The sequence below is a fragment of the Pungitius pungitius genome, chromosome 7, assembly GCF_949316345.1.
Source record: "Pungitius pungitius chromosome 7, fPunPun2.1, whole genome shotgun sequence".
Lineage (NCBI taxonomy): Eukaryota > Metazoa > Chordata > Actinopteri > Perciformes > Gasterosteidae > Pungitius > Pungitius pungitius.
The window spans coordinates 12350593-12480164 of NC_084906.1; the positions used below are offsets into that span (position 1 = coordinate 12350593).

General features: G+C 47.3%; 2 long non-coding RNA genes and 48 other non-coding genes across 51 annotated transcripts; all 50 read left to right on the forward strand.

The window, feature by feature from the left end:
- Positions 1-20389: 20389 nt before the first annotated feature.
- On the forward strand, positions 20390-20508 carry LOC119217282 (5S ribosomal RNA). Its single transcript, XR_005120222.1, has one exon. It is a non-coding gene; the product is annotated as a 5S ribosomal RNA (ribosomal RNA).
- A 522-nt stretch (positions 20509-21030) lies between these two features.
- LOC119217293 (5S ribosomal RNA) lies at positions 21031-21149 on the forward strand. The gene has a single exon (XR_005120233.1). It is a non-coding gene; the product is annotated as a 5S ribosomal RNA (ribosomal RNA).
- Positions 21150-21672: 523 nt separating this feature from the next.
- LOC119217305 (5S ribosomal RNA) lies at positions 21673-21791 on the forward strand. Its single transcript, XR_005120244.1, has one exon. It is a non-coding gene; the product is annotated as a 5S ribosomal RNA (ribosomal RNA).
- A 523-nt stretch (positions 21792-22314) lies between these two features.
- On the forward strand, positions 22315-22433 carry LOC119217313 (5S ribosomal RNA). Its single transcript, XR_005120251.1, has one exon. It is a non-coding gene; the product is annotated as a 5S ribosomal RNA (ribosomal RNA).
- A 3070-nt stretch (positions 22434-25503) lies between these two features.
- Positions 25504-25622, forward strand: LOC134132252 (5S ribosomal RNA). The gene has a single exon (XR_009956789.1). It is a non-coding gene; the product is annotated as a 5S ribosomal RNA (ribosomal RNA).
- Positions 25623-26145: 523 nt separating this feature from the next.
- LOC134132214 (5S ribosomal RNA) lies at positions 26146-26264 on the forward strand. The gene has a single exon (XR_009956751.1). It is a non-coding gene; the product is annotated as a 5S ribosomal RNA (ribosomal RNA).
- Positions 26265-29344: 3080 nt separating this feature from the next.
- On the forward strand, positions 29345-29463 carry LOC134132215 (5S ribosomal RNA). Its single transcript, XR_009956752.1, has one exon. It is a non-coding gene; the product is annotated as a 5S ribosomal RNA (ribosomal RNA).
- A 523-nt stretch (positions 29464-29986) lies between these two features.
- LOC134132216 (5S ribosomal RNA) lies at positions 29987-30105 on the forward strand. The gene has a single exon (XR_009956753.1). It is a non-coding gene; the product is annotated as a 5S ribosomal RNA (ribosomal RNA).
- Positions 30106-33186: 3081 nt separating this feature from the next.
- LOC134132217 (5S ribosomal RNA) lies at positions 33187-33305 on the forward strand. The gene has a single exon (XR_009956754.1). It is a non-coding gene; the product is annotated as a 5S ribosomal RNA (ribosomal RNA).
- Positions 33306-33828: 523 nt separating this feature from the next.
- Positions 33829-33947, forward strand: LOC134132218 (5S ribosomal RNA). Its single transcript, XR_009956755.1, has one exon. It is a non-coding gene; the product is annotated as a 5S ribosomal RNA (ribosomal RNA).
- A 523-nt stretch (positions 33948-34470) lies between these two features.
- On the forward strand, positions 34471-34589 carry LOC134132219 (5S ribosomal RNA). Its single transcript, XR_009956756.1, has one exon. It is a non-coding gene; the product is annotated as a 5S ribosomal RNA (ribosomal RNA).
- A 523-nt stretch (positions 34590-35112) lies between these two features.
- On the forward strand, positions 35113-35231 carry LOC134132220 (5S ribosomal RNA). The gene has a single exon (XR_009956757.1). It is a non-coding gene; the product is annotated as a 5S ribosomal RNA (ribosomal RNA).
- Positions 35232-38304: 3073 nt separating this feature from the next.
- On the forward strand, positions 38305-38423 carry LOC134132255 (5S ribosomal RNA). The gene has a single exon (XR_009956792.1). It is a non-coding gene; the product is annotated as a 5S ribosomal RNA (ribosomal RNA).
- Positions 38424-38946: 523 nt separating this feature from the next.
- Positions 38947-39065, forward strand: LOC134132221 (5S ribosomal RNA). Its single transcript, XR_009956758.1, has one exon. It is a non-coding gene; the product is annotated as a 5S ribosomal RNA (ribosomal RNA).
- Positions 39066-39588: 523 nt separating this feature from the next.
- LOC134132222 (5S ribosomal RNA) lies at positions 39589-39707 on the forward strand. The gene has a single exon (XR_009956759.1). It is a non-coding gene; the product is annotated as a 5S ribosomal RNA (ribosomal RNA).
- Positions 39708-40230: 523 nt separating this feature from the next.
- LOC134132223 (5S ribosomal RNA) lies at positions 40231-40349 on the forward strand. Its single transcript, XR_009956760.1, has one exon. It is a non-coding gene; the product is annotated as a 5S ribosomal RNA (ribosomal RNA).
- A 523-nt stretch (positions 40350-40872) lies between these two features.
- Positions 40873-40991, forward strand: LOC134132224 (5S ribosomal RNA). Its single transcript, XR_009956761.1, has one exon. It is a non-coding gene; the product is annotated as a 5S ribosomal RNA (ribosomal RNA).
- Positions 40992-41514: 523 nt separating this feature from the next.
- LOC134132225 (5S ribosomal RNA) lies at positions 41515-41633 on the forward strand. The gene has a single exon (XR_009956762.1). It is a non-coding gene; the product is annotated as a 5S ribosomal RNA (ribosomal RNA).
- A 3063-nt stretch (positions 41634-44696) lies between these two features.
- Positions 44697-44815, forward strand: LOC134132226 (5S ribosomal RNA). The gene has a single exon (XR_009956763.1). It is a non-coding gene; the product is annotated as a 5S ribosomal RNA (ribosomal RNA).
- A 3073-nt stretch (positions 44816-47888) lies between these two features.
- LOC134132227 (5S ribosomal RNA) lies at positions 47889-48007 on the forward strand. The gene has a single exon (XR_009956764.1). It is a non-coding gene; the product is annotated as a 5S ribosomal RNA (ribosomal RNA).
- A 523-nt stretch (positions 48008-48530) lies between these two features.
- LOC134132228 (5S ribosomal RNA) lies at positions 48531-48649 on the forward strand. Its single transcript, XR_009956765.1, has one exon. It is a non-coding gene; the product is annotated as a 5S ribosomal RNA (ribosomal RNA).
- Positions 48650-49172: 523 nt separating this feature from the next.
- Positions 49173-49291, forward strand: LOC134132229 (5S ribosomal RNA). The gene has a single exon (XR_009956766.1). It is a non-coding gene; the product is annotated as a 5S ribosomal RNA (ribosomal RNA).
- Positions 49292-49814: 523 nt separating this feature from the next.
- LOC134132230 (5S ribosomal RNA) lies at positions 49815-49933 on the forward strand. The gene has a single exon (XR_009956767.1). It is a non-coding gene; the product is annotated as a 5S ribosomal RNA (ribosomal RNA).
- Positions 49934-53008: 3075 nt separating this feature from the next.
- On the forward strand, positions 53009-53127 carry LOC134132231 (5S ribosomal RNA). Its single transcript, XR_009956768.1, has one exon. It is a non-coding gene; the product is annotated as a 5S ribosomal RNA (ribosomal RNA).
- A 523-nt stretch (positions 53128-53650) lies between these two features.
- Positions 53651-53769, forward strand: LOC134132232 (5S ribosomal RNA). The gene has a single exon (XR_009956769.1). It is a non-coding gene; the product is annotated as a 5S ribosomal RNA (ribosomal RNA).
- Positions 53770-54292: 523 nt separating this feature from the next.
- Positions 54293-54411, forward strand: LOC134132233 (5S ribosomal RNA). The gene has a single exon (XR_009956770.1). It is a non-coding gene; the product is annotated as a 5S ribosomal RNA (ribosomal RNA).
- Positions 54412-57486: 3075 nt separating this feature from the next.
- On the forward strand, positions 57487-57605 carry LOC134132234 (5S ribosomal RNA). Its single transcript, XR_009956771.1, has one exon. It is a non-coding gene; the product is annotated as a 5S ribosomal RNA (ribosomal RNA).
- A 523-nt stretch (positions 57606-58128) lies between these two features.
- Positions 58129-58247, forward strand: LOC134132235 (5S ribosomal RNA). The gene has a single exon (XR_009956772.1). It is a non-coding gene; the product is annotated as a 5S ribosomal RNA (ribosomal RNA).
- Positions 58248-58770: 523 nt separating this feature from the next.
- LOC134132236 (5S ribosomal RNA) lies at positions 58771-58889 on the forward strand. Its single transcript, XR_009956773.1, has one exon. It is a non-coding gene; the product is annotated as a 5S ribosomal RNA (ribosomal RNA).
- A 523-nt stretch (positions 58890-59412) lies between these two features.
- LOC134132237 (5S ribosomal RNA) lies at positions 59413-59531 on the forward strand. The gene has a single exon (XR_009956774.1). It is a non-coding gene; the product is annotated as a 5S ribosomal RNA (ribosomal RNA).
- Positions 59532-62606: 3075 nt separating this feature from the next.
- On the forward strand, positions 62607-62725 carry LOC119217308 (5S ribosomal RNA). The gene has a single exon (XR_005120247.1). It is a non-coding gene; the product is annotated as a 5S ribosomal RNA (ribosomal RNA).
- Positions 62726-63248: 523 nt separating this feature from the next.
- LOC119217309 (5S ribosomal RNA) lies at positions 63249-63367 on the forward strand. Its single transcript, XR_005120248.2, has one exon. It is a non-coding gene; the product is annotated as a 5S ribosomal RNA (ribosomal RNA).
- A 9141-nt stretch (positions 63368-72508) lies between these two features.
- Positions 72509-72627, forward strand: LOC134132238 (5S ribosomal RNA). The gene has a single exon (XR_009956775.1). It is a non-coding gene; the product is annotated as a 5S ribosomal RNA (ribosomal RNA).
- A 3075-nt stretch (positions 72628-75702) lies between these two features.
- On the forward strand, positions 75703-75821 carry LOC134132239 (5S ribosomal RNA). Its single transcript, XR_009956776.1, has one exon. It is a non-coding gene; the product is annotated as a 5S ribosomal RNA (ribosomal RNA).
- Positions 75822-76344: 523 nt separating this feature from the next.
- On the forward strand, positions 76345-76463 carry LOC134132240 (5S ribosomal RNA). Its single transcript, XR_009956777.1, has one exon. It is a non-coding gene; the product is annotated as a 5S ribosomal RNA (ribosomal RNA).
- Positions 76464-79537: 3074 nt separating this feature from the next.
- On the forward strand, positions 79538-79656 carry LOC134132241 (5S ribosomal RNA). Its single transcript, XR_009956778.1, has one exon. It is a non-coding gene; the product is annotated as a 5S ribosomal RNA (ribosomal RNA).
- Positions 79657-80180: 524 nt separating this feature from the next.
- LOC134132242 (5S ribosomal RNA) lies at positions 80181-80299 on the forward strand. The gene has a single exon (XR_009956779.1). It is a non-coding gene; the product is annotated as a 5S ribosomal RNA (ribosomal RNA).
- A 3071-nt stretch (positions 80300-83370) lies between these two features.
- LOC134132243 (5S ribosomal RNA) lies at positions 83371-83489 on the forward strand. Its single transcript, XR_009956780.1, has one exon. It is a non-coding gene; the product is annotated as a 5S ribosomal RNA (ribosomal RNA).
- Positions 83490-84012: 523 nt separating this feature from the next.
- LOC134132244 (5S ribosomal RNA) lies at positions 84013-84131 on the forward strand. The gene has a single exon (XR_009956781.1). It is a non-coding gene; the product is annotated as a 5S ribosomal RNA (ribosomal RNA).
- Positions 84132-84654: 523 nt separating this feature from the next.
- On the forward strand, positions 84655-84773 carry LOC134132245 (5S ribosomal RNA). Its single transcript, XR_009956782.1, has one exon. It is a non-coding gene; the product is annotated as a 5S ribosomal RNA (ribosomal RNA).
- Positions 84774-85296: 523 nt separating this feature from the next.
- Positions 85297-85415, forward strand: LOC134132246 (5S ribosomal RNA). The gene has a single exon (XR_009956783.1). It is a non-coding gene; the product is annotated as a 5S ribosomal RNA (ribosomal RNA).
- Positions 85416-85938: 523 nt separating this feature from the next.
- On the forward strand, positions 85939-86057 carry LOC134132247 (5S ribosomal RNA). Its single transcript, XR_009956784.1, has one exon. It is a non-coding gene; the product is annotated as a 5S ribosomal RNA (ribosomal RNA).
- Positions 86058-86580: 523 nt separating this feature from the next.
- LOC134132248 (5S ribosomal RNA) lies at positions 86581-86699 on the forward strand. Its single transcript, XR_009956785.1, has one exon. It is a non-coding gene; the product is annotated as a 5S ribosomal RNA (ribosomal RNA).
- Positions 86700-87222: 523 nt separating this feature from the next.
- LOC134132249 (5S ribosomal RNA) lies at positions 87223-87341 on the forward strand. The gene has a single exon (XR_009956786.1). It is a non-coding gene; the product is annotated as a 5S ribosomal RNA (ribosomal RNA).
- A 523-nt stretch (positions 87342-87864) lies between these two features.
- On the forward strand, positions 87865-87983 carry LOC134132250 (5S ribosomal RNA). The gene has a single exon (XR_009956787.1). It is a non-coding gene; the product is annotated as a 5S ribosomal RNA (ribosomal RNA).
- A 523-nt stretch (positions 87984-88506) lies between these two features.
- LOC134132251 (5S ribosomal RNA) lies at positions 88507-88625 on the forward strand. The gene has a single exon (XR_009956788.1). It is a non-coding gene; the product is annotated as a 5S ribosomal RNA (ribosomal RNA).
- A 523-nt stretch (positions 88626-89148) lies between these two features.
- Positions 89149-89267, forward strand: LOC134132253 (5S ribosomal RNA). Its single transcript, XR_009956790.1, has one exon. It is a non-coding gene; the product is annotated as a 5S ribosomal RNA (ribosomal RNA).
- Positions 89268-89790: 523 nt separating this feature from the next.
- Positions 89791-89909, forward strand: LOC134132254 (5S ribosomal RNA). The gene has a single exon (XR_009956791.1). It is a non-coding gene; the product is annotated as a 5S ribosomal RNA (ribosomal RNA).
- Positions 89910-101871: 11962 nt separating this feature from the next.
- Positions 101872-102676, forward strand: LOC134132211 (uncharacterized). Of its 2 annotated transcripts, XR_009956735.1 has the most exons (4): positions 101872-102162; positions 102238-102321; positions 102406-102567; positions 102639-102676. It is a non-coding gene; the product is annotated as an uncharacterized LOC134132211 (long non-coding RNA). The 2 variants fall into 2 exon arrangements; XR_009956734.1 differs by having other exon boundaries at positions 102406-102659.
- A 13974-nt stretch (positions 102677-116650) lies between these two features.
- LOC134132196 (uncharacterized) lies at positions 116651-119081 on the forward strand. The gene is made up of 4 exons (XR_009956721.1): positions 116651-116764; positions 117731-117963; positions 118193-118285; positions 118527-119081. It is a non-coding gene; the product is annotated as an uncharacterized LOC134132196 (long non-coding RNA).
- The last annotated feature ends 10491 nt before the right edge of the window (positions 119082-129572 follow it).

Consider the following 129572-nt stretch of genomic DNA (forward strand, 5'->3'; position numbering starts at 1 on the left):
TTGAGGGTAGACTTCAATTCGTCCACCGTGGCTGGAAGAGTTTCGATCTGGACCCTCCGGATGTCATCAACCGCAAGAATGACGTGAAGCAACATGCTGGCTAAACAGAAGAGAAATATTATTAAAACAAATAAATTGGTTTCCATTTTGAATTAACTCACCCGATTCAAGGGATTTCATCTAAGGACTGTTATGGTTTAGAACCTTTTTATTTAGTTTCTGCAAACAGAACTGCTGAGATGTGGGAACATGATCACTGTTATTTGACATAAGCCAGAAAAGGGGCCAAACTAAAATAAAGCAGACAAGAAGCTTGGACGTTAGTAATTTGACACAAACATTTTCAAAACATTTTTTTTTTTACCTCAGTGAAGTAAAAACGCCTTAGGTGAGACCATCAGTCTTCCTTGCACCATGTAAGAGGCCAGTGGGCTGAAGTGGTTCAGTTCGTCTGGATCTGCAACCTCAACGTCTGTGGAAAGTTTCTTTGTAAGTTCGTAGCATCTGAAGTGGTCCAAGTACCAGGCTGAAAAGGGCTCGATGATGAATGTCGCCTTGTTGTCCACAATCAGTTTTACCAAAATCAGGCAGTCCACTTGTGCTCCCAAAAGATACAATCATCCCTTCAGAGTATTTAGTACCATGTAGAGTGACACTAGATGCAAGAGACACGGTCTTAACATCCCTGTATTTAAGTCTGACAGCCGTTTTGACACGGTTATCCAGAATGTCCAGAGATACCAGAGATGCACTGCCAACCTCCAATGGTGGCTTAAAAAGGCTGGGCATGTCAAGGAAATAAGCCAACATATGCTGGTGTCTTGTGGCTAATGTAAGCAGAATGTTTTTAAAATTGTTCACATCACGCACAACTTTCTTGAAAAAGCTGTGTTTTGCTTCAAAGCGAATTGTCCAACAGTCCAGCAAAGGTCCAAAGCAACTGATGAGGAAAGGATAGTGTTCCAAGAAATGGTGTTTTGGCCTTAGTGTATAGTCAGGGAAGGCCTCAAGGAGCAATTGCCGATGAACAGAGATTTTTTCTTCCAAATAGCAGAGAGATTCATTTGTGAAAGAGGATGATGCCAAGAGTTCTAATAAGTCCTTCAACTCCAGAAGCACAACCCATGCTTTGTCATTCTCTGGTATTCGTTCACCTATGATCAACGGCAGTAATCTTAACAAAGTCCAGTTCTCATGTCCGTTTCCACCAATTGATCCAGTGTTTTTAAAACTTGGTGGGATTCTGTTAGGGCGGTTGGTCTTATCAGAGAATACATATGGGAAATTCTGAATAGCAGAATTTAATTCCTCAAATGTGAAGTACTTATTTGAAATCAACCTTGTAAGGCACAAGCTTAGTTCAACCGGCACTATTCCCTCTAAGAGGTCATGCAAAAAGTCAGGCGGGAACCCTGTAATTGTGTGAAAGTATGTCAACCTGTTCAAAACAGAAACCCTTTTAACACCATTTACATTCTGTAAAGTTGGATTTTGTTCAACCTCCGAAGCGTTTGCCTCATAAGTAACTTTTGTCCTAAGGGGAAACAACCCACTCCTTACTTCAGTTGTTTGAATGTCTTTACGACTGGCTGAACAAAATCTGCAAAATTTATCAACATTGAAAGATTCCTGAAAGCCTGCAAGAGAATGAGCTGCTAAATTATCAGCAGACACAGACAGCACTGTTCCTTTGACGCTTGCTCCTAACCTCTGGATGAATAGACCTTGATTCTCAAGTATTTGTAGGTCTTTTAAGAGTGGCTCAAGAATTTTCCCATAGCCAAATGTTTTAACATCATTACTGTTACACAGCACTGCAAGATATATACACTCACCGGCCACTTTATTAGGTACCCCATGCTAGTAACGGGTTGGACCCCCTTTTGCCTTCAGAACTGCCTCAATTCTTCGTGGCATAGATTCAACAAGGTGCTGGAAGCATTCCTCAGGGAGTTTGGTCCATATTGACATGATGGCATCACACAGTTGCCGCAGATTTGTCGGCTGCACATCCATGATGCGAATCTCCCGTTCCACCACATCCCAAAGATGCTCTATTGGATTGAGATCTGGTGATTGTGGAGGCCATTTGAGTACAGCGAACTCATTGTCATGTTCAAGAAACCAGTCTGAGATGATTCCAGCTTTATGACATGGCGCATTATCCTGCTGAAAGTAGCCATCAGAAGTTGGGTACATTGTGGTCATAAAGGGATGGACATGGTCAGCAACAATACTCAGGTAGGCTGTGGCGTTGCAACGATGCTCAATTGGTACCAAGGGGCCCAAAGAGTGCCAAGAAAATATTCCCCACGCCATGACACCACCACCACCAGCCTGAACCGTTGATACAAGGCAGGATGGATCCATGCTTTCATGTTGTAGACGCCAAATTCTGACCCTACCATCCGAATGTCGCAGCAGAAATCGAGACTCATCAGACCAGGCAACGTTTTTCCAATCTTCTATTGTCCAATTTCGATGAGCTTGTGCAAATTGTAGCCTCAGTTTCCTGTTCTTAGCTGAAAGGAGTGGCACCCGGTGTGGTCTTCTGCTGCTGTAGCCCATCTGCCTCAAAGTTGGACGTACTGTGCGTTCAGAGATGCTCTTATGCCCACCTTGGTTGTAACGGGTGGTTATTTGAGTCACTGTTGCCCTTCTATCAGCTCGAACCAGTCTGGCCATTCTCCTCTGACCTCTGGCATCAACAAGGCATTTCCGCCCACAGAACTGCCGCTCACTGGATGTTTTTTCTTTTTCGGACCATTCTCTGTAAACCCTAGAGATGGTTGTGCATGAAAATCCCAGTAGATTAGCAGTTTCTGAAATACTCAGACCAGCCCTTCTGGCACCAACAATCATGCCACGTTCAAAGTCACTCAAATCACCTTTCTTCCCCATACTGATGCTCGGTTTGAACTGCAGGAGATTGTCTTGACAATGTCTACATGCCTAAATGCACTGAGTTGCCGCCATGTGATTGGCTGCTTAGAAATTAAGTGTTAACGAGCAGTTGGACAGGTGTACCTAATAAAGTGGCCGGTGAGTGTAGATTGTAGAGATGACCGGTATTTGATAGGCAAATTGGCTATAACCCAATACACAGCACACACCTTGTGTTTTTTTCTAGATGTGCCTAAAGGATTGCATATTTCAAAGTCATCTGAGTACAGTCCCACAGCAATTGAAAGCTCTTTTCTGGATAGCAAAGTATTGTCTTTAAAGAATAAGCCGTCACGAAAGGTTTTATAAACACCCGACTGTGCTGTAATTGATTCTTCAATTAATACTTTTTCTAAAACATCATTTCTATTGAGCAACTCTGTTAAAACACTTAAAATGGGGACATATACAATTGTCTTCTTCCTTATAGTATGGTCTAAAATATATTCCACTGGCTCAACAAGAGAAAAATTGTTTTTGAAAAACAAAGATCGCTTGTAATTAGTGCCAAAAGTTCCTGTCTTTGATAGTAAATTAAGAGGACTGTTTTCTTCAAGTGTTTCCCTTACCACAGTTAAAACAGTGTTGTCAATGTTGCAATTATGTTCCCGAAGCACTTTTTCAATCAAACTATTGGTAAACTCTCCTGCTAAAACACCTATGTCATACAGTTCATTAACTATTTCTTGTGTAGCTATATTCGATACATGAAGAATTGTTTGCATGCGTAGGAATAAAGATCCAAGTCGATGCCTAATTGATTCTCCACTATCTTCCTTGTCATCATATGGAGAGTTATAAAAACCTACTGAGCCCACATCTCTTGTTTGGGCAGAACAGGGTTCTGCTGGACTGTGCTCACAAATTAGTTCAGGTCTTATTTCTGAAATACAAGACTTATAGTGATATCTACTTTTGTGCGCAGTAAAGGTTGAATACACACAAGACTTAAATTGACAGTGCTCAAAAGGACAACTGACAGTTTCCTTACTTTTCAAATGACTTCCCAAATGAAGAAAATATTGCTTAAGAGTACATGGCTCCGAAAACTGGCATAAATCACACTGTAGCCGATGAGTTAAGACATTGGACTGAGATTCTTGGGCAACACATGGCTGAGACGGAGTACCCACTGATTCATGTTTTAACAAATGATTTCTAAGAGCAACTTGTGTCCTAAAAGAGCACACACAGTCATTATAGATGCAAGGCAAGGGGCAAGACCTATTATAGTGTCCGTGTTTCACCTTGTAATGCCTTATTATGCTGCGTTGGTTAGTTGAAAAAAATGTGCAGAACTTGCAGAACCAACTCATGTGACTCACAGGACAAGTTGTTCCAAAAAACTCCGTGCAACCTCCAGCTCTGAAGAAAAAGAAAGTCAAGTTAGAATGAGATCTCCATAGTTAGAGCTACATGACTACAAACATTCTTTCTGTGTATCAGTTATTCATGGACCAAAACTGAACAGCCAAAGCAATGTACCTTTAAAACTGTGTTTCAATTTATCTATGAACTAAGTTTTTAGAAACTTATTTCACAGTTAATATTTAATTGCAGGAAATAATTTCAATAAACAAAGCATCACCGAACAAGGATTTTATCTAATGGAAAAGTATCTTAGGTTTAGCAGAAATACGCTCACTAGTTATCTAAAGTACAAATACATTTAGCTAAAAAACACCTCCAAGTACATTCTGTATAACTCCTACTATAACAGATACATTTAAAAAAAAAAACTAAATAACAGATTGTCAGGGATGCTCCCTCTACAGTTTATAAGTGTTCATAATTAATTAACTGTAGCTTTAATAGTTCGATTTTACAGAACAGGCACAAGTGTGTAAAAAGGCTAACGGGGCTTAAGGGTTTTTCAGTATGTTCATGACGGAGAACGGATGCGCATCTGCAGCGAGAAACACCATCATTGTGGAATCAGAGGCTCGAGACCGGACTGTATTTGGTTTTGATCTGCTCTCTAACTGACACGTTCGGGTGAAAACAGAGCGTTTACTAAACTAACCGTTAGCCGACTAAGACAACATTTTGTGTGCTGACAAAACCTTCCGTGTAAAACGGGCATTTATGATTTTCTGTTCCGCGTAACACGTTACCTAACAGCTTATTACACAAATGCACGTTACGTTACCTTAATTAACACATGCGTTGGATGATGGTTAATAATAACAGTAGTGTAAACGCTAATAGTGTCAGAAAAGGACGCGCTCAAGCACAAGATTACAGGCGCGCGCGAGTTAAAAAAAAGCTTTTCCCGCGATTGACTCTCCCCTCCCCCTATTAACGCTCCTAAAAGATGACAAGTCTAACGCCATTGTTTCCTAGTTCGTGAAGTATGTGGCTAACGTTTCAATAAGATATTGCTAAAAAATTTAATAAATTGTTTTCAGGTGAATTATTGGCTAAAATGGACGTCTTACTGTTTTAAAATTGATTCTTAAAGTTATCATTGCCCTTTAAAAGAGTCTGGTAAAGGGCACTAACATCAGTGAATTAAGTCAATAGCCATGCACTATTGGCAAATGGGTTGTCATGATTTCCTCAGTTATACTTAAGAAATTATTTATGAGCTGAAAATTACACACTCAGTAATAGAGAAACTATAAAACAAGTTTATAGTTAATGTTAACTTTTTTAATTTTAAGCTAACTAACCTTAGCTTACTACTAATTGCCAAACTTGGCCATAAACAATAGATTTTAAAATCATTTAAAACTACTGCAGCAAGGTATACCATGTGTAGGATTTATCAAGTTTCCTATTCAAGATTAAATTTAACAAACGATGAATACAAGCAGGATAAAACGTTCTTACCTTGGCAGCTCCTGATCCAAAATGGAGTGTTCTTGTGTCACTGTAGGGTCAGCCGTTGGTGGCTGCGTGGGGTTTCCTACGCGCTTTTGCAGGGGTCACACGTCTATACAGTTGAGTCAACTGGGAAATCTGTGTTGCTCACACTATTACAATTGAATTCATAAGTTGATCACCACTGAACTTGGTATTTCAAGTACACCCAACTTTTTAGTTGAACTGACTCAGGAAAATTAGTTGACTGAACAAAAACCTCACTTTTTTTTTTACAGTGTAGTTGGTACAACAAAAATATTGACTGTGGTCAATGACCTCACCAAAACACCCAGTTTTAATAAAGAAATAACAAATTAATTACCAAATATACTTATTTACATACTCATGCACACAAAAACATATTCTTTAATGAAGATATTTTATAGACCAGTTTTAGAGTTACTTTTGTCTCACAGATTTGGGGCATTGTGTCCCATGCAGCTTGGCAGCCATAAAAGAATGCTTCACCCAAAGAGTGATATATGTGATATACATTATATATGTGGTGGGGTTGAACGCAGCCTAGTCCACAGTATTTACGTGCCTTAGGTATTCTCTATAATTCTTGGGGTGCAAGTCCCCAGGTGGCGTTGTTGGTCTCTCTCGCCGCATATACATTGTTTTTAATTAAAGGGTAGGTCAGTGTAAGGTCCAAAAAAGTATTGTGTTGCCTGAAGACAAAACCCCTGGAAAGCAGCCGGTCCGGACTCAGTCTCGCCCCACACCCTGAAGCATTGTGCTGACCAGCTGTCTCCTGTTTTCACCGCCATCTTCAACACCTCCTTGGTGTCATGCCACGTCCTAGCCTGCTTCAAGACCCCCATCATCCCTGTTCCCAAGAAGCCCAGGATCACAGGACTGAATGACTACAGGCCCGTCGCACTGACCTCTGTAGTCATGAAGTCCTTTGAACGGCTAGTCCTGTCCCACCTTAAGTCCCTCACCGATCCTCTCCTGGACCCCTGCAGTTCGCCTACAGAGCCAACAGGTCTGTAGACGATGCTGTCAACATGGCCCTCCACTTCATCCTCCAGCATCTGGACTCCCCAGGAACCTACGCCAGGATCCTGTTTGTGGACTTCAGCTCTGCCTTCAACACCATCATCCCGTCTCTGCTGCAGGACAAACTCTCCCAGCTGCACGTGCCCGACTCCACCTGCAAGTGGATCACTGACTTCCTGTCCGACAGGAAGCAGCATGTGAAGCTGGGGAAACACGTCTCTGCCTCTCGGTCCATCAGCACCGGTTCAATGAAGACAGTGGAGATGGTCGTGGACTTCAGGAGGAATACAGCCCCACCTTTCCCCCTCACCTTGTGTGACTCCCCCGTCACCACTGTGGACTCCTTCCGTTTCCTGGGCTCCATCATCACCCAGGACCTCAAGTGGGAGCTGAACATCAGCTCCATCACGAAAAAGGCTCAGCAGAGGATGTTCTTCCTGAGGCAGCTGAAGAAATTCAATCTGCCTCAGACAATGATGGTGCACTTCTACGCGGCCATCATGGAGTCCATCCTCTGTTCCTCCATCACCGTGTGGTACGCTGCAGACACAGCCAAGGACAAGGGCAGGCTGCAGCATGTCATCCGCTCTGCAGAGAGGGTGATTGGCTGCAATCTTCCGTCTCTCCAGGACTTGTTCGCTTCCAGGTCTTTGAAGCGGGCCAGAAAGATTGTAGCCGACCCCTCCCACCCCGGACATGAACTGTTTGTGCCCCGTCCATCCGGCAGGAGGCTGAGGTCCATCAGGACTAAGACCTCCCGCCACACGAACAGTTTCTTCCCTTCGGCAGTCGGGCTCATCAACAGAGGCCGGGGCCCCCCCTGACTGACTCTGACTCCCATGTTCATTCATTCACTTTGTCACTTTCACTTTTCACTCGTCACTTGTTTAGCTGGTGCACTTAATCTATAATCTATATTTTTATTTCTAATTTTATCTTATCTCCTCTAACTTACTAACCCATAGCTTTAGTTTTTAGCGTACTAACCCATAGCATATATTTTATTATACTTTTATTTTTATTTCATTTGCACTATGTCATCATTATTGTACTGTCTTCTGTCATGCACCAACCGCCAAGACAATTTCCATGTATGTCCAACATATTATGACAATAAACGTTTCCTGATTCCTGAAGGTTACAGTCTGCCATAGAGGTTTACGGTACTTGTTGACAATAAACGTTTCCTGATTCCTGAAGGTTACAGTCTGCCATAGAGGTTTACGGTACTTGTTCACTATCAGTCTCGTGCTAGTATTTAGCCTTTGATGGAGTTCACCACCCACTTAGGGTTTGTTGTCCAAACAACCCGACTTCAAGAAAGGTTGTTACGGCCTCCTGCCATCTATGGGCTCTGCCTCAATCTGATGTGCAGGCTGAGCGGTCCCACGTGGAACCGCATTTTGGCACTGGGCTCTTTCCTCTTCGTTTGCCGCTACTGCGGGTAACCTTGTAAGTTTCCTTTCCTGCACTTAGTAAGATGCTTCAATTCAGAGGGTTAGCTTGTCTGATCTGAGGTCAAAGTCAAATGAGGTGCAGCCCCAGAACTGCTGGAGCGATAGAGGAGGGTCCCACCCATGGACCCCCGCGGGAGCAACTCCTTTCGTAACCGGAACACGCATAACGCGGTCAGTACAAAAACAAAAGTCCACCGGCAGCTACATCCAACCGAGGAGGAATAATGGCCTGATAGGGGCCCCTGGATCGTACATCCTGTGGTCTGCACTGAGGGGGACAAAGTACCAACTGCGCTGACTTTCTCTTATTTCAAACTGTACAGTAAAGGTTTATGGAAGGGAAATGACGAATAACATGTCATTCTTACTGATTTCACCTGTGCTCATAAGCTACAAAATCAAATTTGATGCAACTTTACATGGGGATAGAGGAGGTCAACATGAAGCAGGATCAAGTGTCAAGAGTGTTACCCGGCTGCTATCTGATTTAAAGAGAATTCAAATATTTAGAAAAAGACTAATATAATGTAAATATTACTAACTTTGCCTTCAATTTTCTCAAAACGTACAGAGTAATATTTCATGTAAATGTACATAGTAATAGGGGAGGTCAACGCGAAATAGGATCAAGTGTCAGAAGAGTGTTACCCGGCTTGTATCTGTTTTGAAGAGAGTTCAAAGATTGAAAAAAAGACGAATATAATGGCAAAAGTACTAACTTCGCCTTCAGTTATTTCAAAAAGTACACAGTAATATTTTATGTATCTTTGATAGAGGAGGTCGACGTGAAATAGGATCAAGTGTCGGAAGAGTGTTACCTGGCTTCTATCTGATTTAAAGAGAGTTCAAAGATTGAGAAAAGACGAATATAATGGCAAAAGTACTAACTTTGCCATTGGTTAGCTCAAAAACTACACAGTAATATTTTATGTATCTTTACATGTTAATAGAGGAGGTCAACATGAACCAGGACCACTGTCAGAAGAGTGTTACCCGGCTTGCTTCTTTATTTAAAGACAGTTCAAAGATTGAAAAAAGACACTTCAAATCATGATCAGTGCCTTTTTGGCTGTACAGACCCATTTACCGTAATACCTAACATAGAAGCGCATTTCATTTTGAAATGCGGTCCACATGACCGCAGTTGGACGGAGAGGGGGAAACGGAGACTGTCAAGGGAAGGGAGAGAGAGAGAGAGAGGCAGGAGCCAGAGAGACAGGAGCCAGAGAGACGAGTAGAGGAACGTACGGGAGAGAAAGTGAGGTAAAGAAGGAAGGGGTGGGAGGGCTGGGAACGAGTGAGGGTGCTGAGGAGGTGCAGAGTGGGATGGAGTGGGAAGGCTCTGATACGTCTCTGAGTGAGGGAGATGTCATGGAGAAAGTGGGTGAGGTGAGGAAAAGGACACAAACCACGAGAAGTAAAATATTGGGACAAATGAAAAAGAAAGCAGCTAGATGATTCGGTTCTGTGCTTGGACCGATTATTTACCCTGTACATGCTTCCTTTGGGCAACGTTATCAGAAAACACCGCATAAACTTCCATTGTTATGCAGACGATACTCAACTGTATCTATCGATCAAGCCAGAAGACACCAACCAACTTGTTAGACTTCAGGATTGTCTTGGAGACATCAAAACTTGGATGACCTGCAACTTCCTGATGTTAAACTCGGAAAAAACGGAAGTTATCATGATAGGCCCAGAGCGCCTTCGAAGTCAGCTGTCACGTGATACAGTCTCTATGGATGGAATTGCTCTGGTATCCAACAGCACCGTCAGAAATCTTGGAGTTCTCTTCGACCAGGATATGTCCTTCAACTCTCATATAAAGAAGACTTCAAGGACTGCCTTTTTTCATCTACGTAATATATCGAAAATCAGGAACTTCCTGTCTCAAAGTGATGCAGAAAAACTAGTTCATGCATTTGTTACTTCTAGACTGGATTACTGTAATTCTTTGTTATCAGGCTGCTCTTGTAAATCGCTTAAACCTCTCCAGCTGATTCAGAATGCTGCAGCACGTGTATTAACAAGAAGTAAGAAATGGGATCATATAACTCCTGTATTAACTTCTCTGCACTGGCTTCCTGTTAAATCAAGAATAGAATTTAAGGTACTTCTCCTCACCTACAAGGCACTTGCTGGTGAGGCACAGTCTTATCTTAAAGAGCTTGTTACACCGTATTGCCCTACAAGGCATCTGCGCTCCGTAGATGCTGGGCTACTTGTGATTCCTAGGGCCGGTTTCGGAGACGAGGCTTAAGCCTAGTCCCAGACTAAAATGCTGTTAGAGCTGGCTTAACTGAAATTCACTTGCACAGACGTACCTTAAAATAGTCGTGGATTAAGCCTGTTCTGGATTAAACAAAGCCGATTGCAAAATTGGGCATTAGAGCTACTCCAGGACTAAATTGGACTGAATTGAAGCTTAAACTAATCTGCCAAGGAGGCAGGTTTAACTCCCGCTTAGTAGGCTAGGCTACTGTTTGTGAAACTGAGCTTGGATTGTTTGGGAGCATGGACTATTTGGAATATCTAAATGAGGACCAACATGCACGACAAAGGCCAGCCAGACGAATACTGCTGGATAGGAGTGATCCATTGAATCAGTTTGATGAAATAACTTTTCGAGACCGCTTTCGTATGCACAAGAAAAATGCATTGGAGATAATTACTTTGAGCCTAGACTTTCCTCTCTGTCTCAAAGAGGAAGGCCTGTGTCCAATCAACTGCAAGTTCTGATCACTTTGAGGTTCTTGGCATGTGAATCTTGCATCGTGAAACTGGTGATTTGTGTGGTGTCAGTGAACCAACTGTATGTAGAATGGTTCAGAAAGTCTGCAGTGCCATTTGTGAACTGAGGAGTCTTTACATCAAGTTCCCTGATGCTGCTGGGCAAGCCAACTATAAAGTGCAATTCTATGAATATGGGCACTTCCCAGGAGTGATTGGCTGTATAGACGGATGTCATGTTCCCATCAAGTGTCCATCAACTCCTGATGCAGAGGAATACAGGAAAAGTAAGAACTGTTTTTCAATCAATGTTCAGGGTGTATGCACTCCTAATTTGGAGTTTTCAAACATTGTTGCCCGTTGGAAAGGTGCAACCCATGTATTGCGGCTATACTGGATCCAAACCGACCAACTCGTTTGAAAGCCGCAGTGGGCTAAGGCGGGGGAGATGAACTTGTTTACGCGCACCAATAACCTCTGTCCACACACTTGTTCCGGTTCTCTCTGTTTATTTTCTCCATAGCTTTCCATGACTCCAATAGTCGTTCTGATTGCCAGGTAGAGCAACACGTTAGATCACCGGGTTATACGGGGTCCATGAGGTGTGCGTGTCGCGAAGTGCGGATCGCGTAGTGCGTAGTGCGGTACACAAAGAATCGCCTTCCCCCGTCCTCACCCCACGCCAAACTGAACCCGCACGGGTGTCAGGTAGGGTTTAATTAGGCATCTCCTTGCGCACCACACGCCCACCGCTACACCCATGTCCCATAACAACCAATAAACAAAACATCAAATCAAACAAACCAACAACCCACAAAGTGTAACATTTATAAAAGGCAAAATATATAAAGAAAACATTTATGGCTCCTACACCATGGTTCAAGGATTTTTCTCAACTCTTCATTGTGTGCACAATGTGAGAGAGGACAACATAGTGGTCTACTACTTGGTGATAGTGGATATGGTCAGAGTAACTATTTATTCACACCACATCTAAATCCCACAGCAGCTGAGCAGCAAAGGTACAACAGAGCTCATATCCATACTAGAGGGATGATTGAGCGTATGTTTGGAGTATGGAAAACTCGATTCCAGTGCTTATGAAATACGCTTTGTTTCAAGCCAAGAAGATGCTGCAAAAAGTGATCATTGCTACAGCTGTGCTGCACAACTACCTGAAGCAGCATGGCTGTCCTGATCTGCCAATGGAAGATCAGGATGATGCAGATGTGCCCATGGTGGCAGAGGGAGCCAATGACCAGCGAGGACTTGCACACAAAGCTGCTTTCACAGTGCAGCACTTCAGCATTTAAATATGGAATGTATTCATTATGGTATGGTTTTGCTTGCATACTGTTTCTGTACAAAATTACAATAATGTAGCAAAATTAAACGAGTGAACCAAGGCTGGTTAAAATGTAGTTTGTGATGATTAATACTCACTCACATGCCAAATGACAATACATTTATTTTTATTTTTCACAATTCCTCATATTCACCATGGCTACTGGTATGCAGAATTCTTTTTTGGAGCATAGCCCTCTCCCAATTTCATATCCAGTTCAACCTCTAGAATTCTCATTTTCATTTCATGTTCTTCTTTTAAATATTCAATTTTACGCTCATGAAATTCTCTGGCTAACTTTTCATGAATAGTTATCTTTTTTGGTTTCTGTTGGATGGTAGCAGCTTCAGCTCCCAGGGGTGCCAAATTCACTGCAACAATGGTGTTTCATACTCCATTTCAGATTTTCATGAGGACAATTGGCCCAACAGCCTGTGCTTCCACTTAGTCTAATGAGGCTTGAACCAGGTGTTCTCATTAAGCTTACTCCAGGACTCTATAGTCTCAGACTAACTAAGCCAAATTTATGCCATGTTCATGCAAGCCACTTAAATAGCCAGGATTAACTAGTCTGATTTAGGCCTACTCCAGTCTTGATTTAAGCCCTGTCTCCGAAACCGGCCCCTAGAGTTTTAAAAAGTAAGATGGGGGCCAGAGCCTTCAGTTATCAAGCTCCTCTTTTGTGGAACCAGCTTTCACTTTCAGTCCGGGGGGCAGACTCGGTCAGTTCATTTAAGAAAAAGCTTAAAACGTTCCTCTTTAATATTGCTTATAGTTAGGGCTGGCTCAGGTTAGCCTGGACCAGCCCTTAGTTAAGCTGCTCTAGGCTTAGACTGACGGGGGACTTCTTAGGACACACCGAGCCCCTCTCTCACTCTCACTCTCTCCTTCCACAATCATCCATGTTTTATTAATGTACATCACTAATTAAGCTTCTTTCCGGGAGTTTTTTGTGCTTTCTCCCCTAGCAGGTCTCCATGGATCATAGTTTCGTGCGGACCCCGGTTCTGACTCCTGGCATGGCTCTGCTGACACCTGCTGCTGCCATCATCATTACTTTAAATATGATTCATATTACTGTCATCAAAAACCAACATCTTTCTGCTCTCCCTCCCCACAGAAGCCTCTGTGGATGGTGGTTCGACCTGATGGTGGTTGTCCCTGCAGTGGTCCTGCCGTACACCTGTTCTGCTACTTGCAATTACTTGTATCATTTCTGTTAGAGAAATTTAATGTATTGTACATCTTTTACATTGTTGATTCTGTACACATGACATCCATTGCAGTCTGTCCATCCCAGGAGAGGGATCCCTCCTCTGACGTTCTCCCTAAGGTTTCTTCCCTTTTTTTCCCCATTGAAGGGTTTTTTCATATTTTGAGTTTTTCCTGTGCCGATGTGAGGGTTTCGGGACAGAGGATGTTGCATGTGTACAGACTGTAAAGCCCTCTGAGGCAAATTTGTATTTTGCGATTTTGGGCTATACAAAATATGAATGAATTGAATTGAATTGAATGATATTGTGGACATCTCTGATAAAACTGCTAATGGTGCTCAGCTTGTCCACATTTAATGGCAATGGGCCCAGAGACCGAGACAGAACACAGCGAAGCTGACATTATATGCCTACAAGAGACTCATTGGGACAATATGTGTGCGAGAGAGAGGGAGGATAAGCCTTTAGGGTAAATTCGAAAAATCGGACGAAAAAAACAAAATCTGCTCTTTTGATTCACATTGAAACCCAGTGATAGGAGGTGGAGGTATTGTTTCCATGTTTCTTTCCTCCTGTGAGCCACTAGGTTTGTACCTTTTCATATACATCGTTGATTTGGGAATGGACGATGAACTCCTGGGTGAATTAGGAGAAATCCCCCCAAAAGTCCAAAAACTGCCCTTTTGTTTTACACTGCAAACCCCAAGGTGGAGTTTTGTTGCCATGTTGTCCCGCTTGTGTGTGTGTGAGTGAGTGTGTGCGTGACCGGTGGGAGAAATCGAGGTGCACTCCCGACAGGTGGATAGAGGAGCAGAGCGTGGCTTTGGAGGCACTTCAAAAAGCCCTTTGGTCGGCTGAGCATTTGCTTACGGCCATACCACCCTGAACACGCCCCCCGGAAGTCAGTTGTGAGTAGTGCGAGCTAGCGGCAAAAGTTTGACCGTTTGACAGGTTTGTGCAGACAGTGTTTAAAGCCGGAGAGACTCACAGCAGAACCGACCCCCCCGACAGCCCGGCTGTTTGGGGGATCCTGCTCCCTGTGAGGGAAGTGACGGATTGATCGCATGGCTAACCAAAAAGGACCGGAGATGAGGCGCACCAAACAGAACACGGATGACGGACGAGACGACAAAATAAACTATGAAAAAAAGTTAACACTGAATGTGGAGATCGAGGGAGACGATAGAGTGACGATGATGGAGCTGCTACGGAAAGTGAAGGAGGAGTGCGGTGAGGTGGTCGGATGCAGATACAAGACCCCTAAGAACTATGAGCTCACAATGAGAACCGAAGGAGGGAAGGTGAAGCTAATGGACGGTCTGAAAATCCTGAACAATACGGTCACGGCAAGTGAAATTAATAAAGACGAGATGGTGGTGTCTTTCATAAACTTACCGATATACATCGGCGATGACGCAATAGTCAAGAAACTTTTAAACTGGGGAGTGACTCCGGTATCAAACATTAGGAGACGGGTGTGGCCGGGAACCGAGATTGTGGACGGGACCAGATATATGCGGGTCAGGTTCACAGATACCGTCAAGTCGCTCCCGTATTCGGCCAAATTCGAGACTGCGGGAGGAGCCGAACACTTCAGAGTCATACATGACAGGCAGATAAAAGTCTGCCGACTCTGCATTCAGCCGGGCCATATAGTTCGAGACTGCCCGGACTTCAGGTGTTTCAAGTGTGGCCAGCAAGGTCACTACGCCAGAGAGTGCGCGGAGGAGCAAGAGGAGGAGGAGCGGCGGCAGGAGAAGGAGAAGACGGGAGACGGATGCCGGAGCGAGGAGGCGGACGACGGCGAGGACCAAAGCCCGAGCGGAGGCGGAGACGCGGATCCGACAGCATGAGCAGAAGGGGAAGGAGAGGAGAGGATGCAGGAGGAAGGAGAGCAGGACGGAGCGGAGCAGGACGAAGATGGGGCGACAGTAAAGGAGACAACGACGGACGGAGTGGGGGAAACGCAGACTGTCACAAGAGGGGGGGGGAGAGAGAGATGCAGGAGCCAGAGAGAGGAGTGGAGGCATGGACGGGGGAGAAAGTGAGGGGAAAATTGAAGGGGAGGGAGGGCTGGGAACGAGTGGGGATGCTGAGGAGGTGGTGAGTGGGAAGACTCTGATACGTCTTTGAGTGAGGGAACGGTCTTGGAGAAAGTGGGTGAGGTGAGGAAAAGGCACCAAACCACGAGACAGAGCAAGAGGTTGGAACAAATTAAAAAGAAAGCAGCCAAATGATACTGTGGACACCTCTGCTAAAATCACTAATGATGCTCAGCCTGTCTTCATTTAACTGTAATGGGCTCAGAGACCGAGACAGCAAACGCTGCTGGTGTGTGAAGCTGACATTATTTGCTTACAAGAGACTCATTGGGACAATGCGTGTGTGAGAGAGACGGCGAGAGGATGGACTGGTGAGATGTATGCGAATAATGGGGGAGATAAATCAAGGGGGGTGGCAATCTTAGTGAAGAAGGGTGTGGTTGAGAATGTTACAAAGTGTGTGGATGACGGGGAAGGGAGAATGATTGGGATTTCTTTTGAACACAATGGGGGAAAGTATAAGTTAATAAACTTATATGCGCCAAACGAGGAGAGAGAGAGAAAAGGTTTTTTTGAGAGGGTGGGAGAAATGTGCAATAACAACTGTATGATTGTGGGGGATTTTAATGTGTGGTGTGGCAGGTTAGACGCGTCATCGAGTGTGTTACAGGAGCGACTCGTCGAGAGGTGTGCTGAAGAGGATGATGAAAGACAGAGGGATGATGGACGAATGGAGAGAGAGGAATCCGAAAGGAAGGGCTTTCTCTAGAAGACAAGTGGTGAGAGGTGTTCTAAAGCAAAGTAGGATAGACTTAGTCTTGGGTGCTAAGAGCATAGCAGATAGGATCGGGAGGATAGAATACAAAGTCACTGGGAGGTGGAGTGTGGTGTCTGAATGGTGAACTGGTGAAAGATGAACAGTATAAAAAGAAAGTGAGAGAGTGGATAAACATAAGAAAGAATGACAGCATGTATGAGGAGGATGTTGGCAGGTGGTGGGAGAATGTGAAATTAGAAATTAAAAAGCTTAGCATAAATCACAGCAGAGACAGGAACAGGAGAGCGAGGAAGAGGGAGAGGGAACTTAAGGAGGAGCTAGAAAGAGAGGTAGAGAGGATAGATGAGGAGGGATGTGATTTGGGAAACTATATACGAATTAAAGATGAGCTGAAGGAGATAGAACAGAGAAAGTGCAACGGAGCAATAGTCAGGAGCAGGGCGAGACATGTGATTGAGGGAAAGAAATGTACAAGGTTTTTTCTAGGGCTAGAGAAAACAAAACAGAAGAGGAATTACTTAGAGAAGGTAGAGGGAAAGGAGGGAGAAGGAATTACAGACTTTGTCGAGATAGCAGTAAGGGTAGAAGAATTTTACAGGGAATTATTCAGTGGAGGAGAAGTAGATGAAGAAAGCATAAGGTTGGTGTTGGAGAAAGTGGAAGGGAAGCTGTGTGAGGACGATAGGGAGATGTGTGAGGGTAACATAGGGACAGGAGAAATAGAAGCAGCAATAGCAGGACTTGGCAGGAATAAGAGTCCGGGGATAGATGGAATCACAGGGGAGTTTTATATGGAATTCAGGGAGGAACTAGTGCCGGTGTTAGACAGAGTGTTTAGATGGATAGAAGAAGGGGATAGGATGACGACAGGAATGGCGACAGGGCTGGTCAGCATCATTTACAAGAAAGGGAACAGGGATAGATTAGAAAACTACAGACCACTTACAATGTTGAACACAGATTATAAGATATTAGCACGGGTGTTAGCCAACAGGATAAAAAGAGTTATCGGGACGGTGGTAGGGAGCACGCAGGCTTACAGTGTACCAGGCAGGGACATAGCTGACACAGTAAGCAGCATCAGAGACACTATAGAATTTATGAAGAGGGGAAAGGGAGGGGCTGTAATGAGTTTAGATTTAAATAAGGCATTTGACAGGGTTGATCACACCTACTTGCACAGGGTGTTGGAGAAAATGGGGTTTGGGCACAGGCTAAGGGGATGGATCAGGAGGATGTATGACAGAGCATACAGCTGCGTCAAAATCAACGGGATAGTGACAGATGCGTTCAGGCTAGAAAGGTTGGTTAGGCAAGGATGTCCAATGTCAGCACTGCTGTACTCACTGTCAGCCCAGCCACTAGCACAACTTTTAAGACAGAATAAAAAAATCAGGGGAATAGAGCTACCAGGAGGACAAGTGAGTCTATTGTACCAATATGCGGACGACACAACAGTCACAGTGATGGATAAGGGGAGCATAGGGGAGGTACTAGATAGTTTAGAGCTGTATGGGAGGGCATCAGGGGCTAAAGTGAACATAGAGAAGTCAGAGATCATGTATATAGGGGAGGGGTGCACAGGAAAGGTGGAGATAGGTTTAAGAGAGAAGCAGGATTACTTCAGAGTGTTGGGAGTCAACCTAGGGATTAAGAACAAGGAGGGGAGAGATATGCAATATGAAGGGATTGTGAACAACATCAGGAGAACACTAGGGTTTTGGAGGCAAAGGGGGCTAGGGTTGAATGGGAAGGTGGTTGTTGTCAATGCATTAGTGATGAGTAAGTTAGTGTATGTTATGAATGTGCTGGATGTACCTGAGAGAGTGATGAAGGAGGTGGAGAGAGAAGTGAATGAGTTTCTGTGGGATGGGAAGGGAGTCAGAATAGCCAGGGAAGTGATGGAAAATGAGTACGAGGACGGAGGACTGAAACTGATCAATTTAGAAAAAAAGAAGGCGGCACTCAGGGTGAAAATGATGGTGAGGTATCTAAGGAACAACAGTGATCAGATATGGAAAGTCTTTCTGAAAGAAGCGGTGGATAAATGTGGTGGGTGTGGAGACAGTGCTGTGTACATGAAACTGAAGAAAGGGATGATGAGTGAAGTGTCTGATTTCCACAAAGAGATGCTGGGAGCATAGGGGGAGTTTGTGAAATGTGTGAAGTACGAATGCAGGGATGTGAAGCAAGTCTGGGAGCAGCCGGTGTTTCTGAATCCCAAAATCACATGGGATGGGGAAACACTGTACAACAGGCTGATGTGGAGGGCGGGGTTCAGGAAGGTGAGAGACTTGGTGTATGAATATGTACCCGGGTTTATGAGGGCACAGGTGATAGTGGATGAGGTGAGGAGCAGGGGTGATGAAATGTGGATGGGGACAGCAGAGGGGCTGATGGAGAAGATAAAGGGGGGGATGCCCAGAGAGTGGAAGGAGATGATAGAGAGGGAGAATGTGGTGGATGAGGAAGGAGAGATTGATTTGCACATAGGAGAAAGTGAGAAGATGGTGAACCTGATGAATGTGAAAACCAGAGTGGTGTACAAATGCCTAAGAGGGAGGGAGGTGTGGAGACCAGCCGCAGAGAAAGTATGGTCGAGAGTGATTGAGGACATGGAGGTGAAAAGAATATGGACGAACTTGAGAGTGAAATGGAACAGCAGTGAATGTGAGAACTTTGACTTTCTGCTTAGACACAATAGGGTCTTTAACAACTTAATCATAAGCAAGTTCGATATGAATGTGAAGAAAGAATGCGACGTATGTGGAGTGGAAGTAGAAGCATGCATGAGTTTGTTGAATGTTCGGAGTTGCAGGTGTACTTCCAGAAATTGAAGGGGATAATCAGCAAGTGCTGGGAAGAAAAATATGTCGAGAGAATGGAGTGGAAGGAACTGTGGCTGTTTGGAGCGGGAGGTAAAAGGGAAGGGGTGAGTCTCTTAAATTACATGCTGAGCCACGCAAGGTATGCTGTCAAAATGAGGAGAAACCTGGCCCATTACGAGAGGTGGAAGGCCGACGTTTGGTGCATGTTTAAAAATGGTTTGCAGAGGAACGTCAATCTGATGTACGGAGCCTTAGAAAAGGAGGACTTTGAAAGTGGGTTCATCGCAGGCAGCACCCTAATAAGGATACGGGGAGATGGTGAAGTACAGATTGACTGGGGTTAGCAATGTTGCCTCTCCAGTAAAGAGCGCCTTTTGAATTGGGGCAATTTGATTTTGTATTTTGTACTGGTATATCTTTGTGTTGTGCTGTTTGATTATGCTTTGCTCTCTGTTTGATTTAGGTGCTTGTGTCGACACGATGTAAGCTCCAATACTGTGTAAATCTGTACAATGGCTTTTGTAACTTTTTGTAAAATAAACAATAAAAAAAACAAAAAAAAACACGCCCGATCTCGTCTGATCTCGGAAGCTAAGCAGGGTCGGGCCTGGTCAGTACTTGGATGGGAGACCGCCTGGGAATACCAGGTGCTGTAAGCTTTTTCAAGGAATCTGCTCTCTTTTACGCTGCGACAGACACAATGTATCCATGCCGTTTTGGCCCGCGAGGCACGAGGTATCTGTGTCTTCATACGTCGTTCATTTCCAAATTGATGATGGGCTTCAGGGTAAATTCGAAAAATCGGACGAAAAAAACAAAATCTGCTCTTTTGATTCACATTGAAACCCAGTGATAGGAGGTGGAGGTATTGTTTCCATGTTTCTTTCCTCCTGTGAGCCACTAGGTTTGTACCTTTTCATATACATCGTTGATTTGGGAATGGACGATGAACTCCTGGGTGAATTAGGAGAAATCCCCCCAAAAGTCCAAAAACTGCCCTTTTGTTTTACACTGCAAACCCCAAGGTGGAGTTTTGTTGCCATGTTGTCCCGCTTGTGTGTGTGTGAGTGAGTGTGTGCGTGACCGGTGGGAGAAATCGAGGTGCACTCCCGACAGGTGGACAGAGGAGCAGAGCCCGGCTTTGGAGGCACTTCAAAAAGCCCTTTGGTCGGCTGAGCATTTGCTTACGGCCATACCACCCTGAACACGCCCGATCTCGTCTGATCTCGGAAGCTAAGCAGGGTCGGGCCTGGTCAGTACTTGGATGGGAGACCGCCTGGGAATACCAGGTGCTGTAAGCTTTTTCAAGGAATCTGCTCTCTTTTACGCTGCGACAGACACAATGTATCCATGCCGTTTTGGCCCGCGAGGCACGAGGTATCTGTGTCTTCATACGTCGTTCATTTCCAAATTGATGATGGGCTTCAGGGTAAATTCGAAAAATCGGACGAAAAAAACCAAACTGCTCTTTTGATTCACATTGAAACCCAGTGATAGGAGGTGGAGGTATTGTTTCCATGTTTCTTTCCTCCTGTGAGCCACTAGGTTTGTACCTTTTCATATACATCGTTGATTTGGGAATGGACGATGAACTCCTGGGTGAATTAGGAGAAATCCCCCCAAAAGTCCAAAAACTGCCCTTTTGTTTTACACTGCAAACCCCAAGGTGGAGTTTTGTTGCCATGTTGTCCCGCTTGTGTGTGTGTGAGTGAGTGTGTGCGTGACCGGTGGGAGAAATCGAGGTGCACTCCCGACAGGTGGACAGAGGAGCAGAGCCCGGCTTTGGAGGCACTTCAAAAAGCCCTTTGGTCGGCTGAGCATTTGCTTACGGCCATACCACCCTGAACACGCCCGATCTCGTCTGATCTCGGAAGCTAAGCAGGGTCGGGCCTGGTCAGTACTTGGATGGGAGACCGCCTGGGAATACCAGGTGCTGTAAGCTTTTTCAAGGAATCTGCTCTCTTTTACGCTGCGACAGACACAATGTATCCATGCCGTTTTGGCCCGCGAGGCACGAGGTATCTGTGTCTTCATACGTCGTTCATTTCCAAATTGATGATGGGCTTCAGGGTAAATTCGAAAAATCGGACGAAAAAAACCAAATCTGCTCTTTTGATTCACATTGAAACCCAGTGATAGGAGGTGGAGGTATTGTTTCCATGTTTCTTTCCTCCTGTGAGCCACTAGGTTTGTACCTTTTCATATACATCGTTGATTTGGGAATGGACGATGAACTCCTGGGTGAATTAGGAGAAATCCCCCCAAAAGTCCAAAAACTGCCCTTTTGTTTTACACTGCAAACCCCAAGGTGGAGTTTTGTTGCCATGTTGTCCCGCTTGTGTGTGTGTGAGTGAGTGTGTGCGTGACCGGTGGGAGAAATCGAGGTGCACTCCCGACAGGTGGACAGAGGAGCAGAGCCCGGCTTTGGAGGCACTTCAAAAAGCCCTTTGGTCGGCTGAGCATTTGCTTACGGCCATACCACCCTGAACACGCCCGATCTCGTCTGATCTCGGAAGCTAAGCAGGGTCGGGCCTGGTCAGTACTTGGATGGGAGACCGCCTGGGAATACCAGGTGCTGTAAGCTTTTTCAAGGAATCTGCTCTCTTTTACGCTGCGACAGACACAATGTATCCATGCCGTTTTGGCCCGCGAGGCACGAGGTATCTGTGTCTTCATACGTCGTTCATTTCCAAATTGATGATGGGCTTCAGGGTAAATTCGAAAAATCGGACGAAAAAAACCAAATCTGCTCTTTTGATTCACATTGAAACCCAGTGATAGGAGGTGGAGGTATTGTTTCCATGTTTCTTTCCTCCTGTGAGCCACTAGGTTTGTACCTTTTCATATACATCGTTGATTTGGGAATGGACGATGAACTCCTGGGTGAATTAGGAGAAATCCCCCCAAAAGTCCAAAAACTGCCCTTTTGTTTTACACTGCAAACCCCAAGGTGGAGTTTTGTTGCCATGTTGTCCCGCTTGTGTGTGTGTGAGTGAGTGTGTGCGTGACCGGTGGGAGAAATCGAGGTGCACTCCCGACAGGTGGACAGAGGAGCAGAGCCCGGCTTTGGAGGCACTTCAAAAAGCCCTTTGGTCGGCTGAGCATTTGCTTACGGCCATACCACCCTGAACACGCCCGATCTCGTCTGATCTCGGAAGCTAAGCAGGGTCGGGCCTGGTCAGTACTTGGATGGGAGACCGCCTGGGAATACCAGGTGCTGTAAGCTTTTTCAAGGAATCTGCTCTCTTTTACGCTGCGACAGAAGGTGGACACAATGTATCCATGCCGTTTTGGCCCGCGAGGCACGAGGTTTCTGTGTCTTCATACGTCGTTCATTTCCAAATTGATGATGGGCTTCAGGGTAAATTCGAAAAATCGGACGAAAAAAACCAAATCTGCTCTTTTGATTCACATTGAAACCCAGTGATAGGAGGTGGAGGTATTGTTTCCATGTTTCTTTCCTCCTGTGAGCCACTAGGTTTGTACCTTTTCATATACATCGTTGATTTGGGAATGGACGATGAACTCCTGGGTGAATTAGGAGAAATCCCCCCAAAAGTCCAAAAACTGCCCTTTTGTTTTACACTGCAAACCCCAAGGTGGAGTTTTGTTGCCATGTTGTCCCGCTTGTGTGTGTGTGAGTGAGTGTGTGCGTGACCGGTGGGAGAAATCGAGGTGCACTCCCGACAGGTGGACAGAGGAGCAGAGCCCGGCTTTGGAGGCACTTCAAAAAGCCCTTTGGTCGGCTGAGCATTTGCTTACGGCCATACCACCCTGAACACGCCCGGGGGAGGAGCCTGTGGAGAGGAGCTGAGTGAGACCCCAGAGCAGCTGTTCAGCTCACAGAGAGAACAAGGACAAACATTTTGAGGTAAATCCTGGTCGATTTTGTTGCAAGGACTTGAGACTGAACGAACTTCCCCCCGACAGCTTCAGCTGTCAGGGGGGGAACCTTTTTGACGGGAAACCAAGAGCAGAATGGAGGAAATGCTGGGAGAGGAGAGTGGAAGTAAGTGCGACCAGGAAGCTAAAATGAAGTCTACAACGTATGAGAAAAAGTTAACAGTGCTGGTGGACATAGTCGGAGAAGAGAGAATAACGATGATGGGCATGCTAAGAAAAATAAAAGAGGACTGTGGAGTGGTGACAGGCTGCAGATATAAGACTCCCAAACAATACGAGGTGACAATGCAAACAAATACAGGCAAAGAACGCCTAATGGACGGAGTAATGATCGGGGAGACCAGAATTCTGGCAAGAGACATCCAAACGGACGAAATGGTGGTTTCTTTCCTCGCTCTCCCCATATACGTGGAAGACAAGGAGATAACCGAGAGGCTGAGGGAATGGGGGGTGAAGGCAGTCTCCGGGATAAGGAGGAGGATGTGGCCGGGCACCGACATTGCCGACGGGACAAGATTTGTAAAAGTCAAGTTCACAGACACAGTGAAATCACTACCGTACTCTACTAAGTTTAATGTAGTGGGAGGGGCAGAACACTTTCGGGTCATACACGACAGACAGGTGAAGGTGTGCCGACTATGCATCCAGCCGGGCCACGTGGTGAGAGACTGCCCGGAGTTTAAATGTTTCAAATGTGGCAGGAGAGGGCACTACGCACGGGAGTGCGAAGAGAACAATTGTAACACCTGCGGCATGGGAGGGATATGGTGTATGTGTGCAGAGCCCGAGACGCCTGGAGGAGAGACAAAGAGGGACTCCTGCGCCGCTGCGGACCAAAAGACCAAAGAGACGACGGAGAGAGCACAGAGAGCTGACCCGACGGGGGGAAGCGGGGAGACGACGGAGAGAGCAGAGAGTCCAGGCCCTGATCCCACAGCAGGAGCGGAAGGAGCAGGAGCAGGAGAAGTGCGGATGGAGGAGGAAGGAGAGCAGGACGGAGAGCAGCGAGAAGGAGAGGCGCAGGACGGTGATGAGGCGACAACGATGGAAGGAGAGGGGGAAACGGAGACTGTCAACGGAAGGGAGAGAGAGGGAGAGGCAGGAGCCAGAGAGATGGGCGGGGGAGAAAGTGAGGCAAAGAGGGAAGGGGTAGGAGGGCTGGGAACGAGTGAGGGTGCTGAGGAGCTGCAGAGTGGGATGGAGTGGGAAGGCTCTGAAACGTCCCTGAGTGAGGGAGATGTCATGGAGAAAGTGGGTGAGGTGAGGAAAAGGACACAAACCACGAGAAAGAGTAAAAGATTGGGGCAAATGAAAAAGAAAGCAGCTAGATGATGCTGGTGTGCGAAGCTGGCATTATATGCCTACAAGAGACTCATTGGGACAATAATTGTGCGAGAGAGACGGAGAGAGGGGGCGATCAGTGGGATGCATGTGAATAATGGGGGAGATAAATCCAGGGGGTGGTAATCCCAGTGAATGCGAATGTTAGAAAGTGTGTAGATGTTGGGGAAGGGAGAATGAATGGGATTTAATTTATTATGGAAAGACATGTAAGCATGATAAACAAAGATGTCAATAAGGATGTGTTTAACAGTGGGTTAATTAAGGGGAGCACCTTTCTTAGGGAAAAAGAAGATGGAGAACTCCTGCTGCACTTTGGATGAAAGAAAAAAATGTGTTAAATTAAACTGTGCGCAACGTGTTTGACTATGTATGTAAATGACTGGAAAATGTGATTGAAAATGATTTTTTGATAAAAAAAAAAAAAAAAAAACACGCCCGATCTCGTCTGATCTCGGAAGCTAAGCAGGGTCGGGCCTGGTCAGTACTTGGATGGGAGACCGCCTGGGAATACCAGGTGCTGTAAGCTTTTTCAAGGAATCTGCTCTCTTTTACGCTGCGACAGACACAATGTATCCATGCCGTTTTGGCCCGCGAGGCACGAGGTATCTGTGTCTTCATACGTCGTTCATTTCCAAATTGATGATGGGCTTCAGGGTAAATTCGAAAAATCGGACGAAAAAAACCAAATCTGCTCTTTTGATTCACATTGAAACCCAGTGATAGGAGGTGGAGGTATTGTTTCCATGTTTCTTTCCTCCTGTGAGCCACTAGGTTTGTACCTTTTCATATACATCGTTGATTTGGGAATGGACGATGAACTCCTGGGTGAATTAGGAGAAATCCCCCCAAAAGTCCAAAAACTGCCCTTTTGTTTTACACTGCAAACCCCAAGGTGGAGTTTTGTTGCCATGTTGTCCCGCTTGTGTGTGTGTGAGTGAGTGTGTGCGTGACCGGTGGGAGAAATCGAGGTGCACTCCCGACAGGTGGACAGAGGAGCAGAGCCCGGCTTTGGAGGCACTTCAAAAAGCCCTTTGGTCGGCTGAGCATTTGCTTACGGCCATACCACCCTGAACACGCCCGATCTCGTCTGATCTCGGAAGCTAAGCAGGGTCGGGCCTGGTCAGTACTTGGATGGGAGACCGCCTGGGAATACCAGGTGCTGTAAGCTTTTTCAAGGAATCTGCTCTCTTTTACGCTGCGACAGACACAATGTATCCATGCCGTTTTGGCCCGCGAGGCACGAGGTATCTGTGTCTTCATACGTCGTTCATTTCCAAATTGATGATGGGCTTCAGGGTAAATTCGAAAAATCGGACGAAAAAAACCAAATCTGCTCTTTTGATTCACATTGAAACCCAGTGATAGGAGGTGGAGGTATTGTTTCCATGTTTCTTTCCTCCTGTGAGCCACTAGGTTTGTACCTTTTCATATACATCGTTGATTTGGGAATGGACGATGAACTCCTGGGTGAATTAGGAGAAATCCCCCCAAAAGTCCAAAAACTGCCCTTTTGTTTTACACTGCAAACCCCAAGGTGGAGTTTTGTTGCCATGTTGTCCCGCTTGTGTGTGTGTGAGTGAGTGTGTGCGTGACCGGTGGGAGAAATCGAGGTGCACTCCCGACAGGTGGACAGAGGAGCAGAGCCCGGCTTTGGAGGCACTTCAAAAAGCCCTTTGGTCGGCTGAGCATTTGCTTACGGCCATACCACCCTGAACACGCCCGATCTCGTCTGATCTCGGAAGCTAAGCAGGGTCGGGCCTGGTCAGTACTTGGATGGGAGACCGCCTGGGAATACCAGGTGCTGTAAGCTTTTTCAAGGAATCTGCTCTCTTTTACGCTGCGACAGAAGGTGGACACAATGTATCCATGCCGTTTTGGCCCGCGAGGCACGAGGTTTCTGTGTCTTCATACGTCGTTCATTTCCAAATTGATGATGGGCTTCAGGGTAAATTCGAAAAATCGGACGAAAAAAACCAAATCTGCTCTTTTGATTCACATTGAAACCCAGTGATAGGAGGTGGAGGTATTGTTTCCATGTTTCTTTCCTCCTGTGAGCCACTAGGTTTGTACCTTTTCATATACATCGTTGATTTGGGAATGGACGATGAACTCCTGGGTGAATTAGGAGAAATCCCCCCAAAAGTCCAAAAACTGCCCTTTTGTTTTACACTGCAAACCCCAAGGTGGAGTTTTGTTGCCATGTTGTCCCGCTTGTGTGTGTGTGAGTGAGTGTGTGCGTGACCGGTGGGAGAAATCGAGGTGCACTCCCGACAGGTGGACAGAGGAGCAGAGCCCGGCTTTGGAGGCACTTCAAAAAGCCCTTTGGTCGGCTGAGCATTTGCTTACGGCCATACCACCCTGAACACGCCCGGGGGAGGAGCCTGTGGAGAGGAGCTGAGTGAGACCCCAGAGCAGCTGTTCAGCTCACAGAGAGAACAAGGACAAACATTTTGAGGTAAATCCTGGTCGATTTTGTTGCAAGGACTTGAGACTGAACGAACTTCCCCCCGACAGCTTCAGCTGTCAGGGGGGGAACCTTTTTGACGGGAAACCAAGAGCAGAATGGAGGAAATGCTGGGAGAGGAGAGTGGAAGTAAGTGCGACCAGGAAGCTAAAATGAAGTCTACAACGTATGAGAAAAAGTTAACAGTGCTGGTGGACATAGTCGGAGAAGAGAGAATAACGATGATGGGCATGCTAAGAAAAATAAAAGAGGACTGTGGAGTGGTGACAGGCTGCAGATATAAGACTCCCAAACAATACGAGGTGACAATGCAAACAAATACAGGCAAAGAACGCCTAATGGACGGAGTAATGATCGGGGAGACCAGAATTCTGGCAAGAGACATCCAAACGGACGAAATGGTGGTTTCTTTCCTCGCTCTCCCCATATACGTGGAAGACAAGGAGATAACCGAGAGGCTGAGGGAATGGGGGGTGAAGGCAGTCTCCGGGATAAGGAGGAGGATGTGGCCGGGCACCGACATTGCCGACGGGACAAGATTTGTAAAAGTCAAGTTCACAGACACAGTGAAATCACTACCGTACTCTACTAAGTTTAATGTAGTGCGAGGGGCAGAACACTTTCGGGTCATACACGACAGACAGGTGAAGGTGTGCCGACTATGCATCCAGCCGGGCCACGTGGTGAGAGACTGCCCGGAGTTTAAATGTTTCAAATGTGGCAGGAGAGGGCACTACGCACGGGAGTGCGAAGAGAACAATTGTAACACCTGCGGCATGGGAGGGATATGGTGTATGTGTGCAGAGCCCGAGACGCCTGGAGGAGAGACAAAGAGGGACTCCTGCGCCGCTGCGGACCAAAAGACCAAAGAGACGACGGAGAGAGCACAGAGAGCTGACCCGACGGGGGGAAGCGGGGAGACGACGGAGAGAGCAGAGAGTCCAGGCCCTGATCCCACAGCAGGAGCGGAAGGAGCAGGAGCAGGAGAAGTGCGGATGGAGGAGGAAGGAGAGCAGGACGGAGAGCAGCGAGAAGGAGAGGCGCAGGACGGTGATGAGGCGACAACGATGGAAGGAGAGGGGGAAACGGAGACTGTCAACGGAAGGGAGAGAGAGGGAGAGGCAGGAGCCAGAGAGATGGGCGGGGGAGAAAGTGAGGCAAAGAGGGAAGGGGTAGGAGGGCTGGGAACGAGTGAGGGTGCTGAGGAGCTGCAGAGTGGGATGGAGTGGGAAGGCTCTGAAACGTCCCTGAGTGAGGGAGATGTCATGGAGAAAGTGGGTGAGGTGAGGAAAAGGACACAAACCACGAGAAAGAGTAAAAGATTGGGGCAAATGAAAAAGAAAGCAGCTAGATGATGCTGGTGTGCGAAGCTGGCATTATATGCCTACAAGAGACTCATTGGGACAATAATTGTGCGAGAGAGACGGAGAGAGGGGGCGATCAGTGGGATGCATGTGAATAATGGGGGAGATAAATCCAGGGGGTGGTAATCCCAGTGAATGCGAATGTTAGAAAGTGTGTAGATGTTGGGGAAGGGAGAATGAATGGGATTTAATTTATTATGGAAAGACATGTAAGCATGATAAACAAAGATGTCAATAAGGATGTGTTTAACAGTGGGTTAATTAAGGGGAGCACCTTTCTTAGGGAAAAAGAAGATGGAGAACTCCTGCTGCACTTTGGATGAAAGAAAAAAATGTGTTAAATTAAACTGTGCGCAACGTGTTTGACTATGTATGTAAATGACTGGAAAATGTGATTGAAAATGATTTTTTGATAATAAAAAAAAAAAAAAAAAAAAAAAAAACACGCCCGATCTCGTCTGATCTCGGAAGCTAAGCAGGGTCGGGCCTGGTCAGTACTTGGATGGGAGACCGCCTGGGAATACCAGGTGCTGTAAGCTTTTTCAAGGAATCTGCTCTCTTTTACGCTGCGACAGACACAATGTATCCATGCCGTTTTGGCCCGCGAGGCACGAGGTATCTGTGTCTTCATACGTCGTTCATTTCCAAATTGATGATGGGCTTCAGGGTAAATTCGAAAAATCGGACGAAAAAAACCAAATCTGCTCTTTTGATTCACATTGAAACCCAGTGATAGGAGGTGGAGGTATTGTTTCCATGTTTCTTTCCTCCTGTGAGCCACTAGGTTTGTACCTTTTCATATACATCGTTGATTTGGGAATGGACGATGAACTCCTGGGTGAATTAGGAGAAATCCCCCCAAAAGTCCAAAAACTGCCCTTTTGTTTTACACTGCAAACCCCAAGGTGGAGTTTTGTTGCCATGTTGTCCCGCTTGTGTGTGTGTGAGTGAGTGTGTGCGTGACCGGTGGGAGAAATCGAGGTGCACTCCCGACAGGTGGACAGAGGAGCAGAGCCCGGCTTTGGAGGCACTTCAAAAAGCCCTTTGGTCGGCTGAGCATTTGCTTACGGCCATACCACCCTGAACACGCCCGATCTCGTCTGATCTCGGAAGCTAAGCAGGGTCGGGCCTGGTCAGTACTTGGATGGGAGACCGCCTGGGAATACCAGGTGCTGTAAGCTTTTTCAAGGAATCTGCTCTCTTTTACGCTGCGACAGACACAATGTATCCATGCCGTTTTGGCCCGCGAGGCACGAGGTATCTGTGTCTTCATACGTCGTTCATTTCCAAATTGATGATGGGCTTCAGGGTAAATTCGAAAAATCGGACGAAAAAAACCAAATCTGCTCTTTTGATTCACATTGAAACCCAGTGATAGGAGGTGGAGGTATTGTTTCCATGTTTCTTTCCTCCTGTGAGCCACTAGGTTTGTACCTTTTCATATACATCGTTGATTTGGGAATGGACGATGAACTCCTGGGTGAATTAGGAGAAATCCCCCCAAAAGTCCAAAAACTGCCCTTTTGTTTTACACTGCAAACCCCAAGGTGGAGTTTTGTTGCCATGTTGTCCCGCTTGTGTGTGTGTGAGTGAGTGTGTGCGTGACCGGTGGGAGAAATCGAGGTGCACTCCCGACAGGTGGACAGAGGAGCAGAGCCCGGCTTTGGAGGCACTTCAAAAAGCCCTTTGGTCGGCTGAGCATTTGCTTACGGCCATACCACCCTGAACACGCCCGATCTCGTCTGATCTCGGAAGCTAAGCAGGGTCGGGCCTGGTCAGTACTTGGATGGGAGACCGCCTGGGAATACCAGGTGCTGTAAGCTTTTTCAAGGAATCTGCTCTCTTTTACGCTGCGACAGAAGGTGGACACAATGTATCCATGCCGTTTTGGCCCGCGAGGCACGAGGTTTCTGTGTCTTCATACGTCGTTCATTTCCAAATTGATGATGGGCTTCAGGGTAAATTCGAAAAATCGGACGAAAAAAACCAAATCTGCTCTTTTGATTCACATTGAAACCCAGTGATAGGAGGTGGAGGTATTGTTTCCATGTTTCTTTCCTCCTGTGAGCCACTAGGTTTGTACCTTTTCATATACATCGTTGATTTGGGAATGGACGATGAACTCCTGGGTGAATTAGGAGAAATCCCCCCAAAAGTCCAAAAACTGCCCTTTTGTTTTACACTGCAAACCCCAAGGTGGAGTTTTGTTGCCATGTTGTCCCGCTTGTGTGTGTGTGAGTGAGTGTGTGCGTGACCGGTGGGAGAAATCGAGGTGCACTCCCGACAGGTGGACAGAGGAGCAGAGCCCGGCTTTGGAGGCACTTCAAAAAGCCCTTTGGTCGGCTGAGCATTTGCTTACGGCCATACCACCCTGAACACGCCCGGGGGAGGAGCCTGTGGAGAGGAGCTGAGTGAGACCCCAGAGCAGCTGTTCAGCTCACAGAGAGAACAAGGACAAACATTTTGAGGTAAATCCTGGTCGATTTTGTTGCAAGGACTTGAGACTGAACGAACTTCCCCCCGACAGCTTCAGCTGTCAGGGGGGGAACCTTTTTGACGGGAAACCAAGAGCAGAATGGAGGAAATGCTGGGAGAGGAGAGTGGAAGTAAGTGCGACCAGGAAGCTAAAATGAAGTCTACAACGTATGAGAAAAAGTTAACAGTGCTGGTGGACATAGTCGGAGAAGAGAGAATAACGATGATGGGCATGCTAAGAAAAATAAAAGAGGACTGTGGAGTGGTGACAGGCTGCAGATATAAGACTCCCAAACAATACGAGGTGACAATGCAAACAAATACAGGCAAAGAACGCCTAATGGACGGAGTAATGATCGGGGAGACCAGAATTCTGGCAAGAGACATCCAAACGGACGAAATGGTGGTTTCTTTCCTCGCTCTCCCCATATACGTGGAAGACAAGGAGATAACCGAGAGGCTGAGGGAATGGGGGGTGAAGGCAGTCTCCGGGATAAGGAGGAGGATGTGGCCGGGCACCGACATTGCCGACGGGACAAGATTTGTAAAAGTCAAGTTCACAGACACAGTGAAATCACTACCGTACTCTACTAAGTTTAATGTAGTGCGAGGGGCAGAACACTTTCGGGTCATACACGACAGACAGGTGAAGGTGTGCCGACTATGCATCCAGCCGGGCCACGTGGTGAGAGACTGCCCGGAGTTTAAATGTTTCAAATGTGGCAGGAGAGGGCACTACGCACGGGAGTGCGAAGAGAACAATTGTAACACCTGCGGCATGGGAGGGATATGGTGTATGTGTGCAGAGCCCGAGACGCCTGGAGGAGAGACAAAGAGGGACTCCTGCGCCGCTGCGGACCAAAAGACCAAAGAGACGACGGAGAGAGCACAGAGAGCTGACCCGACGGGGGGAAGCGGGGAGACGACGGAGAGAGCAGAGAGTCCAGGCCCTGATCCCACAGCAGGAGCGGAAGGAGCAGGAGCAGGAGAAGTGCGGATGGAGGAGGAAGGAGAGCAGGACGGAGAGCAGCGAGAAGGAGAGGCGCAGGACGGTGATGAGGCGACAACGATGGAAGGAGAGGGGGAAACGGAGACTGTCAACGGAAGGGAGAGAGAGGGAGAGGCAGGAGCCAGAGAGATGGGCGGGGGAGAAAGTGAGGCAAAGAGGGAAGGGGTAGGAGGGCTGGGAACGAGTGAGGGTGCTGAGGAGCTGCAGAGTGGGATGGAGTGGGAAGGCTCTGAAACGTCCCTGAGTGAGGGAGATGTCATGGAGAAAGTGGGTGAGGTGAGGAAAAGGACACAAACCACGAGAAAGAGTAAAAGATTGGGGCAAATGAAAAAGAAAGCAGCTAGATGATGCTGGTGTGCGAAGCTGGCATTATATGCCTACAAGAGACTCATTGGGACAATAATTGTGCGAGAGAGACGGAGAGAGGGGGCGATCAGTGGGATGCATGTGAATAATGGGGGAGATAAATCCAGGGGGTGGTAATCCCAGTGAATGCGAATGTTAGAAAGTGTGTAGATGTTGGGGAAGGGAGAATGAATGGGATTTAATTTATTATGGAAAGACATGTAAGCATGATAAACAAAGATGTCAATAAGGATGTGTTTAACAGTGGGTTAATTAAGGGGAGCACCTTTCTTAGGGAAAAAGAAGATGGAGAACTCCTGCTGCACTTTGGATGAAAGAAAAAAATGTGTTAAATTAAACTGTGCGCAACGTGTTTGACTATGTATGTAAATGACTGGAAAATGTGATTGAAAATGATTTTTTGATAAAAAAAAAAAAAAAAAAAAAAAAAAAAAACACGCCCGATCTCGTCTGATCTCGGAAGCTAAGCAGGGTCGGGCCTGGTCAGTACTTGGATGGGAGACCGCCTGGGAATACCAGGTGCTGTAAGCTTTTTCAAGGAATCTGCTCTCTTTTACGCTGCGACAGACACAATGTATCCATGCCGTTTTGGCCCGCGAGGCACGAGGTATCTGTGTCTTCATACGTCGTTCATTTCCAAATTGATGATGGGCTTCAGGGTAAATTCGAAAAATCGGACGAAAAAAACCAAATCTGCTCTTTTGATTCACATTGAAACCCAGTGATAGGAGGTGGAGGTATTGTTTCCATGTTTCTTTCCTCCTGTGAGCCACTAGGTTTGTACCTTTTCATATACATCGTTGATTTGGGAATGGACGATGAACTCCTGGGTGAATTAGGAGAAATCCCCCCAAAAGTCCAAAAACTGCCCTTTTGTTTTACACTGCAAACCCCAAGGTGGAGTTTTGTTGCCATGTTGTCCCGCTTGTGTGTGTGTGAGTGAGTGTGTGCGTGACCGGTGGGAGAAATCGAGGTGCACTCCCGACAGGTGGACAGAGGAGCAGAGCCCGGCTTTGGAGGCACTTCAAAAAGCCCTTTGGTCGGCTGAGCATTTGCTTACGGCCATACCACCCTGAACACGCCCGATCTCGTCTGATCTCGGAAGCTAAGCAGGGTCGGGCCTGGTCAGTACTTGGATGGGAGACCGCCTGGGAATACCAGGTGCTGTAAGCTTTTTCAAGGAATCTGCTCTCTTTTACGCTGCGACAGACACAATGTATCCATGCCGTTTTGGCCCGCGAGGCACGAGGTATCTGTGTCTTCATACGTCGTTCATTTCCAAATTGATGATGGGCTTCAGGGTAAATTCAAAAAATCGGACGAAAAAAACCAAATCTGCTCTTTTGATTCACATTGAAACCCAGTGATAGGAGGTGGAGGTATTGTTTCCATGTTTCTTTCCTCCTGTGAGCCACTAGGTTTGTACCTTTTCATATACATCGTTGATTTGGGAATGGACGATGAACTCCTGGGTGAATTAGGAGAAATCCCCCCAAAAGTCCAAAAACTGCCCTTTTGTTTTACACTGCAAACCCCAAGGTGGAGTTTTGTTGCCATGTTGTCCCGCTTGTGTGTGTGTGAGTGAGTGTGTGCGTGACCGGTGGGAGAAATCGAGGTGCACTCCCGACAGGTGGACAGAGGAGCAGAGCCCGGCTTTGGAGGCACTTCAAAAAGCCCTTTGGTCGGCTGAGCATTTGCTTACGGCCATACCACCCTGAACACGCCCGATCTCGTCTGATCTCGGAAGCTAAGCAGGGTCGGGCCTGGTCAGTACTTGGATGGGAGACCGCCTGGGAATACCAGGTGCTGTAAGCTTTTTCAAGGAATCTGCTCTCTTTTACGCTGCGACAGACACAATGTATCCATGCCGTTTTGGCCCGCGAGGCACGAGGTATCTGTGTCTTCATACGTCGTTCATTTCCAAATTGATGATGGGCTTCAGGGTAAATTCGAAAAATCGGACGAAAAAAACCAAATCTGCTCTTTTGATTCACATTGAAACCCAGTGATAGGAGGTGGAGGTATTGTTTCCATGTTTCTTTCCTCCTGTGAGCCACTAGGTTTGTACCTTTTCATATACATCGTTGATTTGGGAATGGACGATGAACTCCTGGGTGAATTAGGAGAAATCCCCCCAAAAGTCCAAAAACTGCCCTTTTGTTTTACACTGCAAACCCCAAGGTGGAGTTTTGTTGCCATGTTGTCCCGCTTGTGTGTGTGTGAGTGAGTGTGTGCGTGACCGGTGGGAGAAATCGAGGTGCACTCCCGACAGGTGGACAGAGGAGCAGAGCCCGGCTTTGGAGGCACTTCAAAAAGCCCTTTGGTCGGCTGAGCATTTGCTTACGGCCATACCACCCTGAACACGCCCGATCTCGTCTGATCTCGGAAGCTAAGCAGGGTCGGGCCTGGTCAGTACTTGGATGGGAGACCGCCTGGGAATACCAGGTGCTGTAAGCTTTTTCAAGGAATCTGCTCTCTTTTACGCTGCGACAGACACAATGTATCCATGCCGTTTTGGCCCGCGAGGCACGAGGTATCTGTGTCTTCATACGTCGTTCATTTCCAAATTGATGATGGGCTTCAGGGTAAATTCAAAAAATCGGACGAAAAAAACCAAATCTGCTCTTTTGATTCACATTGAAACCCAGTGATAGGAGGTGGAGGTATTGTTTCCATGTTTCTTTCCTCCTGTGAGCCACTAGGTTTGTACCTTTTCATATACATCGTTGATTTGGGAATGGACGATGAACTCCTGGGTGAATTAGGAGAAATCCCCCCAAAAGTCCAAAAACTGCCCTTTTGTTTTACACTGCAAACCCCAAGGTGGAGTTTTGTTGCCATGTTGTCCCGCTTGTGTGTGTGTGAGTGAGTGTGTGCGTGACCGGTGGGAGAAATCGAGGTGCACTCCCGACAGGTGGACAGAGGAGCAGAGCCCGGCTTTGGAGGCACTTCAAAAAGCCCTTTGGTCGGCTGAGCATTTGCTTACGGCCATACCACCCTGAACACGCCCGATCTCGTCTGATCTCGGAAGCTAAGCAGGGTCGGGCCTGGTCAGTACTTGGATGGGAGACCGCCTGGGAATACCAGGTGCTGTAAGCTTTTTCAAGGAATCTGCTCTCTTTTACGCTGCGACAGACACAATGTATCCATGCCGTTTTGGCCCGCGAGGCACGAGGTATCTGTGTCTTCATACGTCGTTCATTTCCAAATTGATGATGGGCTTCAGGGTAAATTCGAAAAATCGGACGAAAAAAACCAAATCTGCTCTTTTGATTCACATTGAAACCCAGTGATAGGAGGTGGAGGTATTGTTTCCATGTTTCTTTCCTCCTGTGAGCCACTAGGTTTGTACCTTTTCATATACATCGTTGATTTGGGAATGGACGATGAACTCCTGGGTGAATTAGGAGAAATCCCCCCAAAAGTCCAAAAACTGCCCTTTTGTTTTACACTGCAAACCCCAAGGTGGAGTTTTGTTGCCATGTTGTCCCGCTTGTGTGTGTGTGAGTGAGTGTGTGCGTGACCGGTGGGAGAAATCGAGGTGCACTCCCGACAGGTGGACAGAGGAGCAGAGCCCGGCTTTGGAGGCACTTCAAAAAGCCCTTTGGTCGGCTGAGCATTTGCTTACGGCCATACCACCCTGAACACGCCCGGGGGAGGAGCCTGTGGAGAGGAGCTGAGTGAGACCCCAGAGCAGCTGTTCAGCTCACAGAGAGAACAAGGACAAACATTTTGAGGTAAATCCTGGTCGATTTTGTTGCAAGGACTTGAGACTGAACGAACTTCCCCCCGACAGCTTCAGCTGTCAGGGGGGGAACCTTTTTGACGGGAAACCAAGAGCAGAATGGAGGAAATGCTGGGAGAGGAGAGTGGAAGTAAGTGCGACCAGGAAGCTAAAATGAAGTCTACAACGTATGAGAAAAAGTTAACAGTGCTGGTGGACATAGTCGGAGAAGAGAGAATAACGATGATGGGCATGCTAAGAAAAATAAAAGAGGACTGTGGAGTGGTGACAGGCTGCAGATATAAGACTCCCAAACAATACGAGGTGACAATGCAAACAAATACAGGCAAAGAACGCCTAATGGACGGAGTAATGATCGGGGAGACCAGAATTCTGGCAAGAGACATCCAAACGGACGAAATGGTGGTTTCTTTCCTCGCTCTCCCCATATACGTGGAAGACAAGGAGATAACCGAGAGGCTGAGGGAATGGGGGGTGAAGGCAGTCTCCGGGATAAGGAGGAGGATGTGGCCGGGCACCGACATTGCCGACGGGACAAGATTTGTAAAAGTCAAGTTCACAGACACAGTGAAATCACTACCGTACTCTACTAAGTTTAATGTAGTGGGAGGGGCAGAACACTTTCGGGTCATACACGACAGACAGGTGAAGGTGTGCCGACTATGCATCCAGCCGGGCCACGTGGTGAGAGACTGCCCGGAGTTTAAATGTTTCAAATGTGGCAGGAGAGGGCACTACGCACGGGAGTGCGAAGAGAACAATTGTAACACCTGCGGCATGGGAGGGATATGGTGTATGTGTGCAGAGCCCGAGACGCCTGGAGGAGAGACAAAGAGGGACTCCTGCGCCGCTGCGGACCAAAAGACCAAAGAGACGACGGAGAGAGCACAGAGAGCTGACCCGACGGGGGGAAGCGGGGAGACGACGGAGAGAGCAGAGAGTCCAGGCCCTGATCCCACAGCAGGAGCGGAAGGAGCAGGAGCAGGAGAAGTGCGGATGGAGGAGGAAGGAGAGCAGGACGGAGAGCAGCGAGAAGGAGAGGCGCAGGACGGTGATGAGGCGACAACGATGGAAGGAGAGGGGGAAACGGAGACTGTCAACGGAAGGGAGAGAGAGGGAGAGGCAGGAGCCAGAGAGATGGGCGGGGGAGAAAGTGAGGCAAAGAGGGAAGGGGTAGGAGGGCTGGGAACGAGTGAGGGTGCTGAGGAGCTGTAGAGTGGGATGGAGTGGGAAGGCTCTGAAACGTCCCTGAGTGAGGGAGATGTCATGGAGAAAGTGGGTGAGGTGAGGAAAAGGACACAAACCACGAGAAAGAGTAAAAGATTGGGGCAAATGAAAAAGAAAGCAGCTAGATGATGCTGGTGTGCGAAGCTGGCATTATATGCCTACAAGAGACTCATTGGGACAATAATTGTGCGAGAGAGACGGAGAGAGGGGGCGATCAGTGGGATGCATGTGAATAATGGGGGAGATAAATCCAGGGGGTGGTAATCCCAGTGAATGCGAATGTTAGAAAGTGTGTAGATGTTGGGGAAGGGAGAATGAATGGGATTTAATTTATTATGGAAAGACATGTAAGCATGATAAACAAAGATGTCAATAAGGATGTGTTTAACAGTGGGTTAATTAAGGGGAGCACCTTTCTTAGGGAAAAAGAAGATGGAGAACTCCTGCTGCACTTTGGATGAAAGAAAAAAATGTGTTAAATTAAACTGTGCGCAACGTGTTTGACTATGTATGTAAATGACTGGAAAATGTGATTGAAAATGATTTTTTGATAAAAAAAAAAAAAAAAAAAAAAAAAAAAACACGCCCGATCTCGTCTGATCTCGGAAGCTAAGCAGGGTCGGGCCTGGTCAGTACTTGGATGGGAGACCGCCTGGGAATACCAGGTGCTGTAAGCTTTTTCAAGGAATCTGCTCTCTTTTACGCTGCGACAGACACAATGTATCCATGCCGTTTTGGCCCGCGAGGCACGAGGTATCTGTGTCTTCATACGTCGTTCATTTCCAAATTGATGATGGGCTTCAGGGTAAATTCGAAAAATCGGACGAAAAAAACCAAATCTGCTCTTTTGATTCACATTGAAACCCAGTGATAGGAGGTGGAGGTATTGTTTCCATGTTTCTTTCCTCCTGTGAGCCACTAGGTTTGTACCTTTTCATATACATCGTTGATTTGGGAATGGACGATGAACTCCTGGGTGAATTAGGAGAAATCCCCCCAAAAGTCCAAAAACTGCCCTTTTGTTTTACACTGCAAACCCCAAGGTGGAGTTTTGTTGCCATGTTGTCCCGCTTGTGTGTGTGTGAGTGAGTGTGTGCGTGACCGGTGGGAGAAATCGAGGTGCACTCCCGACAGGTGGACAGAGGAGCAGAGCCCGGCTTTGGAGGCACTTCAAAAAGCCCTTTGGTCGGCTGAGCATTTGCTTACGGCCATACCACCCTGAACACGCCCGATCTCGTCTGATCTCGGAAGCTAAGCAGGATCGGGCCTGGTCAGTACTTGGATGGGAGACCGCCTGGGAATACCAGGTGCTGTAAGCTTTTTCAAGGAATCTGCTCTCTTTTACGCTGCGACAGACACAATGTATCCATGCCGTTTTGGCCCGCGAGGCACGAGGTATCTGTGTCTTCATACGTCGTTCATTTCCAAATTGATGATGGGCTTCAGGGTAAATTCGAAAAATCGGACGAAAAAAACCAAATCTGCTCTTTTGATTCACATTGAAACCCAGTGATAGGAGGTGGAGGTATTGTTTCCATGTTTCTTTCCTCCTGTGAGCCACTAGGTTTGTACCTTTTCATATACATCGTTGATTTGGGAATGGACGATGAACTCCTGGGTGAATTAGGAGAAATCCCCCCAAAAGTCCAAAAACTGCCCTTTTGTTTTACACTGCAAACCCCAAGGTGGAGTTTTGTTGCCATGTTGTCCCGCTTGTGTGTGTGTGAGTGAGTGTGTGCGTGACCGGTGGGAGAAATCGAGGTGCACTCCCGACAGGTGGACAGAGGAGCAGAGCCCGGCTTTGGAGGCACTTCAAAAAGCCCTTTGGTCGGCTGAGCATTTGCTTACGGCCATACCACCCTGAACACGCCCGATCTCGTCTGATCTCGGAAGCTAAGCAGGGTCGGGCCTGGTCAGTACTTGGATGGGAGACCGCCTGGGAATACCAGGTGCTGTAAGCTTTTTCAAGGAATCTGCTCTCTTTTACGCTGCGACAGACACAATGTATCCATGCCGTTTTGGCCCGCGAGGCACGAGGTATCTGTGTCTTCATACGTCGTTCATTTCCAAATTGATGATGGGCTTCAGGGTAAATTCGAAAAATCGGACGAAAAAAACAAAATCTGCTCTTTTGATTCACATTGAAACCCAGTGATAGGAGGTGGAGGTATTGTTTCCATGTTTCTTTCCTCCTGTGAGCCACTAGGTTTGTACCTTTTCATATACATCGTTGATTTGGGAATGGACGATGAACTCCTGGGTGAATTAGGAGAAATCCCCCCAAAAGTCCAAAAACTGCCCTTTTGTTTTACACTGCAAACCCCAAGGTGGAGTTTTGTTGCCATGTTGTCCCGCTTGTGTGTGTGTGAGTGAGTGTGTGCGTGACCGGTGGGAGAAATCGAGGTGCACTCCTGACAGGTGGACAGAGGAGCAGAGCCCGGCTTTGGAGGCACTTCAAAAAGCCCTTTGGTCGGCTGAGCATTTGCTTACGGCCATACCACCCTGAACACGCCCGATCTCGTCTGATCTCGGAAGCTAAGCAGGGTCGGGCCTGGTCAGTACTTGGATGGGAGACCGCCTGGGAATACCAGGTGCTGTAAGCTTTTTCAAGGAATCTGCTCTCTTTTACGCTGCGACAGACACAATGTATCCATGCCGTTTTGGCCCGCGAGGCACGAGGTATCTGTGTCTTCATACGTCGTTCATTTCCAAATTGATGATGGGCTTCAGGGTAAATTCGAAAAATCGGACGAAAAAAACCAAATCTGCTCTTTTGATTCACATTGAAACCCAGTGATAGGAGGTGGAGGTATTGTTTCCATGTTTCTTTCCTCCTGTGAGCCACTAGGTTTGTACCTTTTCATATACATCGTTGATTTGGGAATGGACGATGAACTCCTGGGTGAATTAGGAGAAATCCCCCCAAAAGTCCAAAAACTGCCCTTTTGTTTTACACTGCAAACCCCAAGGTGGAGTTTTGTTGCCATGTTGTCCCGCTTGTGTGTGTGTGAGTGAGTGTGTGCGTGACCGGTGGGAGAAATCGAGGTGCACTCCCGACAGGTGGACAGAGGAGCAGAGCCCGGCTTTGGAGGCACTTCAAAAAGCCCTTTGGTCGGCTGAGCATTTGCTTACGGCCATACCACCCTGAACACGCCCGATCTCGTCTGATCTCGGAAGCTAAGCAGGGTCGGGCCTGGTCAGTACTTGGATGGGAGACCGCCTGGGAATACCAGGTGCTGTAAGCTTTTTCAAGGAATCTGCTCTCTTTTACGCTGCGACAGACACAATGTATCCATGCCGTTTTGGCCCGCGAGGCACGAGGTATCTGTGTCTTCATACGTCGTTCATTTCCAAATTGATGATGGGCTTCAGGGTAAATTCGAAAAATCGGACGAAAAAAACCAAATCTGCTCTTTTGATTCACATTGAAACCCAGTGATAGGAGGTGGAGGTATTGTTTCCATGTTTCTTTCCTCCTGTGAGCCACTAGGTTTGTACCTTTTCATATACATCGTTGATTTGGGAATGGACGATGAACTCCTGGGTGAATTAGGAGAAATCCCCCCAAAAGTCCAAAAACTGCCCTTTTGTTTTACACTGCAAACCCCAAGGTGGAGTTTTGTTGCCATGTTGTCCCGCTTGTGTGTGTGTGAGTGAGTGTGTGCGTGACCGGTGGGAGAAATCGAGGTGCACTCCCGACAGGTGGACAGAGGAGCAGAGCCCGGCTTTGGAGGCACTTCAAAAAGCCCTTTGGTCGGCTGAGCATTTGCTTACGGCCATACCACCCTGAACACGCCCGATCTCGTCTGATCTCGGAAGCTAAGCAGGGTCGGGCCTGGTCAGTACTTGGATGGGAGACCGCCTGGGAATACCAGGTGCTGTAAGCTTTTTCAAGGAATCTGCTCTCTTTTACGCTGCGACAGACACAATGTATCCATGCCGTTTTGGCCCGCGAGGCACGAGGTATCTGTGTCTTCATACGTCGTTCATTTCCAAATTGATGATGGGCTTCAGGGTAAATTCGAAAAATCGGACGAAAAAAACAAAATCTGCTCTTTTGATTCACATTGAAACCCAGTGATAGGAGGTGGAGGTATTGTTTCCATGTTTCTTTCCTCCTGTGAGCCACTAGGTTTGTACCTTTTCATATACATCGTTGATTTGGGAATGGACGATGAACTCCTGGGTGAATTAGGAGAAATCCCCCCAAAAGTCCAAAAACTGCCCTTTTGTTTTACACTGCAAACCCCAAGGTGGAGTTTTGTTGCCATGTTGTCCCGCTTGTGTGTGTGTGAGTGAGTGTGTGCGTGACCGGTGGGAGAAATCGAGGTGCACTCCTGACAGGTGGACAGAGGAGCAGAGCCCGGCTTTGGAGGCACTTCAAAAAGCCCTTTGGTCGGCTGAGCATTTGCTTACGGCCATACCACCCTGAACACGCCCGATCTCGTCTGATCTCGGAAGCTAAGCAGGGTCGGGCCTGGTCAGTACTTGGATGGGAGACCGCCTGGGAATACCAGGTGCTGTAAGCTTTTTCAAGGAATCTGCTCTCTTTTACGCTGCGACAGACACAATGTATCCATGCCGTTTTGGCCCGCGAGGCACGAGGTATCTGTGTCTTCATACGTCGTTCATTTCCAAATTGATGATGGGCTTCAGGGTAAATTCGAAAAATCGGACGAAAAAAACCAAATCTGCTCTTTTGATTCACATTGAAACCCAGTGATAGGAGGTGGAGGTATTGTTTCCATGTTTCTTTCCTCCTGTGAGCCACTAGGTTTGTACCTTTTCATATACATCGTTGATTTGGGAATGGACGATGAACTCCTGGGTGAATTAGGAGAAATCCCCCCAAAAGTCCAAAAACTGCCCTTTTGTTTTACACTGCAAACCCCAAGGTGGAGTTTTGTTGCCATGTTGTCCCGCTTGTGTGTGTGTGAGTGAGTGTGTGCGTGACCGGTGGGAGAAATCGAGGTGCACTCCCGACAGGTGGACAGAGGAGCAGAGCCCGGCTTTGGAGGCACTTCAAAAAGCCCTTTGGTCGGCTGAGCATTTGCTTACGGCCATACCACCCTGAACACGCCCGGGGGAGGAGCCTGTGGAGAGGAGCTGAGTGAGACCCCAGAGCAGCTGTTCAGCTCACAGAGAGAACAAGGACAAACATTTTGAGGTAAATCCTGGTCGATTTTGTTGCAAGGACTTGAGACTGAACGAACTTCCCCCCGACAGCTTCAGCTGTCAGGGGGGGAACCTTTTTGACGGGAAACCAAGAGCAGAATGGAGGAAATGCTGGGAGAGGAGAGTGGAAGTAAGTGCGACCAGGAAGCTAAAATGAAGTCTACAACGTATGAGAAAAAGTTAACAGTGCTGGTGGACATAGTCGGAGAAGAGAGAATAACGATGATGGGCATGCTAAGAAAAATAAAAGAGGACTGTGGAGTGGTGACAGGCTGCAGATATAAGACTCCCAAACAATACGAGGTGACAATGCAAACAAATACAGGCAAAGAACGCCTAATGGACGGAGTAATGATCGGGGAGACCAGAATTCTGGCAAGAGACATCCAAACGGACGAAATGGTGGTTTCTTTCCTCGCTCTCCCCATATACGTGGAAGACAAGGAGATAACCGAGAGGCTGAGGGAATGGGGGGTGAAGGCAGTCTCCGGGATAAGGAGGAGGATGTGGCCGGGCACCGACATTGCCGACGGGACAAGATTTGTAAAAGTCAAGTTCACAGACACAGTGAAATCACTACCGTACTCTACTAAGTTTAATGTAGTGGGAGGGGCAGAACACTTTCGGGTCATACACGACAGACAGGTGAAGGTGTGCCGACTATGCATCCAGCCGGGCCACGTGGTGAGAGACTGCCCGGAGTTTAAATGTTTCAAATGTGGCAGGAGAGGGCACTACGCACGGGAGTGCGAAGAGAACAATTGTAACACCTGCGGCATGGGAGGGATATGGTGTATGTGTGCAGAGCCCGAGACGCCTGGAGGAGAGACAAAGAGGGACTCCTGCGCCGCTGCGGACCAAAAGACCAAAGAGACGACGGAGAGAGCACAGAGAGCTGACCCGACGGGGGGAAGCGGGGAGACGACGGAGAGAGCAGAGAGTCCAGGCCCTGATCCCACAGCAGGAGCGGAAGGAGCAGGAGCAGGAGAAGTGCGGATGGAGGAGGAAGGAGAGCAGGACGGAGAGCAGCGAGAAGGAGAGGCGCAGGACGGTGATGAGGCGACAACGATGGAAGGAGAGGGGGAAACGGAGACTGTCAACGGAAGGGAGAGAGAGGGAGAGGCAGGAGCCAGAGAGATGGGCGGGGGAGAAAGTGAGGCAAAGAGGGAAGGGGTAGGAGGGCTGGGAACGAGTGAGGGTGCTGAGGAGCTGCAGAGTGGGATGGAGTGGGAAGGCTCTGAAACGTCCCTGAGTGAGGGAGATGTCATGGAGAAAGTGGGTGAGGTGAGGAAAAGGACACAAACCACGAGAAAGAGTAAAAGATTGGGGCAAATGAAAAAGAAAGCAGCTAGATGATGCTGGTGTGCGAAGCTGGCATTATATGCCTACAAGAGACTCATTGGGACAATAATTGTGCGAGAGAGACGGAGAGAGGGGGCGATCAGTGGGATGCATGTGAATAATGGGGGAGATAAATCCAGGGGGTGGTAATCCCAGTGAATGCGAATGTTAGAAAGTGTGTAGATGTTGGGGAAGGGAGAATGAATGGGATTTAATTTATTATGGAAAGACATGTAAGCATGATAAACAAAGATGTCAATAAGGATGTGTTTAACAGTGGGTTAATTAAGGGGAGCACCTTTCTTAGGGAAAAAGAAGATGGAGAACTCCTGCTGCACTTTGGATGAAAGAAAAAAATGTGTTAAATTAAACTGTGCGCAACGTGTTTGACTATGTATGTAAATGACTGGAAAATGTGATTGAAAATGATTTTTTGATAAAAAAAAAAAAAAAAAAACACGCCCGATCTCGTCTGATCTCGGAAGCTAAGCAGGGTCGGGCCTGGTCAGTACTTGGATGGGAGACCGCCTGGGAATACCAGGTGCTGTAAGCTTTTTCAAGGAATCTGCTCTCTTTTACGCTGCGACAGACACAATGTATCCATGCCGTTTTGGCCCGCGAGGCACGAGGTATCTGTGTCTTCATACGTCGTTCATTTCCAAATTGATGATGGGCTTCAGGGTAAATTCGAAAAATCGGACGAAAAAAACCAAATCTGCTCTTTTGATTCACATTGAAACCCAGTGATAGGAGGTGGAGGTATTGTTTCCATGTTTCTTTCCTCCTGTGAGCCACTAGGTTTGTACCTTTTCATATACATCGTTGATTTGGGAATGGACGATGAACTCCTGGGTGAATTAGGAGAAATCCCCCCAAAAGTCCAAAAACTGCCCTTTTGTTTTACACTGCAAACCCCAAGGTGGAGTTTTGTTGCCATGTTGTCCCGCTTGTGTGTGTGTGAGTGAGTGTGTGCGTGACCGGTGGGAGAAATCGAGGTGCACTCCCGACAGGTGGACAGAGGAGCAGAGCCCGGCTTTGGAGGCACTTCAAAAAGCCCTTTGGTCGGCTGAGCATTTGCTTACGGCCATACCACCCTGAACACGCCCGATCTCGTCTGATCTCGGAAGCTAAGCAGGGTCGGGCCTGGTCAGTACTTGGATGGGAGACCGCCTGGGAATACCAGGTGCTGTAAGCTTTTTCAAGGAATCTGCTCTCTTTTACGCTGCGACAGACACAATGTATCCATGCCGTTTTGGCCCGCGAGGCACGAGGTATCTGTGTCTTCATACGTCGTTCATTTCCAAATTGATGATGGGCTTCAGGGTAAATTCGAAAAATCGGACGAAAAAAACCAAATCTGCTCTTTTGATTCACATTGAAACCCAGTGATAGGAGGTGGAGGTATTGTTTCCATGTTTCTTTCCTCCTGTGAGCCACTAGGTTTGTACCTTTTCATATACATCGTTGATTTGGGAATGGACGATGAACTCCTGGGTGAATTAGGAGAAATCCCCCCAAAAGTCCAAAAACTGCCCTTTTGTTTTACACTGCAAACCCCAAGGTGGAGTTTTGTTGCCATGTTGTCCCGCTTGTGTGTGTGTGAGTGAGTGTGTGCGTGACCGGTGGGAGAAATCGAGGTGCACTCCCGACAGGTGGACAGAGGAGCAGAGCCCGGCTTTGGAGGCACTTCAAAAAGCCCTTTGGTCGGCTGAGCATTTGCTTACGGCCATACCACCCTGAACACGCCCGGGGGAGGAGCCTGTGGAGAGGAGCTGAGTGAGACCCCAGAGCAGCTGTTCAGCTCACAGAGAGAACAAGGACAAACATTTTGAGGTAAATCCTGGTCGATTTTGTTGCAAGGACTTGAGACTGAACGAACTTCCCCCCGACAGCTTCAGCTGTCAGGGGGGGAACCTTTTTGACGGGAAACCAAGAGCAGAATGGAGGAAATGCTGGGAGAGGAGAGTGGAAGTAAGTGCGACCAGGAAGCTAAAATGAAGTCTACAACGTATGAGAAAAAGTTAACAGTGCTGGTGGACATAGTCGGAGAAGAGAGAATAACGATGATGGGCATGCTAAGAAAAATAAAAGAGGACTGTGGAGTGGTGACAGGCTGCAGATATAAGACTCCCAAACAATACGAGGTGACAATGCAAACAAATACAGGCAAAGAACGCCTAATGGACGGAGTAATGATCGGGGAGACCAGAATTCTGGCAAGAGACATCCAAACGGACGAAATGGTGGTTTCTTTCCTCGCTCTCCCCATATACGTGGAAGACAAGGAGATAACCGAGAGGCTGAGGGAATGGGGGGTGAAGGCAGTCTCCGGGATAAGGAGGAGGATGTGGCCGGGCACCGACATTGCCGACGGGACAAGATTTGTAAAAGTCAAGTTCACAGACACAGTGAAATCACTACCGTACTCTACTAAGTTTAATGTAGTGGGAGGGGCAGAACACTTTCGGGTCATACACGACAGACAGGTGAAGGTGTGCCGACTATGCATCCAGCCGGGCCACGTGGTGAGAGACTGCCCGGAGTTTAAATGTTTCAAATGTGGCAGGAGAGGGCACTACGCACGGGAGTGCGAAGAGAACAATTGTAACACCTGCGGCATGGGAGGGATATGGTGTATGTGTGCAGAGCCCGAGACGCCTGGAGGAGAGACAAAGAGGGACTCCTGCGCCGCTGCGGACCAAAAGACCAAAGAGACGACGGAGAGAGCACAGAGAGCTGACCCGACGGGGGGAAGCGGGGAGACGACGGAGAGAGCAGAGAGTCCAGGCCCTGATCCCACAGCAGGAGCGGAAGGAGCAGGAGCAGGAGAAGTGCGGATGGAGGAGGAAGGAGAGCAGGACGGAGAGCAGCGAGAAGGAGAGGCGCAGGACGGTGATGAGGCGACAACGATGGAAGGAGAGGGGGAAACGGAGACTGTCAACGGAAGGGAGAGAGAGGGAGAGGCAGGAGCCAGAGAGATGGGCGGGGGAGAAAGTGAGGCAAAGAGGGAAGGGGTAGGAGGGCTGGGAACGAGTGAGGGTGCTGAGGAGCTGCAGAGTGGGATGGAGTGGGAAGGCTCTGAAACGTCCCTGAGTGAGGGAGATGTCATGGAGAAAGTGGGTGAGGTGAGGAAAAGGACACAAACCACGAGAAAGAGTAAAAGATTGGGGCAAATGAAAAAGAAAGCAGCTAGATGATGCTGGTGTGCGAAGCTGGCATTATATGCCTACAAGAGACTCATTGGGACAATAATTGTGCGAGAGAGACGGAGAGAGGGGGCGATCAGTGGGATGCATGTGAATAATGGGGGAGATAAATCCAGGGGGTGGTAATCCCAGTGAATGCGAATGTTAGAAAGTGTGTAGATGTTGGGGAAGGGAGAATGAATGGGATTTAATTTATTATGGAAAGACATGTAAGCATGATAAACAAAGATGTCAATAAGGATGTGTTTAACAGTGGGTTAATTAAGGGGAGCACCTTTCTTAGGGAAAAAGAAGATGGAGAACTCCTGCTGCACTTTGGATGAAAGAAAAAAATGTGTTAAATTAAACTGTGCGCAACGTGTTTGACTATGTATGTAAATGACTGGAAAATGTGATTGAAAATGATTTTTTGATAAAAAAAAAAAAAAAAAAAAAAAAAAAAACACGCCCGATCTCGTCTGATCTCGGAAGCTAAGCAGGGTCGGGCCTGGTCAGTACTTGGATGGGAGACCGCCTGGGAATACCAGGTGCTGTAAGCTTTTTCAAGGAATCTGCTCTCTTTTACGCTGCGACAGACACAATGTATCCATGCCGTTTTGGCCCGCGAGGCACGAGGTATCTGTGTCTTCATACGTCGTTCATTTCCAAATTGATGATGGGCTTCAGGGTAAATTCGAAAAATCGGACGAAAAAAACAAAATCTGCTCTTTTGATTCACATTGAAACCCAGTGATAGGAGGTGGAGGTATTGTTTCCATGTTTCTTTCCTCCTGTGAGCCACTAGGTTTGTACCTTTTCATATACATCGTTGATTTGGGAATGGACGATGAACTCCTGGGTGAATTAGGAGAAATCCCCCCAAAAGTCCAAAAACTGCCCTTTTGTTTTACACTGCAAACCCCAAGGTGGAGTTTTGTTGCCATGTTGTCCCGCTTGTGTGTGTGTGAGTGAGTGTGTGCGTGACCGGTGGGAGAAATCGAGGTGCACTCCCGACAGGTGGACAGAGGAGCAGAGCCCGGCTTTGGAGGCACTTCAAAAAGCCCTTTGGTCGGCTGAGCATTTGCTTACGGCCATACCACCCTGAACACGCCCGATCTCGTCTGATCTCGGAAGCTAAGCAGGGTCGGGCCTGGTCAGTACTTGGATGGGAGACCGCCTGGGAATACCAGGTGCTGTAAGCTTTTTCAAGGAATCTGCTCTCTTTTACGCTGCGACAGACACAATGTATCCATGCCGTTTTGGCCCGCGAGGCACGAGGTATCTGTGTCTTCATACGTCGTTCATTTCCAAATTGATGATGGGCTTCAGGGTAAATTCGAAAAATCGGACGAAAAAAACAAAATCTGCTCTTTTGATTCACATTGAAACCCAGTGATAGGAGGTGGAGGTATTGTTTCCATGTTTCTTTCCTCCTGTGAGCCACTAGGTTTGTACCTTTTCATATACATCGTTGATTTGGGAATGGACGATGAACTCCTGGGTGAATTAGGAGAAATCCCCCCAAAAGTCCAAAAACTGCCCTTTTGTTTTACACTGCAAACCCCAAGGTGGAGTTTTGTTGCCATGTTGTCCCGCTTGTGTGTGTGTGAGTGAGTGTGTGCGTGACCGGTGGGAGAAATCGAGGTGCACTCCCGACAGGTGGACAGAGGAGCAGAGCCCGGCTTTGGAGGCACTTCAAAAAGCCCTTTGGTCGGCTGAGCATTTGCTTACGGCCATACCACCCTGAACACGCCCGATCTCGTCTGATCTCGGAAGCTAAGCAGGGTCGGGCCTGGTCAGTACTTGGATGGGAGACCGCCTGGGAATACCAGGTGCTGTAAGCTTTTTCAAGGAATCTGCTCTCTTTTACGCTGCGACAGACACAATGTATCCATGCCGTTTTGGCCCGCGAGGCACGAGGTATCTGTGTCTTCATACGTCGTTCATTTCCAAATTGATGATGGGCTTCAGGGTAAATTCGAAAAATCGGACGAAAAAAACCAAATCTGCTCTTTTGATTCACATTGAAACCCAGTGATAGGAGGTGGAGGTATTGTTTCCATGTTTCTTTCCTCCTGTGAGCCACTAGGTTTGTACCTTTTCATATACATCGTTGATTTGGGAATGGACGATGAACTCCTGGGTGAATTAGGAGAAATCCCCCCAAAAGTCCAAAAACTGCCCTTTTGTTTTACACTGCAAACCCCAAGGTGGAGTTTTGTTGCCATGTTGTCCCGCTTGTGTGTGTGTGAGTGAGTGTGTGCGTGACCGGTGGGAGAAATCGAGGTGCACTCCCGACAGGTGGACAGAGGAGCAGAGCCCGGCTTTGGAGGCACTTCAAAAAGCCCTTTGGTCGGCTGAGCATTTGCTTACGGCCATACCACCCTGAACACGCCCGATCTCGTCTGATCTCGGAAGCTAAGCAGGGTCGGGCCTGGTCAGTACTTGGATGGGAGACCGCCTGGGAATACCAGGTGCTGTAAGCTTTTTCAAGGAATCTGCTCTCTTTTACGCTGCGACAGACACAATGTATCCATGCCGTTTTGGCCCGCGAGGCACGAGGTATCTGTGTCTTCATACGTCGTTCATTTCCAAATTGATGATGGGCTTCAGGGTAAATTCGAAAAATCGGACGAAAAAAACCAAATCTGCTCTTTTGATTCACATTGAAACCCAGTGATAGGAGGTGGAGGTATTGTTTCCATGTTTCTTTCCTCCTGTGAGCCACTAGGTTTGTACCTTTTCATATACATCGTTGATTTGGGAATGGACGATGAACTCCTGGGTGAATTAGGAGAAATCCCCCCAAAAGTCCAAAAACTGCCCTTTTGTTTTACACTGCAAACCCCAAGGTGGAGTTTTGTTGCCATGTTGTCCCGCTTGTGTGTGTGTGAGTGAGTGTGTGCGTGACCGGTGGGAGAAATCGAGGTGCACTCCCGACAGGTGGACAGAGGAGCAGAGCCCGGCTTTGGAGGCACTTCAAAAAGCCCTTTGGTCGGCTGAGCATTTGCTTACGGCCATACCACCCTGAACACGCCCGATCTCGTCTGATCTCGGAAGCTAAGCAGGGTCGGGCCTGGTCAGTACTTGGATGGGAGACCGCCTGGGAATACCAGGTGCTGTAAGCTTTTTCAAGGAATCTGCTCTCTTTTACGCTGCGACAGACACAATGTATCCATGCCGTTTTGGCCCGCGAGGCACGAGGTATCTGTGTCTTCATACGTCGTTCATTTCCAAATTGATGATGGGCTTCAGGGTAAATTCGAAAAATCGGACGAAAAAAACAAAATCTGCTCTTTTGATTCACATTGAAACCCAGTGATAGGAGGTGGAGGTATTGTTTCCATGTTTCTTTCCTCCTGTGAGCCACTAGGTTTGTACCTTTTCATATACATCGTTGATTTGGGAATGGACGATGAACTCCTGGGTGAATTAGGAGAAATCCCCCCCAAAAGTCCAAAAACTGCCCTTTTGTTTTACACTGCAAACCCCAAGGTGGAGTTTTGTTGCCATGTTGTCCCGCTTGTGTGTGTGTGAGTGAGTGTGTGCGTGACCGGTGGGAGAAATCGAGGTGCACTCCCGACAGGTGGACAGAGGAGCAGAGCCCGGCTTTGGAGGCACTTCAAAAAGCCCTTTGGTCGGCTGAGCATTTGCTTACGGCCATACCACCCTGAACACGCCCGGGGGAGGAGCCTGTGGAGAGGAGCTGAGTGAGACCCCAGAGCAGCTGTTCAGCTCACAGAGAGAACAAGGACAAACATTTTGAGGTAAATCCTGGTCGATTTTGTTGCAAGGACTTGAGACTGAACGAACTTCCCCCCGACAGCTTCAGCTGTCAGGGGGGGAACCTTTTTGACGGGAAACCAAGAGCAGAATGGAGGAAATGCTGGGAGAGGAGAGTGGAAGTAAGTGCGACCAGGAAGCTAAAATGAAGTCTACAACGTATGAGAAAAAGTTAACAGTGCTGGTGGACATAGTCGGAGAAGAGAGAATAACGATGATGGGCATGCTAAGAAAAATAAAAGAGGACTGTGGAGTGGTGACAGGCTGCAGATATAAGACTCCCAAACAATACGAGGTGACAATGCAAACAAATACAGGCAAAGAACGCCTAATGGACGGAGTAATGATCGGGGAGACCAGAATTCTGGCAAGAGACATCCAAACGGACGAAATGGTGGTTTCTTTCCTCGCTCTCCCCATATACGTGGAAGACAAGGAGATAACCGAGAGGCTGAGGGAATGGGGGGTGAAGGCAGTCTCCGGGATAAGGAGGAGGATGTGGCCGGGCACCGACATTGCCGACGGGACAAGATTTGTAAAAGTCAAGTTCACAGACACAGTGAAATCACTACCGTACTCTACTAAGTTTAATGTAGTGGGAGGGGCAGAACACTTTCGGGTCATACACGACAGACAGGTGAAGGTGTGCCGACTATGCATCCAGCCGGGCCACGTGGTGAGAGACTGCCCGGAGTTTAAATGTTTCAAATGTGGCAGGAGAGGGCACTACGCACGGGAGTGCGAAGAGAACAATTGTAACACCTGCGGCATGGGAGGGATATGGTGTATGTGTGCAGAGCCCGAGACGCCTGGAGGAGAGACAAAGAGGGACTCCTGCGCCGCTGCGGACCAAAAGACCAAAGAGACGACGGAGAGAGCACAGAGAGCTGACCCGACGGGGGGAAGCGGGGAGACGACGGAGAGAGCAGAGAGTCCAGGCCCTGATCCCACAGCAGGAGCGGAAGGAGCAGGAGCAGGAGAAGTGCGGATGGAGGAGGAAGGAGAGCAGGACGGAGAGCAGCGAGAAGGAGAGGCGCAGGACGGTGATGAGGCGACAACGATGGAAGGAGAGGGGGAAACGGAGACTGTCAACGGAAGGGAGAGAGAGGGAGAGGCAGGAGCCAGAGAGATGGGCGGGGGAGAAAGTGAGGCAAAGAGGGAAGGGGTAGGAGGGCTGGGAACGAGTGAGGGTGCTGAGGAGCTGCAGAGTGGGATGGAGTGGGAAGGCTCTGAAACGTCCCTGAGTGAGGGAGATGTCATGGAGAAAGTGGGTGAGGTGAGGAAAAGGACACAAACCACGAGAAAGAGTAAAAGATTGGGGCAAATGAAAAAGAAAGCAGCTAGATGATGCTGGTGTGCGAAGCTGGCATTATATGCCTACAAGAGACTCATTGGGACAATAATTGTGCGAGAGAGACGGAGAGAGGGGGCGATCAGTGGGATGCATGTGAATAATGGGGGAGATAAATCCAGGGGGTGGTAATCCCAGTGAATGCGAATGTTAGAAAGTGTGTAGATGTTGGGGAAGGGAGAATGAATGGGATTTAATTTATTATGGAAAGACATGTAAGCATGATAAACAAAGATGTCAATAAGGATGTGTTTAACAGTGGGTTAATTAAGGGGAGCACCTTTCTTAGGGAAAAAGAAGATGGAGAACTCCTGCTGCACTTTGGATGAAAGAAAAAAATGTGTTAAATTAAACTGTGCGCAACGTGTTTGACTATGTATGTAAATGACTGGAAAATGTGATTGAAAATGATTTTTTGATAATAAAAAAAAAAAAAAAAAAAAAAAAAAACACGCCCGATCTCGTCTGATCTCGGAAGCTAAGCAGGGTCGGGCCTGGTCAGTACTTGGATGGGAGACCGCCTGGGAATACCAGGTGCTGTAAGCTTTTTCAAGGAATCTGCTCTCTTTTACGCTGCGACAGACACAATGTATCCATGCCGTTTTGGCCCGCGAGGCACGAGGTATCTGTGTCTTCATACGTCGTTCATTTCCAAATTGATGATGGGCTTCAGGGTAAATTCGAAAAATCGGACGAAAAAAACAAAATCTGCTCTTTTGATTCACATTGAAACCCAGTGATAGGAGGTGGAGGTATTGTTTCCATGTTTCTTTCCTCCTGTGAGCCACTAGGTTTGTACCTTTTCATATACATCGTTGATTTGGGAATGGACGATGAACTCCTGGGTGAATTAGGAGAAATCCCCCCAAAAGTCCAAAAACTGCCCTTTTGTTTTACACTGCAAACCCCAAGGTGGAGTTTTGTTGCCATGTTGTCCCGCTTGTGTGTGTGTGAGTGAGTGTGTGCGTGACCGGTGGGAGAAATCGAGGTGCACTCCCGACAGGTGGACAGAGGAGCAGAGCCCGGCTTTGGAGGCACTTCAAAAAGCCCTTTGGTCGGCTGAGCATTTGCTTACGGCCATACCACCCTGAACACGCCCGATCTCGTCTGATCTCGGAAGCTAAGCAGGGTCGGGCCTGGTCAGTACTTGGATGGGAGACCGCCTGGGAATACCAGGTGCTGTAAGCTTTTTCAAGGAATCTGCTCTCTTTTACGCTGCGACAGACACAATGTATCCATGCCGTTTTGGCCCGCGAGGCACGAGGTATCTGTGTCTTCATACGTCGTTCATTTCCAAATTGATGATGGGCTTCAGGGTAAATTCGAAAAATCGGACGAAAAAAACAAAATCTGCTCTTTTGATTCACATTGAAACCCAGTGATAGGAGGTGGAGGTATTGTTTCCATGTTTCTTTCCTCCTGTGAGCCACTAGGTTTGTACCTTTTCATATACATCGTTGATTTGGGAATGGACGATGAACTCCTGGGTGAATTAGGAGAAATCCCCCCAAAAGTCCAAAAACTGCCCTTTTGTTTTACACTGCAAACCCCAAGGTGGAGTTTTGTTGCCATGTTGTCCCGCTTGTGTGTGTGTGAGTGAGTGTGTGCGTGACCGGTGGGAGAAATCGAGGTGCACTCCCGACAGGTGGACAGAGGAGCAGAGCCCGGCTTTGGAGGCACTTCAAAAAGCCCTTTGGTCGGCTGAGCATTTGCTTACGGCCATACCACCCTGAACACGCCCGATCTCGTCTGATCTCGGAAGCTAAGCAGGGTCGGGCCTGGTCAGTACTTGGATGGGAGACCGCCTGGGAATACCAGGTGCTGTAAGCTTTTTCAAGGAATCTGCTCTCTTTTACGCTGCGACAGACACAATGTATCCATGCCGTTTTGGCCCGCGAGGCACGAGGTATCTGTGTCTTCATACGTCGTTCATTTCCAAATTGATGATGGGCTTCAGGGTAAATTCGAAAAATCGGACGAAAAAAACCAAATCTGCTCTTTTGATTCACATTGAAACCCAGTGATAGGAGGTGGAGGTATTGTTTCCATGTTTCTTTCCTCCTGTGAGCCACTAGGTTTGTACCTTTTCATATACATCGTTGATTTGGGAATGGACGATGAACTCCTGGGTGAATTAGGAGAAATCCCCCCAAAAGTCCAAAAACTGCCCTTTTGTTTTACACTGCAAACCCCAAGGTGGAGTTTTGTTGCCATGTTGTCCCGCTTGTGTGTGTGTGAGTGAGTGTGTGCGTGACCGGTGGGAGAAATCGAGGTGCACTCCCGACAGGTGGACAGAGGAGCAGAGCCCGGCTTTGGAGGCACTTCAAAAAGCCCTTTGGTCGGCTGAGCATTTGCTTACGGCCATACCACCCTGAACACGCCCGATCTCGTCTGATCTCGGAAGCTAAGCAGGGTCGGGCCTGGTCAGTACTTGGATGGGAGACCGCCTGGGAATACCAGGTGCTGTAAGCTTTTTCAAGGAATCTGCTCTCTTTTACGCTGCGACAGACACAATGTATCCATGCCGTTTTGGCCCGCGAGGCACGAGGTATCTGTGTCTTCATACGTCGTTCATTTCCAAATTGATGATGGGCTTCAGGGTAAATTCGAAAAATCGGACGAAAAAAACAAAATCTGCTCTTTTGATTCACATTGAAACCCAGTGATAGGAGGTGGAGGTATTGTTTCCATGTTTCTTTCCTCCTGTGAGCCACTAGGTTTGTACCTTTTCATATACATCGTTGATTTGGGAATGGACGATGAACTCCTGGGTGAATTAGGAGAAATCCCCCCCAAAAGTCCAAAAACTGCCCTTTTGTTTTACACTGCAAACCCCAAGGTGGAGTTTTGTTGCCATGTTGTCCCGCTTGTGTGTGTGTGAGTGAGTGTGTGCGTGACCGGTGGGAGAAATCGAGGTGCACTCCCGACAGGTGGACAGAGGAGCAGAGCCCGGCTTTGGAGGCACTTCAAAAAGCCCTTTGGTCGGCTGAGCATTTGCTTACGGCCATACCACCCTGAACACGCCCGGGGGAGGAGCCTGTGGAGAGGAGCTGAGTGAGACCCCAGAGCAGCTGTTCAGCTCACAGAGAGAACAAGGACAAACATTTTGAGGTAAATCCTGGTCGATTTTGTTGCAAGGACTTGAGACTGAACGAACTTCCCCCCGACAGCTTCAGCTGTCAGGGGGGGAACCTTTTTGACGGGAAACCAAGAGCAGAATGGAGGAAATGCTGGGAGAGGAGAGTGGAAGTAAGTGCGACCAGGAAGCTAAAATGAAGTCTACAACGTATGAGAAAAAGTTAACAGTGCTGGTGGACATAGTCGGAGAAGAGAGAATAACGATGATGGGCATGCTAAGAAAAATAAAAGAGGACTGTGGAGTGGTGACAGGCTGCAGATATAAGACTCCCAAACAATACGAGGTGACAATGCAAACAAATACAGGCAAAGAACGCCTAATGGACGGAGTAATGATCGGGGAGACCAGAATTCTGGCAAGAGACATCCAAACGGACGAAATGGTGGTTTCTTTCCTCGCTCTCCCCATATACGTGGAAGACAAGGAGATAACCGAGAGGCTGAGGGAATGGGGGGTGAAGGCAGTCTCCGGGATAAGGAGGAGGATGTGGCCGGGCACCGACATTGCCGACGGGACAAGATTTGTAAAAGTCAAGTTCACAGACACAGTGAAATCACTACCGTACTCTACTAAGTTTAATGTAGTGGGAGGGGCAGAACACTTTCGGGTCATACACGACAGACAGGTGAAGGTGTGCCGACTATGCATCCAGCCGGGCCACGTGGTGAGAGACTGCCCGGAGTTTAAATGTTTCAAATGTGGCAGGAGAGGGCACTACGCACGGGAGTGCGAAGAGAACAATTGTAACACCTGCGGCATGGGAGGGATATGGTGTATGTGTGCAGAGCCCGAGACGCCTGGAGGAGAGACAAAGAGGGACTCCTGCGCCGCTGCGGACCAAAAGACCAAAGAGACGACGGAGAGAGCACAGAGAGCTGACCCGACGGGGGGAAGCGGGGAGACGACGGAGAGAGCAGAGAGTCCAGGCCCTGATCCCACAGCAGGAGCGGAAGGAGCAGGAGCAGGAGAAGTGCGGATGGAGGAGGAAGGAGAGCAGGACGGAGAGCAGCGAGAAGGAGAGGCGCAGGACGGTGATGAGGCGACAACGATGGAAGGAGAGGGGGAAACGGAGACTGTCAACGGAAGGGAGAGAGAGGGAGAGGCAGGAGCCAGAGAGATGGGCGGGGGAGAAAGTGAGGCAAAGAGGGAAGGGGTAGGAGGGCTGGGAACGAGTGAGGGTGCTGAGGAGCTGCAGAGTGGGATGGAGTGGGAAGGCTCTGAAACGTCCCTGAGTGAGGGAGATGTCATGGAGAAAGTGGGTGAGGTGAGGAAAAGGACACAAACCACGAGAAAGAGTAAAAGATTGGGGCAAATGAAAAAGAAAGCAGCTAGATGATGCTGGTGTGCGAAGCTGGCATTATATGCCTACAAGAGACTCATTGGGACAATAATTGTGCGAGAGAGACGGAGAGAGGGGGCGATCAGTGGGATGCATGTGAATAATGGGGGAGATAAATCCAGGGGGTGGTAATCCCAGTGAATGCGAATGTTAGAAAGTGTGTAGATGTTGGGGAAGGGAGAATGAATGGGATTTAATTTATTATGGAAAGACATGTAAGCATGATAAACAAAGATGTCAATAAGGATGTGTTTAACAGTGGGTTAATTAAGGGGAGCACCTTTCTTAGGGAAAAAGAAGATGGAGAACTCCTGCTGCACTTTGGATGAAAGAAAAAAATGTGTTAAATTAAACTGTGCGCAACGTGTTTGACTATGTATGTAAATGACTGGAAAATGTGATTGAAAATGATTTTTTGATAATAAAAAAAAAAAAAAAAAAAAAAAAAAACACGCCCGATCTCGTCTGATCTCGGAAGCTAAGCAGGGTCGGGCCTGGTCAGTACTTGGATGGGAGACCGCCTGGGAATACCAGGTGCTGTAAGCTTTTTCAAGGAATCTGCTCTCTTTTACGCTGCGACAGACACAATGTATCCATGCCGTTTTGGCCCGCGAGGCACGAGGTATCTGTGTCTTCATACGTCGTTCATTTCCAAATTGATGATGGGCTTCAGGGTAAATTCGAAAAATCGGACGAAAAAAACAAAATCTGCTCTTTTGATTCACATTGAAACCCAGTGATAGGAGGTGGAGGTATTGTTTCCATGTTTCTTTCCTCCTGTGAGCCACTAGGTTTGTACCTTTTCATATACATCGTTGATTTGGGAATGGACGATGAACTCCTGGGTGAATTAGGAGAAATCCCCCCAAAAGTCCAAAAACTGCCCTTTTGTTTTACACTGCAAACCCCAAGGTGGAGTTTTGTTGCCATGTTGTCCCGCTTGTGTGTGTGTGAGTGAGTGTGTGCGTGACCGGTGGGAGAAATCGAGGTGCACTCCCGACAGGTGGACAGAGGAGCAGAGCCCGGCTTTGGAGGCACTTCAAAAAGCCCTTTGGTCGGCTGAGCATTTGCTTACGGCCATACCACCCTGAACACGCCCGATCTCGTCTGATCTCGGAAGCTAAGCAGGGTCGGGCCTGGTCAGTACTTGGATGGGAGACCGCCTGGGAATACCAGGTGCTGTAAGCTTTTTCAAGGAATCTGCTCTCTTTTACGCTGCGACAGACACAATGTATCCATGCCGTTTTGGCCCGCGAGGCACGAGGTATCTGTGTCTTCATACGTCGTTCATTTCCAAATTGATGATGGGCTTCAGGGTAAATTCGAAAAATCGGACGAAAAAAACAAAATCTGCTCTTTTGATTCACATTGAAACCCAGTGATAGGAGGTGGAGGTATTGTTTCCATGTTTCTTTCCTCCTGTGAGCCACTAGGTTTGTACCTTTTCATATACATCGTTGATTTGGGAATGGACGATGAACTCCTGGGTGAATTAGGAGAAATCCCCCCAAAAGTCCAAAAACTGCCCTTTTGTTTTACACTGCAAACCCCAAGGTGGAGTTTTGTTGCCATGTTGTCCCGCTTGTGTGTGTGTGAGTGAGTGTGTGCGTGACCGGTGGGAGAAATCGAGGTGCACTCCCGACAGGTGGACAGAGGAGCAGAGCCCGGCTTTGGAGGCACTTCAAAAAGCCCTTTGGTCGGCTGAGCATTTGCTTACGGCCATACCACCCTGAACACGCCCGATCTCGTCTGATCTCGGAAGCTAAGCAGGGTCGGGCCTGGTCAGTACTTGGATGGGAGACCGCCTGGGAATACCAGGTGCTGTAAGCTTTTTCAAGGAATCTGCTCTCTTTTACGCTGCGACAGACACAATGTATCCATGCCGTTTTGGCCCGCGAGGCACGAGGTATCTGTGTCTTCATACGTCGTTCATTTCCAAATTGATGATGGGCTTCAGGGTAAATTCGAAAAATCGGACGAAAAAAACCAAATCTGCTCTTTTGATTCACATTGAAACCCAGTGATAGGAGGTGGAGGTATTGTTTCCATGTTTCTTTCCTCCTGTGAGCCACTAGGTTTGTACCTTTTCATATACATCGTTGATTTGGGAATGGACGATGAACTCCTGGGTGAATTAGGAGAAATCCCCCCAAAAGTCCAAAAACTGCCCTTTTGTTTTACACTGCAAACCCCAAGGTGGAGTTTTGTTGCCATGTTGTCCCGCTTGTGTGTGTGTGAGTGAGTGTGTGCGTGACCGGTGGGAGAAATCGAGGTGCACTCCCGACAGGTGGACAGAGGAGCAGAGCCCGGCTTTGGAGGCACTTCAAAAAGCCCTTTGGTCGGCTGAGCATTTGCTTACGGCCATACCACCCTGAACACGCCCGATCTCGTCTGATCTCGGAAGCTAAGCAGGGTCGGGCCTGGTCAGTACTTGGATGGGAGACCGCCTGGGAATACCAGGTGCTGTAAGCTTTTTCAAGGAATCTGCTCTCTTTTACGCTGCGACAGACACAATGTATCCATGCCGTTTTGGCCCGCGAGGCACGAGGTATCTGTGTCTTCATACGTCGTTCATTTCCAAATTGATGATGGGCTTCAGGGTAAATTCGAAAAATCGGACGAAAAAAACCAAATCTGCTCTTTTGATTCACATTGAAACCCAGTGATAGGAGGTGGAGGTATTGTTTCCATGTTTCTTTCCTCCTGTGAGCCACTAGGTTTGTACCTTTTCATATACATCGTTGATTTGGGAATGGACGATGAACTCCTGGGTGAATTAGGAGAAATCCCCCCAAAAGTCCAAAAACTGCCCTTTTGTTTTACACTGCAAACCCCAAGGTGGAGTTTTGTTGCCATGTTGTCCCGCTTGTGTGTGTGTGAGTGAGTGTGTGCGTGACCGGTGGGAGAAATCGAGGTGCACTCCCGACAGGTGGACAGAGGAGCAGAGCCCGGCTTTGGAGGCACTTCAAAAAGCCCTTTGGTCGGCTGAGCATTTGCTTACGGCCATACCACCCTGAACACGCCCGATCTCGTCTGATCTCGGAAGCTAAGCAGGGTCGGGCCTGGTCAGTACTTGGATGGGAGACCGCCTGGGAATACCAGGTGCTGTAAGCTTTTTCAAGGAATCTGCTCTCTTTTACGCTGCGACAGACACAATGTATCCATGCCGTTTTGGCCCGCGAGGCACGAGGTATCTGTGTCTTCATACGTCGTTCATTTCCAAATTGATGATGGGCTTCAGGGTAAATTCGAAAAATCGGACGAAAAAAACAAAATCTGCTCTTTTGATTCACATTGAAACCCAGTGATAGGAGGTGGAGGTATTGTTTCCATGTTTCTTTCCTCCTGTGAGCCACTAGGTTTGTACCTTTTCATATACATCGTTGATTTGGGAATGGACGATGAACTCCTGGGTGAATTAGGAGAAATCCCCCCCAAAAGTCCAAAAACTGCCCTTTTGTTTTACACTGCAAACCCCAAGGTGGAGTTTTGTTGCCATGTTGTCCCGCTTGTGTGTGTGTGAGTGAGTGTGTGCGTGACCGGTGGGAGAAATCGAGGTGCACTCCCGACAGGTGGACAGAGGAGCAGAGCCCGGCTTTGGAGGCACTTCAAAAAGCCCTTTGGTCGGCTGAGCATTTGCTTACGGCCATACCACCCTGAACACGCCCGGGGGAGGAGCCTGTGGAGAGGAGCTGAGTGAGACCCCAGAGCAGCTGTTCAGCTCACAGAGAGAACAAGGACAAACATTTTGAGGTAAATCCTGGTCGATTTTGTTGCAAGGACTTGAGACTGAACGAACTTCCCCCCGACAGCTTCAGCTGTCAGGGGGGGAACCTTTTTGACGGGAAACCAAGAGCAGAATGGAGGAAATGCTGGGAGAGGAGAGTGGAAGTAAGTGCGACCAGGAAGCTAAAATGAAGTCTACAACGTATGAGAAAAAGTTAACAGTGCTGGTGGACATAGTCGGAGAAGAGAGAATAACGATGATGGGCATGCTAAGAAAAATAAAAGAGGACTGTGGAGTGGTGACAGGCTGCAGATATAAGACTCCCAAACAATACGAGGTGACAATGCAAACAAATACAGGCAAAGAACGCCTAATGGACGGAGTAATGATCGGGGAGACCAGAATTCTGGCAAGAGACATCCAAACGGACGAAATGGTGGTTTCTTTCCTCGCTCTCCCCATATACGTGGAAGACAAGGAGATAACCGAGAGGCTGAGGGAATGGGGGGTGAAGGCAGTCTCCGGGATAAGGAGGAGGATGTGGCCGGGCACCGACATTGCCGACGGGACAAGATTTGTAAAAGTCAAGTTCACAGACACAGTGAAATCACTACCGTACTCTACTAAGTTTAATGTAGTGGGAGGGGCAGAACACTTTCGGGTCATACACGACAGACAGGTGAAGGTGTGCCGACTATGCATCCAGCCGGGCCACGTGGTGAGAGACTGCCCGGAGTTTAAATGTTTCAAATGTGGCAGGAGAGGGCACTACGCACGGGAGTGCGAAGAGAACAATTGTAACACCTGCGGCATGGGAGGGATATGGTGTATGTGTGCAGAGCCCGAGACGCCTGGAGGAGAGACAAAGAGGGACTCCTGCGCCGCTGCGGACCAAAAGACCAAAGAGACGACGGAGAGAGCACAGAGAGCTGACCCGACGGGGGGAAGCGGGGAGACGACGGAGAGAGCAGAGAGTCCAGGCCCTGATCCCACAGCAGGAGCGGAAGGAGCAGGAGCAGGAGAAGTGCGGATGGAGGAGGAAGGAGAGCAGGACGGAGAGCAGCGAGAAGGAGAGGCGCAGGACGGTGATGAGGCGACAACGATGGAAGGAGAGGGGGAAACGGAGACTGTCAACGGAAGGGAGAGAGAGGGAGAGGCAGGAGCCAGAGAGATGGGCGGGGGAGAAAGTGAGGCAAAGAGGGAAGGGGTAGGAGGGCTGGGAACGAGTGAGGGTGCTGAGGAGCTGCAGAGTGGGATGGAGTGGGAAGGCTCTGAAACGTCCCTGAGTGAGGGAGATGTCATGGAGAAAGTGGGTGAGGTGAGGAAAAGGACACAAACCACGAGAAAGAGTAAAAGATTGGGGCAAATGAAAAAGAAAGCAGCTAGATGATGCTGGTGTGCGAAGCTGGCATTATATGCCTACAAGAGACTCATTGGGACAATAATTGTGCGAGAGAGACGGAGAGAGGGGGCGATCAGTGGGATGCATGTGAATAATGGGGGAGATAAATCCAGGGGGTGGTAATCCCAGTGAATGCGAATGTTAGAAAGTGTGTAGATGTTGGGGAAGGGAGAATGAATGGGATTTAATTTATTATGGAAAGACATGTAAGCATGATAAACAAAGATGTCAATAAGGATGTGTTTAACAGTGGGTTAATTAAGGGGAGCACCTTTCTTAGGGAAAAAGAAGATGGAGAACTCCTGCTGCACTTTGGATGAAAGAAAAAAATGTGTTAAATTAAACTGTGCGCAACGTGTTTGACTATGTATGTAAATGACTGGAAAATGTGATTGAAAATGATTTTTTGATAATAAAAAAAAAAAAAAAAAAAAAAAAAAACACGCCCGATCTCGTCTGATCTCGGAAGCTAAGCAGGGTCGGGCCTGGTCAGTACTTGGATGGGAGACCGCCTGGGAATACCAGGTGCTGTAAGCTTTTTCAAGGAATCTGCTCTCTTTTACGCTGCGACAGACACAATGTATCCATGCCGTTTTGGCCCGCGAGGCACGAGGTATCTGTGTCTTCATACGTCGTTCATTTCCAAATTGATGATGGGCTTCAGGGTAAATTCGAAAAATCGGACGAAAAAAACAAAATCTGCTCTTTTGATTCACATTGAAACCCAGTGATAGGAGGTGGAGGTATTGTTTCCATGTTTCTTTCCTCCTGTGAGCCACTAGGTTTGTACCTTTTCATATACATCGTTGATTTGGGAATGGACGATGAACTCCTGGGTGAATTAGGAGAAATCCCCCCAAAAGTCCAAAAACTGCCCTTTTGTTTTACACTGCAAACCCCAAGGTGGAGTTTTGTTGCCATGTTGTCCCGCTTGTGTGTGTGTGAGTGAGTGTGTGCGTGACCGGTGGGAGAAATCGAGGTGCACTCCCGACAGGTGGACAGAGGAGCAGAGCCCGGCTTTGGAGGCACTTCAAAAAGCCCTTTGGTCGGCTGAGCATTTGCTTACGGCCATACCACCCTGAACACGCCCGATCTCGTCTGATCTCGGAAGCTAAGCAGGGTCGGGCCTGGTCAGTACTTGGATGGGAGACCGCCTGGGAATACCAGGTGCTGTAAGCTTTTTCAAGGAATCTGCTCTCTTTTACGCTGCGACAGACACAATGTATCCATGCCGTTTTGGCCCGCGAGGCACGAGGTATCTGTGTCTTCATACGTCGTTCATTTCCAAATTGATGATGGGCTTCAGGGTAAATTCGAAAAATCGGACGAAAAAAACAAAATCTGCTCTTTTGATTCACATTGAAACCCAGTGATAGGAGGTGGAGGTATTGTTTCCATGTTTCTTTCCTCCTGTGAGCCACTAGGTTTGTACCTTTTCATATACATCGTTGATTTGGGAATGGACGATGAACTCCTGGGTGAATTAGGAGAAATCCCCCCAAAAGTCCAAAAACTGCCCTTTTGTTTTACACTGCAAACCCCAAGGTGGAGTTTTGTTGCCATGTTGTCCCGCTTGTGTGTGTGTGAGTGAGTGTGTGCGTGACCGGTGGGAGAAATCGAGGTGCACTCCCGACAGGTGGACAGAGGAGCAGAGCCCGGCTTTGGAGGCACTTCAAAAAGCCCTTTGGTCGGCTGAGCATTTGCTTACGGCCATACCACCCTGAACACGCCCGATCTCGTCTGATCTCGGAAGCTAAGCAGGGTCGGGCCTGGTCAGTACTTGGATGGGAGACCGCCTGGGAATACCAGGTGCTGTAAGCTTTTTCAAGGAATCTGCTCTCTTTTACGCTGCGACAGACACAATGTATCCATGCCGTTTTGGCCCGCGAGGCACGAGGTATCTGTGTCTTCATACGTCGTTCATTTCCAAATTGATGATGGGCTTCAGGGTAAATTCGAAAAATCGGACGAAAAAAACCAAATCTGCTCTTTTGATTCACATTGAAACCCAGTGATAGGAGGTGGAGGTATTGTTTCCATGTTTCTTTCCTCCTGTGAGCCACTAGGTTTGTACCTTTTCATATACATCGTTGATTTGGGAATGGACGATGAACTCCTGGGTGAATTAGGAGAAATCCCCCCAAAAGTCCAAAAACTGCCCTTTTGTTTTACACTGCAAACCCCAAGGTGGAGTTTTGTTGCCATGTTGTCCCGCTTGTGTGTGTGTGAGTGAGTGTGTGCGTGACCGGTGGGAGAAATCGAGGTGCACTCCCGACAGGTGGACAGAGGAGCAGAGCCCGGCTTTGGAGGCACTTCAAAAAGCCCTTTGGTCGGCTGAGCATTTGCTTACGGCCATACCACCCTGAACACGCCCCCCCCGGAAGTCAGCTGTGAGTAGTGAGTAGTGAGAGCGAGCGGCAAAAGTTTGAAAGTTTGACAGTTCGACACGTTTGTGCTGACAGTGTTTTCAGCCGGAGAGTCTCACAGCAGAACAGACCCCCCCGACAGCCCGGCTGTTTGGGGGATCCTGCTCCCTGTGAGGGAAGTGACGGATTGATCGCATGGCTAACCAAAAAGGACCGGAGATGAGACGCACCAAACAGAACACGGATGACGGACGAGACGACAAAATAAACTACGAGAAAAAGTTAACACTGAATGTGGAGATCGAAGGGGACGATAGAGTGACTATGATGGAGCTGCTACGTAAAGTGAAGGAGGAGTGCGGTGAGGTGGTCGGATGCAGATACAAGACCCCCAAGAACTATGAGCTCACAATGAGAACTGAAGGAGGGAAGGTGAAGCTAATGGACGGTCTGAAAATCCATAACAATACGGTCACGGCAAGTGAAATAAATAAAGACGAGATGGTGGTGTCGTTCATAAACTTACCGATATACATCGGCGACGATACAATAATCAAGAAACTTTTAGACTGGGGAGTGACTCCGGTGTCAAACATTAGGAGACGGGTGTGGCCGGGAACCGAGATTGTGGACGGGACCAGATACATGCGGGTCAGGTTCACAGAGACAGTTAAGTCGCTCCCGTATTCGGCTAAGTTTGAGACCGCAGGAGGAGCCGAACACTTCAGAGTGATACATGACAGGCAGATAAAAGTCTGCCGACTCTGCATTCAGCCGGGCCATATAGTTCGAGATTGCCCGGACTTCAGGTGTTTCAAGTGTGGCCAGCAAGGTCACTACGCCAGAGAGTGCGCGGAGGAGCAAGAGGAGGAGGAGCGGCGGCAGGAGAAGGAGAAGACGGGAGACGGATGCCGGAGCGAGGAGGCGGACGACGGCGAGGACCGAAGCCCGAGCGGAAGCGGAGGCGGAGACGCGGATCCGACAGCAGGAGCAGAAGGGGAAGGAGAGGAGAGGATGCAGGAGGAAGGAGAGCAGGACGGAGCGGAGCAGGACGGAGGTGGGGCGACAGTAAGGGAGACAACGACGGCCGGAGTGGGGGAAACGGAGACTGTCACAAGAGGGGGGAGAGAGAGAGCTGCAGGAGCCAAAGAGAGGAGCGGAGGTACGGACGGGGGAGAAAGCGATGGGGAAATGGAAGGGGAGGGAGGGCAGGGAACGAGTGGGGGTGCCGAGGAGGTGGTGAGTGGGATGGAGTGGGAAGGCTCTGATACGTCTTTGAGTGAGGGAGAGGTCTTGGAGAAAGTTGGTGAGGTGAGGAAAAGGCACCAAACCACGAGACAGAGCAAGAGGTTGGAACAAATTAAAAAGAAAGCAGCCAAATGATACTGTGGACACCTCTGCTAAAATTACTAATGATGCTCAGCCTGTCCTCATTTAACTGCAATGGGCTCAGAGACCGAGACAGAAGACAGCAAACCCTGCTGGTGTGTGACGCTGACATTATTTGCTTACAAGAGACTCATTGGGACAATGCGTGTGTGAGAGAGACGGAGAGAGGATGGACTGGTGAGATGTATGCAAATAATGGGGGAGATAAATCAAGGGGGGTGGCAATCTTAGTGAAGAAGGGTGTGATTCAGAATGTTACAAAGTGTGTGGATGACGGGGAAGGGCGAATGATTGGGATTTCTTTTGAACACAATGGGGGAAAGTATAAGTTAATAAACTTATATGCGCCAAATGAGGAGAGAGAGAGAAAAGGTTTTTTTGAGAGGATGGGAGAAATGTGCAACAACAACTGTATGATTGTGGGGGATTTTAATGTGTGGTGTGGCAGGTTAGACGCGTCATCGAGTGTGTGTTACAGGAGCGACTCGTCGAGAGGTGTGCTGAAGAGGATGATGAAAGACAGAGGGATGATGGACGTATGGAGAGAGAGGAACCCGAAAGGAAGGGCTTTCTCTAGAAGACAAGTGGTGAGAGGTGTTCTAAAGCAAAGCAGGATAGACTTAGTCTTGGGAGCTAAGAGCATAGCAGACAGGATAGGGAGGATAGAATACAAAGTCACTGCACTAAGCGACCACATGGTTCTGCAGTTTAGTTTAAACCAACCAAGTGAAAGGAGGGGAGGTGGAGTGTGGTGTCTGAATAGTGAACTGGTGAAAGATGAACAGTATAAAAAGAAAGTGAGAGAGTGGATAAACATGAGAAAGAATGACCGCATGTATGAGGAGGATGTTGGCAGGTGGTGGGAGAAATTGAAAGCAGAAATTAAAAAGCTCAGCATAAAGCACAGCAGAGACAGAAACAGGAGAGCGAGGAAGAGGGAGAGGGAACTTAAGGAGGAGCTAGAAAGAGAGGTAGAGAGGATAGATGAGGAGGGAGGTGATTTGGAAAACTATATAAGAATTAGAGATGAGCTGAAGGAGATAGAACAGAGAAAGTGCAACGGAGCAGTAGTCAGGAGCAGGGCGAGACATGTGATTGAGGGAGAGAAATGTACAAGGTTTTTTCTAGGGCTAGAGAAAACAAAACAGAAGAGGAATTACTTAGAGAAGGTAGAAGGAAAAGAGGGAGAAGGAATTACAGACTTTGTCGAGATAGTAGTAAGGGTAGAAGAATTTTACAGGGAATTATTCAGTGGAGGAGAAGCAGATGAAGAAAGCATAAGGTTGGTGTTGGAGAAAGTGGAAGGGAAGCTGTGTGAGGACGATAGGGAGATGTGTGAGGGTAACATAGGGACAGGAGAAATAGAAGCAGCAATAGCAGGACTTGGCAGGAATAGGAGTCCGGGGATAGATGGAATCACAGGGGAGTTTTACATGGAATTCAGGGAAGAACTAGTGCCGGTGTTAGATAGAGTGTTTAGATGGACAGAAGAGGGGGATAGGATGACGACAGGAATGGCGACAGGGCTGGTCAGCATCATTTACAAGAAAGGGAATAGGGATAGATTAGAAAACTACAGACCACTTACAATGTTGAACACAGATTATAAGATACTAGCACGGGTGTTAGCCAACAGGATAAAGAGAGTTATCGGGACGGTGGTAGGGAGCACGCAGGCTTATAGTGTACCAGGCAGGGACATAGCTGACACAGTAAGCAGCATCAGAGACACTATAGAATTTATGAAGAGGGGAAAAGGAGGGGCTGTAATGAGTTTAGATTTAAATAAGGCATTTGACAGGGTTGACCACACCTACTTGCACAGGGTGTTGGAGAAAATGGGGTTTGGGCACAGGCTAAGGGGATGGATCAGGAGGATGTATGACAGAGCATACAGCTGCGTCAAAATTAATGGGATAGTGACAGACGCGTTCAGGCTAGAAAGGTCGGTCAGGCAAGGTTGTCCAATGTCAGCACTGCTGTACTCACTGGCAGCCGAGCCACTAGCACAACTGTTAAGACAGAATAAAAAAATCAGGGGAATAGAGCTACCAGGAGGACAAATGAGTCTATTGTACCAATATGCGGACGACACAACAGTCACAGTGAAGGACAAGGAGAGCATAGGGGAGGTACTAGATAGCTTAGAGCTGTATGGGAGGGCATCGGGGGCTAAAGTGAACATAGAGAAGTCAGAGATCATGTATATAGGCGAGGGGTGTACAGGAAGGGTGGAGATAGGTTTAAGAGAGAAACAGGATTACTTCAGAGTGTTGGGAGTCAACCTAGGGATTAAGCACAAGGAGGGGAGAGATATGCAATATGAAGGGATTGTGAACAACATCAGGAGAACACTAGGGTTTTGGAGGCAAAGGGGGCTAGGGTTGAAAGGGAAGGTGGTTGTGGTCAATACATTAGTGGTGAGTAGGTTAGTGTATGTTATGAATGTGCTGGATGTACCTGAGAGGGTGATGAAGGAGGTGGAGAGAGAAGTGAATGAGTTTCTGTGGGATGGGAAGGGAGTCAGAATAGCCAGGGAAGTGATGGAAAATGAGTACGAGGACGGAGGACTGAAACTGATCAATTTAGAGAAAAAGAAGAAGGCACTCAGGGTGAAAATGATGGTGAGGTATCTAAGGAACAACAGTGATCAGATATGGAAAATCTTTCTAAAAGAAGCGGTGGATAAATGTGGTGGGTGCGGAGACAGTGCTGTGTACATGGAACTGAAGAAAGGGATGATGAGTGAAGTGTCTGATTTCCACAAAGAAATGCTGGGAGCATGGGGGGAGTTTGTGAAATGTGTGAAGTATGAATGCAGGAGTGTGAAGCAAGTCTGGGAGCAGCCGGTGTTTCTGAATCCCAAAATCACATGGGATGGGGAAACACTGTACAACAGGCTGATGTGGAGGGCGGGGTTCAGGAAGGTGAGAGACTTGGTGTATGAATATGTACCCGGGTTTATGAGAGCACAGGTGATAGTGGATGAGGTGAGGAGCAGGGGTGATGAAATGTGGATGGGGACAGCAGAGGGGCTGATGGATAAGATAAAGGGGGGGATGCCCAGAGAGTGGAAGGAGATGATTGAGAGGGAGAATGTGGTGGATGAGGAAGGAGAGATCGAGCTGCACATAGGAGAAAGTGAGAAGATGGTGAACCTGATGAATGTGAAAACCAGAGTGCTGTACAAATGCCTAAGAGGGAGGGAGGTGAGGAGACCAGCCGCAGAGAAAGTATGGCCAAGAGTGATTGAGGACATGGAGGTGAAAAGAATATGGACGAACTTGAGAGTGAAATGGAACAGCAGTGAATGTGAGAACTTTGACTTTCTGCTTAGACACAATAGGGTCTTTAACAACTTAATCATAAGCAAGTTTGATATGAATGTGAAGAAAGAATGCGACGTATGTGGAGTGGAAGTAGAAACATGCATGCATGAGTTTGTTGAATGTTCTGAGTTGCAGGTGTACTTCCAGAAATTGAAGGGGATAATCAACAAGTGTTGGGAAGAAAAATATGTCGAGAGAATGGAGTGGAAGGAACTGTGGCTGTTTGGAGCGGGAGGTAAAAGGGAAGGGGTGAGTCTCTTAAATTACATGCTGAGCCATGCAAGGTATGCGGTCAAAATGAGGAGAAACCTGGCCCATTACGAGAGGAGAAAGGCCGACGTCTGGTGCATGTTTAAAAGCGGTTTGCAGAGGAACGTCAAGCTGATGTATGGAGCCTTAGAAAAGGAGGACTTTGAAAGTGGGTTCATCGCAGGCAGCACCCTAATAAGGATACGGGGAGATGGTGAAATACAGATTGACTGGGGTTAGCAAAGTTGCCTCTCCAGTTAAGAGCGCCTTTTGAGTTGGGGCAATTTGATTTTGTATTTTGTACTGGTATATCTTTGTGTTGTGCTGTTTGATTATGCTTTGCTCTCTGTTTGATTTAGGTGCTTGTGTCGACGCGATGCAAGCTCCAATACTGTGTAAATCTGTACAATGTCTTTTGTAACTTTTTGATAATAAAAAAAAAAAAAAAAAAAAAAAAACACGCCCGATCTCGTCTGATCTCGGAAGCTAAGCAGGGTCGGGCCTGGTCAGTACTTGGATGGGAGACCGCCTGGGAATACCAGGTGCTGTAAGCTTTTTCAAGGAATCTGCTCTCTTTTACGCTGCGACAGACACAATGTATCCATGCCGTTTTGGCCCGCGAGGCACGAGGTATCTGTGTCTTCATACGTCGTTCATTTCCAAATTGATGATGGGCTTCAGGGTAAATTCGAAAAATCGGACGAAAAAAACCAAATCTGCTCTTTTGATTCACATTGAAACCCAGTGATAGGAGGTGGAGGTATTGTTTCCATGTTTCTTTCCTCCTGTGAGCCACTAGGTTTGTACCTTTTCATATACATCGTTGATTTGGGAATGGACGATGAACTCCTGGGTGAATTAGGAGAAATCCCCCCCAAAAGTCCAAAAACTGCCCTTTTGTTTTACACTGCAAACCCCAAGGTGGAGTTTTGTTGCCATGTTGTCCCGCTTGTGTGTGTGTGAGTGAGTGTGTGCGTGACCGGTGGGAGAAATCGAGGTGCACTCCCGACAGGTGGACAGAGGAGCAGAGCCCGGCTTTGGAGGCACTTCAAAAAGCCCTTTGGTCGGCTGAGCATTTGCTTACGGCCATACCACCCTGAACACGCCCGGGGGAGGAGCCTGTGGAGAGGAGCTGAGTGAGACCCCAGAGCAGCTGTTCAGCTCACAGAGAGAACAAGGACAAACATTTTGAGGTAAATCCTGGTCGATTTTGTTGCAAGGACTTGAGACTGAACGAACTTCCCCCCGACAGCTTCAGCTGTCAGGGGGGGAACCTTTTTGACGGGAAACCAAGAGCAGAATGGAGGAAATGCTGGGAGAGGAGAGTGGAAGTAAGTGCGACCAGGAAGCTAAAATGAAGTCTACAACGTATGAGAAAAAGTTAACAGTGCTGGTGGACATAGTCGGAGAAGAGAGAATAACGATGATGGGCATGCTAAGAAAAATAAAAGAGGACTGTGGAGTGGTGACAGGCTGCAGATATAAGACTCCCAAACAATACGAGGTGACAATGCAAACAAATACAGGCAAAGAACGCCTAATGGACGGAGTAATGATCGGGGAGACCAGAATTCTGGCAAGAGACATCCAAACGGACGAAATGGTGGTTTCTTTCCTCGCTCTCCCCATATACGTGGAAGACAAGGAGATAACCGAGAGGCTGAGGGAATGGGGGGTGAAGGCAGTCTCCGGGATAAGGAGGAGGATGTGGCCGGGCACCGACATTGCCGACGGGACAAGATTTGTAAAAGTCAAGTTCACAGACACAGTGAAATCACTACCGTACTCTACTAAGTTTAATGTAGTGGGAGGGGCAGAACACTTTCGGGTCATACACGACAGACAGGTGAAGGTGTGCCGACTATGCATCCAGCCGGGCCACGTGGTGAGAGACTGCCCGGAGTTTAAATGTTTCAAATGTGGCAGGAGAGGGCACTACGCACGGGAGTGCGAAGAGAACAATTGTAACACCTGCGGCATGGGAGGGATATGGTGTATGTGTGCAGAGCCCGAGACGCCTGGAGGAGAGACAAAGAGGGACTCCTGCGCCGCTGCGGACCAAAAGACCAAAGAGACGACGGAGAGAGCACAGAGAGCTGACCCGACGGGGGGAAGCGGGGAGACGACGGAGAGAGCAGAGAGTCCAGGCCCTGATCCCACAGCAGGAGCGGAAGGAGCAGGAGCAGGAGAAGTGCGGATGGAGGAGGAAGGAGAGCAGGACGGAGAGCAGCGAGAAGGAGAGGCGCAGGACGGTGATGAGGCGACAACGATGGAAGGAGAGGGGGAAACGGAGACTGTCAACGGAAGGGAGAGAGAGGGAGAGGCAGGAGCCAGAGAGATGGGCGGGGGAGAAAGTGAGGCAAAGAGGGAAGGGGTAGGAGGGCTGGGAACGAGTGAGGGTGCTGAGGAGCTGCAGAGTGGGATGGAGTGGGAAGGCTCTGAAACGTCCCTGAGTGAGGGAGATGTCATGGAGAAAGTGGGTGAGGTGAGGAAAAGGACACAAACCACGAGAAAGAGTAAAAGATTGGGGCAAATGAAAAAGAAAGCAGCTAGATGATGCTGGTGTGCGAAGCTGGCATTATATGCCTACAAGAGACTCATTGGGACAATAATTGTGCGAGAGAGACGGAGAGAGGGGGCGATCAGTGGGATGCATGTGAATAATGGGGGAGATAAATCCAGGGGGTGGTAATCCCAGTGAATGCGAATGTTAGAAAGTGTGTAGATGTTGGGGAAGGGAGAATGAATGGGATTTAATTTATTATGGAAAGACATGTAAGCATGATAAACAAAGATGTCAATAAGGATGTGTTTAACAGTGGGTTAATTAAGGGGAGCACCTTTCTTAGGGAAAAAGAAGATGGAGAACTCCTGCTGCACTTTGGATGAAAGAAAAAAATGTGTTAAATTAAACTGTGCGCAACGTGTTTGACTATGTATGTAAATGACTGGAAAATGTGATTGAAAATGATTTTTTGATAATAAAAAAAAAAAAAAAAAAAAAAAAAAACACGCCCGATCTCGTCTGATCTCGGAAGCTAAGCAGGGTCGGGCCTGGTCAGTACTTGGATGGGAGACCGCCTGGGAATACCAGGTGCTGTAAGCTTTTTCAAGGAATCTGCTCTCTTTTACGCTGCGACAGACACAATGTATCCATGCCGTTTTGGCCCGCGAGGCACGAGGTATCTGTGTCTTCATACGTCGTTCATTTCCAAATTGATGATGGGCTTCAGGGTAAATTCGAAAAATCGGACGAAAAAAACCAAATCTGCTCTTTTGATTCACATTGAAACCCAGTGATAGGAGGTGGAGGTATTGTTTCCATGTTTCTTTCCTCCTGTGAGCCACTAGGTTTGTACCTTTTCATATACATCGTTGATTTGGGAATGGACGATGAACTCCTGGGTGAATTAGGAGAAATCCCCCCAAAAGTCCAAAAACTGCCCTTTTGTTTTACACTGCAAACCCCAAGGTGGAGTTTTGTTGCCATGTTGTCCCGCTTGTGTGTGTGTGAGTGAGTGTGTGCGTGACCGGTGGGAGAAATCGAGGTGCACTCCCGACAGGTGGACAGAGGAGCAGAGCCCGGCTTTGGAGGCACTTCAAAAAGCCCTTTGGTCGGCTGAGCATTTGCTTACGGCCATACCACCCTGAACACGCCCGATCTCGTCTGATCTCGGAAGCTAAGCAGGGTCGGGCCTGGTCAGTACTTGGATGGGAGACCGCCTGGGAATACCAGGTGCTGTAAGCTTTTTCAAGGAATCTGCTCTCTTTTACGCTGCGACAGACACAATGTATCCATGCCGTTTTGGCCCGCGAGGCACGAGGTATCTGTGTCTTCATACGTCGTTCATTTCCAAATTGATGATGGGCTTCAGGGTAAATTCGAAAAATCGGACGAAAAAAACAAAATCTGCTCTTTTGATTCACATTGAAACCCAGTGATAGGAGGTGGAGGTATTGTTTCCATGTTTCTTTCCTCCTGTGAGCCACTAGGTTTGTACCTTTTCATATACATCGTTGATTTGGGAATGGACGATGAACTCCTGGGTGAATTAGGAGAAATCCCCCCCAAAAGTCCAAAAACTGCCCTTTTGTTTTACACTGCAAACCCCAAGGTGGAGTTTTGTTGCCATGTTGTCCCGCTTGTGTGTGTGTGAGTGAGTGTGTGCGTGACCGGTGGGAGAAATCGAGGTGCACTCCCGACAGGTGGACAGAGGAGCAGAGCCCGGCTTTGGAGGCACTTCAAAAAGCCCTTTGGTCGGCTGAGCATTTGCTTACGGCCATACCACCCTGAACACGCCCGGGGGAGGAGCCTGTGGAGAGGAGCTGAGTGAGACCCCAGAGCAGCTGTTCAGCTCACAGAGAGAACAAGGACAAACATTTTGAGGTAAATCCTGGTCGATTTTGTTGCAAGGACTTGAGACTGAACGAACTTCCCCCCGACAGCTTCAGCTGTCAGGGGGGGAACCTTTTTGACGGGAAACCAAGAGCAGAATGGAGGAAATGCTGGGAGAGGAGAGTGGAAGTAAGTGCGACCAGGAAGCTAAAATGAAGTCTACAACGTATGAGAAAAAGTTAACAGTGCTGGTGGACATAGTCGGAGAAGAGAGAATAACGATGATGGGCATGCTAAGAAAAATAAAAGAGGACTGTGGAGTGGTGACAGGCTGCAGATATAAGACTCCCAAACAATACGAGGTGACAATGCAAACAAATACAGGCAAAGAACGCCTAATGGACGGAGTAATGATCGGGGAGACCAGAATTCTGGCAAGAGACATCCAAACGGACGAAATGGTGGTTTCTTTCCTCGCTCTCCCCATATACGTGGAAGACAAGGAGATAACCGAGAGGCTGAGGGAATGGGGGGTGAAGGCAGTCTCCGGGATAAGGAGGAGGATGTGGCCGGGCACCGACATTGCCGACGGGACAAGATTTGTAAAAGTCAAGTTCACAGACACAGTGAAATCACTACCGTACTCTACTAAGTTTAATGTAGTGGGAGGGGCAGAACACTTTCGGGTCATACACGACAGACAGGTGAAGGTGTGCCGACTATGCATCCAGCCGGGCCACGTGGTGAGAGACTGCCCGGAGTTTAAATGTTTCAAATGTGGCAGGAGAGGGCACTACGCACGGGAGTGCGAAGAGAACAATTGTAACACCTGCGGCATGGGAGGGATATGGTGTATGTGTGCAGAGCCCGAGACGCCTGGAGGAGAGACAAAGAGGGACTCCTGCGCCGCTGCGGACCAAAAGACCAAAGAGACGACGGAGAGAGCACAGAGAGCTGACCCGACGGGGGGAAGCGGGGAGACGACGGAGAGAGCAGAGAGTCCAGGCCCTGATCCCACAGCAGGAGCGGAAGGAGCAGGAGCAGGAGAAGTGCGGATGGAGGAGGAAGGAGAGCAGGACGGAGAGCAGCGAGAAGGAGAGGCGCAGGACGGTGATGAGGCGACAACGATGGAAGGAGAGGGGGAAACGGAGACTGTCAACGGAAGGGAGAGAGAGGGAGAGGCAGGAGCCAGAGAGATGGGCGGGGGAGAAAGTGAGGCAAAGAGGGAAGGGGTAGGAGGGCTGGGAACGAGTGAGGGTGCTGAGGAGCTGCAGAGTGGGATGGAGTGGGAAGGCTCTGAAACGTCCCTGAGTGAGGGAGATGTCATGGAGAAAGTGGGTGAGGTGAGGAAAAGGACACAAACCACGAGAAAGAGTAAAAGATTGGGGCAAATGAAAAAGAAAGCAGCTAGATGATGCTGGTGTGCGAAGCTGGCATTATATGCCTACAAGAGACTCATTGGGACAATAATTGTGCGAGAGAGACGGAGAGAGGGGGCGATCAGTGGGATGCATGTGAATAATGGGGGAGATAAATCCAGGGGGTGGTAATCCCAGTGAATGCGAATGTTAGAAAGTGTGTAGATGTTGGGGAAGGGAGAATGAATGGGATTTAATTTATTATGGAAAGACATGTAAGCATGATAAACAAAGATGTCAATAAGGATGTGTTTAACAGTGGGTTAATTAAGGGGAGCACCTTTCTTAGGGAAAAAGAAGATGGAGAACTCCTGCTGCACTTTGGATGAAAGAAAAAAATGTGTTAAATTAAACTGTGCGCAACGTGTTTGACTATGTATGTAAATGACTGGAAAATGTGATTGAAAATGATTTTTTGATAATAAAAAAAAAAAAAAAAAAAAAAAAAAACACGCCCGATCTCGTCTGATCTCGGAAGCTAAGCAGGGTCGGGCCTGGTCAGTACTTGGATGGGAGACCGCCTGGGAATACCAGGTGCTGTAAGCTTTTTCAAGGAATCTGCTCTCTTTTACGCTGCGACAGACACAATGTATCCATGCCGTTTTGGCCCGCGAGGCACGAGGTATCTGTGTCTTCATACGTCGTTCATTTCCAAATTGATGATGGGCTTCAGGGTAAATTCGAAAAATCGGACGAAAAAAACAAAATCTGCTCTTTTGATTCACATTGAAACCCAGTGATAGGAGGTGGAGGTATTGTTTCCATGTTTCTTTCCTCCTGTGAGCCACTAGGTTTGTACCTTTTCATATACATCGTTGATTTGGGAATGGACGATGAACTCCTGGGTGAATTAGGAGAAATCCCCCCAAAAGTCCAAAAACTGCCCTTTTGTTTTACACTGCAAACCCCAAGGTGGAGTTTTGTTGCCATGTTGTCCCGCTTGTGTGTGTGTGAGTGAGTGTGTGCGTGACCGGTGGGAGAAATCGAGGTGCACTCCCGACAGGTGGACAGAGGAGCAGAGCCCGGCTTTGGAGGCACTTCAAAAAGCCCTTTGGTCGGCTGAGCATTTGCTTACGGCCATACCACCCTGAACACGCCCGATCTCGTCTGATCTCGGAAGCTAAGCAGGGTCGGGCCTGGTCAGTACTTGGATGGGAGACCGCCTGGGAATACCAGGTGCTGTAAGCTTTTTCAAGGAATCTGCTCTCTTTTACGCTGCGACAGACACAATGTATCCATGCCGTTTTGGCCCGCGAGGCACGAGGTATCTGTGTCTTCATACGTCGTTCATTTCCAAATTGATGATGGGCTTCAGGGTAAATTCGAAAAATCGGACGAAAAAAACAAAATCTGCTCTTTTGATTCACATTGAAACCCAGTGATAGGAGGTGGAGGTATTGTTTCCATGTTTCTTTCCTCCTGTGAGCCACTAGGTTTGTACCTTTTCATATACATCGTTGATTTGGGAATGGACGATGAACTCCTGGGTGAATTAGGAGAAATCCCCCCAAAAGTCCAAAAACTGCCCTTTTGTTTTACACTGCAAACCCCAAGGTGGAGTTTTGTTGCCATGTTGTCCCGCTTGTGTGTGTGTGAGTGAGTGTGTGCGTGACCGGTGGGAGAAATCGAGGTGCACTCCCGACAGGTGGACAGAGGAGCAGAGCCCGGCTTTGGAGGCACTTCAAAAAGCCCTTTGGTCGGCTGAGCATTTGCTTACGGCCATACCACCCTGAACACGCCCGATCTCGTCTGATCTCGGAAGCTAAGCAGGGTCGGGCCTGGTCAGTACTTGGATGGGAGACCGCCTGGGAATACCAGGTGCTGTAAGCTTTTTCAAGGAATCTGCTCTCTTTTACGCTGCGACAGACACAATGTATCCATGCCGTTTTGGCCCGCGAGGCACGAGGTATCTGTGTCTTCATACGTCGTTCATTTCCAAATTGATGATGGGCTTCAGGGTAAATTCGAAAAATCGGACGAAAAAAACCAAATCTGCTCTTTTGATTCACATTGAAACCCAGTGATAGGAGGTGGAGGTATTGTTTCCATGTTTCTTTCCTCCTGTGAGCCACTAGGTTTGTACCTTTTCATATACATCGTTGATTTGGGAATGGACGATGAACTCCTGGGTGAATTAGGAGAAATCCCCCCAAAAGTCCAAAAACTGCCCTTTTGTTTTACACTGCAAACCCCAAGGTGGAGTTTTGTTGCCATGTTGTCCCGCTTGTGTGTGTGTGAGTGAGTGTGTGCGTGACCGGTGGGAGAAATCGAGGTGCACTCCCGACAGGTGGACAGAGGAGCAGAGCCCGGCTTTGGAGGCACTTCAAAAAGCCCTTTGGTCGGCTGAGCATTTGCTTACGGCCATACCACCCTGAACACGCCCGGGGGAGGAGCCTGTGGAGAGGAGCTGAGTGAGACCCCAGAGCAGCTGTTCAGCTCACAGAGAGAACAAGGACAAACATTTTGAGGTAAATCCTGGTCGATTTTGTTGCAAGGACTTGAGACTGAACGAACTTCCCCCCGACAGCTTCAGCTGTCAGGGGGGGAACCTTTTTGACGGGAAACCAAGAGCAGAATGGAGGAAATGCTGGGAGAGGAGAGTGGAAGTAAGTGCGACCAGGAAGCTAAAATGAAGTCTACAACGTATGAGAAAAAGTTAACAGTGCTGGTGGACATAGTCGGAGAAGAGAGAATAACAATGATGGGCATGCTAAGAAAAATAAAAGAGGACTGTGGAGTGGTGACAGGCTGCAGATATAAGACTCCCAAACAATACGAGGTGACAATGCAAACAAATACAGGCAAAGAACGCCTAATGGACGGAGTAATGATCGGGGAGACCAGAATTCTGGCAAGAGACATCCAAACGGACGAAATGGTGGTTTCTTTCCTCGCTCTCCCCATATACGTGGAAGACAAGGAGATAACCGAGAGGCTGAGGGAATGGGGGGTGAAGGCAGTCTCCGGGATAAGGAGGAGGATGTGGCCGGGCACCGACATTGCCGACGGGACAAGATTTGTAAAAGTCAAGTTCACAGACACAGTGAAATCACTACCGTACTCTACTAAGTTTAATGTAGTGGGAGGGGCAGAACACTTTCGGGTCATACACGACAGACAGGTGAAGGTGTGCCGACTATGCATCCAGCCGGGCCACGTGGTGAGAGACTGCCCGGAGTTTAAATGTTTCAAATGTGGCAGGAGAGGGCACTACGCACGGGAGTGCGAAGAGAACAATTGTAACACCTGCGGCATGGGAGGGATATGGTGTATGTGTGCAGAGCCCGAGACGCCTGGAGGAGAGACAAAGAGGGACTCCTGCGCCGCTGCGGACCAAAAGACCAAAGGGACGACGGAGAGAGCACAGAGAGCTGACCCGACGGGGGGAAGCGGGGAGACGACGGAGAGAGCAGAGAGTCCAGGCCCTGATCCCACAGCAGGAGCGGAAGGAGCAGGAGCAGGAGAAGTGCGGATGGAGGAGGAAGGAGAGCAGGACGGAGAGCAGCGAGAAGGAGAGGCGCAGGACGGTGATGAGGCGACAACGATGGAAGGAGAGGGGGAAACGGAGACTGTCAACGGAAGGGAGAGAGAGGGAGAGGCAGGAGCCAGAGAGATGGGCGGGGGAGAAAGTGAGGCAAAGAGGGAAGGGGTAGGAGGGCTGGGAACGAGTGAGGGTGCTGAGGAGCTGCAGAGTGGGATGGAGTGGGAAGGCTCTGAAACGTCCCTGAGTGAGGGAGATGTCATGGAGAAAGTGGGTGAGGTGAGGAAAAGGACACAAACCACGAGAAAGAGTAAAAGATTGGGGCAAATGAAAAAGAAAGCAGCTAGATGATGCTGGTGTGCGAAGCTGGCATTATATGCCTACAAGAGACTCATTGGGACAATAATTGTGCGAGAGAGACGGAGAGAGGGGGCGATCAGTGGGATGCATGTGAATAATGGGGGAGATAAATCCAGGGGGTGGTAATCCCAGTGAATGCGAATGTTAGAAAGTGTGTAGATGTTGGGGAAGGGAGAATGAATGGGATTTAATTTATTATGGAAAGACATGTAAGCATGATAAACAAAGATGTCAATAAGGATGTGTTTAACAGTGGGTTAATTAAGGGGAGCACCTTTCTTAGGGAAAAAGAAGATGGAGAACTCCTGCTGCACTTTGGATGAAAGAAAAAAATGTGTTAAATTAAACTGTGCGCAACGTGTTTGACTATGTATGTAAATGACTGGAAAATGTGATTGAAAATGATTTTTTGATAATAAAAAAAAAAAAAAAAAAAAAAAAAAACACGCCCGATCTCGTCTGATCTCGGAAGCTAAGCAGGGTCGGGCCTGGTCAGTACTTGGATGGGAGACCGCCTGGGAATACCAGGTGCTGTAAGCTTTTTCAAGGAATCTGCTCTCTTTTACGCTGCGACAGACACAATGTATCCATGCCGTTTTGGCCCGCGAGGCACGAGGTATCTGTGTCTTCATACGTCGTTCATTTCCAAATTGATGATGGGCTTCAGGGTAAATTCGAAAAATCGGACGAAAAAAACCAAATCTGCTCTTTTGATTCACATTGAAACCCAGTGATAGGAGGTGGAGGTATTGTTTCCATGTTTCTTTCCTCCTGTGAGCCACTAGGTTTGTACCTTTTCATATACATCGTTGATTTGGGAATGGACGATGAACTCCTGGGTGAATTAGGAGAAATCCCCCCAAAAGTCCAAAAACTGCCCTTTTGTTTTACACTGCAAACCCCAAGGTGGAGTTTTGTTGCCATGTTGTCCCGCTTGTGTGTGTGTGAGTGAGTGTGTGCGTGACCGGTGGGAGAAATCGAGGTGCACTCCCGACAGGTGGACAGAGGAGCAGAGCCCGGCTTTGGAGGCACTTCAAAAAGCCCTTTGGTCGGCTGAGCATTTGCTTACGGCCATACCACCCTGAACACGCCCGATCTCGTCTGATCTCGGAAGCTAAGCAGGGTCGGGCCTGGTCAGTACTTGGATGGGAGACCGCCTGGGAATACCAGGTGCTGTAAGCTTTTTCAAGGAATCTGCTCTCTTTTACGCTGCGACAGACACAATGTATCCATGCCGTTTTGGCCCGCGAGGCACGAGGTATCTGTGTCTTCATACGTCGTTCATTTCCAAATTGATGATGGGCTTCAGGGTAAATTCGAAAAATCGGACGAAAAAAACAAAATCTGCTCTTTTGATTCACATTGAAACCCAGTGATAGGAGGTGGAGGTATTGTTTCCATGTTTCTTTCCTCCTGTGAGCCACTAGGTTTGTACCTTTTCATATACATCGTTGATTTGGGAATGGACGATGAACTCCTGGGTGAATTAGGAGAAATCCCCCCCAAAAGTCCAAAAACTGCCCTTTTGTTTTACACTGCAAACCCCAAGGTGGAGTTTTGTTGCCATGTTGTCCCGCTTGTGTGTGTGTGAGTGAGTGTGTGCGTGACCGGTGGGAGAAATCGAGGTGCACTCCCGACAGGTGGACAGAGGAGCAGAGCCCGGCTTTGGAGGCACTTCAAAAAGCCCTTTGGTCGGCTGAGCATTTGCTTACGGCCATACCACCCTGAACACGCCCGATCTCGTCTGATCTCGGAAGCTAAGCAGGGTCGGGCCTGGTCAGTACTTGGATGGGAGACCGCCTGGGAATACCAGGTGCTGTAAGCTTTTTCAAGGAATCTGCTCTCTTTTACGCTGCGACAGACACAATGTATCCATGCCGTTTTGGCCCGCGAGGCACGAGGTATCTGTGTCTTCATACGTCGTTCATTTCCAAATTGATGATGGGCTTCAGGGTAAATTCGAAAAATCGGACGAAAAAAACCAAATCTGCTCTTTTGATTCACATTGAAACCCAGTGATAGGAGGTGGAGGTATTGTTTCCATGTTTCTTTCCTCCTGTGAGCCACTAGGTTTGTACCTTTTCATATACATCGTTGATTTGGGAATGGACGATGAACTCCTGGGTGAATTAGGAGAAATCCCCCCAAAAGTCCAAAAACTGCCCTTTTGTTTTACACTGCAAACCCCAAGGTGGAGTTTTGTTGCCATGTTGTCCCGCTTGTGTGTGTGTGAGTGAGTGTGTGCGTGACCGGTGGGAGAAATCGAGGTGCACTCCCGACAGGTGGACAGAGGAGCAGAGCCCGGCTTTGGAGGCACTTCAAAAAGCCCTTTGGTCGGCTGAGCATTTGCTTACGGCCATACCACCCTGAACACGCCCAGGGGAGGAGCCTGTGGAGAGGAGCTGAGTGAGACCCCAGAGCAGCTGTTCAGCTCACAGAGAGAACAAGGACAAACATTTTGAGGTAAATCCTGGTCGATTTTGTTGCAAGGACTTGAGACTGAACGAACTTCCCCCCGACAGCTTCAGCTGTCAGGGGGGGAACCTTTTTGACGGGAAACCAAGAGCAGAATGGAGGAAATGCTGGGAGAGGAGAGTGGAAGTAAGTGCGACCAGAAAGCTAAAATGAAGTCTACAACGTATGAGAAAAAGTTAACAGTGCTGGTGGACATAGTCGGAGAAGAGAGAATAACGATGATGGGCATGCTAAGAAAAATAAAAGAGGACTGTGGAGTGGTGACAGGCTGCAGATATAAGACTCCCAAACAATACGAGGTGACAATGCAAACAAATACAGGCAAAGAACGCCTAATGGACGGAGTAATGATCGGGGAGACCAGAATTCTGGCAAGAGACATCCAAACGGACGAAATGGTGGTTTCTTTCCTCGCTCTCCCCATATACTTGGAAGACAAGGAGATAACGGAGAGGCTGAGGGAATGGGGGGTGAAGGCAGTCTCCGGGATAAGGAGGAGGATGTGGCCGGGCACCGACATTGCCGACGGGACAAGATTTGTAAAAGTCAAGTTCACAGACACAGTGAAATCACTACCGTACTCTACTAAGTTTAATGTAGCGGGAGGGGCAGAACACTTTCGGGTCATACACGACAGACAGGTGAAGGTGTGCCGACTATGCATCCAGCCGGGCCACGTGGTGAGAGACTGCCCGGAGTTTAAATGTTTCAAATGTGGCAGGAGAGGGCACTACGCACGGGAGTGCGAAGAGAACAATTGTAACACCTGCGGCATGGGAGGGATATGGTGTATGTGTGCAGAACCCGAGACGCCTGGAGGAGAGACAAAGAGGGACTCCTGCGCCGCTGCGGACCAAAAGACCAAAGAGACGACGGAGAGAGCACAGAGAGCTGACCCGACGGGGGGAAGCGGGGAGACGACGGAGAGAACAGAGAGTCCAGGCCCGGATCCCACAGCAGGAGCGGAAGGAGAAGGAGCAGGAGAAGTGCGGATGGAGGAGGAAGGAGAGCAGGACGGAGAGCAGCGAGAAGGAGAGGCGCAGGACGGTGATGAGGCGACAACGATGGAAGGAGAGGGGGAAACGGAGACTGTCAACGGAAGGGAGAGAGAGGGAGAGGCAGGAGCCAGAGAGATGGGCGGGGGAGAAAGTGAGGCAAAGAGGGAAGGGGTAGGAGGGCGGGGAACGAGTGAGGGTGCTGAGGAGCTGCAGAGTGGGATGGAGTGGGAAGGCTCTGATACGTCCCTGAGTGAGGGAGATGTCATGGAGAAAGTGGGTGAGGTGAGGAAAAGGACACAAACCACGAGAAAGAGTAAAAGATTGGGGCAAATGAAAAAGAAAGCAGCTAGATGATGCTGGTGTGCGAAGCTGGCATTATATGCCTACAAGAGACTCATTGGGACAATAATTGTGCGAGAGAGACTGAGAGAGGGGGCGATCAGTGGGATGCATGTGAATAATGGGGGAGATAAATCCAGGGGGTGGTAATCCCAGTGAATGCGAATGTTAGAAAGTGTGTAGATGTTGGGGAAGGGAGAATGAATGGGATTTAATTTATTATGGAAAGACATGTAAGCATGATAAACAAAGATGTCAATAAGGATTTGTTTAACAGTGGGTTAATTAAGGGGAGCACCTTTCTTAGGGAAAAAGAAGATGGAGAACTCCTGCTGCACTTTGGATGAAAGAAAAAAATGTGTTAAATTAAACTGTGCGCAACGTGTTTGACTATGTATGTAAATGACTGGAAAATGTGATTGAAAATGATTTTTTGATAATAAAAAAAAAAAAAAAAAAAAAAAACACGCCCGATCTCGTCTGATCTCGGAAGCTAAGCAGGGTCGGGCCTGGTCAGTACTTGGATGGGAGACCGCCTGGGAATACCAGGTGCTGTAAGCTTTTTCAAGGAATCTGCTCTCTTTTACGCTGCGACAGACACAATGTATCCATGCCGTTTTGGCCCGCGAGGCACGAGGTATCTGTGTCTTCATACGTCGTTCATTTCCAAATTGATGATGGGCTTCAGGGTAAATTCGAAAAATCGGACGAAAAAAACCAAATCTGCTCTTTTGATTCACATTGAAACCCAGTGATAGGAGGTGGAGGTATTGTTTCCATGTTTCTTTCCTCCTGTGAGCCACTAGGTTTGTACCTTTTCATATACATCGTTGATTTGGGAATGGACGAGGAACTCCTGGGTGAATTAGGAGAAATCCCCCCAAAAGTCCAAAAACTGCCCTTTTGTTTTACACTGCAAACCCCAAGGTGGAGTTTTGTTGCCATGTTGTCCCGCTTGTGTGTGTGTGAGTGAGTGTGTGCGTGACCGGTGGGAGAAATCGAGGTGCACTCCCGACAGGTGGACAGAGGAGCAGAGCCCGGCTTTGGAGGCACTTCAAAAAGCCCTTTGGTCGGCTGAGCATTTGCTTACGGCCATACCACCCTGAACACGCCCGATCTCGTCTGATCTCGGAAGCTAAGCAGGGTCGGGCCTGGTCAGTACTTGGATGGGAGACCGCCTGGGAATACCAGGTGCTGTAAGCTTTTTCAAGGAATCTGCTCTCTTTTACGCTGCGACAGACACAATGTATCCATGCCGTTTTGGCCCGCGAGGCACGAGGTATCTGTGTCTTCATACGTCGTTCATTTCCAAATTGATGATGGGCTTCAGGGTAAATTCGAAAAATCGGACGAAAAAAACAAAATCTGCTCTTTTGATTCACATTGAAACCCAGTGATAGGAGGTGGAGGTATTGTTTCCATGTTTCTTTCCTCCTGTGAGCCACTAGGTTTGTACCTTTTCATATACATCGTTGATTTGGGAATGGACGAGGAACTCCTGGGTGAATTAGGAGAAATCCCCCCAAAAGTCCAAAAACTGCCCTTTTGTTTTACACTGCAAACCCCAAGGTGGAGTTTTGTTGCCATGTTGTCCCGCTTGTGTGTGTGTGAGTGAGTGTGTGCGTGACCGGTGGGAGAAATCGAGGTGCACTCCCGACAGGTGGACAGAGGAGCAGAGCCCGGCTTTGGAGGCACTTCAAAAAGCCCTTTGGTCGGCTGAGCATTTGCTTACGGCCATACCACCCTGAACACGCCCGATCTCGTCTGATCTCGGAAGCTAAGCAGGGTCGGGCCTGGTCAGTACTTGGATGGGAGACCGCCTGGGAATACCAGGTGCTGTAAGCTTTTTCAAGGAATCTGCTCTCTTTTACGCTGCGACAGACACAATGTATCCATGCCGTTTTGGCCCGCGAGGCACGAGGTATCTGTGTCTTCATACGTCGTTCATTTCCAAATTGATGATGGGCTTCAGGGTAAATTCGAAAAATCGGACGAAAAAAACCAAATCTGCTCTTTTGATTCACATTGAAACCCAGTGATAGGAGGTGGAGGTATTGTTTCCATGTTTCTTTCCTCCTGTGAGCCACTAGGTTTAGACCTTTTCATATACATCGTTGATTTGGGAATGGACGAGGAACTCCTGGGTGAATTAGGAGAAATCCCCCCAAAAGTCCAAAAACTGCCCTTTTGTTTTACACTGCAAACCCCAAGGTGGAGTTTTGTTGCCATGTTGTCCCGCTTGTGTGTGTGTGAGTGAGTGTGTGCGTGACCGGTGGGAGAAATCGAGGTGCACTCCCGACAGGTGGACAGAGGAGCAGAGCCCGGCTTTGGAGGCACTTCAAAAAGCCCTTTGGTCGGCTGAGCATTTGCTTACGGCCATACCACCCTGAACACGCCCGATCTCGTCTGATCTCGGAAGCTAAGCAGGGTCGGGCCTGGTCAGTACTTGGATGGGAGACCGCCTGGGAATACCAGGTGCTGTAAGCTTTTTCAAGGAATCTGCTCTCTTTTACGCTGCGACAGACACAATGTATCCATGCCGTTTTGGCCCGCGAGGCACGAGGTATCTGTGTCTTCATACGTCGTTCATTTCCAAATTGATGATGGGCTTCAGGGTAAATTCGAAAAATCGGACGAAAAAAACAAAATCTGCTCTTTTGATTCACATTGAAACCCAGTGATAGGAGGTGGAGGTATTGTTTCCATGTTTCTTTCCTCCTGTGAGCCACTAGGTTTGTACCTTTTCATATACATCGTTGATTTGGGAATGGACGATGAACTCCTGGGTGAATTAGGAGAAATCCCCCCAAAAGTCCAAAAACTGCCCTTTTGTTTTACACTGCAAACCCCAAGGTGGAGTTTTGTTGCCATGTTGTCCCGCTTGTGTGTGTGTGAGTGAGTGTGTGCGTGACCGGTGGGAGAAATCGAGGTGCACTCCCGACAGGTGGACAGAGGAGCAGAGCGTGGCTTTGGAGGCACTTCAAAAAGCCCTTTGGTCGGCTGAGCATTTGCTTACGGCCATACCACCCTGAACACGCCCGATCTCGTCTGATCTCGGAAGCTAAGCAGGGTCGGGCCTGGTCAGTACTTGGATGGGAGACCGCCTGGGAATACCAGGTGCTGTAAGCTTTTTCAAGGAATCTGCTCTCTTTTACGCTGCGACAGACACAATGTATCCATGCCGTTTTGGCCCGCGAGGCACGAGGTATCTGTGTCTTCATACGTCGTTCATTTCCAAATTGATGATGGGCTTCAGGGTAAATTCGAAAAATCGGACGAAAAAAACAAAATCTGCTCTTTTGATTCACATTGAAACCCAGTGATAGGAGGTGGAGGTATTGTTTCCATGTTTCTTTCCTCCTGTGAGCCACTAGGTTTGTACCTTTTCATATACATCGTTGATTTGGGAATGGACGATGAACTCCTGGGTGAATTAGGAGAAATCCCCCCAAAAGTCCAAAAACTGCCCTTTTGTTTTACACTGCAAACCCCAAGGTGGAGTTTTGTTGCCATGTTGTCCCGCTTGTGTGTGTGTGAGTGAGTGTGTGCGTGACCGGTGGGAGAAATCGAGGTGCACTCCCGACAGGTGGACAGAGGAGCAGAGCCCGGCTTTGGAGGCACTTCAAAAAGCCCTTTGGTCGGCTGAGCATTTGCTTACGGCCATACCACCCTGAACACGCCCGATCTCGTCTGATCTCGGAAGCTAAGCAGGGTCGGGCCTGGTCAGTACTTGGATGGGAGACCGCCTGGGAATACCAGGTGCTGTAAGCTTTTTCAAGGAATCTGCTCTCTTTTACGCTGCGACAGACACAATGTATCCATGCCGTTTTGGCCCGCGAGGCACGAGGTATCTGTGTCTTCATACGTCGTTCATTTCCAAATTGATGATGGGCTTCAGGGTAAATTCGAAAAATCGGACGAAAAAAACAAAATCTGCTCTTTTGATTCACATTGAAACCCAGTGATAGGAGGTGGAGGTATTGTTTCCATGTTTCTTTCCTCCTGTGAGCCACTAGGTTTGTACCTTTTCATATACATCGTTGATTTGGGAATGGACGATGAACTCCTGGGTGAATTAGGAGAAATCCCCCCAAAAGTCCAAAAACTGCCCTTTTGTTTTACACTGCAAACCCCAAGGTGGAGTTTTGTTGCCATGTTGTCCCGCTTGTGTGTGTGTGAGTGAGTGTGTGCGTGACCGGTGGGAGAAATCGAGGTGCACTCCCGACAGGTGGACAGAGGAGCAGAGCGTGGCTTTGGAGGCACTTCAAAAAGCCCTTTGGTCGGCTGAGCATTTGCTTACGGCCATACCACCCTGAACACGCCCGATCTCGTCTGATCTCGGAAGCTAAGCAGGGTCGGGCCTGGTCAGTACTTGGATGGGAGACCGCCTGGGAATACCAGGTGCTGTAAGCTTTTTCAAGGAATCTGCTCTCTTTTACGCTGCGACAGACACAATGTATCCATGCCGTTTTGGCCCGCGAGGCACGAGGTATCTGTGTCTTCATACGTCGTTCATTTCCAAATTGATGATGGGCTTCAGGGTAAATTCGAAAAATCGGACGAAAAAAACCAAATCTGCTCTTTTGATTCACATTGAAACCCAGTGATAGGAGGTGGAGGTATTGTTTCCATGTTTCTTTCCTCCTGTGAGCCACTAGGTTTGTACCTTTTCATATACATCGTTGATTTGGGAATGGACGATGAACTCCTGGGTGAATTAGGAGAAATCCCCCCAAAAGTCCAAAAACTGCCCTTTTGTTTTACACTGCAAACCCCAAGGTGGAGTTTTGTTGCCATGTTGTCCCGCTTGTGTGTGTGTGAGTGAGTGTGTGCGTGACCGGTGGGAGAAATCGAGGTGCACTCCCGACAGGTGGACAGAGGAGCAGAGCCCGGCTTTGGAGGCACTTCAAAAAGCCCTTTGGTCGGCTGAGCATTTGCTTACGGCCATACCACCCTGAACACGCCCGATCTCGTCTGATCTCGGAAGCTAAGCAGGGTCGGGCCTGGTCAGTACTTGGATGGGAGACCGCCTGGGAATACCAGGTGCTGTAAGCTTTTTCAAGGAATCTGCTCTCTTTTACGCTGCGACAGACACAATGTATCCATGCCGTTTTGGCCCGCGAGGCACGAGGTATCTGTGTCTTCATACGTCGTTCATTTCCAAATTGATGATGGGCTTCAGGGTAAATTCGAAAAATCGGACGAAAAAAACAAAATCTGCTCTTTTGATTCACATTGAAACCCAGTGATAGGAGGTGGAGGTATTGTTTCCATGTTTCTTTCCTCCTGTGAGCCACTAGGTTTGTACCTTTTCATATACATCGTTGATTTGGGAATGGACGATGAACTCCTGGGTGAATTAGGAGAAATCCCCCCAAAAGTCCAAAAACTGCCCTTTTGTTTTACACTGCAAACCCCAAGGTGGAGTTTTGTTGCCATGTTGTCCCGCTTGTGTGTGTGTGAGTGAGTGTGTGCGTGACCGGTGGGAGAAATCGAGGTGCACTCCCGACAGGTGGACAGAGGAGCAGAGCCCGGCTTTGGAGGCACTTCAAAAAGCCCTTTGGTCGGCTGAGCATTTGCTTACGGCCATACCACCCTGAACACGCCCGATCTCGTCTGATCTCGGAAGCTAAGCAGGGTCGGGCCTGGTCAGTACTTGGATGGGAGACCGCCTGGGAATACCAGGTGCTGTAAGCTTTTTCAAGGAATCTGCTCTCTTTTACGCTGCGACAGACACAATGTATCCATGCCGTTTTGGCCCGCGAGGCACGAGGTATCTGTGTCTTCATACGTCGTTCATTTCCAAATTGATGATGGGCTTCAGGGTAAATTCGAAAAATCGGACGAAAAAAACAAAATCTGCTCTTTTGATTCACATTGAAACCCAGTGATAGGAGGTGGAGGTATTGTTTCCATGTTTCTTTCCTCCTGTGAGCCACTAGGTTTGTACCTTTTCATATACATCGTTGATTTGGGAATGGACGATGAACTCCTGGGTGAATTAGGAGAAATCCCCCCAAAAGTCCAAAAACTGCCCTTTTGTTTTACACTGCAAACCCCAAGGTGGAGTTTTGTTGCCATGTTGTCCCGCTTGTGTGTGTGTGAGTGAGTGTGTGCGTGACCGGTGGGAGAAATCGAGGTGCACTCCCGACAGGTGGACAGAGGAGCAGAGCCCGGCTTTGGAGGCACTTCAAAAAGCCCTTTGGTCGGCTGAGCATTTGCTTACGGCCATACCACCCTGAACACGCCCGATCTCGTCTGATCTCGGAAGCTAAGCAGGGTCGGGCCTGGTCAGTACTTGGATGGGAGACCGCCTGGGAATACCAGGTGCTGTAAGCTTTTTCAAGGAATCTGCTCTCTTTTACGCTGCGACAGACACAATGTATCCATGCCGTTTTGGCCCGCGAGGCACGAGGTATCTGTGTCTTCATACGTCGTTCATTTCCAAATTGATGATGGGCTTCAGGGTAAATTCGAAAAATCGGACGAAAAAAACCAAATCTGCTCTTTTGATTCACATTGAAACCCAGTGATAGGAGGTGGAGGTATTGTTTCCATGTTTCTTTCCTCCTGTGAGCCACTAGGTTTGTACCTTTTCATATACATCGTTGATTTGGGAATGGACGATGAACTCCTGGGTGAATTAGGAGAAATCCCCCCAAAAGTCCAAAAACTGCCCTTTTGTTTTACACTGCAAACCCCAAGGTGGAGTTTTGTTGCCATGTTGTCCCGCTTGTGTGTGTGTGAGTGAGTGTGTGCGTGACCGGTGGGAGAAATCGAGGTGCACTCCCGACAGGTGGACAGAGGAGCAGAGCGTGGCTTTGGAGGCACTTCAAAAAGCCCTTTGGTCGGCTGAGCATTTGCTTACGGCCATACCACCCTGAACACGCCCGATCTCGTCTGATCTCGGAAGCTAAGCAGGGTCGGGCCTGGTCAGTACTTGGATGGGAGACCGCCTGGGAATACCAGGTGCTGTAAGCTTTTTCAAGGAATCTGCTCTCTTTTACGCTGCGACAGACACAATGTATCCATGCCGTTTTGGCCCGCGAGGCACGAGGTATCTGTGTCTTCATACGTCGTTCATTTCCAAATTGATGATGGGCTTCAGGGTAAATTCGAAAAATCGGACGAAAAAAACAAAATCTGCTCTTTTGATTCACATTGAAACCCAGTGATAGGAGGTGGAGGTATTGTTTCCATGTTTCTTTCCTCCTGTGAGCCACTAGGTTTAGACCTTTTCATATACATCGTTGATTTGGGAATGGACGAGGAACTCCTGGGTGAATTAGGAGAAATCCCCCCAAAAGTCCAAAAACTGCCCTTTTGTTTTACACTGCAAACCCCAAGGTGGAGTTTTGTTGCCATGTTGTCCCGCTTGTGTGTGTGTGAGTGAGTGTGTGCGTGACCGGTGGGAGAAATCGAGGTGCACTCCCGACAGGTGGACAGAGGAGCAGAGCCCGGCTTTGGAGGCACTTCAAAAAGCCCTTTGGTCGGCTGAGCATTTGCTTACGGCCATACCACCCTGAACACGCCCGATCTCGTCTGATCTCGGAAGCTAAGCAGGGTCGGGCCTGGTCAGTACTTGGATGGGAGACCGCCTGGGAATACCAGGTGCTGTAAGCTTTTTCAAGGAATCTGCTCTCTTTTACGCTGCGACAGACACAATGTATCCATGCCGTTTTGGCCCGCGAGGCACGAGGTATCTGTGTCTTCATACGTCGTTCATTTCCAAATTGATGATGGGCTTCAGGGTAAATTCGAAAAATCGGACGAAAAAAACAAAATCTGCTCTTTTGATTCACATTGAAACCCAGTGATAGGAGGTGGAGGTATTGTTTCCATGTTTCTTTCCTCCTGTGAGCCACTAGGTTTGTACCTTTTCATATACATCGTTGATTTGGGAATGGACGATGAACTCCTGGGTGAATTAGGAGAAATCCCCCCAAAAGTCCAAAAACTGCCCTTTTGTTTTACACTGCAAACCCCAAGGTGGAGTTTTGTTGCCATGTTGTCCCGCTTGTGTGTGTGTGAGTGAGTGTGTGCGTGACCGGTGGGAGAAATCGAGGTGCACTCCCGACAGGTGGACAGAGGAGCAGAGCCCGGCTTTGGAGGCACTTCAAAAAGCCCTTTGGTCGGCTGAGCATTTGCTTACGGCCATACCACCCTGAACACGCCCAGGGGAGGAGCCTGTGGAGAGGAGCTGAGTGAGACCCCAGAGCAGCTGTTCAGCTCACAGAGAGAACAAGGACAAACATTTTGAGGTAAATCCTGGTCGATTTTGTTGCAAGGACTTGAGACTGAACGAACTTCCCCCCGACAGCTTCAGCTGTCAGGGGGGGAACCTTTTTGACGGGAAACCAAGAGCAGAATGGAGGAAATGCTGGGAGAGGAGAGTGGAAGTAAGTGCGACCAGAAAGCTAAAATGAAGTCTGCAACGTATGAGAAAAAGTTAACAGTGCTGGTGGACATAGTCGGAGAAGAGAGAATAACGATGATGGGCATGCTAAGAAAAATAAAAGAGGACTGTGGAGTGGTGACAGGCTGCAGATATAAGACTCCCAAACAATACGAGGTGACAATGCAAACAAATACAGGCAAAGAACGCCTAATGGACGGAGTAATGATCGGGGAGACCAGAATTCTGGCAAGAGACATCCAAACGGACGAAATGGTGGTTTCTTTCCTCGCTCTCCCCATATACTTGGAAGACAAGGAGATAACCGAGAGGCTGAGGGAATGGGGGGTGAAGGCAGTCTCCGGGATAAGGAGGAGGATGTGGCCGGGCACCGACATTGCCGACGGGACAAGATTTGTAAAAGTCAAGTTCACAGACACAGTGAAATCACTACCGTACTCTACTAAGTTTAATGTAGTGGGAGGGGCAGAACACTTTCGGGTCATACACGACAGACAAGTGAAGGTGTGCCGACTATGCATCCAGCCGGGCCACGTGGTGAGAGACTGCCCGGAGTTTAAATGTTTCAAATGTGGCAGGAGAGGGCACTACGCACGGGAGTGCGAAGAGAACAATTGTAACACCTGCGGCATGGGAGGGATATGGTGTATGTGTGCAGAGCCCGAGACGCCTGGAGGAGAGACAAAGAGGGACTCCTGCGCCGCTGCGGACCAAAAGACCAAAGAGACGACGGAGAGAGCACAGAGAGCTGACCCGACGGGGGGAAGCGGGGAGACGACGGAGAGAGCAGAGAGTCCAGGCCCGGATCCCACAGCAGGAGCGGAAGGAGCAGGAGCAGGAGAAGTGCGGATGGAGGAGGAAGGAGAGCAGGACGGAGAGCAGCGAGAAGGAGAGGCGCAGGACGGTGATGAGGCGACAACGATGGAAGGAGAGGGGGAAACGGAGACTGTCAACGGAAGGGAGAGAGAGGGAGAGGCAGGAGCCAGAGAGATGGGCGGGGGAGAAAGTGAGGCAAAGAGGGAAGGGGTAGGAGGGCGGGGAACGAGTGAGGGTGCTGAGGAGCTGCAGAGTGGGATGGAGTGGGAAGGCTCTGATACGTCCCTGAGTGAGGGAGATGTCATGGAGAAAGTGGGTGAGGTGAGGAAAAGGACACAAACCACGAGAAAGAGTAAAAGATTGGGGCAAATGAAAAAGAAAGCAGCTAGATGATGCTGGTGTGCGAAGCTGGCATTATATGCCTACAAGAGACTCATTGGGACAATATTTGTGCGAGAGAGACGGAGAGAGGGGGCGATCGGTGGGATGCATGTGAATAATGGGGGAGATAAATCCAGGGGGTGGTAATCCCAGTGAATGCGAATGTTAGAAAGTGTGTAGATGTTGGGGAAGGGAGAATGAATGGGATTTAAGTTATTATGGAAAGACATGTAAGCATGATAAACAAAGATGTCAATAAGGATGTGTTTAACAGTGGGTTAATTAAGGGGAGCACCTTTCTTAGGGAAAAAGAAGATGGAGAACTCCTGCTGCACTTTGGATGAAAGAAAAAAATGTGTTAAATTAAACTGTGCGCAACGTGTTTGACTATGTATGTAAATGACTGGAAAATGTGATTGAAAATGATTTTTTGATAATAAAAAAAAAAAAAAAAAAAACACGACCGATCTCGTCTGATCTCGGAAGCTAAGCAGGGTCGGGCCTGGTCAGTACTTGGATGGGAGACCGCCTGGGAATACCAGGTGCTGTAAGCTTTTTCAAGGAATCTGCTCTCTTTTACGCTGCGACAGACACAATGTATCCATGCCGTTTTGGCCCGCGAGGCACGAGGTATCTGTGTCTTCATACGTCGTTCATTTCCAAATTGATGATGGGCTTCAGGGTAAATTCGAAAAATCGGACGAAAAAAACAAAATCTGCTCTTTTGATTCACATTGAAACCCAGTGATAGGAGGTGGAGGTATTGTTTCCATGTTTCTTTCCTCCTGTGAGCCACTAGGTTTGTACCTTTTCATATACATCGTTGATTTGGGAATGGACGATGAACTCCTGGGTGAATTAGGAGAAATCCCCCCAAAAGTCCAAAAACTGCCCTTTTGTTTTACACTGCAAACCCCAAGGTGGAGTTTTGTTGCCATGTTGTCCCGCTTGTGTGTGTGTGAGTGAGTGTGTGCGTGACCGGTGGGAGAAATCGAGGTGCACTCCCGACAGGTGGACAGAGGAGCAGAGCGTGGCTTTGGAGGCACTTCAAAAAGCCCTTTGGTCGGCTGAGCATTTGCTTACGGCCATACCACCCTGAACACGCCCCCCCCGGAAGTCAGCTGTGAGTAGTGAGTAGTGAGAGCGAGCGGCAAAAGTTTGAAAGTTTGACAGTTCGCCACGTTTGTGCAGAAAGTGTTTTCAGCCGGAGAGTCTCACAGCAGAACAGACCCCCCCGACAGCCCGGCTGTTTGGGGGATCCTGCTCCCTGTGAGGGAAGTGACGGATTGATCGCATGGCTAACCAAAAAGGACCGGAGATGAGACGCACCAAACAGAACACGGATGACGGACGAGACGACAAAATAAACTACGAGAAAAAGTTAACACTGAATGTGGAGATCGAAGGGGACGATAGAGTGACTATGATGGAGCTGCTACGTAAAGTGAAGGAGGAGTGCGGTGAGGTGGTCGGATGCAGATACAAGACCCCCAAGAACTATGAGCTCACAATGAGAACTGAAGGAGGGAAGGTGAAGCTGATGGACGGTCTGAAAATCCATAACAATACGGTCACGGCAAGTGAAATAAATAAAGACGAGATGGTGGTGTCGTTCATAAACTTACCGATATACATCGGCGACGATACAATAATCAAGAAACTTTTAGACTGGGGAGTGACTCCGGTGTCAAACATTAGGAGACGGGTGTGGCCGGGAACCGAGATTGTGGACGGGACCAGATACATGCGGGTCAGGTTCACAGAGACAGTTAAGTCGCTCCCGTATTCGGCTAAGTTTGAGACCGCAGGAGGAGCCGAACACTTCAGAGTGATACATGACAGGCAGATAAAAGTCTGCCGACTCTGCATTCAGCCGGGCCATATAGTTCGAGATTGCCCGGACTTCAGGTGTTTCAAGTGTGGCCAGCAAGGTCACTACGCCAGAGAGTGCGCGGAGGAGCAAGAGGAGGAGGAGCGGCGGCAGGAGAAGGAGAAGACGGGAGACGGATGCCGGAGCGAGGAGGCGGACGACGGCGAGGACCGAAGCCCGAGCGGAAGCGGAGGCGGAGGCGGAGACGCGGATCCGACAGCAGGAGCAGAAGGGGAAGGAGAGGAGAGGATGCAGGAGGAAGGAGAGCAGGACGGAGCGGAGCAGGACGGAGATGGGGCGACAGTAAGGGAGACAACGACGGTCGGAGTGGGGGAAACGGAGACTGTCACAAGAGGGGGGAGAGAGAGAGATGCAGGAGCCAGAGAGAGGAGTGGAGGTACGGACGGGGGAGAAAGCGATGGGAAAATGGAAGGGGAGGGAGGGCTGGGAACGAGTGGGGGTGCCGAGGAGGTGGTGAGTGGGATGGAGTGGGAAGGCTCTGATACGTCTTTGAGTGAGGGAGAGGTCTTGGAGAAAGTTGGTGAGGTGAGGAAAAGGCACCAAACCACGAGACAGAGCAAGAGGTTGGAACAAATTAAAAAGAAAGCAGCCAAATGATACTGTGGACACCTCTGCTAAAATTACTAATGATGCTCAGCCTGTCCTCATTTAACTGCAATGGGCTCAGAGACCGAGACAGAAGACAGCAAACCCTGCTGGTGTGTGACGCTGACATTATTTGCTTACAAGAGACTCATTGGGACAATGCGTGTGTGAGAGAGACGGAGAGAGGATGGACTGGTGAGATGTATGCAAATAATGGGGGAGATAAATCAAGGGGGGTGGCAATCTTAGTGAAGAAGGGTGTGATTCAGAATGTTACAAAGTGTGTGGATGACGGGGAAGGGCGAATGATTGGGATTTCTTTTGAACACAATGGGGGAAAGTATAAGTTAATAAACTTATATGCGCCAAATGAAGAGAGAGAGAGAAAAGGTTTTTTTGAGAGGGTGGGAGAAATGTGCAACAACAACTGTATGATTGTGGGGGATTTTAATGTGTGGTGTGGCAGGTTAGACGCGTCCTCGAGTGTGTGTTACAGGAGCGACTCGTCGAGAGGTGTGCTGAAGAGGATGATGAAAGACAGAGGGATGATGGACGTATGGAGAGAGAGGAACCCGAAAGGAAGGGCTTTCTCTAGAAGACAAGTGGTGAGAGGTGTTCTAAAGCAAAGCAGGATAGACTTAGTCTTGGGAGCTAAGAGCATAGCAGATAGGATAGGGAGGATAGAATACAAAGTCACTGCACTAAGCGACCACATGGTTCTGCAGTTTAGTTTAAACCAACCAAGTGAAAGGAGGGGAGGTGGAGTGTGGTGTCTGAATGGTGAACTGGTGAAAGATGAACAGTATAAAAAGAAAGTGAGAGAGTGGATAAACATGAGAAAGAATGACCGCATGTATGAGGAGGATGTTGGCAGGTGGTGGGAGGAATTGAAAGTAGAAATTAAAAAGCTCAGCATAAAGCACAGCAGAGACAGGAACAGGAGAGCGAGGAAGAGGGAGAGGGAACTTAAGGAGGAGCTAGAAAGAGAGGCAGAGAGGATAGATGAGGAGGGATGTGATTTGGAAAACTATATAAGAATTAAAGATGAGCTGAAGGAGATAGAACAGAGAAAGTGCAACGGAGCAATAGTCAGGAGCAGGGCGAGACATGTGATTGAGGGAGAGAAATGTACAAGGTTTTTTCTAGGGCTAGAGAAAACAAAACAGAAGAGGAATTACTTAGAGAAGGTAGAGGGAAAAGAGGGAGAAGGAATTACAGACTTTGTCGAGATAGCAGTAAGGGTAGAAGAATTTTACAGGGAATTATTCAGTGGAGGAGAAGCAGATGAAGAAAGCATAAGGTTGGTGTTGGAGAAAGTGGAAGGGAAGCTGTGTGAGGACGATAGGGAGATGTGTGAGGGTAACATAGGGACAGGAGAAATAGAAGCAGCAATAGCAGGACTTGGCAGGAATAGGAGTCCGGGGTTAGATGGAATCACAGGGGAGTTTTACATGGAATTCAGGGAAGAACTAGTGCCGGTGTTAGATAGAGTGTTTAGATGGACAGAAGAGGGGGATAGGATGACGACAGGGATGGCGACAGGGCTGGTCAGCATCATTTACAAGAAAGGGAATAGGGATAGATTAGAAAACTACAGACCACTTACAATGTTGAACACAGATTATAAGATACTAGCACGGGTGTTAGCCAACAGGATAAAGAGAGTTATCGGGACGGTGGTAGGGAGCACGCAGGCTTATAGTGTACCAGGCAGGGACATAGCTGACACAGTAAGCAGCATCAGAGACACTATAGAATTTATGAAGAGGGGAAAAGGAGGGGCTGTAATGAGTTTAGATTTAAATAAGGCATTTGACAGGGTTGACCACACCTACTTGCACAGGGTGTTGGAGAAAATGGGGTTTGGGCACAGGCTAAGGGGATGGATCAGGAGGATGTATGACAGAGCATACAGCTGCGTCAAAATTAATGGGATAGTGACAGACGCGTTCAGGCTAGAAAGGTCGGTCAGGCAAGGTTGTCCAATGTCAGCACTGCTGTACTCGCTGGCAGCCGAGCCACTAGCACAACTGTTAAGACAGAATAAAAAAATCAGGGGAATAGAGCTACCAGGAGGACAAATGAGTCTATTGTACCAATATGCGGACGACACAACAGTCACAGTGAAGGACAAGGAGAGCATAGGGGAGGTACTAGATAGCTTAGAGCTGTATGGGAGGGCATCGGGGGCTAAAGTGAACATAGAGAAGTCAGAGATCATGTATATAGGTGAGGGGTGCACAGGAAGGGTGGAGATAGGTTTAAGAGAGAAACAGGATTACTTCAGAGTGTTGGGAGTCAACCTAGGGATTAAGCACAAGGAGGGGAGAGATATGCAATATGAAGGGATTGTGAACAACATCAGGAGAACACTAGGGTTTTGGAGGCAAAGGGGGCTAGGGTTGAAAGGGAAGGTGGTTGTTGTCAATACATTAGTGATGAGTAGGTTAGTGTATGTTATGAATGTGCTGGATGTACCTGAGAGGGTGATGAAGGAGGTGGAGAGAGAAGTGAATGAGTTTCTGTGGGATGGGAAGGGAGTCAGAATAGCCAGGGAAGTGATGGAAAATGAGTACGAGGACGGAGGACTGAAACTGATCAATTTAGAGAAAAAGAAGAAGGCACTCAGGGTGAAAATGATGGTGAGGTATCTAAGGAACAACAGTGATCAGATATGGAAAGTCTTTCTAAAAGAAGCGGTGGAAAAATGTGGTGGGTGCGGAGACAGTGCTGTGTACATGGAACTGAAGAAAGGGATGATGAGTGAAGTGTCTGATTTCCACAAAGAAATGCTGGGAGCATGGGGGGAGTTTGTGAAATGTGTGAAGTATGAATGCAGGAGTGTGAAGCAAGTCTGGGAGCAGCCGGTGTTTCTGAATCCCAAAATCACATGGGATGGGGAAACACTGTACAACAGGCTGATGTGGAGGGCGGGGTTCAGGAAGGTGAGAGACTTGGTGTATGAATATGTACCCGGGTTTATGAGAGCACAGGTGATAGTGGATGAGGTGAGGAGCAGGGGTGATGAAATGTGGATGGGGACAGCAGAGGGGCTGATGGATAAGATAAAGGGGGGGATGCCCAGAGAGTGGAAGGAGATGATCGAGAGGGAGAATGTGGTGGATGAGGAAGGAGAGATCGAGCTGCACATAGGAGAAAGTGAGAAGATGGTGAACCTGATGAATGTGAAAACCAGAGTGCTGTACAAATGCCTAAGAGGGAGGGAGGTGAGGAGACCAGCCGCAGAGAAAGTATGGTCGAGAGTGATTGAGGACATGGAGGTGAAAAACATATGGACGAACTTGAGAGTGAAATGGAACAGCAGTGAATGTGAGAACTTTGACTTTCTGCTTAGACACAATAGGGTCTTTAACAACTTAATCATAAGCAAGTTTGATATGAATGTGAAGAAAGAATGCGACGTATGTGGAGTGGAAGTAGAAACATGCATGCATGAGTTTGTTGAATGTTCGGAGTTGCAGGTGTACTTCCAGAAATTGAAGGGGATAATCAACAAGTGTTGGGGAGAAAAATATGTCGAGAGAATGGAGTGGAAGGAACTGTGGCTGTTTGGAGCGGGAGGTAAAAGGGAAGGGGTGAGTCTCTTAAATTACATGCTGAGCCATGCAAGGTATGCGGTCAAAATGAGGAGAAACCTGGCCCATTACGAGAGGAGGAAGGCCGACGTCTGGTGCATGTTTAAAAGCGGTTTGCAGAGGGACGTCAAGCTGATGTATGGAGCCTTAGAAAAGGAGGACTTTGAAAGTGGGTTCATCGCAGGCAGCACCCTAATAAGGATACGGGGAGATGGTGAAATACAGATTGACTGGGGTTAACAATGTTGCCTCTCCAGTAAAGAGCGCCTTTTGAGTTGGGGCAATTTGATTTTGTATTTTGTACTGGTATATCTTTGTGTTGTGCTGTTTGATTATGCTTTGCTCTCTGTTTGATTTAGGTGCTTGTGCCGACGCGCTGCAAGCTCCAATACTGTGCAAATCTGTACAATGTCTTTTGTAACTTTTGTAAAAAAAACAATAAAAAAAAAAAAAAAAAAAACACGCCCGATCTTGTCTGATCTCGGAAGCTAAGCAGGGTCGGGCCTGGTCAGTACTTGGATGGGAGACCGCCTGGGAATACCAGGTGCTGTAAGCTTTTTCAAGGAATCTGCTCTCTTTTACGCTGCGACAGACACAATGTATCCATGCCGTTTTGGCCCGCGAGGCACGAGGTATCTGTGTCTTCATACGTCGTTCATTTCCAAATTGATGATGGGCTTCAGGGTAAATTCGAAAAATCGGACGAAAAAAACAAAATCTGCTCTTTTGATTCACATTGAAACCCAGTGATAGGAGGTGGAGGTATTGTTTCCATGTTTCTTTCCTCCTGTGAGCCACTAGGTTTGTACCTTTTCATATACATCGTTGATTTGGGAATGGACGATGAACTCCTGGGTGAATTAGGAGAAATCCCCCCAAAAGTCCAAAAACTGCCCTTTTGTTTTACACTGCAAACCCCAAGGTGGAGTTTTGTTGCCATGTTGTCCCGCTTGTGTGTGTGTGAGTGAGTGTGTGCGTGACCGGTGGGAGAAATCGAGGTGCACTCCCGACAGGTGGACAGAGGAGCAGAGCCCGGCTTTGGAGGCACTTCAAAAAGCCCTTTGGTCGGCTGAGCATTTGCTTACGGCCATACCACCGGCCAAGTTCGAGACTGCGGGAGGAGCCGAACACTTCAGAGTCATACATGACAGGCAGATAAAAGTCTGCAGACTCTGCATTCAGCCGAGCCATATAGTTCGAGACTGCCCGGACTTCAGGTGTTTCAAGTGTGGCCAGCAAGGTCATTACGCCAGAGAGTGCGCGGAGGAGCAAGAGGAGGAGCGGCGGCAGGAGAAGGAGAAGACGGGAGAGGGATGCCGGAGCATGGAGGCGGACGACGGCGAGGACCAAAGCCCGAGCGGAGGCGGAGACGCGGATCCGGCAGCAGGAGCAGAAGGGGAAGGAGAGGAGAGGATGCAGGAGGAAGGAGAGCAGGACAGAGCGGAGCAGGACGAAGATGGGGCGACAGTAAAGGAGACAACGACGGACGGAGTGGGGGAAACGGAGACTGTCACAAGAGGGGGGGGAGAGAGAGATGCAGGAGCCAGAGAGAGGAGTGGAGGCATGGACGGGGGAGAAAGTGAGGGGAAAATTGAAGGGGAGGGAGGGCTGGGAACGAGTGGGGATGCTGAGGAGGTGGTGAGTGGGATGGAGTGGGAAGACTCTGATACGTCTTTGAGTGAGGGAGAGGTCTTTGAGAAAGTGGGTGAGGTGAGGAAAAGGCACCAAACCACGAGACAGAGCAAGAGGTTGGAACAAATTAAAAAGAAAGCAGCCAAATGATACGGTGGACACCTCTGCTAAAATCACTAATGATGCTCAGCCTGTCTTCATTTAACTGTAATGGGCTCAGAGACCGAGACAGAAGACAGCAAACCCTGCTGGTGTGTGACGCTGACATTATTTGCTTACAAGAGACTCATTGGGACAATGCGTGTGTGAGAGACGGCGAGAGGATGGACTGGTGAGATGTATGCGAATAATGGGGGAGATAAATCAAGGGGGGTGGCAATCTTAGTGAAGAAGGGTGTGGTTGAGAATGTTAAAGTGTGTGGATGACGGGGAAGGGAGAATGATTGGGATTTCTTTTGAACACAATGGGGGAAAGTATAAGTTAATAAACTTATATGCGCCAAACGAGGAGAGAGAGAGAGAAAAGGTTTTTTTGAGAGGGTGGGAGAAATGTGCAACAACTGTATGATTGTGGGGGATTTTAATGTGTGGTGTGGCAGGTTAGACGCGTCATCGAGTGTGTGTTACAGGAGCGACTCGTCGAGAGGTGTGCTGAAGAGGATGATGAAAGACAGAGGGATGATGGACGTATGGAGAGAGAGGAATCCGAAAGGAAGGGCTTTCTCTAGAAGACAAGTGGTGAGAGGTGTTCTAAAGCAAAGTAGGATAGACTTAGTCTTGGGTGCTAAGAGCATAGCAGATAGGATCGGGAGGATAGAATACAAAGTCACTGCACTAAGCGACCACATGGTTCTGGAGTTTAGTTTAAACCAACCAAGTGAAAGGAGGGGAGGTGGAGTGTGGTGTCTGAATGGTGAACTGGTGAAAGATGAACAGTATAAAAAGAAAGTGAGAGAGTGGATAAACATAAGAATGACAGCATGTATGAGGAGGATGTTGGCAGGTGGTGGGAGAATGTGAAATTAGAAATTAAAAAGCTTAGCATAAATCACAGCAAAGACAGGAACAGGAGAGCGAGGAAGAGGGAGAGGGAACTTAAGGAGGAGCTAGAAAGAGAGGTAGAGAGGATAGATGAGGAGGGATGTGATTTGGAAAACTATATAAGAATTAAAGATGAGCTGAAGGAGATAGAACAGAGAAAGTGCAACGGAGCAATAGTCAGGAGCAGGGCGAGACATGTGATTGAGGGAGAGAAATGTACAAGGTTTTTTCTAGGGCTAGAGAAAACAAAACAGAAGAGGAATTACTTAGAGAAGGTAGAGGGAAAGGAGGGAGAAGGAATTACAGACTTTGTCGAGATAAGTAGTAATAGTAGGGCGGGTAAAATGGCGGACCTGTCAATCATCCTATCAATCATTTTTTGACATTTTGACACATTTTTATAATTTATGACCCTGATGATTTATGACCCTGCGCGTGCGGGCGTGGGGGTGTGTGTGTGTGTGTGGGGGTGTGTGTGTGGTTCAAGGAGCCTGTTAATGGTGGTTTTAGGTTTCAGCGTAAACATAAACAAGTTTTTACGACTGGTCACTACACTGATCCAGATATAATCACTGTGTGTGTGTGTGTGTGTGTGTGTGTGTGGGTGCGTGTGTGCGTGTGTGTGTGTGTGTTGTTCAAGGAGCCTTGTGTGGATGTGTGTGTGTGTGTGTGTGTGTGTGTGTGTGTGCGTGTGTGTTGTTCAAGGAGTCTGTTAAGGATGTTATTGGCAATAAAACAATAAAAGTGGTTTTAGCGTAAGCATACAGTTTACGACTGGTCACCACGCTGATCCAGACTCCAGATGGATGCTAAACCTCCAGGTGACCCTGTTTGAGCAGGCAGAGGTGTGTATCAGAAGATGGTTCACAGTCAGTATGAGCAGACCGGAAAATACGTCATTGAGGTGTTATAGACCACTCCCACCCACAATACAAGGTTTTGGGAAGTTTTCAAGTAATTTGTGCAGTACCCAATCCTACACTTTGTCAACCCGGAGCGACGATGGAACACTATGGCGGTGAGTGTCGTGTTTTACTTCTTATTACAGATTGTAGTACAAGTGCATTATACTTAAAAGTATATGTGAGTGTTGTGTTTACGTCTTATTGCATATTGTAGTACACATGCATTATACTTAAAAGTATATATTCATTAAGGTTTTCTCCACAAAATGGCTTCCCTGAGGTTAACCGTCTAAAGAACCAATGAGGTCTAGTGATCTATATTTGTTTCATTTTCATCATCTTAACGTATTTAACTTGTATTTACATGTATGTATACTATATCTTTTAGAAAGCAGCTACAGGAGGAATTTTGTTTCATTTTCATCATCTTAACGTATTTAACTTGTATGTATATTTCTTTTAGAAAGCAGCCACAGGAGGAATCCTAAAGCCTCTACAAAAAGAGGGGAAACAGACAGCCAGATCGTGCTAACAAGTCTTCAGGAAATACAAAAACAGGTTGAAGCACTGAGTGGTTTACCAGTAGCCGAGCATAGTGAGGAGCCTGTGAATGGTAAGGTGATATCCTAACATTTTGTCTTCTTTTATTTACCTTATATAACCCTGGGAAAATATTATTTTTGCATAGGGTGTTCTCCAAGAGGCCCAAACTGGGTTAAACCAACATTAAAAACGTGGGCTAAGGCTTCTACATCCAGGGAGACCTCGGGAGGTAATAATATTATTATTAAAGGACAACATTACAACATTTCAGGTTTTCCCGCACTAGATAACATTCAAAATGCTTTCTTCACAGGTCGTCGGGGTCCATCAGGGGCGACCCCATTGTATGACCCCCCAATAAAAAGGCAGGCTTTGGGCTCCAGCAGGCAGGACATCACTGCAAAAGGCCCAAACTGGGTTAAACCGACATTAAAAACGTGGGCGAAAGCATCTACATCCAGGGAGCCGTGGGGAGGTAATTAATAATAATATAATAATTAATATCTCAATCTACATTATTTAACTTGCAAAAATGTTTTTACACAGGTCCACCCCAAAAGTGCAGACAACCTTCGGAGACGCTGACTGCACCGGGTGATGTGACGGACCTATTTACCCCGAGATACAACGAGTGGATAACCGACGAGGAAATAATACGCTGTGTTGAGGCTCTCGAAGCGGATGTTGACGAACGGCAAGATCAGGAGGCTGTAGGTGAGCAGAGAGATGCTGATGGGGCAGCACTGTTTGTACCGAATGCCGAAGAAAATAAGAGACATGAAGATTTGTTAAAGGAGATCCGTGATTTGCGCCATGCTAACCAGAATTTAACAACATTAGTGACAAATCTCTGTAAAGAGCAGGATGAGGTGAAGCAAACCCTAAAACGTCATATGAATGTACAAGAGAAAATAGGTGCGGCTATCATAGACCTCCTCAGAGCTAGGTCTAACCGGGGCGTCCTATAAGGTTTTTTTTTTGTGTCATAAAGGGTCTGCAAAGTGTGTAATATGTCACCTCCCAGAAAAGTTTTGAAGCGTAGTACGGAGGACTGTGTGCAAAATCATGTGGTTATTGATGACAATCGGAGCCCCGATCCGGAGTTTCGGATCCTTCTCCAGGGTGTAGAGAATAACTTGGAGCTATTATGTGCTTTGGCTAGGAGTGAGAGTGAAGCTGTCGATGTGATTGATGTTGCTACTGCTAACGACGTATCTGGACAGGGGGGCATAAACACGCTGAGCGGCATCGCCCCCGAAATAACAACCCGACCCGATCCGGAGTTTCGGATCCTTCTGCAGGATGCAGAGAATAACTTTGAGCTATTATGTGCTTTAGCTAGGAGGGAGAGTGAAGCTAACGCCGTAACGGATGTTGCTATGTATAATGGTATTGATCCCGAAATAACATCCCGTACTGCTGAACACGTACCGATAACCCCACCCCCTGACGGGGCCAATTCCCGCTGTGTAAACCAGAGGGGGGAGGGGCCACCTCCTTCTCAGGAAGGTAGAGCAGAGACACACGCACCGCAAATGCCTGAGGGGGCTGGGGAAAGTTTTAATGTTACCAGGAGAGATATACCCTCATTCAACGCTTTTGAACTGCGGCAACGTGTTGATTTCAGAAACATCGATCTCACAGACATTGAGCGAGTGCCAGACCTGGTGAGAGACAGCGTGTCTGCTGTTATTGACCAAGCCATCGCCGAAGCGCCTGAAGGCAGCGTTCTCAATGTTGTTTTACGTGGTCCTTCGCTGGCTAGCGATGTGCAAGCAGTTCTCCGAGCAGACGACTCCTACAATGTAGATCTGTTTATGGAACAAATAGCCCAAGTGGTGCAAAGTAATGATGACACTATATCGGATGACGAATTGGAAATTGTGGTCTCAGTGGCCGGAAATAGAAGTGGCGGCTCAGGGGGGCGTTTAAAGCTAGGGAATGTCCCTTATGATCAGATATTATCAAAAAAAGGGGGCAATCTGTACACACCAAACAACAGGGATAATAATCTCTGTTTCTCTATTTGTCTAGCACATTTTAACCATCCAGACGAGGACACAAGTTATAAATTAAGATATGCATTACAACTACACAACTCTTTGAATTTTGACCCCAATCATAAGGTCTCATTCGCCGATGTAGGTGTTTTTGAAAGGCATCTGGGATTGAAAATCATAATCTTCCACCATACTGAAGGACGTAAACGTCTGCAATGTTTCAAAACACATGACACACCCCACCCTCAGACAGTTTGGTTATATTTACACAATGACCATTACCACATGATTCTAAACAAGACAGCCTTTTTTGGGGCTTCATATGTGTGTCAGTATTGCTACGAGACATATGAGGTACGCATGCACCACAACTGTAAACAACTGTGCAACGTCTGTTATACAACAGAGTGTCGAACACACGCAACCAAAACACAGAAATGCAACGACTGTAAACGTATATGTAAATCAAAATATTGTTTCGATCAACACAAGCATCCAGAAGCAGTACACTCCGTCGTGCCATGCACAACTATGAAATATTGCGAGGCCTGTGGAAAAACACACTATGCCGGTAAAAAACCCCACACGTGCAAATCGAGCGTCTGCTTACACTGCAAGGCGCCCCGGTTGGAGGGTGAGGACGAGCACAAATGCTTCATACAACCCGTTGAAAAGAAGGAGCCCCAAACAGCATACATTTTGTATGACTTTGAGACACGATTTCACGGTGGTAAACACGAGGCGAATTATGTATGTGCGATGGATCTCGAGGGGGACAAATGTTGTTTCAGCACTTTAAAATGCGTGGACAACTTTGTGAGACGCTATAGGAGGTCCAAATACCGGGGTTATACATTCATAGCCCACAATGCATCTGGTTTCGACAACTATATTGTGTTGGAGTATTTTGTAAAACAGAAGATAACGCCCGAGGTGGTCATGAGAGGGAGCCGCGTCATCCTGATGTATGACAAGGCATACCAACAGAGATGGGTAGACTCATTTAGTTTTCTGCCTATGCGTTTGTCGAAAACACCAGCGGCTTTGGGGTTTGAGGATCTGGAAAAAGGTTATTTTCCACACAAGTTCAACACAAGGGCAAACGAACGCTATGTTGGCAAATACCCAGACCCGTCATACTACGGATATGAGGCCATGTGCGACGCTGAAAAAACTTCCTTCATGCGCTGGTACACCACTGTTTGTGGCGAAAAATTTGATCTCCAGGCAGAGCTTCGCCGCTACTGTGTAAACGACGTAGAGGTGTTGCGGAGAGCATGCACCATTTACCGCGAAACATTCTTAGAATGTACACAGCTTGACCCTTTTTCTTTCACCACGTTGGCATCGAGTTGTATGGGTGTGTTCAAAACATTGTTTCTCCCCAGGGACACTGTGGCTCTGACACACGAGGGGGCCTACACAAGACAGAATAAGACATATTCTGATGTTTCCATGCAGTGGCTTGAATACGTGTCCCACACGGAGAATATAGAGATCAGACACGCACTCTGCCACGGGGAGCAAAAGTTTTCTCCGTTCTATGTGGACGGCTACAATACGGAAACAAACACTTGTTATGAGTTTGCCGGTTGTTTTTTCCACGGTTGTGTCAAATGTCATGTACAGAGCGACATGAACCCTGTCACCAAAGTCCCGTATGGTAGGCAATACAAGGCATTTATGGATAAAATAGATGCCCTGCAAAAACAACATGGTTTGAACGTTGTAGTGATGTGGGAGTGTGAGTGGGCCTCATTAAAGCTCTCCAGCGCTTCTGTTCAGGCTTTTATGGCCACATACAAAAAGCGTGAGCGTCTGGACCCCAGAGAGGCCCTCTTTGGAGGACGTACAAATGCTATGAAGCTATACCACACAGTCTGCGATGATGATGAAAAAATCAGATACTACGACTTTACAAGTCTGTACCCAACTGTGCAGGCAAAAAAGCAGTATCCCGTTGGACACCCACAGATTATCGTCAGAGATTTTGAATCTATCGATAACTACTTTGGTTTCATAAAGTGTACGATGCTTCCACCCCGAGGTCTGTTTCACCCCGTCTTACCTTACAGGTGTCACGGTAAGCTCATGTTCCCCCTGTGTGGGTTGTGTGCTGAAACTTTGAACCAAACTAGCGCGTGTACTCACAGGGAGAGAGAGAGACAACTGTCGGGGGTTTGGGTCTCCCTGGAGTTGCAGAAGGCTGTGGAAAAGGGATATCGAGTTGTGTCTATCGATGAAGTCTGGCATTTCCCCGACAAGACGGACACTTTGTTTAGTGGGTATGTGAAGACGTTCATGAAATGCAAACAAGAGGCGTCAGGCTATCCAGGTCACGTCAAAACACAGGCCGATCGCGAGAAATACGTCTCTGACTATTTTGAAAAGGAGGGCATACAACTAAACCCTGACAAAATCTGTGTCAACAAAGCCATGAGGAGTTGTAACAAACTCCTCTTGAATTCTCTGTGGGGTCGGTTTAGCATGAGGGGCAACATGGCTTCCTGTGAGTTGATCACTGACCCAGCCCGGTTTACACAGTTGATGTTTAGCGATCAATTTGATGTGAGACAATTCTGTTTTATCTCAGACGAGGTGGCTTTGGTGCAGTGGCGTCATGCAGACAGTGGCAACTCTCGCGTAAAAGATGTCAATGTTTTCATAGGAGCCCTCACAACGGCCCATGCGAGATTATTGCTTTACGACCTGCTAGATAAGCTGCAGGAGAGGGTGTTGTATTGTGACACAGACAGCATAGTCTTCACATCAAGGGGCGACGACTGGGTCCCTCCCCTGGGCTCTTATCTAGGGGACTTGACTGACGAGTTAAACAGTGGTGATGTGTGTGGTCAGCCCGAAGAAGACTATATTACAGAGTTTGTATCGGGGGGCCCCAAATGTTATGCATACAACACACTCCAGGGTAAAACAATCGTCAAATGCAAAGGCATCACACTAAATGCCCGAAATGCAGCTGTTGTCACGCCTCGCTCTCTGATCGGTCTTGTTCAATCTTTTGTGGCCAATCAGAACACCCCTACACTGACGACTGTGTCTGAAACCATCAGACGGGACAAAAAGAGGTTCCATCTTAAAAACGAGACACTTTTCAAGAAAGTCCAGGTGGTGTACAATAAACGTCGGGTGTTGTCCGATTACACAACGCTCCCTTATGGCTACTAATGGTGATCAAGGATTTGATGCACGGTTACAACATCCCTTTAGTCTGGTATTGAGCGGACCATCAAATTGCGGGAAAGACTTTTTTTGTCAGGAATATTATCGAGAACGCCGAGAGGGTTATTTCCCACCGTTTTGACAATGTTGTTTACATTTACTCGTGCTGGCAACCTTTATATGATCAACTACTTAAAATAAGAGACATCAGGTTTGTAGAGGGTTTACCAGAGTCTCTATGTGATGATGCTTTGTTACCACAAGATAAAAACAATCTACTCATCATAGATGATTTAATGAATGACGCCAGTAATAATATAGAAGTTCAAAATGTTTTTACCAAATACGTACACCACAGAAACCTCAGCTGTATATATTTAGTGCAGAATCTGTTTATTCAGGGCAAAGCTAGCCGCACTATTAGTTTAAACACAAACTATCTCATATTGTTTAAAAACCCTAGGGATAAATATCAAATCACACTAATGGCCAGACAGATGTTTCCCGGTAATACTAAATTTTTTCTAGAAGCATTTAATGATGCAACGTACCCCGCCTATGGTTATCTCCTCATAGATTATAAAGCCATGACGCCTGAACACATGAGGCTCAGAACGGGTTTGCTAGCAGAACAACAGGTGGTGTATATGCCTAAAAACCCAAAGAGGTGATACAAAATGTCGTCACGCATGCGTAGGAATCTGACTCTGTTAGAGTTGATATATAAATCCCCACCCCGTGTGAGGAGAGTCATTGTGGCTAATGCAAACGGAGATTTTATCAAAGCGCTGTGTGAGATCGCCCTCAATGTGTTACGGGGCAACATTCCCTTAACCGCCAAACAGTTTGTACTTTTAAAGAAGAAGAAGAATCTCATCAGACTGGTAACCGATAAAAAGATCAGACTTGACAAGAAGAAAAAGACGCTCAATCAGACGGGAGGCTTTTTATTACCGTTATTAGGAGCCGCTATTCCTTTTATTATTAGTCTCGTCAATCGTGGGAAATAAGATGGAGCATGCGCAAAAAATGTTTCTGGTCCCCATGCACCAGATTGAATCGATAAAGCAGCAGCAACAACACGATCAGCGAAGCTCCATAAGACAATCCGTACAAAATGAGCTGGATAAAGCCATGACCGATGTATTGAACCAACCTGACACGGACATGTATGAAAAGGCCAAAAAATATGCCGGTATTTTACAAAGATACTTGTCTGTGGTGCGACAGGGCGAGCGTGAGAAAGGCGTGTTGTCACTATCAATACCTACCGATGAAAGCGGCTCTGTCTCAACACCGGTCGCCTCAACAGACGGGCACAGAAAAGATGTGATTTTGAACAATGTCATCCGACACATGCCTAAAAAAAGTAGGAAACATGCTGAATGCATTTTAGATGCTTTAAACCACTCGAAAAATGTCATATCCTGGACAGACTCGGGCGAGATTATCATCAATAATCAAACGATTAAAGGCACACACTTGTATGATTTGGTGAAAGGGGTGACGGCACCCTATAATGTTTTAGACACTTCTAGACCCCTGGGGTGGAGGTTTTTTTTAAAAACACTTGCTGATTTAAACATACCGCTATCGGCTATCCCCAATACCCAGGTACGCAGGTCTATAGCTGAATATAAAGTGGGGGGTAATTATGACACACCATTGCAGGCCTCATTCAGCCCGCGGTCTACGAGCAGCCGCTCTTTAGACAGCACACCCTTTAAGACCAAAAAGTCTAAATCTCATGGCCTTATGGGCGATTCCTGGTTAAACTTTTAAGATTGCATTATTCTTGTTGTTTTTTTTTCATACTGATTGCATGTTATTTTTTTTTGGTCAACTTTGAATATACTTATTGTCTGTTATTTTTTATGTCACCTATGAATATAACCGATGCTTGTTTTATGTCACTTTGAATGTACTGAATTATTATTTGTGTTGTGCCAGGACTGGTAAAATGAATAAAATGATTGCTATTGATTCGAAAAAATGTCTTCTCTACTTTTTTATTTTCAATCGTTGTTACAGGATATATTAGATCGCACATTGTACACATGAAAAAGTATCCCCGCAGCACACAGAGGGGTGTATCTTGTTAACAAATCGACAGACCATGGCATCATTATTAACTAAATTGTCACCGTACAAACTCATCACACGTGGATAAGAAAAACCTTTTTGTATATAACACAGAAAAAAGACGCAGTGCTGTCCACAGGTTGTAGCAAGATTATTCTGGACCTGTTTTCTAGAATAAGACACTTTGTTACAGTTAAAATTGAGAAAGTTAACTATTTCATGAGGGAATGCTTCATAATTTGGAGGGTTTCCAAAACTATCAAAGAAAAAGCCATGCTTGTGTTTTGTGATATAAATAGCCAGCCAGTGCTCTCCGGGTTTATCAGAGGGGTGCGTGTTTACAATCGTCATAGCCGGATACTTGCGCAACGCCCTCTTAGGAAGGTGGTCACAAGCTAGAACTCCCATAAAATCTGTGCCGTTATAAACACGTTTTCGAACAACGCTTGTCAACTCTACGGTATTCATTGTAGGTTTTAGAAGTTATCTACCAACACTTGTCGTTGGTTTGATATCTCGATGACAGAGTCAAAAACAGAATAACAAATGAGGTTTATCGTCCGGGGCAGAGCTGTTCTGAAACGGACCTCCAGTCGAACATTTCCCGTCTTAATTAGTGACACGTTCCCCGAGTGCCCGTCGTCGGGTTCCAGATTAAAACAGAACAGGGAGTATCCTTGGCCAAAGTCATTTCGTGTTACCGCCAACGATCTATCTTTTAAATGCCTACCGGTTGTTTGAATCATGTGGTAATATTCTCTTACGTACTGCCCTCGTTGAAAGAGGGGTTGGAATGGTCGGGACGGGTACGCGTTGCCGTCAGCATAGACGCACAAAAACTCAGGGTCATAGTGCTGGAAATTAAACGGATTCAGTCTATAAGCACCGGTGTATGCTTCGTTGTCTACGAATCCCAAAACAATAAATTTAGGGATCTGACCCATGTAAAGATTCTCCTGGTTGCATACTCGGGTCCCGGCCGGGATGGAGAAGGTTTTCAGGGTTACTCTGTCAATGGCATATTTGGCATTTGTCTGTTGTAGGGCTCTGCTGTGCGCCATCCGGACTGTTGGTGCTACAGCAACTTTCTTCACAAATACGCTAGCTGAAACAATGTTAACCTTGTAATGTGCAGCCGTCGGTGTCATCAGAGAGAATTCATCTTTTGAGCGTGTAAACTTGAGAGAAATATCAACACCGTTAAGCATTAGCTTCTCTTGAAAAAACAAATCGGCGTGGATAGGACAAATTAATTCCACTATTCGGCTTTCCCCGGTGTAGCCTCCTCGTGACGTTAATCCCTCGTTGTCTCCTTTTATAGACGTCTCGTCCATGTGTCCAGCGGTGTCTTTACTAAACAGAGCGGTACTGAACTGAGTATCCAGGGTGTCTTTTCCATAGTTAATCAGACATTCGATTATGCCCCGGTACGGGTATGTGTTTGAAGATTGAGAGATCAGTCTATCCCCCAGCATTATGTCGACCTGTGAGAACAGGGTGCATCCTGGGTAATTTATGAAGCCTACGTCCGCATCAGCCGCTAGATTGGTGCCGTCGGCGTTAGTTATCTTTACGCGCATAAACAAAAATGTATCGTTCAAATCATAGTAATCTTCCCCGCTGGCCGAGATATGAAACTCCAGAGGCCCGGTGGTTGTAATCGCAGATACGGGGGGGATTTCGATAAATGCATATCTCTCGATGGACGTTTGGGTGAATGGAACGGTAAAGAGATCCAATTCTGACTTGACGCATTCGGCCGATTGATTGTGAATGAGAGCCATGGCTTATCCTAAAATATGTCTTTTGTCAGAATCCTAGAGCGGTTTAGTTGGGAACCTCCTCGATCTGTGCCGGTCTTCTTTTTGACTCTTCTCTTTGCGGTTTTACCATTTTTAGCACCCTCCTTGGTCCGCCCATAACCGGGGGGAGGTCTTTTCAAAGCCCGGCGCGTGTGGACCAACATACCATTTCCCTCTTGCTTATTGGATAATGTGCCTTTCGTTATATTTGATACCACATCGCCGATGATATTAGCAGCGGCTGTTTTCAAATGCGGTTTGGCCATACTGAATCCTCGTTTTAGAAGAGGCATGGCCATTCTGAACAGACTGCGAAATATTCCTCCTAATCCGTTACCGTACTGGGTCCTCGCTCCTATAAATCCGGGTAGTTCTCCGCCGGCTTGGTTCATATAATACGCCATGTATCTCCCGTCATCGCGGATGTAGGTGGATCGCCTCATCTTTAGAAAATCTGTTTTATAGGCCTGAAATGTAGCTTAACAATCACCTTACCGTATATAAATGGTATATACTGGTTCTGATCGTTTTTTATCGAGATCTCTATATCGTCAATGACGTTTTTCGAGAGAGCTGTGTAGTGTGGCCTGTTGTAACTCAAAGTGGGGATGCGCCTCTGTTCATCCGCCACATTTATACACCGCAGGAGCGGAACATAGCTGTCGCCGACTAACTGATAGTCGACAATATCGCTATATACGTATAAAGTGTAAGAGCCAGCGTGGATGTCTGCCGGGTATGGGGTATTGAGGGCTTTAATAGTAGATGGTAATGGAAAAGGTTCCCCGTGTTTAAAGCCCAGTATAGCCGCCAGCTGTCCTTCAAATGTTATAGTCGTCTCCTCGGCCACTCCCAGAATGTAGACGCGGTTTTTAACGCTGCTATAATGCAATGATAGACCGTCCAACGGAGGGTACCTACTAAATCGTAAATTTATCGCTTTAGTTATTGCCTGTATAGAGTCATAAACTCCTACGTCCAGTGCAAAGACAACCTTAGTGTCTGTCTTAGAATTGTACACTGTTATATTCGCGTCACTCTTCGGGAAGGTGTTCTAGACGCGCGGATACTGGAATTCTATCAATCCCACCTCATGCGGTTCACTCAGAACGATGGGCTTGGCTAATTTTGTCCTATAATTCCATATCTCATTTTTAGGATATACCTGAAATGAGGCGTTACTCGGTAGTGTGACATAAAATCCATTCGCAGCCATCGTGTTGATTCCGACGCTGGCTTGTTTAAGAGTGACCTCTAACGGTGTACGGCTCGGACTTTTAAATCACACGTCCACAATGTCTTTTTCTGAGACCCAAGCATTAAACTTATCCGGCCATCCTAGCCATTTTACCAGCGCCTCTTTTCTGCCCCTGGAGATTTTTCTGTCCAGGATTTTTTCTATTTTAAAGACTTTGTTTTTACCTATTATCACTTTTTGCAACTCCCTCTCGTAAAATGCTCCTTTCACCGCTTCGCCCGCACAGTCTGTAAGTTTGTAAACTGGCGGATCTCTGGCTATACACTTTGATATTATAAAATGTTCATCTGTGAACGTTTGTTTATAACCCTTCCTAAACACACCTCGGAGTTTTGATATTCTCACGGTGTCCCCCTTGTGAAATTTAAAGCTCACAGTCTTTGGGGACTTTGACTTGTATAGATGATTGAAGACAATCTTTTCATTGTCTTTATTTACAGATGATGGAGCCATTTTTATAGATCTATGATGCGAGTTGTTGTACGCGTCTACAAGATCTTGAACCACGTCCACATATCTGCGTGAATTAACGGATGTTAAATATCTCCACATTCGAGTCTTGTACGTCCTGTTAAAACGTTCCACAACACTTGCTTTGGTCTCGTTTGAGGTTGAAAAATGAGTGATTTTGTGTTGATCTATAAGCTTCCTAAATTGCTTATTGTAAAACTCTGTTCCTTCATCAGTTTGGAGTTTCGCTGGTACACGCCCCTCCCTCAGAATATCCTTAAAGGCTTTGGCGACGGTGGAGCCTGATTTGTTAGAAAGACATCTAACCCAGGCGTACTTGGAAAATACATCGATACACGTCAACAAATACCGTACTGAGTCATTTTCCTCCGCATATTCTCCCATATCAACAAGATCCATCTGAAACTGCCTGTCTATACCGCTAACTAAAACCCTGTTCCTCGGAAAATGTAGCGCAGCCTTGGCGTGTAACGTGTACACATCTTGTTCCAATAAAAAGGCATTCACCTCGGTCATGGGAGGGGTCACTCCGGTACATTCTCTAACGGCGTTGCGCAGTTTAGTCGCGCTGCCCAAACCCCCTGGATGCGAGGGATCATAATAAATCTTTTGCAGCGTCCTCTCCATGATGGTGTCAAAGTACGAGTGACCACAGGGGCGTTCATTCCAACAAGTTTTATTTCTGTCATACAAGACATGGTAGCCGGAAGGATAACATTTGTTTAAGAATTACGTTATTAAGACACTCAAGATTTTCACATTGTTTTCGATTTCATTTCATTTTCTCTCTGTCAACATGTATTTTACACATCATCATCATCCGTTTCAGTTTCGTCATCATCAACATCGATTTCATCGGGTGACTCACACTCTCCATCATACCATTTGAGAAGCTTTTGCAGTTGTTTAATTTTGTGTTTGTCTCCCCCCCCCAGGTCTCAGACATTTTATCCATGGCGTGCTCCATATTATCTGCATATTTCAGCTCATTTAAAAGTACTTCCGCAGCCCCCATGATGCGCTCTACCCCCACATCGACATTATTCATGAACATAAACATGGAGATGGAGGGTATGAAGTTGTCAGTCCAAAGCCTTTTCATCAGAGGTTCAAAGTGTAGCTGGTAGAAACAGTCGTCTGGCTCCAAACACGGATGGTTTTTCTGACTGGGATTATTCGTCTGACATCCGTAACAGATCTCTCTGACGTATCGACGCCAGACGTTTGCCAGCAAGTGTATCACGCTCATTCTAATACCTTCCACAAACTTTTCGGAATACTCAAACACCTCATGAGTTTCACAATTCTTCTCTTCCTGTGTGGCCATAGGCTCTGGGGATGGAGGAGGTGTCGGCTGCTGGGTGTGAATCATCAGAGATGGAGAAGAGGGGGGAGTCCAGGTCGTGGGGAGGCTGGCGTTTTCAGAGCCTGAAAATAAAAACATTTTTAGGATTCTGCATAATTAACCTCAGTTGCATATATATATATATAAGTACATAACCCACCTGTCATTCTTTTAGATGCTTAAGGGGTGGATGATTTTCGGTCTACGCAAGGTAGCATGCACACCAGATTGCATACCACTCGGTGTATTGTCGTAAACAAGACGTTTTCTAACAGACCCGTAAGCCTGATTAACCCGGTCTCTCTTGATTGCTTCGTCAATTTGTTTAAACACTTTTTGCAGAGCAGGCCAGTCACACCACTGAATAAAGAAAATGAGTGGGAACCACTTGTTATACTCTTCGTCTGTAAGCGGATATGGCTGTTCCCTCCAGCCATTACGACCCCTATTTGCCACAATTTGCTCGCGGTCCTCGCACGCCGTCAGAAAAATGAAATCATCATGTCGTCTGCTATACCGGTCTGCTGTAAGATGGTATATTTTCGGTCCTGATGCACTATACCACTGAACAGCGTAAAGCGATTCCAGGAAACCTACTTGCTCAAGGTCTGTACAAACAACTGTCCGAAACTGTTGCCAGTCTTGCACGGACATGTGACCGCCATGGACAACATTGGCAGCTTTTTCATCCACAGGGTTGATGTGTGATGCCAGAGTCACTTTTCCATCATAGTATTCAACTATATACACATACCCGTTAACTCCCTCATACTGTAACTCTACCGATGGGTCTTTCTCTGCAGTAAAGCTTGTAGCAGGCCTTCTCATACGGCGGGGGTAATCAACATCTGAATGGTCGGCGTTGTCTGTAGACATACCTATAATGGAGCTTGTCGGAGCGTGATCCATTTTTGCAAAGCGAGCAGCAACAAAAAACAGCTTCAGAATCAGGAGCAGTGGTCCCAGCGATGTTCGAGGGCAGAGTAAAGTATTTTGGAGGTAATTCTGTGGACCTATATACACACCCCTCGATGACGTATTTTCCGGTCTGGGGACCCCCCTGTGAACCTTCTGCTGCCAAAAAACAATTTATCACCATTAACACACACACACACACACACACCCCCACACACACACACACCCCCACGCCCGCACGCGCAGGGTCATAAATCATCAGGGTCATAAATTATAAAAATGTGTCAAAATGTCAAAAATGATTGATAGGATGATTGACAGGTCCGCCATTTTACCCGCCCTACTATTACTACTGAGATAGCAGTAAGGGTAGAAGAATTTTACAGATTAATTATTCAGTGGAGGAGAAGCAGATGAAGAAAGCAAAGGTTGGTGTTGGAGAAAGTGGAAGGGAAGCTGTGTGAGGACGATAGGGAGATGTGTGAGGTTAACATAGGGACAGGAGAAATAGAAGCAGCAATAGCAGGACTTGGCAGGAATAAGAGTCCGGGGATAGACGGAATCACAGGGGAGTTTTATATGGAATTCAGGGAGGAACTAGTGCCGGTGTTAGATAGAGTGTTTAGATGGATAGAAGAAGGGGATAGGATGACGACAGGAATGGCGACAGGGCTGGTCAGCATCATTTACAAGAAAGGGAACAGGGATAGATTAGAAAACTACAGACCACTTACAATGTTGAACACAGATTATAAGATATTAGCACGGGTGTTAGCCAACAGGATAAAAAGAGTTATCGGGACGGTGGTAGGGAGCACGCAGGCTTACAGTGTACCAGGCAGGGACATAGCTGACACAGTAAGCAGCATCAGAGACACTATAGAATTTATGAAGAGGGGAAAGGGAGGGGCTGTAATGAGTTTAGATTTAAATAAGGCATTTGACAGGGTTGATCACACCTACTTGCACAGGGTGTTGGAGAAAATGGGGTTTGGGCACAGGCTAAGGGGATGGATCAGGAGGATGTATGACAGAGCCTACAGCTGCGTCAAAATCAACGGGATAGTGACAGATGCGTTCAGGCTAGAAAGGTCGGTTAGGCAAGGATGTCCAATGTCAGCACTGCTGTACTCACTGTCAGCCCAGCCACTAGCACAACTTTTAAGACAGAATAAAAAAATCAGGGGAATAGAGCTACCAGGAGGACAAGTGAGTCTATTGTACCAATATGCGGACGACACAACAGTCACAGTGATGGATAAGGGGAGCATAGGGGAGGTACTAGATAGTTTAGAGCTGTATGGGAGGGCATCAGGGGCTAAAGTGAACATAGAGAAGTCAGAGATCATGTATATACACTCAAAAAAAGGATATTGGCTGGTTGTTACATTTACTAATGTGTAACATGTAGAATGAACGATATTCATTAATGTTTTCAATGTGAACGTGATTCAGTCATGTAGGATTGGCATGAACTTCAAAAACGTAACATTAGATCCATTCATGTTGCGATTAACTGAGAGAATCGAGTAGCCAGGCATGACCGCGAAAACCAAGGCGAAGGCAGTCTTCGTCAGAACCAGATTAAGAAGATACACCGTTGGCCGCACATGGAAAAGGTAAGCAGAAATCCATCACCATCCTTCTAAATGTAAAACAATTATACGTGCATTAATGTCTTCATATCTTAGCTCGTTGTTCTGTTTATGCTATTTTTTATGTAGTGTTATTTTTTACTACATTTAAAAAGGGTAAAGTCCCCATGCGCATGGCTAGCAATGTCGTGTTAGCTTATATAACGTTACGTTACTCCTTTTTGCAACATACCAATGTGAACGGTGAACAGTGAGCTATTGTTAATGACGAGGTAACGTTTTAGCAATATATTATAAGGTGTTAACGACTAGCTAACGTTGACTTAATGACGTTAGCATACTCCTTGTAGGGTTACATTAGCGCGCTAACGTTACTGCTGAATTTGAATGACAATAAATGACTAAGCACACGTTTCATTTACTAAGAGTAATACTAGCTAACGTTAGTTTGGAACGTGGCCAATAGCTGCGCGCGGCAAATATAGCAGGCCGTTTTACCGACTCTCATAGATAGATAGATAGCAATGAGTCGGCGGACCATCGGCGGTTCTCCAGAGGCAGTAGAACGACAGTATAGCGTAATCGCAAACACGTTTGCCGGCGCACCGCCAGCGGCAACCGCTTCGTTTCCCGGACGGCCAGCCGCCGTTATACCGAAGGCGGCTTCTCCGCGGCCCGCCGGAGGCAAACGCTATTTTGGAGCGATCTGTATATATATTTATACATATAAAAATGTATAGCATGCGGTTTATCTAGAATAATGATTGATCAAACCAGACAAATCTCCATTTCCATTTTAATTCCACATTTCAAAGTACAGTACTGTCATTGGGGTACTGTCAATGGGCTGGCTCCGCTCTGGCCACCCGGCCCCCGCGCACACACTGGTCTGATGCGTCACAACAACCGGGAGTTTTTCGCGCGTCACTGACTTAGGAGGCCTTAACCTCCATGAATATTAATTGATTGTTCTATCTGACTTTATTGCAGCAATTTCTGACTGCAAAAGTGTCCTGTGTCTGCTATCCCCCAAAGTGTGTCTTGGATCAACCTCACTGACTACACCATCCCACTACAAGTCTCCTGGAATTCAAGAGAATCACAACAATCAATTTGCAGTCAAAGTTCTTCTCCCAGCTGGATCTGTACTCTGAAAACCTGATCCAGGTGTATGCCAAGAAAAGTGGAGAAAGATCAAGAGCATCATGGTACCCATAACCCAGGTATGATGACAATGGAAAAGTTAAAGAGAGGCTATTCTACTCGTAGAACTTTTGTATTTTGTTTACTTACTTGTTGCCTTTATTGGTCGTCTGCACTTGTTGCTAACACTCCTGGATCCCAAGGGTTCACATACTAATTTACACACTGATATTGCATGGTTACTCATTGTGATTAATAAGATGGTTGGTTTAGATGGTGTTCCTAACGTTATTTTATCTGCATACTTAGACTGCCAGCATTGACGTCAGACGAGAATGCGTCCTCAAAGGTCTATGTGTTTACTTGAACGAAGATCCAGAGAAGCTGGTGAAGGAATACACGGTATGTTCATTTACCTTTATCTTTACTTGGGTAAGATCAAATACGATTAAGTTGGCCCAACTTAACTTCTTAGTGTTGTTTTCAACTATTTGAATATATATTTGAATATAGAATATTCTTTGAAAGCCCTAATGTGAATGAAGTTATTGATAGCTGTTTATACAGTAAAATAGTGCAATAAAAATGGCATGTAATGCACATAAGTGAAAAATGATTGCTTTTGTTAACTGTTTTGTCACAGAATATTGAAAGCAGTCAAACAGCTATGGCAGAGACAGTCTTTGCAATCCATGTGATTCGAAAAGAAGGAGCGGAGCCCAGTGATGACCCAGATGAAGTCGGAGTCATTCTGGAGGGGGTGGAAGTGCTGAGCGAGTTGGGAAATGTACCCTTTGCAGTGTCAATGTTGCTTGCGCTTGTGTATGCTCTCAACTTGAGCTACCCTTCAGAGCTCAAGTATACTTTTGAAGTTCTGCAGAAAATAATAATGGAACTAGACCCAAACAAACTATCCATAAAAGGACAAGCTCTCAAAATAAAGCTATCCCGTTAGACACATTATGATGGCTAAAGCAGATTAGACACTTCTGTGTGTGTTTATTATTTTCTGTATTCCTGCGTGTTCACCAGTGCATTAAGTAAGTAATCACAAGTGTTTAAGATGAATGTTGTGAATGTAAGAGGATAAGAGGGATGTTTGTACAAAGACAAAGTCTTCAGAGTTCAGGTCAAGACTGCACTAATAACCACTGTTAGCACTTTCAAAAATGTATTTTAATTGTGTATGTGTCATAGAAAGTTGAGAAAAGGTTTTGATATGCATGTTTATAAGAGAAGCTGCTCATTAAAACATTATTCAGTGCCTACTTTGAGAAATACAGTTGTATTGCAACATCTCTCATTTGTCTTGTTTCCAGCCAAAACAGTTGTATATTTTGTTTAAACTTAGTTTCAGTTGTGGTTCAGGGTAAATGTTAACACTAACATTTTTAGTATTACTATAGCGAAATCATGGAAAGAATTTCAACATAATTGAACTGCTTTCTTTAAGCAATAAGCAATTAAGTTGGTTCACTATAATATACTCGAGTCGGATCAACGTAATTTATTAGTTAGTCCAACCTATTTTTCTTGGGCAGGATTAAATTGAATAATTTGGGTTGGTCTAACTTCATTGACTAGCCTACATTTTACTAATGTGGCATTAGTCAAACCAACCGTATTCATTTGAGTTTGACACAACCCAAGAAAATGCGTTGAACCAACCATAATAAATTAAGTTGATCCTACTCAAATACATCAAGTCGTATCAACATAATTTCTTTATGCTCAAAGAATCAATAAAATAGTGTGCAAATCATTTCCATGATTTTATTAAGTTCGTTGAAAGCGTTGTTTTTTTGAGTGTAGGTGAGGGGTGCACAGGAAAGGTGGAGATAGGTTTAAGAGAGAAGCAGGATTACTTCAGAGTGTTGGGAGTCAACCTAGGGATTAAGAACAAGGAGGGGAGAGATATGCAATATGAAGGGATTGTGAAAAACATCAGGAGAACACTAGGGTTTTGGAGGCAAAGGGGGCTAGGCTTGAAAGGGAAGGTGGTTGTTGTCAATGCATTAGTGATGAGTAAGTTAGTGTATGTTATGAATGTGCTGGATGTACCTGAGAGAGTGATGAAGGAGGTGGAGAGAGAAGTGAATGAGTTTCTGTGGGATGGGAAGGGAGTCAGAATAGCCAGGGAAGTGATGGAAAATGAGTACGAGGACGGAGGACTGAAACTGATCAATTTAGAAAAAAAGAAGAAGGCACTCAGGGTGAAAATGATGGTGAGGTATCTAAGGAACAACAGTGATCAGATATGGAAAGTCTTTCTGAAAGAAGCGGTGGATAAATGTGGTGGGTGTGGAGACAGTGCTGTGTACATGAAACTGAAGAAAGGGATGATGAGTGAAGTGTCTGATTTCCACAAAGAGATGCTGGGAGCATGGGGGGAGTTTGTGAAATGTGTGAAGTACGAATGCAGGAATGTGAAGCAAGTCTGGGAGCAGCCGGTGTTTCTGAATCCCAAAATCACATGGGATGGGGAAACACTGTACAACAGGCTGATGTGGAGGGCGGGGTTCAGGAAGGTGAGAGACTTTATGAGGTTTATGAGGGCACAGGTGATAGTGGATGAGGTGAGGAGCAGGGGTGATGAAATGTGGATGGGGACAGCAGAGGGGCTGATGGATAAGATAAAGGGGGGGATGCCCAGAGAGTGGAAGGAGATGATCGAGAGGGAGAATGTGGTGGATGAGGAAGGAGAGATTGATTTGCACATAGGAGAAAGTGAGAAGATGGTGAACCTGATGAATGTGAAAACCAGAGTGTTGTACAAATGCCTAAGAGGGAGGGAGGTGAGGAGACCAGCCGCAGAGAAAGTATGGTCGAGAGTGATTGAGGACATGGAGGTGAAAAGAATATGGACGAACTTGAGAGTGAAATGGAACAGCAGTGAATGTGAGAACTTTGACTTTCTGCTTAGACACAATAGGGTCTTTAACAACTTAATCATTAGCAAGTTCGATATGAATGTGAAGAAAGAATGCGACGTATGTGGAGTGGAAGTAGAAACATGCATGCATGAGTTTGTTGAATGTTCGGAGTTGCAGGTGTACTTCCAGAAATTGAAGGGGATAATCAGCAAGTGCTGGGAAGAAAAATATGTCGAGATAATGGAGTGGAAGGAACTGTGGCTGTTTGGAGCGGGAGGTAAAAGGGAAGGGGTGAGTCTCTTAAATTACATGCTGAGCCACGCAAGGTATGCTGTCAAAATGAGGAGAAACCTGGCCCATTACGAGAGGAGGAAGGCCGACGTTTGGTGCATGTTTAAAAATGGTTTGCAGAGGAACGTCAATCTGATGTACGGAGCCTTAGAAAAGGAGGACTTTGAAAGTGGGTTCATCGCAGGCAGCACCCTAATAAGGATACGGGGAGATGGTGAAGTACAGATTGACTGGGGTTAGCAATGTTGCCTCTCCAGTAAAGAGCGCCTTTTGAGTTGGGGCAATTTGATTTTGTATTTTGTACCGGTATATCTTTGTGTTGTGCTGTTTGATTATGCTTTGCTCTCTGTTTGATTTAGGTGCTTGTGTCGACGTGATGCGAGCTCCAATACTGTGTAAATATGTATGATGTCTTTTGTAACTTTCTGAAAAAAAAACATTTTTTTTTTGTTAAACACACCCGATCTCGGAAGCTAAGCAGGGTCGGGTCTGGTCAGTACTTGGATGGGAGACCGCCTGGGAATACCAGGTGCTGTAAGCTTTTTCAAGGAATCTGTTCTTTTACGCTGCGACAGAAGGTGGACACAATGTATCCATGCCGGTTTGGCCCGTGAGGCACGAGGTTTCTGTGTCTTCATACGTTGTTCATTTCCAAATTGATGGACTTTTGGGTAAATTCGAAAAATCGGACGAAAAAAAGAAAAATGTGCTGTTTTGTTTCACATTGAAAACCAGTGATAGGAGGTGGAGGTATCGTTTCCATGTTTCTTTCCTCCTGTGAGCCACTAGGTTTGTACCTTTTCATATACATCGTTGATTTGGACGATGGACTCCTGGGTGAATTAGGCGAAATCCCCCCAAAAGACCAAAAACTGCGCTTTTGTTTTACACTGCAAACCCCAAGGTGGAGTTTTGTTGCCATGGTGTGTGTGTGTGTGTGTGTGTGTGTGTGTGTGTGTGTAAGAAAACTGTGCCCCCACGTCAGCCAAGAACTCTGTATTAGCCTACCACACACATTTGCCCCTCAGATACCACAGTCAAACCATCATCCCCTTCTACAGCCATGAACCCACCATAAACCAGGGACTGTATCACTAGACTTCTTGCTAGCACTAAAATGGGGTGGAGCGACAGAGGAAGAGATCGGTTTACTGAACACACCGTTGTGGGTCAACACAAACTCATCAGCTAGTATAGCCGCTTTCTGCTCATTCAAATAAATGACTATCCCCTGAGGCACACAGTTCTTGAACTCTTTCAACAATATCAACTTCCGTACAGAAGGAAGATCTTCAGCTTTGCAAGCCGCACACAAACGATCAAATGAAGTTACCTTTTCCCTAGCAAAATCTGCGTATGTCTGGCTAACCACTTTACAGAGGCCCCTGAACCGTAGTCCATTCGCCTCAGGCACTAGCTCATAGACCCGCCAAACTGCGCTTTTAACTTTATTAAAGCACAAACTGTCTTCCACTGACAGTGCAGCACAAGCCTTCTGAGCCTTGCCAGTAAACTTGCACTGAAGCAAAATAGTATCCGGTACGGATAAAGCACTTTTGCCGAGTACGAGTATTATACCAGTGATACGAGTCAATATTTGGGCTCGGATTGAATACAAGTCCTCATTGGGTAGCTGTCTGTGTCTGCGATTGGCTGTTAGTCACAGCGCCCCTCCCCTACATACATAGTTTATTGTGTTTCTGTGTCCCGCTCAGTTCACTCATACACAGAACTCCTCTCTCCCTCCCTCAGTCATCAGGTTCGCGGGTAAATTTAAAGGATTTCTTCGGCTTCAGGTTTATTTTTTTACTTCGGTTTGTTGTTCTTTACTAGTAGAGTTCAGGTAAACGTGGGGATTTATTTTTTTCCAGTTGGCTCTAACCAGTTTTAATGTGGGATTCACTAAAAACTCCTCCCGATTAAAGACATCCATGCTAGCCACGCACTAGCACCGATATTGACCACACTTAAGCCCTAAGCTGAATCACATGCAAACGTGACACACACACACCCTTGCAACACCACAACTTCCCCAGATCCTGCCTATCAATTCTTTACCTAGTCCGTCTTCTGGAGCATGCCAGGCTCGGGGCGACTTTAAAAGGCAGCAACTTCAGTGAACGAAACCCCGAACGCCTACCCCCGCCAGGGAATTAATCCCCACCCAGGATTACTCTGAAAATAAAAAAGGCAACACAACAAATGGTGTCCGAAGGAAGAACGGAGACAGTTCAGCAGGACACCTCTAGTCTAAACTAGGGAAGTTAGACATGTGTTCACAACCCTGAACAGTGACAACCACACAAACTAACCACATAAATCAGACTTCCAGTCTCCTCTCTGATCCCGGACGAACCCCCAAATTGTCACATTCCTCCAGATGGTAAGTCCAGGGAGAGGAGGAGCAACAATATTTAAAATGCAACCAGGGCAAAAAGAACAGGAAGTCAGGTTAAGGCGCAAATTGAAAAGGGAATTTATTACCTCCCCTCCACTGAGGAGGTTAACAAATGCAAAAAAAGAGAACAAAAACAAAACCAATCCAGACACTGTTCTGAACTCTCAAAAGAATACAAGTCGGTGGGCAACCCACGGGTTGAAGGAAGTTCGTCTGCAGGGTGGTAGCCAGGGCCAAAGCAAGGAAAAAGCAGAAAAGACCAGGGCTTCTTATCCTCCAAGCACTGAGTGTTAATCAGGCACACCTGCGGCTCACTCATACAGCCGAGACATGGGGGCGGGGGGAGGGGCCACTACCTGAGAGAAAAAGAAACACGCCCCAAAACAAACCATTGACACGACCATTAGGATCGTAACAGTTTGCTTACGCCCATACCACCCTGAATACGCCCGGGGGAGTAGCCTGTGGAGAGTAGCTGAGTGAGACCCCAGAGCAGCTGTTCAGCTCACAGTGAGAACATTTTGAGTAAAATCGACCAGGATTTGAGACTGAACGAACTTCCCCCCGACAGCTTCAGCTGTCATATATAATAATATATATATATGGTAAAATAACAATAAATACTTGTTGGGAAAAGGGGAGGGCTGGACGGACCAAAACAAAGAAATAAACGATAAAAGAATGTCCACAACTACCTCTCCCGCAATTGACTATACAATTCCTGGCACACGATCAAGGCGCCCTACCCAAACTTACAGTTGGTGGTCCGCCCATGTCTAACTAGTGTGTTTAGACAGAACTAAACCTACGGGTGATGTATACCCCGGGGTAGCTCTAAATCTACTCCAACTCCCTGTGAAAAACAAGAGAAAACAACAATGAATCTCCTATTTTAGAACTATTTTCCTATATAGGGCGCACCGGTTTATAAGGCGCATAGAATAGAAGATACTGCAGGAAAACGTTTGACTGGGGTTGCGTTATGCATCCACTAGATCCGGCTGTGCTAAATCAAACTTTATTAAGCGTTCTGAAAACTCTTCACTCCCTTGGTAACGTTGTTCAAACGTTAATGTGGATATTAACAATATCTCTGAACCTCCAACTTTCGTTTTTGATTAATGAAAACATTCTTGGCAAATGCTTTCGTCCATCTTGCACCGAGAGGCAGCGGCTGGGACAGACGGTGCCTCGCGGCGGCGCATCAGCTCGATCCCGACATCCAACTACGAGCTTTTTATCTACAGCGGCTTTAATATATGCTCCGGATAATAAGGCGCACTGTTGCTTTTTGAGGGGAAAAAAAGGATTTTAAGTGCGCCTTGTGGTCGCGAAAATACGGTAGTACAAATATATATTTCTCCACAAACAAACAAAAAAGGTCATACAACTTAGGACGAGCTCTTTTAAAGGGGTATTCCCCCACACAGGGTACACACAAACTGGAGAGCCATCCAATCTCCAAAACCGAACGGAGAGTAGAGATCGCTAGGCTGTTCCAACTGGGCTTTTTAAAGACCCAATCCAGCTGCAACCACTGACGAGTGGGTGGAGCTCCAGGTCCCAATCAGCCGCCGAACAGCCACCGATGCCACCCTACCTGGAAGCAAAAATATACACACACAAGCAATCCCCAAACAAAAAAAGAAATGATTTACACAACGAACCCAGAAAACTGGGGACGTAACATTAGAAAGTGTGTGGATGTTGGGGAAGGGAGAATTATTGGTATTTAATTCATTATGGAAAGAGATGTAAGCATGATACACCAATGTCAAGGAGGATGTGTTTAACAGTGGGTTTATTGGGGGGAGCACCTTTATTAGGGAAAAAGGAGATGGAGAACTCCTGCTGCACTTTGGATGAAAGAGATACTGTGTTAAATTAAACTGCGCAACAAGTTTTACTATGTGTGTAAATAACTGGAAAATGTGATTGAAAATGATTTTTTGATAATATAAAAAATAAAAAGACAAATCCGATCTCTGAAGCTAAGCAGGATCGGGCCTGGTCAGTACTTGGATGGGAGAATGCCTGGGAATACTAGGTGCTGTAAGCTTTTTCAAGGAATCTGCTCTCTTTTACGCTGCGATAGAAGGTGGACACATTGTACTGTTGTGCTGTCAATTCTAGAACTTATAAATGTGACTCGGAGAACGGATGAAGTGTAAAAGAATGGGTCGCTTTATTTCAAGCTTAACAAGAGCAATGAATCCCGGCAGTTAAACGTGCACGGTCCTAAGAGTGAATATCCAACCTAGGGCATGAATATTCAGAAAAAGGCGCTTAGACAGAGTGTGCAGGGCTTTTTCATAGTTGGCTCTTATGGAGCCCCATTGGTTGAAGGAAAAGCTGCAGGCGGAGCGTTTTCTAGCTGTACGCGGCCTGGTTGGAGCACTGGGTATTCTCCACCCACACTGGCTCGTCCCTCCGACGGCGATACTGCTGAGAAACTGGTTATTGAGAGTTTTTCTGTTCATTTATTGAGAGTTTTTCTGTTCAGTTGGGAGTGTGTGTGTGACCTTGAGATTCCTCATCCCTGTGCGTACTGATAAACATGTCACGCGTGAATGCACTTGCCTCCGTGAACCCTCTAACCCTCCCAGTAGTTTCCCACTTCTCTGGATCTTGGAGTGTGTGTATATAAAAGTCAATCTTTATATCGTTAAGCATTAGCTGAGTACATAGTTATCTATTGCTTGGCTCGCAGAATGTTAATACATCAGATAAAAGCATAAAACAAAAGTATGAAATACCCCACAGTACCCATGCCGTTTTGTCCCGTGAGCCACAAGGTTTCTGTGTCTTCATACGTTGTTCATTTCTCTGTGGTCCTGTAGTAGCCTCGTTAGCAGTTTAGCTAGCTAGCACTGCTCTCCCATGTTTGAAATATTTAACCGTCCTCGTCCTACACATCCCTGCACAGTGGATGACTCCTGAGCTACTGTCTTTATGGCCATCAAACACTCGACATCGAGCTAGTGCTCACAAACGAACCAGCTGTTCACTAACGACCTCACAGCGGAAGAAATACAGAACCACAGAAATACAGAGTTACTGAGAATCCACACCTCAAACAAATGCCCTCTGGAGCAAAACTATTTGGGGTAGCCAAAAAATAATGTGATTTTGAGAGACCCAAGACTCTTCCGAACGCATGAGTGTAGTTTTCATGTCTCTATGTGTTTTAAAACTGCTCAACTTAACAGTTTACAAAACATGTACCTTCTGTTGTTTTGTTTTTTTTAATGTCGGCAGATTTGTGTTGAAGCTTAAGGGGCTCGGGGCAGACTTTGTCTCACTATCGGGCTCCTCACGCAAAAAGTAAATAACTGGGATTCCATACTCTATGATTCCGACCAGCACAAACACGGGATTGTTGTTTTCCTGAAAAGTGAATATTGTGGCCATTAAGAAAAAAGTGCCTTTTTTTTTTACCGGATTCTGAGACGGCTCTCACTCTTAATTCCGGGACATTGCGGAAAACTCCACTGTAACTTCCAAACGGACCCCAAAACTAATGAAACATAATTAGTGATTATGAAATAAGTATAATATCAACAAGCTGTTTTCTTAAATAAAATTGTTAAGACTTGTGTCATCATTTTAAAGTTTAAATGGTGTCTCTAGCTGAAAGATTGGAAAAGCTGAAAAAGTTACTGAGAGCTTCGTGCTGGTCCCATCAAAAACGCCGCTGTAGTATCTTGGATACTTCCGGTTAAGTTAACAGTCATGTGTTGATGATGTCACAGAGGTGCGCGTTGTGTGAAATAATAAAGATGGACGCTTACAGCGCCAACGACTAATATTAGTACTACATGTTTTACTTGGACAATTAAATGTCAGTGGACACACACAAATACAACAGCCCCCATCACGATTACAATTGTTCACTCCTCAGTGCGCAGCTTCGCCCACCAGCGGACCCCTCCCCCCCCCTAACCCCGGCCGGTCCGCCCGCAACTTTCGACGTGCTTATTGACCGACGGACCTTCTTGCGGTCTGCGAAAAAGGTTATTAATAGTATATTAAGTTGACGCTTTTTTGCGTAGAATAAAGACCAAGCGAAAACAATCTCCTGTCTTTCGCGTAAGAAAATAAACTCACGTGTCTGCAGCTCAACGACAACACCAAAGGAACAACGTCACACCCCCGGTTTACATCTCCAGCAGATGGTGTCTCGTACGGAAGTGGTGGGCGAAGAGAGACGTGCTGCTCCGCGTGTAGCCTCTTTAGCAGCCTCTCAAAGGGTTCATGTAGTAGCCAGCTACTTCATTAGCCACTACAGGAAGCCCATCAGAAGACACCTGCATATTTCGTTAGCTAGCTAGCACTGATCTTTGCTTACGTTAGCACGGCTTGTTGGCGCTCTACCAAGTTACTGCTGGTCCCGGGTCTCTGTCCTTACTCATGACATGCACTTTCATATGTACCGTTAGCTAACCACGGTTAAACCTACACGTCCCTGCACAGTGGATGTCTCCTGAGCTACTGTCTTTAAGGCCATCGGGCAGACTTTGTCTCACTATCGGACTCCTCACACAAAAAGTAAATAACTGTGGTATTCCAAACTCATACGAGTCCGACCAGCACAAGCACGGCAATGTTTTTCTTTAGAAATGAAGCTTGAAAAGTTAATATATTGTGGCCGTGAAAGCAGAAGTTCCTTTTTTACAATTGTTCACTCCTCAGTGTGCAGTTTTGCTCACCGGCGGACCCCCTAACCCCGGCCACCGCCCGCAACTTTCGACGTCCTTATTATCCGACGGACCTTCTTGCGGTCCGCAAAAAAGGTTATTAATAGTATATTAAGTGGACGCTTTGTTGCGTAAAATAAAGACCAAATGAAAATAATCAAACGATCTCCTGTCATTCGCGTAAGAAAATAAACTCACATGTCTGCAGCTCAATGACAACACCAAAGGAACAACGTCACGCCCCCGTTTTAAGTCTCCAGCACAGACGGGGAGTAGCCTCGTTAGCGGTTTAGCTAGCTAGCACTTATCGCTCTCTCATGTTTGAAATATCTAACCGTCCTGCCTCCACATAACTTACGGTCTGCTCGTCCGGGGTCTCGGTCCCAACTCACGACATGCACGTCCATAACGTACTGTTAGCTAACCACGGTTAAACCTACCTACAGTGGATGACTCCTGAGCTACGGCCTTTATGGCCATCGAACATTTAGCTAGCGCTCACAAACGAACCAGCTGGTCACAAACTAGCTCACAGCGGCAGACACAGTGATATACACAGAATCCACACCTCAAACAAATGCTTTCTGGAGATAAACTATTTGGGGTAGCCAAAAGATAATGGGATTTTGAGAGACACAAGACTCTGCCGAACGCATGAGTGTAGTTTTCATTAGAGATGAGCCGGATACTCGTTTCAGCCGGGTATCCGGTACGGATAAAGCACTTTTGCCGAGTATGAGTATTATACGAGTAATACGAGTCAATATCTGTGCTCGGATTGAATAAATGTCCTCATTGGGTAGCTGTCTGTGTCTGCGTTCTGTGATTGGCTGGTAGTCGCAGCGCCCCTCCCCTACACACATACTGTTTGTGTTGCTGTGTCCCGCTCGGCTCACTCATACACAGAACTCCTCTCTCCCTCCCTCAGTCAGCAGGTTCGCGGGTAAATTTAAAGGATTTCTTCGGCTTCAGGTTTATTTTTTTTACTTCGGTTTGTTGTTCTTAACTAGTAGAGTTCAGGTAAACGTGGGGCTTGTTAAGACGTGGTGCTTAAGAATGCGACTCGCGTTGCGTCTCTGCCTGTCGGAGATTTTTTTTTTTCAGTCGGCTCTAACCAGATCTCTTAACGCACTCAGTGTCTGACGTTGACTAGTTGTGTTAAATAACTAAATATTAATATTACAAATTAAGCCACACACACACTTACCCTCTCTCACTCTCAGGATCATCAGTGATACAGAATAATGGGTGATAAACATAAATGAACATAAGAATCAAGAAGGAATGCTGTTTTAAAGAAATGCGTCAGTACAGTACACTGTTTTTCAAGTTCATAGTGAGACTTTGTCTCACTATCGTGCTCCTCACGCAAAAAGTAAATTACTGTGTGATTCCAAACTCATACGAGTCCGACCAGCACAAGCACGGCA